Source organism: Arvicanthis niloticus, chromosome 4, assembly GCF_011762505.2.
Source record: "Arvicanthis niloticus isolate mArvNil1 chromosome 4, mArvNil1.pat.X, whole genome shotgun sequence".
In the NCBI taxonomy this organism is placed as follows: domain Eukaryota; kingdom Metazoa; phylum Chordata; class Mammalia; order Rodentia; family Muridae; genus Arvicanthis; species Arvicanthis niloticus.
The window spans coordinates 53,734,184-53,878,362 of NC_047661.1; the positions used below are offsets into that span (position 1 = coordinate 53,734,184).

Genomic DNA, 144,179 nt, shown 5'->3' on the forward strand with positions numbered 1-144,179 from the left:
CTAGTATTTTAATTTGTATTACTATATATGACTATATATGTATGTGAAGATGAATCATTTAAACACTTAACATTTCTACATTTAATATCGTATCTGTAGTAAATGCTTAAAGTGATTTATTAAATGTTTAAAGTAAAAATTACCTAACGTAAACCTGGCAGTGGGGGTTCTTTCAATCTCGACACTTAGAAGGCAGAGGCAGGCAGATTTCTGACTTGAATACCAGACTAATCTATAGAGTGACTTCTAGGATATCCAGGGCTACAAAGAGAAACCCTGTTTTGAAAACAGTGTGCTCCTAAATCACACTCACCATCAATAAACTACCTCTTGCTCCCTGGACTCTATTTGCTGCTCCACAATTCTGCCTGAATTCCCAGAGGCCACTCTGGCCATTTTGGTACTAGGGAAGACAAGGTTAACATCCAAAAAAAAAAAAAAAAAAAAACCTCAGAGTTTGCATAAGCCACCAGAAGACACATCCAACTGGACCTGAAGACTTGCTAGTCACCAGAACCCCAAGTCAAAAGACAGAGAGGAAACAAACATAAACCCAGGGGAATAAAATCCCCAAAATACCTACAACAAAACAAAAAGTCAGAAACTAGGATTATACTATAATAACCACAAAACCCAGATAGATAAAGGCCAGTGTAATACTACAAGCAACAAGAGCAAAGATAATATGGCAGAGCCCATCTATCACACTACAGCAAGTCCTGGATATTCTAACACAGCTGAAACACAGAAAAAATGGCCATAAATTCCGTATTCTAAAGATGATAGAAGTCTTCAAAGAGGAGATTTAAAAAATCCTTTAAAGTAATAAAGGAAAATACAAATCAAACTGATGAAGGACATGAATAAAACTGTCCAAGACCTGAAAATAGAAATAGAAACAATAAAAAAACACAAACAGAGTATCATGGAGATGAACAACTTAAGAAAAAGAACAAAGGCTACAAAAGCAAGCATCATCAACAAAATGCGGGAGATGGAAGAAAGACTCTCAGGCAAATGTTAGAAAAAAAATTCAGACACTGGTCAAAGAAAATGTTAAATATAAAAATTTCAGACACAAACCATACAGGAAATTTAGAACACCATGAAATCAAAATAGTCCATGACAGAAATTAATTTAAAAACATTCCTATTTATAATTTCAGTCCTACAGATGAAATTAGAAGGAAACCACTAACCTAAGGAGATTAATTACACTGAAGAAAATAGAGAAAATAAAAATTACAGGAATTAACAATCATTGGTCATTAATATCTCCCAAAATCAGTGGAGTCAATTCACCAATAAAAAGACACAGACTATCAGAATAGATGAATAAACAGGATTGATCACACTTCAGCATCAAAGAGATCAAATAGATAGATATTACCTCAGCATAATGGGCTCAAAAAAGATTTTTCTAGAAAATAAATCCAAGAAACAACCTGAATTTGCCATTCTAATAAATAATAAAATGACTTCTGACAAAATTTAACCAAAAGAGGTGGAGAAGGATACTTCATAGTAATCAAAGGAGAAAGCTATAAAGATGGTATCTCAATTCTTAATACCTATGGCCCAAATTCAAGGGCACCCACATTTGAAAAAAAAAAAAAAAGTACTAAAACTGAAATCTCAATTGAACCGCAGACAAGGGAAGATGTTAGCACCCCATTTTCAACAATAGACAGGTCATCCAGATAGAAACTAAACAGAGAAACAATGAAACTAACTTTATGACTCAAGTAATCTAACATACTTACAGAACATTTCACCTAAACACAAAAGAATATGCCTTTTCCTCAGCACCTCCCAGAACATTCTCCACAATGGACCATATACTTGCTTACAAAGCAAGTCTCAGCAGATACAAGAAAATTGAAATAACACCTGTATTCTGTGAGACCTCCATGGATTAAAGCCAGATTTCAACAACAGTAAAATCTGAAAGCCTACGTACTCATGAGAACTGAAAATCTCTCTGCTCAATAACCACTGGGTCAAGGAAGAAATAAAGGTAGAAATTAAAGGTCTTCTAGAATTCAGAAATGAATTCATAACATGCCCAATTTTATGGGACATAATAGTAGCAGTACTAAGAGGAAAATTAATAACACTAAGTGCCTTCACGTAAATATCAGTAAGATCTTATATATACTATAAGCTTAACAGCATTCCTGAAAGCTCTAGCACAAAAAGAAGCAAACACACTCATCACGAGAAGACTGAAGAAATAATCCAACTCAGTACAGAAATCAATAAATTAGAAACAAAGAGAACAAAGAATCCATGAAATAAAGATTAGGTGCTTTAAGAAAATCAAGAAGATAAACAAACCCTTAGCCAAACTAACTAAAAGGCAGAGAGACAATATTCAAATTAAAACCAGAAAAGAAAAGGGAGATATAACAACAAATTTTAGGAAACCCAAAGAATCATTAGGCCATTACATCAATGTGCATTAATAAATGGTACCTCATGAAAATGAAAAGTTTCTGTAAGTCAAAGGACACCATTAAAGGGACAAAATGACAGCCTCCAGAATGGGTAAAGATGTTCCCTAACTCCACATCTGCCAAAGAGCTGACATCCAAAATATATAAAGTACTCAAGAAACTAGAAAGCATCAAACCAATTAACCCAATTTATAAATGAGGTACTGAGCTAAATAGAGAATTCTTAACAGAGGAATCTCTAATGCCTGGGAAGCACTTAAACAAATGTTCAGCATCTTTAATCATCAGGGAAATGCAAGTCAAAATGATTCTGAGATCCCATTTTACACCTGTCAGAATGGCTAAGAAGAAAACTCAAATAAAAGCTCATGTTGGTGAAGATGTGAAGCAAGGGAACGCTCCTCCATTGCTGGTGGGAATTCAAACTTGTACAAACACTTTGGAAGGCACTTTGGTGGTTTGTTAGAAAACTCAGAATAGATCTGCCTCAAAATTAGCTATACCACTCCTGAGGATAAACACCAAAAATGTTCCACCATATCACAGAGGCACTTACTCAACTATGTTCTTAGAAGCTATATTCTTAATATCCTGAAACTGGAAACAACTTAGGTGTCCTTCAATTCAAAAATGTATAAAAAAAATCTTTACACAATAAAGTAGTGCTCAGATTTTAAAACAATAACAGCATGAATTTTGCAAGTAAATGGATTAACTATAAAGATATACTGAGGAATGTAATCCAGACCGAGAAAGACAAACCTAGTCTGTACACATTTAAAACTGTGTTATTCATAAAGTACAGGATAACCACGCTACAATGCAAAGAACCAAAAAAAGCTAAGTAGCAAAGATTGTCAATCTGGGACAATTAAATCTGAGGAAGTGAAATATATTAAATATTGTGGGTAGATAAAGATGGGGACTGGATAGGGAGAGTGTGAAGATGAGAACAGGAGAGATGAAGTGTGACGAGGATGAAAGGAGATAGTCCTGAAAGAGACAACTGGATTGGATTAGGCACATCTGGGATAAGCTAGAAACTTAGGACAATAGAAAGTCCCAGGAAACTATGATGGGGATTCTAGCTTAGACTCCTAGCAATAGAAAATATGAAGCCTGAATCAGCCATTTCCTGTAACCAGGCAAGAATTCAAATGGAGCGACTGGGACAACATATCAGCCAGAAATTCTAAGACCCCAAATTAGCCCTGCCTACAAGATATAATGGGTAAAAGATGGTGTAGAATTTGAAAGACTGGCCAACCAATGACAGGTCCAGCTTGAGATTCATGCTATGAGAACATACCCGCCACTGACACTATTGATGATATTCTGATATGCAGACAGTAGCCTAGCATAACTCTCATTGGCGAGAATTCATCTAACAAGTGATGGAAACAAATGCAGAGAACCACAGCCAAACATTAAGTGGACCTTGGGAAATCTTGTAGAAGAGATGGAGAAGGATTGAACAAGCCAGACAGGTCAAGAACACCACAAGAAAACCTACAGAACTATATAACTGTGCCCATAAAGGATCATAGAGGCTGAACTACCAACCAAAGAGCCTGCATGGGACAGACATAGGCCCTTTGCACATATGTAACATTTGATCAGCTGGATCCTCAAATCGGACTCTTAAAGTAGGAGCAGGGTTTGTCTCGACTCTTTCTTCTTTTGATCTCTTTCCCTTAACTGGGATAACCTGTCTAGCCTCAATAGAAGATATACCTATTCTTTCTGCAAATATATATGACAAGGTTGGTTGATTTCATTGTAGACCTCCCTTTTCTGAGGAAAAGGAGAGGAAGAGTGGAGGAGAGGAGGGGAGGTGAGAAGGAGGGATTAGGAGAAGACAGAGGGGAAGCTGCAATCAGGATCTAAAATAAATAACTTAATCACTAAGAAAAAGTTTAATTTGATTAGTATCTATAAATAACTAAAATAAATAATGGTATGTTACAGAGGAAACACTAGAACTTGATAACCACAGAGCTGAATTTATAGTAGCTGAAATTCTTAAATCTATTTTTCTGTTGTTATATCATTTTTAATTCTTGGTAGCCTATTGTTTTCCTAACAATCTCATGGATCCTTATTTTTTCTTTATTTTATTATGTATTTGTTTGCTTGTTTATTAGCTCATGTTTGGGACAGTCTCACTATGCAGCTCTACATGCTCTGGAAGTTAATATGAAGATCGGGCTGGCTTTTACTCAAGATCTGCTGCCACTGATTCCTGAATGTACTATTAAAGTCATGTATGATAAGACAGCAGATACCACTAACTATTGGTTAGGCAGAGGATTGTGCATTGTAAAGTGCCAGTTAAGGCTAGCCATGTTTCCTAGAAACAACCGAAAATGACTGTAGGTATTATTTTATATGAATCTAAAAAGGACAAACTCACCCATGGGTAAGAATTGCTGATCAAATATGATGCCTAATATACCTCAGAATTTCACATATTTTTGTGTGAGTGTTTTGCTTTTACATACTTATATGCACCACAAGCGTGCTTTGTGCATTCAGAGGTCAGAGGGCAATGGATCCACTATAACTGGAGTTATGGATGGTTATAAACCACAATGTGCGTATTGAGAGTGGAATCCAGCTTCTCAGTAAGAACAATAAATGTTCTTAACCATTATGTGAACTCTCTAGACTCCATATACAGGTGGGGTCAGAACAATGAAAAAGGTATAATCTCTTAGCAGGGTGTAAACAGTGCCAGCTGACCAGCCCAAAGAGAGCAATTCAGTAAGCAGGCTTTATCATGGTCTGAGTTTCATTTCCTGGCTCCAGATTGCAGCCTTGACCTTTTCTTTTGTCTTACCTTGATGTTATATTGTAACTGTAAGGCAAATAAAAACGTTTCCCTTCAAAGTTGCTTATAATCAATGCTTTATATTTCAGCAATGCAAAGTTAAGTAAAACAGCATGTTTATAGGGAAGATAACTCTACTTTTGCATGTGAATAGCAGTATCAAAATTATACTCATTTTTTTCTAATTGAAAAAGAATATGATTTTTTAACAACCTAAAAACTGCATTATTTCTTGGTTATACAAATTTTTTAAAGAAATTATCCACCTATTCACATTCATATAATTATTCAAAAACAGTGTCTGCAGAAAATCCTGACAAAATTAAATAAAGTTTCTAAGGTAGCTCGTATGCCATGCAATTAAATTCATAAAATAGTATGTTTTACAGATTTCAAGTTCTGCAAAGTTTATCCTATTTATCAAATATTTTAGATGATAAGTATTTAGAATGGCTTAATGTGTGGTAAATATATTTTTTAAGCTATATGAATTTTGTTACATAATAAATATACCCAATCATAGTTGTCACAGCATACTTAATAAATTGCTCTTTAATTTATTATAACCACTACTTACTTAATTGCCAATGGTTCTTATGACTGTTATTGAGTCTCATTGCCAAGAAACCAAAAAACTGACTAGCAAGCATCTTATATCAAATTGTACTTTCCACAAGATATCGTACTCAGAAGTACATGCATACACAGAGGCACACAGAGAAGCACAGAGAAGTCCATAACACAACACAAACATCACAGAGATATATACATATGAAAAACATTCATACATGCAATTACAGAAAAATAAAAAACACACATATACACACATGAGACCTTTACATTTTCTTGTTGCATGTATTTTATTCTTCTCCAAAAGAAGTTACTTGGAGAAGGAAGGAGATGTCAGAGGCAGCCCTGCTTATACACTGAAGGCCTAAAATCAGCCATAAGCCTAAAATCAGCAATAGGCCTGACATACATGCCTGCTAACACAAAGTCTTGGGTCTCTGTGGAAAAACACTAAAACAGATGGCTATAAGCTATTGTAAATGGGCAGCTTCTGTGGAAATTTACCAGCCTGAGTAGTCATAGACCTTGTAACTAGGCAGCCTTGTCGGATAGTACCAACTTCGATAAGGACAAGTGAATCATAGGCAGAGTCATAGTGACCTGTCCCCTGAACCTTCACCCAGCTGATACCCTGTTCTGAAAGATATCTGTACTCCCCCTGAACATCTATGCTCCTGTGTCATCCTCTTCCCCACATCCTGCATTTTTGTGTTTATAACCCCTGTGTTAAAAAGTAAAAATTATGATTAGATTAAAAAAAAAAAAAAAACAACCAACACCTCCTTGCTCCTCTAGCCATGAACCTGTGCTAATTGTTTATGGGTTTTTTTGTTGTTGTTGTTTTAAATTGTCTTCTGACTTCACATGCACCATGGGACACACACACACACACACACGTACAATTTTTTTTAAAGATTTGTTTATTTTTATTTATATGAGTACACTGTAGCTGTCTTCACACACATCGGATCCCATTACAGATGGTTGTGAGCCACCATGTGGGTGCTGGGAATTGAACTCAGGACCTCTGGAAGATCAGCCAGTCTTCTCAACTGCTGAGCCATCTCTCCAGGCCCTTTGATTTTTAACTATAACACCTAATGAAAATATGTAACTATACTATGAAACTTCTAAGATTATATTTTATAAAAATTTAACAATTTTATTAATAATTTAAAGCTCATTAAATTAATATCTGTTAATCTAGCAACTTGCATGTTACAGTTCACATTCTGAGAAGATAATTCCCTTACTAATTTCATATTAATATGGAAATATTTGATTAGAAAATATTAGAATCTTTCAGTTTAAAAAAATTGGTGGCCTATCTAATTTTCTGTCAACTTAACACAAGTTATAGTCATTAGAGAAGGGTAAACTGAAATTGAGAAAATGCTTCCAGAAATCTGGGTTATATGGCCTTTTCATAATTACTTATTCATGTGGGAGGGCCAAGCCCACTGCAAGTGTGCCACCCCTGGGTTCTGGGTTCTATATAAAGCAGATCAATCAAATCATAAGGAGCAAGCCAATAAGCATCATCCCTCTGTGACCTCTGCATTAGCTTCTGTCTCATGTCCCTGCCCTATTTGAGTTTCTGCCTTGGCTTTCCTCCATGCTCTGTGACTCAGAAATGTAAGTCAAATAAACCCTTTCTTCCACAAGTTGTTTTAGTCAGGATGCTTTATCACAGCAATAGAAACCTAAGACAAGTGTCAATCTACCAGAAAATAATGGAAGCTTTTTTTTGTTTGTTTTCTACATTTGACTTCTGAGTAACAATGAAAAATATCAGCTACATGTTGGAAATTACAGAAATGTGAAATTAAAAGTTATAGGAGAAACTTCGTTATTTTTCCTAATTGCTTTAATATTATAGTGTCCATAGCATCAAGAGAACATCATGTGTCCAAAAGTGATCAACCACAGAAGCTCTTCTATGAGGAAATCAATATATGTGTATATATATACATATATATGTGTGTGTATATATATACATATATATATATACATACATATATATGTGTGTGTATATGCTAGTGAATAATTAGTTACCAAATATATGTCACATAATTTATATAACAACTCAAAGATATAGTAATAATCAGGTAAGTTAAAGATATTAAAAGTTAGAAGACTATTATAAAGTAGGAAGTTTCTAGAATTGAAAAAAAATTCTATAGTCTCTCGTGAGTTTTTGGGTGGGCACCGTCCTGAGACTTGAGTGAGAATCCCCCCTTTGAGTTTTTTCAGAGTGACAGTATTTCCAATCATCTGGTTAATTATCAGTAAGTTGTTATAATAACATCTAAGGATCTTTACTTTTAGTTAATACAAAGTAAAAATTACAGATTTACATTAATAGAAAATTTTAAATAATTCCCATACATCTTAGTATCAAAGATAATGACTTAACTTTATAGCACCTTACATGAATGACTATGAACATTAGAATTCTATATCTTCATTCCACTGTATTTTAAAAATTTTGCAGACATTCTCCAGCTGCCTCTCCCCCACCTCTATCAGACTCCTGAACAATACCATTACATACAGGAACATTTTGTTCTCTGAGCGGTTCCACCTAGCAGCTGACACAGACAGATAGAGATACCCACAGCCAAACAGTATATGGAGCATAGGGACTCTTGCTGAAGAGTAAGAGAAAGGATTGTGCCCCAAAGAGGATAGGAACTCCATAGGAAGACCAACATAGACCCCGGGGGCTCTCAGAGACTGAATTGTCAACTAAAGAACATATACAAACTGTAGCAAATATGTACAGATATTTACACTCATATGTAGCAAATATGCAGCTTGACCTTCATGGGTCCTGAACAACTGGAACAGGGGCTATTCCAAAAGCTGTTGGCTGTACTTGAGATATGTTCTACTAGACAGCTTCAGTGGGACAACATATCTACTAGATAAGTTCTGCTTGTCTAGGAGAAAAAGTGCCTAGCCTCACTGAGATTTGAATGTCAGGATGGGGAAGGGAATATCTAGTAGGCTCCTACCTGCTCAGTGGAGAAGTGGAGAGAATATGGGGGAAGGACTGTGAGAGTGGGTGACCGGGAAAGAGACAGTGAGCAGGATAGTAAAGTGAATAAGTAAAAAATAAAACTAAAATTATATTAAATTTAAAAAAAATTATAACTGTCGCTTGCTGAAATTTCTGTTGCCTGAAGTATTTATAAATACTTTTAAAGCAAAATGCTGCCAATTGCTTTTTTCACTCCACTAATTTTTATTTATTTTTGGTTTAATTTCTTCCCTATAAATACCTGACTTACAGTGCTCTATAAGTGTCTTATAATATGACATTTCAAAATTACTACTCAATCATTTTATTTGCTAATTTAGTGCGCAAATGTATGAATTAAAGAGTTTTGCCTATCTGCCAGAGTGTGACATATACAGAGGCAGATATTCACAGCCAACCATTGAACTGATCATAGGGTCCCCAATGGAGGAGTTAGAAGACTGAAAAAGCTGAAAGGATTTGTGGCCCCATGGGGAGAGCTACAATACCAACCAACCAGAGCTCCCTGGGTCTAAACAACTAGTCTGGGAACATACATGGAGAGACCCATGGCTCCAGTTCTATTTGTAGTGGATGATGGCCTTGTCAGGCCTCAGTAGGAAAGGAAGCCCTTGGTCCCATGAAGGCTGGATACCCCAGTGTGGGGAAATGCTAGGGCTGGAAGGCAGGAATGGGTGGGTGGTTAGGGGTACACTCTCATAGAAGCAGGAGGAGGGGAATGGAATGAAAGCTTCTGGGGTAAAATGGTGAAAGGAAATAACATCTAAAATGTAAATAAATAAAATATTCAATTTAAAAAAAGTAATGCTGAAAAATCAATCTATTAACTTGTATACTAATATCCAATATATACCTAATGGTTTAAAATTACTTGAAACTGTTTTTTTTTTTTAATTTAGATACTGTTAATTCTCAAATTTTTCAATTACTTATTCAAATACAACCCAATTTAAGAGAATATACTGTTTCTTAACTTTATAGGACATTTAAGAGTTCAAACTAGATTGCTTTGACCCCTTAGGGCAATGCCACAGCAGATTTGTATACCAGGAAGATTATAGGCCTTACACAGGAACAGTTAGCCAAACAGTCTCATTCTTTACATATTTAAATAGTAATAGCTTAGGACAACAATTTGGTATTTCCAGAGAAAGTACATCAAATTGTAAAGATTTGTCCTGAATGTCCCCAATTTCTATTTGTACTACAAAATGGTATTAATCCTCAAGGACTCATACCTAATCAATTATAGCAAACAGATGTTACTCATATATCTGATTTTGGACAATTAAAATATGTACATATGACTATTGACACACTATTAGGCTTTCTAGTTACATCTGATTTAACAGGAGAAGTAACTAAAAATGTAATTAGTTATTGCCTAAATTGTTTTTCTATGTTGGCTGTTCCAAATTAGATTAAAACAGATAATGGAACTGACTATTGCAGTTGAGCATTTTAGACTTTTTGTCAACAATTTAATATTACCCATATTACTGGGATTCATTATAATCCTCAACATATAAGGTTGTTTAATATTTTAATAAAATATTTTTCAAGATGTTATTTACATATTTTAATAAAATTGATACTATCATGTTTAATTTTATGCTTATGTTCTATAAAGCATAAATAAGGTAGCATAAGGGTCAGTCAATCTGTTAAATGACTAAAAAAATAAACATTTAATATTCAATTATTATGAGACTTATGTCAATATTACACTCTGTGACTAATTCACAGTGATATGCATATTTTTCAAATAACAGTAAACCTCTAGATTTAAAATATAGATGCATTTTATACCTTGAATGTGATTCTTAGACTGAATGCATAACCCTGAGAGTATTTGTGTCTTACCTTGGAGTTATCTGGAACATATGAATTCAGTACCTCTCAATAAGGGAGTATTTCCTTGAATACATCTTAGTCATACTCAAAAACACAGTAGAAAATCTACATTATACATTTATTTGTTGGAGTGGAATAAGAAGTATATAATTATTCTTGAATTCTCAAATTGTTAGGGATTACATAAAATCCAAATTTAAAAAAACACATATTTTATTTCCAAAACTTGGATTCAAAATAGTTATGGAATTCATAAACCCTTTCAGCTTTAATTGATAGTCATTAATACAGAATATAAATGAGGTTATGTTATAAATAATTTTCACATGGAACAATCCATGCTCATGACCCTTATAACCCAGCACTGAAGTAGAAATGCCTTTCTGTCATATTTCCCATTGTGAGAACCATATTCCAAATGCTTCTGAGAAATTACCCTGGTTAACTTCACCTTAGGCAAAGAAGTTAATATCTTAAACATGAAAACAACTAAAGATGCAGGCAACGGGTTACTCAGACACAACTAGAGAGTTGTACAAATAAAGCGTGTGTTGTTCTAAGAAAGGAATCTGTCTTAGCAGCAGTTGCCATTCAGTCAACTTTATGGTCATGACTGTCTGTAAAGGAACACCAGGAAGTGACGACTCATTCAGTAAGTCCTGGCAGCATCCTCACTGTTAACAGAGGCCTGTGAAGGACCCACAAGTTGCATCCTTTGTCTCTTTTCATTTTGCCAATCTCAATTTTTCACATGGAGCTTAATTTGGCTCATGGAAACAAAAATCTTCACACACACACACACACACACACACACACACACACACACACTCTAAGGTTTGCTATGAAATTCAGCACAATTTAGTAGGAGGAATAAAAAAACTTTAGTGGAGAGAAAGCCAAAGTTTAGAACTGAGAAAGTGTCATCCTGAAAATAAATATTTTAAATGTCTGATCCTACATTATCACATCTACAAGATATTTTAATTTTGTCTTGACAATCTAGAATGAATATTAACCGTAATAATATTGTAAATGTTTACAAGATACTTAGGACACACTGAATAATTATTGTCAATAACAACAAACCCATATATTTCTTGAGCAGTCAGTTTTCTTATATTTTTTACCAGAATATATCTATAAGCCAGAGTTAATGACAAATGAAAGGAGACAAAGATGTGTCCTATAATGCAGTATTTGTTATCATAAAATATTCCACTGTGTGCTTTGTGAACACTGACATATATTATACTGTGTCTTTCTCTGACTTCTTCAAAAGAATATTGACATGAAAAAATTATTGCCTCCCCAAGCATGTATTTGAAGAATGAAGCAACAATTTAAAAATTCAATATCTTTATATGAATTGAATTTCATTAATTCTGTTTTCCTCTGGAAATCAACAACCATCTCTTTAACATAAATAATGAAAACTATTTCTCTATGGATGGGGTATTCTCTCTTAATACTGCATCTAGAAAGCAGTGCCTAAAATACTTTTTCTGCATCAAGGTCAAGTTCCATATACCCAGATGTGTGTGTGTGTGTGTGTGTGTGTGTGTGTGTGTGTGTGTGTGTATGTGTTTGTGTGTGTTCTTGTGTGTGTGAAAGTATTGTGCACAGAATACATAATTTTTGTACAAAATGCTAAAAGTAAATATAAAGAAATTATATTCTTTTTTAAAAGTATAATATTTTTGTTCATGGGTACGTAAACACATAAACACAAATCTTGCTGCACCTTTGACTATTTTTTCCATTTTTTATTGGGTATTTTATTTATTTACAATACAGATGTCATCCCCTTTCCCCATTTTCCCTTCCTAGAAACCCCTATCCAATAACCTCCTCTTCCTTTATGCTTTTATATCATTTTGATTACACAGATGTATTAATGTCAGTTCTAGGTTGAGGGTCTAGCACTACAATAGATGCAAATAGTCGAGAACAAGCAATACAATAAACACAAATAGTCAAAAAAAAAAAAAAGCAACTTATTAAGCCCAGTTACATGAACACTCCAGTGATCACTGTTTTTAAGGCTTATCAGGATGACTAAAGAATCTGAGACTACTTCCCCATCCTGGCCCAAGGCCATTTTAATGTCTGAAGCCTACTTGCTTGTTCTAGCCTAAAATTTAGATTTCTGTCTGAAATTACTTCTTTGTTCTGGCCTAATATTTAGATTCCTGCCTAAGATTACTTCTTTGTTGTAGCCTACAATTTAGACTCCTACCTGAAATTATTCCTTTGTTCTATTCTAATATCAGATTCCTGCTTGAAGCCTACTTCCTTGTCCTTAGCCAATGTCATATTCCTGTCAAGCAGCCCCTTTCCTTCTCCTTGGCCCATGACAGACTCTCTCTTGCCAAGAAGCCCCAAAGGCTCTCCACCTCTCCCCCTTTTTTTATTTTCTTAACAAGACTGAGCCTGTCTTAAGTCATTCTGACAAGAATGCCTTCCTTACCCATCATAAAATATGAACTATCAAAGGCAATGCCCTATGTCTTAGGTTGGTAAGGCTCTGTGCAGAATCTTACCCACCCTTGGCTTGCCAACCTGTTAATTTAATAACTCTGTCTGGGTGTCCATTTTCAGGTTTAAGCCATGTACTTTGACTGCCAACATGTTGATGTTGTTAACAATAAGCTTTAACATGATGGGCAGGAATAAAATTATTCCCAGGACAAGAAGGGCTAGCCTGATCAAGCTATATATGCCATTCCTGAGGTTTGTCCAAAATGGAAATACTGATCTCAGGCCATGAATAATTTTATTGGTATTATCTGCAGAATCAAAGGTCAACAGAGCAGCATTCTTTAAACTCATAATCTCACTATGCAAAGTTAACATACCCAGAAAATGTTAGGATTATGTCAAATATTCTAAAGGTGTCTTTAAACTTTTTTCTAATTATAATGACAATCATTGTGAATTTCAAAAGTAACACTACTCCAATGATATTTGTCATGACACTTGGGATAGCTCCTAACTCTTGAACCCTGAACCTCCTTCAGATAATTTGAATGGGTTATAGAGCACCATTCATTGTTCCAGATACCTATATAAATCCTTTTTTATACTCAATACATTAGTAACATTTTTTTTTGCTAGATGGTTAACAAAAATAGTTGGCTTAACTCCTTGTGTCAATGAATGGTATTGCAGAAGCAGTGGTACTAGCAATTAATGTAATTAAAGCTGTTATACCAGCAATAATCAAGCCTGCTACTACCCTCTTGTTTGTGCTTAAAGCATAAAAGCATAACTCACTTCTTCCAGCACTTTAGAGCTTTTTTTTTTTTTTTTCATCAAGGTTTTCTAATCCTCAGGGTAGTGAGATGAAAGCTGGTTGATGGACCTCCCCATAACAGACATGCCAGGTTTTAACACACTAATATAATTGGAAATTATACAGTCAATGTAACTTACAATAAATATTGTAAAAGAGACAAAACCAATTTTAGCTTGACAATTAAAACTGCCTTAAAACATCCACTAACCCTTGTTTGAGATCCAGATCCTGTCCCAACATTATTTCCCGATATCCTAACATCATAGCAAGCTACAGCTAGTTTCCAAATATGTCTCTGACAAAGTCCAGATCCAGTCTTTCAAAAGTAGACTGTTATTTCCCATATTGGATTGATTTCTAGACCCGTACATGATTGAGTTTTAATAGCTGTGCACCTTTAAGAAGAATACAAGAGACATAGTGTCTCTTTTCGATTCTCATTCCTACAAGGTCTAAAAACTTGAGGCAAGGCAGCTTGTCTCACCTGGGATATAGTCAATCAAAGATGGGCTAGGAACATATGTCTAATACAGCTCCCCAGTCACCCTTGTCAGGGCACTCAGCAAGTTCACTGGTCAGCATCATTTTTTGTCTCAGCAACAGTATGTCTCACCAAACCTTTTAAAGTTTCTTGGACCTCTTCCACAATACCTTGTCCTTGAGGATTATACAAAATCCCCATAGTAAATTGTTGACAAAAAGTCTTGACCACTCAACTACAATTGCCAGACCCATTATCTGCTTTTTTAAATGGATATTTTATTTATTTACCTTTCAATGTTATCTGCTCTCCTATTCCCCCCCACACACAAACCCCTTATTCAGTCTCCCCTCCTATTTCTATGAGGGTGTGCTCCCATCATCCTCCTATTTCAGCCTCCCTGCTCTCGAATTCTCCAACACTTTCAGGCACCAAGGCCCTCCACTTCTTCTGGTGCCTGACAAGGCCATCCTCAACTATCTATACAGGTGGAGGCATGAGTCCCTCCTTTTGTGTTCTCAGGCTGGAGGTTTTAGAATTGCTACTCCAGCTTGTTTCTTAGGACCATTTGCTTGAAAAATTGTTTTCCAGCCTTTTACTCTAGTGTAGTATCTGTCCTTGTCACTGAGGCAGGTTTCCTGTATGCAGCAAAATGCTGGGTCCTGTTTACGTATCCAGTCTGTTAGCCTATGCCTTTTTATTGGGAAATTGAGTCCATTGATGTTAAGAGATATTAAGGAGAGAAGATTGTTGATTCCTGTTATTTTTGTTATTATTGGTGGCATTGTTTGTGTGGCTATCTTATTTTGTATTTGTTGGAAGAGGATTACTTTCTTGTTCTTTCTAGGATATAATTTTCTTCCTTGTTTTGGTGCTTTTTCTCTATTATCCTTTGTACTGCTGGGTTTGTGGAAAGATATTGTGTAAATTTGGTTTTGTGGTGAAATATCTTGGTTTCTCCATCTATGGTAACTGACAGTGTTGCTGGGTATAGTAGCCTGAGCTGGCATTTGTGTTCTCTTAGGATCTACATGACATCTGTCCAGGATCTTCTTACCTTTATAGTGTCTGGTGAAAACTCTGGTGTAATTTTGATAGGTCTGCCTTTATATATTATTTGGCCTTTTTCCTTTACTGCATTTAGTATTCTTTCTGTGTTTTGTGCATTTGGTGTTTTGATTATTATGTGACAGGAGATATTTCTTTTCTGGTCTAGTCTATGTGGGATTCTGTAGGCATCTTGAATGTTTATGGGCATCTCGTTCTTCAGGTTAGGGAAGTTTTCTTCTATAACTTTGTTGAAAATATTTATTGGCCCTGTAAGTTGGGAATCTTCACTCTCTTCTATACCTATTATCCTTAGGTTTGGTCTTCTTATGCATTTGTTTTAGTTTCCATAATTAGAACAAGAGTAAAACTGCCTAGTTTTTTTTTTTAAATGTACTTCATGAACCATCTGTATGTGACATCTGGGAATTGCTTTTTATATACTTTGATCTCAAACTGGCTTTAAATATTAAACTACAAACATGTAAGAATAAAACCTAGAAAGTGAAATGTAAGCTTTTCTATATTGCTATGAAGCAAATACACTTAAACCCCTTCCTCAATGTTCTTTTTGCTAATACATCAGAAATTTGTCAGAAAAAGACAGACTATTGTCAACTGCCTCACCTTTTGCAAAGTTTGTTAACAAGGAAAGACAAATTTTACAAATGTTTTTTCTAAAAATTATTTTTCAATTGTTTTCACTGCATTCAAAGGGGACATATATATGTTATATATATGTTCTACAGTTTTAAGAAAAAAACACTAGCATAAATTTATAAATAAGGTAAGACCCTTACCAATTAAATCAACTAATAATTGTTTATTAGTATCACTTTAGGAATGCAGACAAATATTCTGAAACATCTTGTTAGTAAAAATGTGAAATGTTGACTTCATGTATATATTTTCCTAACATGCTTTATAAACATTTTAACAAGAAAAATAAAACTCACATTTGCTAATGTGCACACAATTAAATTATAAATTCAAAACCCAGTTTAGGATCAAGTGGAAGAAAATGTCATTCTCTGGAAACACTGTAACTGAATTTCGAGTAATCAGTTTCCGTGCATCATAGCAAATTCAATGCATGAGAAGTCCTCCACAGGGTTGTAATCAGTGTCTGCTGATTGAGAGCAAGCTATCTACTTCTTTTTTAAGATTCATCTCTGTATTTAAGAATATATATATATATATATATATATATATATATATATAGAGAGAGAGAGAGAGAGAGAGAGAGAGAGAGACAGAGACAGAGACAGAGAGACAGAGAGAGACAGAGAGAGAACAGAAATACTCATGGTCATAATTGAAATTTACTGATAACACTTCTGTGTATTTAAACCTGCTTTGTTGCCACAGTTACAAAGTTTTTGCATGTATAGAAGGTACCCAGTTCCTAATTAACCATTAATGAAATCTATAAAAATCTGTGTCCTCAACACCTTTCCAATGTTGAATCATTACAGAATTAAGTTATCAGACATATTTCTTATTCCAGGTTAATAAAAAAAGTAAAAATTCTTTAAACATTAGTGAAACATCTCATATTTTCCAGGAATATTCACTTTGATACTCAAATTTAATATCCTTTTGGGTTAAAAATATTTAATGTGACAGGTTTTGCCCAACAAGTAAAAATGCTTACCTACTATGAATGAAAACTTATCTCTGCAAACCAAGCAATATAACAGCAGCAGGAACAAAACATAACTGCCACCTCAAAGCAACTAAAGTTCATTATGTTGCCAAATTTAGGAGACCATGGCTCTAAAAGAATGGAGTAGGTTGGCTGAGTTTCCATGATCTTTGAGGAATCAGTTTCACCGAGGTTTTCTGTAGCAGAACAAAGAAAGAAAGAAATCAAGGCAATCTGAAAAGATTGATGGGTATATCAGAGAAGTTGGTCCTAGCACACAGATAGACACCATCTCCCACCTGATAGCATACCTCACTATTTCATTGGTAAATAATATTTGGATTTTAGCTCTGATATGACAAGGACAAATCATGGCTCTTTGATGGCTACTAATAGCTCCAAGGAAATTCTGAGAAAGCTAGCAGCCACAACCTCAACTCTCCAATCTTTGAAAGTTTTAGCAGCCACCATTTTCATGTCAGGAATTCTCCTTTATACACCCAAACTTGTTGGCCTGTTCAATTCTGGAACTCAGGGTAAAAGGAGAAAGCTGACTCTTGATGGTTGTCCTGTTCTTCAGTCTACCCTCAACTCCACCTCTGTGACTATCTCAGACTCACATCATCATATATACCTGCAACTGTGTATGTATGTGTTTGCACGTGCATGTGCTGTGTGTGCTGTGCTTGTATGTATGTGTGTACTGTGCTTATATGTATATGTCTAAAATGTAGTCAAAACTACTGTGTCCCTCTTCCTTGTATGTGGTATGTTTCTTTTTCCTTCTTTCTTTTTGTGACCTGGAAAAAAAAATAACTTTGTTAAAATTCTCTGTTTTCACTGAGGTAAAAATATGCTGTCTGCTGGAAGTGTTACATATAAAGGAACAAAGATACTACTCCTGTGCACCATGAAAGATACACAATGAGATGTAGAGAGAATGGATCCTGCAGCTCTAGAAATAGAAACAGATATCTATGTGGCTCTTTTTGACCATTATTGGACTCTATGTAGGCTGCAAATATTCATCATGGCAACTACCAGAAGAACCATTCTGAGGTTCTTTGAGATGCACTTCCTGTAGGTCAGGGTCCTATATCCTCCTAGAAGACAAGATCATTGAGGGAAGTAAACAACAACTATCACAACTGATATTATAAACCAAATAAGATCTTCTATAATGTACTATAAGACTCAAGGGAGCAGAGCCTTAGTTTACCTGAGACCCCCTGAGTGCACTACTCAGAGACAAAAGATTGCTGCAAGATGCAAGAGGAATTTTCGATGTTTCAACATGCTGGGGCCATCCTACATCCTCAAAGGAGAGATGACCCTGCACTGCTCATTCAGTGACCTTGTATACAGTCCTTAGGGCAGTAGCCATTAGGCACAATATGATTGGCAGAACAGTGTGACTTTTTAAACTGATTGGTCTTCAAGGAATGAGGCCACAAGGACCTACCTTGTCACTGTGTGGTCAACAATCCATTGTCCATGTGCTATGGGCTCCCTCTGCCTTCTGGAGGGGAGGGGTCTGGTGGAATTTTCCTCTTCAGTACATGGAACGTTTTATTGACCAGCATTTTTGAATTATTGAGGAAAATTCATAACTTAATAAACAGGTACTGCTGGAAGCTGACATTTGTGATCATTTGATTATAAAGCCTAGAAACCTGATATTTTAATTAAATGTGTGAGTTGTATAATATGGAAAAAATCATTTTTCTATTGTAACATCTTATTCCTTCTTTATTAGGCTGATTTTCTATAAAATAGTTTTATCTGGAATGTTGGATGATCTTTTTTTTTTTCAGCATGAATTGCCTAAGTTCTACTATACAATGGTAGCAGGCTTTCTAAATTACATTCTTTCCCATGACCCATTTATTCCTTCAAATTGATGTCTCTTTTCTGCTGTTTAAGTTCATGTATTATAGTGTTTTTTACACTATAATAACACACTTTAAATTACTTTGTAAAATAAGGTGTTGTAGCTATCTCTCCCTTTTTCCTTTATCTCTCCTCTCTCTCTTTTTCTCTATCTCTTTCTCACTCTCTCTCTTTCTCTCTTTTGTAAGCATCCTCCTTTCTTATACAGAAAGACAAGAGATTGCAGAATACTCAGTTGCATTTACATTCTAATACCTGCTTGAGTCTATGTGATGAGTATCAGTAAACCTAATCAATTTCCTTTTGTTTTTCAAATACAATGAAGTGGCAAGCCACTCTCAATAACAAAACACATACCTGCTGATAAAAGTGTATTAGCTATGGAGGCAGGTGTTTGCATGTCCTCAGGTGGTGAAGGATGAGCACATCATGATGCTTTCTCAGTTACATCAATAATAAAGAGTTGTGCTGTGGCCTATTTTATGTTAGGCAAAGTGCATAAAACTTTGGATACACTGCAAAATTTGTATTTAGTCATATATGCTATATCCCAGGAAGGTACACAATGAGCACAATCCTGCTGCACAATGAGTAAGTCTATTTTTTATATAATGTTCAAAATTATTTATTTTGTGAATATATTTAATTAAAAGTAGGATTTAACTGTCCACTATAGCTATAGTTTTATAGAGGATCTAATATAATAAGCATTCAAAAAGATAAACCATAAATAAAATTTATTTGAAACTTTTTCTTTTATAAAAAAGGTTTTCTGAACAGCATCACCTGAATGAGAGTAGAATGTAGTGTCTAGGGTACTTTCAAGATAAAGTTATTTCTACAAATTAATTCTTAAAATGTGACCCTTGACTTGGTCTTTTATTCAGCAGAATTGACATTTGCTAACTTCCTACAGAGTTGCCCTATATGGATAGTATGAATTAATAATAGTATTCTCTACATAAAGAAATCACTGGACAGTCATTATTTTCAAACCTGAAATATATTTAATATAAAAATACAAATACTAAAATTTAAAATCTGTGATAATTGAATTTATATGGTGACAACCTATATTGTTTGATCAAACCCTAGTCTAGATGCTTCTATGAAAATATTTTTCAGATATGATTAATGTTTGTTATTACTTCATATCAATATTTTCTTACTAGTTAGAGAGTTAGTGATTATATACGTTACATATGGATATGTTCACATATACACAGTGTACCAACAGAGTTTCTCGAAAATTTCAATTCCTCCTTTGACTACATGGATCACAGTATGTCTAAAATTTATAAATTAAGTACACCTGTGATTTTACCTGCTGAGCAATCCACTACATTACATTGAATAAACATGAATGGTCTCAATGATACAGTTAAGACTCATCCAATAGTATAAAGTTTTTAAATTCCAAAACTGAAGTCATCGGGAAAGGGATTCTATCTTAGATTACACATAGAAATTTTGCCTCAATTTCCAATTCGATAATCTGCCACAATTCTCAACTAAATCTCCAATTGAAAGGATTCTGGCTTGGTTTAGAATGTGGCCTAGAGGAAACTCTCAGATTGTTTCCAGTGCTCTATCATTAAATGAAAGAAACAAAATACCTAATGTGAGGAGTGGGTGCGCTCGAGCGCTGCTCCTTGGCAGTTTGCTAACGGTGTGTTTTTCCCTAACTGAGCCACAAAGCAGACTCGCTGCTACACAGGATAGGGCTGTTTGAGGTGCACCAATGAGGCATGCCCCCGTGGCAGGTGCTGATTGGGACAGGCAGGGGTATAAAATCGACAGCCTTAAGGGGCTAGATCAGAAGAGCATCCAGAGAGATAGGGGTGGGGCATCGAGAGAGATAGGGGAAAGGCATCCAGAGAGAGGAGAGATCAGAAAGGCATCCAGAGAGAGGAGAGGACAGAAGGGCTTCCATAGAGAGTGGATAGTAAAGGATCCTGAATAAAACTGCGTTGAGAAGAACTCCGAGTTGTGTCATTCCTGTCTGCTGGTCGGATAGAGAAGTGACAACCTAACATCTCAATCTTGGCACTCTGTAGATGAGAATGAACAGACCTCAACAGACAGAGAGGCCAATTAAGGGCTTCTGGTGAGGGGCACCATTTCTACCTAAAAAAAGTGATGTGAATGTCAAACCCAGTGACCTAAAAGACAAATAGTACAGGTCGCTATATGGGTTTGTGGCTAAGTAATTTTATATTATAGAAGTTCCATGACTTAGATACAGCATTTAAGGGCTGATTCTTAATCTGTCAGGAATATTTCAATCAGCCGATGGTGAAATCTACAGTTGAAAACAGAAATTAAGCTGATTCAATGTTTTATTTATATAGAATTTTCAGACTGGGCTTAAGAAGAAAATAAATACACACTCCTTTCAATACTCAGTAATGATAAAAAAAAATCCTCCACAAAAATAGGAAGATATAAAAGAGTTTAAGCTAATGAAGTATAAGAATATGAAAAAAAAAAAACATTTTGGTGGAAATCAGATGCTTTCTATTTATATCAGAACATGAAAATGTCCCTTCTCACTAGTCTGATTTACTATTATCTACAGAGATCGGAGTTATATTTTAAAATACAACAAAGTTTAGTAAAATGTATAACAATTCAGAAGAAAGATGTAAAATGATTGTCGTAATTGCTGTAGAGACACTGTGGTCAAGGCAACATGTAAGAAATAGCATTTATTTGGAGGTTGCTTACAGTTTTAGAGAGTGAGTCTATGACTGTCATGGCAGGGATCGTGACAGATGGCAGTCAGTGAAAGCATTGTACAAATACCTAAGAGCTTACATGATCCACGTACATGAGGCAGAGCAGAGTAGAAGGTAACTAGGAACAGCAAGGTATTTTTAAACCGAAAATCTCACTCCCGACGATATACCATTTTTACCATCTCTTCATAATTCTCAAACAGGTCCACCAACTGCAAAACAGCATTTCAAGTATAGAAGCCAATGGAACCATTCTCATTCAAGTTATCACTTCAGTTTTTCAAAGGTGACATGATTTCTATGACATCAGTAAGTCAATTAAACATTCTGAACCACTGCATGATGTGTCAAATTTCAAGATACATTTTTTCTTATAGAACTTTGCATCATTTTCATCATGGCAACAATTGTTAACTGGAATTTAGGAGTGCAAACAATACGAGGTATATGACCATACATATAAAGTGAGTCACTTAGACATGAGGTAATTAAAGATCTGCAAGAAGTAATCTACGGTAGTATAAGAGGATAAAAGAAGGTATAAATAGATACTGACATGGATGACTGGATATTCTTAAAATGTTACAATAAAATAGGATACTTTTAGCCTGGTGATGATTTGAGTGTTATATATTGGTAGATACATGGAAGAATCATCCTCTATTTACTTCTTCTCTGATTATCTGATATAGATGCACTATAAGAATTTTAGAAAAAAAAATACCTTCAAAAAGTTAGACTATTAGCAGGGAACTTGTAAGGAGCAGGCCCTTTACAGGACCAACTCCATTTTGTAATAGGAAAGAAAACAAGTTTTGAAGTGAAGTTGCTTTGAAGTGCTGTGATAACCAGAAATTGTTTTGAAACCTTATATGTGTATATAAAAATAAGTTGCTTGAATAAGTATGATAACCAGCTGCAATGAGGTCAGAGCCCGGCAATGGATAACTAGACACTAATGGTTATCTGTAGCGCAGTAACACCAAATCAAGTAGTATTAGCGTAGTAACACCAATCAAGTAGTCAGTAGTAACACCAAATCAAGCATAAAAGAGGAGCCCTGACTAAAGCACATTATCACACTGGTAGTCATGACTGCCTAAGTTATCCTTCACACCCCCTGTTTCGTGGTCAACTACTCAGCAGCATTGACCATCAAAGCAGCAGCCAAACACCCCTGACTTTGTGGTCAAGGCACCCATGAGGTCAAATTATCAATTTAATCAGCTGGAAGCCGCAATTCAACCTTCTCGAACTTTGGACATGTAACCTGAAACCATCATAAGAACTCAGGTCATATAACCCATGAATGAATGATGTATTCATTGCTGTGCTTATTTCTTTGGTAATTAGCAATTTATTATTTGTATTTACGCTGCTGATATTGATAGACGCAATGCATAGGAAATGTGGCAATACCTCCTTGTGACAATAGCTTTGGCATTGGTGATAATATATTGTTTGCTGTGCATCATTAAAGAGTAATTGAATGTCAAAACTTTTGTCTCTGGTGTACTCTCTCTGTCGTAGAGCTGTCAATCTTACAGTCAATCCAGAATAGGATCCTTGAGTGGAGAAGAACCTGTCCTTCCTCTTCCTGTGGGAATACTAAAACCTTATCACAACCTGCTCCTTACAGATAAGGTACAGGGCTCACGACAGAACTCCTTTGACAAAACCAATTTTCCTATTTTTCTTTGTGTCTCCAGAAATAAATTATTCACCCCAATTCAATTAGAAGCAAGCAAAAGAAGATGGTCATCCCAGTCCCTAAGGTTAGGATAGACGGTTCTGGTTATTTTATGAATTATAGACATGTCATCATTTTAAGGGACAATTTACAAATGTAACTTTGGATATGGAGAAAAATAGAAAGCTTAGATTCACAGATTTCTAACTTTCCTTTCCACTTCTCATTTTTTTCCTTCTTATGTAATGGAAAGGGGAATAGAAGAAAAAAGGGGGGATATAGTAATATCATTGAAATTAGAAGACTACACAAATAGGGATAGGTTATCAAATTTATTCTTAAAACATTGTATAGCAATATCTTACATTGGTAGAAATCTTTAAAGTTATAATTTTACATTGGTACAGAATTTATAGATTGATACAGATTTAAGATTTTCATTGGTGTGAATGAATTATATTGATACAAAATTTGAAATTAATATTGTTACTCTTTGATAGGCAATGTCCATATACAACTCATCTAAGAATACAAGGCTTAGACTCATTCCTTCTAATAACTGCCATTAAAAAATGTTTAGGATGATTAAATAATACAAGTTAAGGGCCAGATAGTAAACTCATGGCTATGTTAGATTCTGATTCTCTCTCATCACCTAGCTTCTCCTCTCCTTCTTCTCCTCCTCTCCTTACTCCTTCTCTTTCTCTCTGTACCCCTCTCACTTTAGCTCCTCCTCCTTCCTGTTAAAATAAAACTTTTCTCTCAAAATACAATTAGACCATAATTATGCAAATTTGTACCAGTAAGGTACAAGATAGTCCTAATACCCAGACCATCATTTTGTTGACTAACCAGAACCTCTGTCAACTATCCTAACTAAAACACTAGTTCTGGACCTGGCTTTTTCTTGGCTTTAGAATGAATGTCAGCTGAAAACCATCCACTCAAATCTTTTCTCTCAAAGTAAATAGCCAGGATTGGCTATGGGACTATAAGTTTTCAACCTTGTCAGAAATCTAGCGTGACTGAGTTAACTAAAATTATGGGAAGCACAAAGCATAGCTTCTAAAACTTAGCCAGTTTATAGAGACCACTGAACACCTGGACACTCCCTATACTACAAAACGTTGGAGCATCTGATCGTCAGCACTATTTATTGAAGATGCATTTAAAAAATCCATTGTATATTTCTAACTTCTTTTTCAAATAACAGGTATCTGTAGGTGTGTAGATTTATTTCTGGGTTTTTAGTTCTATTTCTTGATTAACATGTATGTTTCACAACAATACCATTTGGATTTTACTACTATAGATTGTAATATAGCTTGAAAGATATTGTTACCTCTGAAAGTTATTTTAATGTTCGCAATTGTTTTAGCTAGACTGGATTTTTGGTTTTTTTTTTTTCATATGAAGTTGAATATTGTCCTCTTACGGTATGCAAAAATTGTGTTGGAATTTTGATGGGGTTCACATTGTTTCTCTAGATTGCTTTTGGTTACATGGCCATTTTTCATTGATTCTGCCTATTCAATTAAATGGGAGATCTTTACATCTTTTACTATCTTCTTCAAGTCCTTTCTTCAAAGACTTGAAGTTTTTTTTTATCATAAAAATCATTCACTTAACTTGGAGTAATTTGGTTAGAGTTATCCCAAGATATTTTACATTATTTTTGGCTAGTGACAAGGGGGTTGTTTCCTTTCTTAGTTCACCTGTCATTTGTATATTGGAGGTCCAATGATTTTTTTTTACTTACTGTTTTATCCATTCCACTAAATTTCTTTAACAGCTTTAGAATTTTCTTGCTAGAATTTGGGGAATTGCTTATTTATACTATTATATCATCTTCTAATTGCAATCCTTTGACCTCTTTCTTTCGAATTTGTATCCTGTTGATGTCCTTCAGTTGTCTTATTGCTCTATCTAGAACTTCAAGCCCTATACTGAATAGATGTGGAAAAAGGAGAGAGCTTTCTTTTGTCCCTGATATGAATGAAATCTCTTTGACTTCTTTTACCATTTAATTTGATGATAGCTATAGGCTTACTGTAAATTTCCTTTCTTACATTGAGGTATTTTCCTTGTACTCTACTTTCTTCAAGACTTTTATCATGGAAGGGTAATGAATTTTGTCAGTCTTTTTCTGCAGCTCTGAAATAATCACTTTTTTTCAGTTTGTTTATATGATGGTATATGTTGATTGAATTAAGCATCCCTGTGTCTTTGCATCATGACCTACTTGGTCATATTTGATGATTGTTTTAATGTGTTTTTGGATTCACTTTGTAAATATACATTTGACTATCTGTGGATCTATGTTCATAAGGGAAATTTGTCTTTAATTCTCTTTAATGAATTTGAGTGTCATTTCTATGTCAAGGTGACTATGGCCTTATAAAATGAAGTTGCTGATATTCTTTCTTCTTTGTTTTTTGTGGAATAATTTGATGAGTATTGGCATTAGCTCTTCTTTAAAAGTCTGCCACAATACTCAAGTATAGTTGGATCAAAAACCTCAACATAAAACCAGATATGTTGAATCTGATAGAAGAGAAAGTAAGGAATAGCCTAAAAAGCATTGGAACAGAAGACAACTTCCTGAATAGAACAATGTTAATATATGTACTAAGATCAACAATTAATAAATAGGACCTTATGAAACCAAAAATTTTCTTTAATGTAATGGACACTGTAAATACAACAAAATGGTAGCCTAAAGAATAGGAAAAGACTTTCACTAACTTTATAATTTAATACAGATCCAATATCCAAATATATGAAGAACTCACAAAACCATACCTAAGTAAAGCAAATAATCCAATAAAAATTGGAGTACAGATCTAAACAGAGAATTCTCAATAAGGGAATTTCATAAACCGGAGAAGATTTAAAGAAATGTTCAACAAAGTTGGCCATCAGGGAAATGCAAATCAAAAGAATTTTGAACTTTCATCTTATATCTGTCAGAATATCTAAGGTCAATAACACAATAATACCTGGTAAGGATGTGAAGCAAGGTTGGACACTCTTCCATTGCTAGTGGAAGTGCACATTTCTATAGCCCCTGTGAAAATAAATATGGTAGTTCCTTAGGATACTGAATTAATTTACCTCAAGACCCAATATACTACTCTTTGGTATATACCCAAAGGATGCTTTATCCCGCCATAAAGAAACTTGCTCAACTATCTTCAGAATGGCTTTTTTCAAAATATCCAGAAACTTGAAGCAACCTAAATGTCTCTCAACCAAAAGGTGAATAAAAGTATGTGGTGCATTTAGAGTATCAATAAAGTATCAGTCAGCTATTTATAAAACTCCTGAAATTGTCAGCCAAATGAATAGACCTAGGGGAAAAAAAGCATCTTAAGTGAGGTAACTCAGACCCAGAAAGACAAACATGGTATATCTTCAGTTATAAGTGAATATTACCTGTTGTGTAAATTCTAATCATGCTTCAAGCCACAGATACAGATAGACTACATAAAAAGAAGTATTCTAAGGGAAACAGCTGGATCTCATTGGAAATGGAGAACATCTTAGGGCAATGTCAAAACCTAGAGCAGCAGAAACTCCTGGGACTTTATTAGGCTGATTCTAGTGAAGACATCTTGTAATGGAGGATACCAAGACTGAACAGGTAATCTTCTATAACCAAGCTATTTTCAATGGCGGGATGTGGATTCCAAGCCAGTCACAAAACATTTGACATAAAATTTATCCTGCCTGAAAGATGTACTGAACCAACGTGGGAGTGGCCAACCAATGACTGGTCTAAATTGAGGCCCACACCATGTGAGGGATGACAAACCTGACATTGCATAGATGACCACAAACCAGAGACTAGATAGCACAGAGACCTAGGATAGAAAAAAAAGAAGAAAACAAAGTTAATAAAATGATTCCTAATGATAGTCTTGCCTAGCCCAATTGTCACCAGAAAGTCTTTCTCTAGCAGCTGATGGGAGAAAATGCAGAGATCCAAAACCAAACATTAGGCAGAGATACCAAATTAGAGATTTCTATTAGATCCTAACTCTTGGTTCTTGGGAAATCTTATAGAGGAGAGGGAGAAAGAATTGTAGGAGTCAGAAGGGTCAAGGATACCAGGACAGAACAGCCCATAGAATGAATTGAGCAGGCTCATAAGGGCTCGGAGACTGAAGTGAAAATAGCTGAGCCTGCATGGTCTTTGCTAGGTTCTCTGAATATATATTTATCAGCTTGATATTTTTGTAAGACTCCTAACAGTAGGAGTGGGAGTATCACTGACTCTTTTGCCTGCTCTTGTGATGATTTTCTTCCTACTCAGTTGCTTTGCCTACCTCTGATATGAGGATGCACTGCTATTTTTGCTATATAGTGTTTGGTTGATATCACTGGGAGACTTCTTCTTCTTCCTTTTTTATTTTGTTTTTTTTTGTTGTTGTTGTTTTGTTTTTGAAGGGAATCAGAGAGGGAGTATGTTTGGAAAAGAGAGTTTGTGGGGAAGGTTTTAGAAAAGGGGAACACAGGGTGGGGTGCAAAACTGTAGTGAGGATATGTTGTATGAGAGAAGAATAAAATTCAATCTAAAAGTTGTGAGATAACATTTCATAACTTAAAAATATAGATAAATAAAAGTACTTTCATAAAATATATAAAAATTCTCATAGCTTACTTTATCAAGAATAAGAGTAATATGATGCCAGTAATAAATACTTGAGTTAAATGAAAATTTTTGTACCAATTGGATTCCCCAAGATACAAGAGGTGGGAATTTATGGGGATCTCCAATTTGGGCCTTCTCCAACTATAGACAAGGAAATACAGACATCAAAAGAATATTGAGAATCGGAGAAATTATAATTATTTCCAAGAAAGAGTCACCTAACGGATCTACACTACTAAATAAAAAAAGAAAAACCCAAAATCATTTACATATAAGTAAACGTTATAGACAATATGAAGGTTACAATTATTTATTTAAATCATTTGCTCTTTTGATATTTATATGGATGATTTCAGGGCTAAATTCTTTGGAACAGAAGCTGTTTCCTGTGTCTCTATATGAGCTGCACCTTTGGTAATCTTAACGTCAATTTGAAGAATAAAATACATATATGAAAATTTGGTATTTGAATTTTAGAAACAGATTTCCTGAAGTTTATTTACTATTGAAGATAAATGATAAACAGTATTAGAGCCACCTACTCTCAGCAACTTTCTTCTTTAATGCTGAAAATTCTGTAATATATCTGATACTTTTGATCATTAAAATATAAATGACTTCTGTATCTTTATAGAAAGGGAAGAGAGAGAGAGAAAGAGAGAGAGAGAGAGAGAGAGAGAGAGAGAGAGAGAGAGAGAGAGCAAAGAATTGAGTATTTACCTACAAGTAGTTGCTGCCTTCATTAAATGACATGATGGCAGAACCTGCCCAAAAATTTCAGAATATTTTCTATCAAGTGAGAAAGGGGGTTTGTCTTTGTCAGAGTCTGAAAAGACAGCACAATAGCATTTAAATAATTCAGAGAAACTGCTTGAATTTCAAACCAGAAGGGAAAATATAAATATCTAAAATGAAATGCCATAAAAGTTTTCATCTGCATTCTTGGTTTAGATAATTCAATAACGACTAGAAGAGTTTCTGTCATGATGGTTTTCCATTTTGCAATGGCATAAATCCCAATCCCACACATACTTGGATTTTTATAGGAATAAGAGGCACATTTATTTCAGAAGTGAGGCTAACTTGCAGAGCAGCCTCAACTTCAAGTCTTCTCTTGTGTTTCCATGTGAGCTGCTCTTTTAGTGATCTTAGTGTGGGTTTGAAGAATATGTTTTTATTATAATTTGCATATATGAAAATTTCAGTCCTTTAAATAGATTCCCTGAAGTTTATTCACTATTATAGGTAAAAGCTACATATGATCTTTTGCGCATAAACTGTGAAGTTGCAGGAATGAAAAAACTAGGTTTTTTTTTTTTTTTTTTTAAATAGATTAAAAGTAGAGGGAAGGGTCACATTGAATTCTTACTGTAGAGGAATAAAAACAATACTGGCCTACTAATATTGTCTAACAGAGCTAAAAGAAATAAGCTAAATAAATTCTTTCAATGATCATTTAAAATTAACCTATAACACCTTGACTGTTACAATCACAAGTCTGTATAGTTCCTTAAAAACCAGAACGAATACATTTTGTATTATTTGTGACTATGTGAAGGAACTGAACAGACTGAAATGAATGGTAATGGTATTTTCTAATCCCACTCTAGGGCTAAAATTAAATAATATACAAATAATCTTTTTATGTCCCCTGGATATATGAATATTGAATTCTGTAGAGTAGTGAACATTTCTGGGTGAATTGTTTTTGCAGTGATCTTAAATTATTTTCTTATCACAATATTCTTTTGGTGGCAATGCATTAAATTTTTCTTAAGTAATAAACATAATGACAAATTCTGGATGAGGTTGTGCACAGCAGCACACATCTATGATTCTAGCTCTTGGGTGAACAGACAAGAAGTTCATCCACTCTTTGAGGCTATCCTGGCATGCACAGTTTCAAGCCAGCCAAGGGTATATTAAGACCCTTTGTCACAAACAATAAATATATATATTAAGTTAATAAAAATTGCTAATATGTTGACAATATTATAGAAGATATATTATAGATTGCATTAATGTGTTATTACTAACAATGTTTTAAATGGAAAATTTTATCCAGGCTTAAGGCGAATAGTGTATAACGTGCAACACTGTTTCTGGAATGAGAGTAGTTAGTGAATATTCAAACACATCATTTTTCATGTGTTCATTACCTTATCTCTATAAAACTAGACATACAATGCCATCAAAGTTTTTGTCCTGTCCCACATTTTATATTTCCATCTCATCTGCTGTCAAGGAAAAGAAGAATGGAAGGTATTTTTAAATACATAACTGACTATCTCTGTATGTTCCAATAGAGTAAAAGACAAGGAACCAAGTAACAGACAAGTGCACAAAAACTGAAAACAAAGATAAACCTGAGTCTTCCATTCATTATTAGTGCTATACCTTGAAAATTCCTTTTTTTGTTTTTGTTTTTAAAGTAGGATATCTGGTCTACATTGACCTCACTGTACATGTGTACATTTTGGTGTCTGTATATGACAAACATACATTCAGCACCAAGCGCATTTCCTCAGACTCTAGCTTTAGTACTTACAATCATCACTGCTTGTTAGTCCATGCAAATGTAGAAGTAGACTGGGTATTTACCTTTCATTGGAGCTAGTATAATAATCTAAATTTATAATGCTGTTTCCCATTCACTATTGCTTGATGGTATTCTCTACATAACATTTCAACATTCTTATGAGACAGGCATTTGTATGGAACCACCAAATGTCTCAATGATTCCTGATAGAGAACTTCTGTTTCATTTAGAAAGTGAGAGCAGTTTTTAAATCAAAAGTGTTACCTGTGGACAAATATCTGAATGACTTTATGTATCCTAAGCCTTAGCCTACATCAACAAAGCATCACCTTACTTACATCCATAGATATGCATATGTATTTGACTTTTACTCATGAAAAATATTATGACAGCCACTGGCAGGTTGTCCATTCATAATGGATGACTGACCCTATAACCCACTACATATGGGGAGCAATGTCATTTAAAAAACAGGCATGGCTTCATTACAGTTCTCCCCAACCTTTGACTTTTACTACTTTTCTGTTTCCTGCTCCACAATAGTCCCTGAACTTTGGGAAGAGTGTGCAATAAAAATATTCTATTTGCAGTTGATTCCTCCACTGCCTTTTCTTCTTTGTATTTTGAACAGATGTGACTTTATTTATTACCTTATGTCTACTGCATAATAAACTTACCTGATGAGATCTAGGATCTACACTAATATATAGAGATAGCAATTTAAAGATAGTTTGATACTATGGCCATATAGAAGACTAATGGTAGGTTCCTTTCTTAGGTCATTTGATCTTCCCAACCATAAGTTCTTGTCCAGATTTGAAATACAAAGCATCTGTTTTCCCTTATATATTGGGCTTTAAATACAATAAGAAAGCAGACAATTGCCCCAATAGCATTCATTCTCCTATTTTATCTATGGACATACCATCCCATGATGGTCATTATTACAGTTCATTATTGAAACTTGTGACAACATTGTGCATCCAGAAGCCTTTACATCACTCCTGTACTATAAAAGCTAACCTGCAGACTACAATTCCTGGTAAGTACCAACTTAATTTTACTGTGACCTGTGTTTACCATATGGGATATCTTCAGCAATTCTGCCTCATTATCAAGTTCTGTTGGAAAACTAAGAGCAGTGAAAACACTCTATATTATTTTGGAGGAATGGTGGTTCTATGGGATAAATCTGACCAAAAACCCAAGGGAAATTATACTAAATCTAGAACTTGGCACTTTTATTTAACAACCTATGGTATCTGAGGTAAACATTATTCCCTGTGTTGACAACTAAAATATGACTTCTGGACATGACACTCATGAACTCAACAGAAGCTGGGAATGCTTACATAGATCAAATCTCAACATCCTATCATGTTGTAGGAAGGGATTTACAAGCCTACACCTCAATACAGACTTATAAACATTGGTTTTCTTTACAAAAAGATTCCCCTTTAAAATCAGTATGGTTCCTGATAGATGGACTATAAAGTATCTTTAATTGGCAAGATGTAATTGTCATATTGGAGGCTCACTGCTGAAAAAGCTGAGCCTTTTTAGTTTCTCTGAACTATATCTAGCTACTTCAATTCAGCTCTTCTGGCCCAAATTCCTCTCCAAGCTGATTGTTTCAATCTGACTTCCATCAACTTCTCACCAAATTGTTCTTCTTGGCCTCAAACTAATTCTGGCAATTTGTTCTAATCTTCTGGCTCTTTCTCATTCTCTGGTTCCTTCTATCTTTACCTGTATTTAGCTTGTTCTCTCTGAAACCCATTTCTAAAACTGCCCCAGAACTCCATGAAATGAACTGCCACAAACTCCATTCCACTGTAGTGCCTCTGAACTCACCAACTCAATTGAACTGACTGAGTCAGAGATCTGTAGGCCTCTGTTGTTGGGATTAAAGGCATATACCACTATCCCTGAACCTAAGCTTTTCTTTACCTGAAACTTTCTTTATACAAGGTTGGCTTTGAACTCAGTGATATGCTTGCTTCTGACTCCTGGTATTAAAGGTGTGACTGTATTCTAGCCAGATTACACAGACCTAGAGGGTCTTTGGTTATGATCCTTTACTAGAGCAATTATATTTCTGGATTAAAATTTATCTACAATGTACCATACATTAGTAGATAGCCCCATTCCTATGGGTATAGTGATAAAAAAATTAAAATCACTGAGTTGTTAAAAGAAAAAAAAAAAAGAGGCAGCATTAAGTGATAGAAGTCTTAAAAGGTGGCACTAACTCTAAAAGAGAGGTGCAGGAGTAGAGGGTGAATATAATTAATAAATTATTTCAAATGAATTTAAACAAAAAATAAAAAAGACTTGAAGCTGAAAAGTTGATATGTTTTAGGCATGAGAGAAAAGGATAGTTGGAGTGAGGAGTAGATATATTAAAGTTCACTGGATGCATATGTAAAGATTTCAAAAAATAAACTGAAATATATATTTGGAAGTGACTGTAATCTGACATTGTCACTATGAAAATCAGTGTGATTGTTTCTCCAAAAACTAAAATAAACCATTCCTATGTAACGCCGCTATACCATTTCTAGATAAATACCACAAAATGCGCTATATGCTATCACAGAGACACTGGCCCATCCTTGTTTACTATTGCTTTATTTGACGTGGCAAAAAATCACCTTTGAAACCTGTAAGAAGAGGAATGAAATATAAAACCAGAATAATATAAATAATACAATTTTAATCAACCATAAAGAAAAATAAATGTAAACATATTAGGAAAATATATTGAACTGGAAACTAGCATAATAGGTAAACTAAATGAAGCTCAGAAAGGGCAATAGTGTATGATCCTTATCATATACAAGTCCTAACTTCTAATTACATGTGTATGTTCATGTACAAGTGAGTGTAGATAGAGATGGACGGGAATCATTATAGGGGGTAGGACTTTCTGGAGGTATAGGAGGTATAGTAGGTGATATAGGTCAAGAATATGGAAAGAAAAATAAATGAATGGAAAAAAAGGACAACGTGGTTTAAAGAAGGAGCAAGAGGAAGAAATATGAAGAAAAGCAGAGATGGAAATATCACTCTAAATTAATTTTATGAAAATAAAAGGAAATGTCTGATTCTGTCAGCTCATATACTATAAAAGATGAATATAACATACCATCAAAGCTAGAGTAGCAACCTTGTGTCATTTTATGTTAAATCTTTTCAGTACATAATTTGTTTTCAATTGTTACAATAAAAGTATATAAAAATAAAATAGCTTTTAAGTAAAGACACAAAGGTCTTTTACAATGACAAGTAAAAATGATAAATGCAAATTTACACCCATGAGAAAAATTTCTCTTAGGACACTAAACAGTATCATGATAGTAGAGGTTTTGTAGATAGCAGTGAGGCACAATTATGTTTCCAAAATTTGAAAATACTTCCAAATATTTCCATAATAAATATATTAAGAATTTATATGTGTGTAAACATTCTGTGATACAAACATATTAAAAAATATGGTACTCCATAAACATGTTTAATTTTATGTGTTTGCAAATTTTAAAAATAAAAATAGCATGTACAAAATATTAACTATATACATGTATAATCAAAATAGTAATAGTATATGTAAACAGCACATGCTTTGGCTTCAAATGACAGAATTCTAAAGTGAGTGTGAATAGTAAAACTCAAAGTATCAAAAGGACAGTATGCTCTGATACTGCAGCAGGAAATTTATTTTTCTTTAACTTTTCTGTTCCACAAAGTGTTTGCAATGTGTGTGTGTTCTTGTGTGCATGTGTGGTGTGTGTATTTTTACATATGTGTGTATGTGTGTTTATACATGTATACATATATATGCCGGTATATGTGTGTGTTGATATATGTGTACATGCATGTGGGGTGTATTTACAAGTGTGTAGGTGTTAATGTATGTGTCTGTGTAAGAGTGTGGTTCTTTTCCTGTGTGAGTGTTTGTGTGTAGGAGGGGTTCATTTTGATCTCTAAAGAACTGGGTTTTTTTCTCTGAAAGGTCCTTAAAATCCCTCTGATTATCTTTAATAAAATCTCTCAATTATTATCTCTCCATCTCAAGTACTGTTTAGTAGAAACTCTCCTCAACCTTCATGAATTTTTAAAAATTATATAAACTTATATGTTCAAAGGTTGTAGGTTTTAGCCATGTATATAGAACATTTTTCTGTTTATCACAATTAATCATAACAATATAGAAAAAGTTATGGCTTATACACATAAAACTTCTAATTTATGAGTCTTTGATTGCTGTGTCTTGTATTTGCCTGAATTTACAAAGCTGAATTTCAAAGCATTAAAAATAAACAAAGAAAGAAAAACCAAAACCTAAAACAAAACAAAAAATAACAAAAACAACTGTATAGTGTTTGGATGTTTCAGGGTATTTCATTTTTTCAGGTATTTCTTTTTTTTTTTTTTACAATGGCAAAAAAGATCATGAGGAATAATGTTATCATCTTAACAAGATCAATGACAGGATAAAATTATGAAAAATAAAAGATGATATTCTGGTGACTGGGGGGAGGGGAGAAATTATATAACAGAAAAGCTCATATTCTCAAATCCTGGTTGGTATGTTATATCTCAAGAAGATCTAGAAAGTAATATTCAAATGTAATGTTTGGAATTAATTGTCAACTTGACAGTTTCTTTAAGAAAGCAGAAGACAATCCTCTATGTATGTGTGTGCAAGGAGTTTGCAAATTACACTAATTGAATTGTGAAGGCTAGAAACTCCATGTCACCTTCTTGTCCCCAGAAGATACTAGCTAGAAGTGGCTGGAACTAGAAATGTTATGGATAATCTGCATGTGACTTATGACTCATTATAATGCTTAACTTCACGACTCTCATTAGAGATTAAGATTCTATTGTGACATGTAGTAGAAAAAATTATAGGCAGATTCATATCTAACTAATAGTGTAAGTGTGGAATGGCCCATCTTGTACAAATGTGACATCAGTTCTGACAGGTTGGGTGGAACCATTAATTTCCACAGGCTGTTTGAAAAAGACAATGCAGAAATCCCATTTTTAACTACAACTGAAGTACTACAACTGAAGTACTACTTGTCTATCTTCATATATTGAGATGAATAACTGGAATATTTCACAATTTTACCTGTGAAATGAACAATGAATGGAAAATTAAATCAAGTTATTAGTCTTCATATTGTGCCAGTAAATAAAGCATTTTAATTTAATAGGACTTTATTAATTAAGCTTGGCACACAAAATTATTGTTTTAAGTGATAAGTTCAGTGTTGTCATTAGGAACACTAAGATGATAGATGCCTAGTTTAGATCCCATGATTTGTTACTATAGTCCAACATGATGTTGTTGTGTTGGAAAGATGCACATTGTGAAGCCAATTAACTGTGAAGGGGAAGGAAACAAATGTTGGCTCCACCCAGTACCTCTGAAAGCATTTTGGGGAGTCTCTGAAAAGTGGGGTTGTGCTATGAAATTGGAGTTGATTAAAGAATCAAAGTTTGCTCTGGTTGGCAGACATGTCTTCCTAATTCAGTATAATTCCATTATAGGATTTTATAACTATTTTTTAAAGAAAAAAATTTGCAGTGGTATTCATTATAATTAGTAAGAAGTTTAATGACAATTGCAGTGTATTTGGCATAATTCTAACACCTCTCTGGAAGTTTTAACCATACATAGGGAGCTTATGAATATCAAGAATGCTGCTCTGTTGAGTGTTATGCAATAGATACTGCTGATAAAATTACCCATAGCCTGAGGTCAGTATTTCTATTTTGGTCAAGCTTCAAAAATGGAATATATAGCTTCATTATGCTAGCTCTTTTTGTCCTAGTAATAGTTTTATTTCTGCCCATTGTGTTAAAGCTTTTCTTTAACAACATCAACATGTTGGCACCCAAAGAACATGGCTTGAACCTGAAAATGGATCCCCAGACAGAGTTATTAAATTAACAGACTGGCAAGCCAAGGACAGGTAAGATTTTGCACAGAGCCTTGCCAACCTAAGACAGAAGGGCATTGCCTTTGATAATGAATATTCCATGACATATAAAGAAGGCATTTTTGTCAGAATGATCTAAGACAGGCTCAGTCTTCTTAATGAAGTAAAAAAGGGGAAGAGGCAGAGAGCCTTTGGGGGTGCTTGGCAAGAAGCAGATATGGGCCAAGAACAAGGAAATGGGCTGCTTGGCAGAAATGTGACATTAGCTAAGGACAAGGAAGTAGGCTTTTGGCAGGAATATGACATTAAGCTAGAACAAATAAGTAATTTCAGGCAGGAAATTAAATATTGGGCTAGAACAAAGAAGTAATTTCAGGGAGAAATCTAAATATTGGGCTAGAACAAAGATGTAATTTCAGGGAGGAATCTAAATATTGGGCTAGAACAAAGATGTAATTTCAGACAGGATTCTAAATTTTAGGCTAGAACAAGGAAATAGGCTTCAACAATGAAAATGACCTTGTGCTAGGACAGGGAAGTAGGCTTAGATATTTTGGTCATCCTGATAAGTGCTTAGAAACAGTGATGGTGGGAGTGTTCACCTAACTGGGTTTAATGCCTGGCTTCATCTTTGACTATTTGTGTTTATGTCTTTCTTGTTCTTTGACTATTTGCATCTATTGTATTGCTAGACCCTCAACCTAGAACTGACCTTAATACATGCATGTTTGTAAAATGGTATAAAAGCATAAAGGAGAAGGGGGAATGGGATAGGAGGTAATATGGAGAGGAAATGGGGAAAGGGGATGACATCTGTATTGTAAATAAATAAAATATCCAATATAAAATCTACAATTAGACAAAAGGTCAGAGGTTTGCTCACCAAAGAGAAAAGTTGATTTGTGTTAGTGTAACATATCTTCTGGCCTCACTCATGAATATGTAGGAGATAAAAAGATGGATCAGCTGTTATGAGATCTTACTGCCTTTGCACAGGGCCTAATATAGATGGTCAGTATCTTCTCCCAATCATCTGCACTCAGGATATCTCATCTCTTCTTCTGGCCTTTACAACAGTTGGATACACATACTATAAATTTATACACACCTAAATGAAAATAATAAAAAGAAATGTTGAAAAAACATGACTTAGTCTTGTTTATCTGTTATTCAATTGTGGTTAAAAATGATCTTATCTGACAGCTCATTTCTCTTTTCTTCCTAAATAACTAGTTGATATTATAAGTACCTTTTGATGCCCATGTGGGAGAATCTCCAACGTGTAACTCAGGATAAAGGTAATACTGTCATATAGTGCCACTTACTGTAAATTCTCATTCTCCAAAAATCGTGATTTTGTATCTCCACAAGCAGTGTCTATGAGATCATTGCCCCAATTTTATGATCCACTATCTTTTATTTCTTTTTAATCAAAATAAATTATCTTAAAAATTAATTGAATATTATTATATTTGTTTTTATTTTCCTCTGTGGTACTTGTATTCTGAGTTACTGTCTTAAATATAATTTTACCTTTTAAATTATAAAAAAAATGAGTCACACAGAATCATTTGTGCCTTTACCATAACAATCCCTGAGTATGTTACATCATGATTGAATATATATTTTGACAAAAGCACAGCCTATTTGCCTCTGAGAGACTCCAAGAACAATTGGCTGACAGGAAATTAGCACAGCTTAAGAGGGATGACAAAGCTTTCTTCTAGAGTCCAAGGATCATTGAGTGTGGATGAATGATCGCAGCATGTAAAGACTAATATCTAAGTCCTGCTGCTCCCATATCTTTATACATAAAGACTGCTCTCCTATATAGGCCTTGTACCCTGATGAGTTAATCTCTCCCTAGCCCCTCAGTGTTATATCTACAAAACTACTGAGGTGACAGGTTGTAATGTTTGGGTTAGAGAAATCCACCTGATACTAGCTTCAGTGTGTTGGGAGTAGCACTAGCCCCACGTTTGGGTGGCCAAAAAATGTTGAGGCCTAAGCTGTAGTCCCTATTCAGGCGCCAAAAATGTTGGGGCCTAGGCTGCCCCACTTTGGGTGGCCTAAAATGTCGCGGCCTGAGCAAAATGTTGAGGCCCGGGCTGCCCCGCATTTGGTGGCCACTGTATCCCGGTCCAAGCTACTGCTCCGGTCCACGGGTCGGGGTTCAGCAAGAGAGAGGGTGAGGGCAGACTCGAAGAATGGAGACCAGACAGAGTGTGTTTCAATCCCGTTTATTCTTCAGTCTCTCTTCCTCTCTCCAAGTCCCAAGTCCTAAGTTCCTAGTCCCTAGTACCTAGTGCCTCCAAGTTCCAAGTTTCTTCTTCCAAGTGCCAAGGGCCTAATGTCTAATAACTAACTCCAAGTTGTTCTCTCTAACCTAATTCCTAGCTCTAAGTTGTACTCTCTGAAGTGTCTGCTTCTCTGTCTCCTCTGTCTGCTGTGTCTGATTCTCTACCGTCTGCCTCTGCCTTTTATATGTCTCACTTCTAAGCCATGCCTTTTGGTCACACCTTTAATCATGCCCTTAGGTCTTGGCTCTAAATCTGATCTCTATACTTCTAAGTCATACTCTTAAATTACACACCTTTAATCTCACACACCCAAGGTATCTAAACCAAGATTATCGGAGTGTGCTCAGCTGTTGTAGGCTATTGTAATCCAAGTCTCATGTCAGGGTATATGGCTCAAGATGGCTGCAAAGCTGATAGCCGCTTTCTGCTAAAGTCGGCCCCCAACATCAGTGAACAAAAACAAATGTTGACCCAAGTATTGTTGTTTTGTTAGTTTCTGGACTTGAGAGGAAGGAAGGAGAGAGGGAGGGAAGAAAAGAACAGAGGGAGGAAAGGAAGGAGGGAAAAGGGAGGGAGGAAGGAAAGGAGGGAACAGAAGAGAACATGGGAAGAAAGAATTTGATGTGTTAGTTTTGAAGATAAAATGGAAACATGGAGAGAGGGGTTACTAATTACAAAATTATATGCCCTAAGTATCAATCTTTATACCCATAGATAATGCTTCTCTGAGTCTTGCTCCAAGAAGCTGCTGTGTGCCATAGATGATGCAGAAATTTAGAGCAGTCCAGTGTCCTGAGCACAGGAGATTGTTTAATACTCAGTCCTAAAAGAAACATCTATACTACTCCTCCAAGGTTCAGGGAACATCAAGAAAGACAGGTTAAGAATATGGTAAAAGATGGAGAATGAGGCATGACATGACATGACTGATAAACTCACAGAGATAATGGCTACCTATACCAAACAACACAAGACTGGGACCATCAATATCCATCATGGGTGGGAGAGGAGGTCATGAGGCCTAATCCCTCCCAAAGGAGATATAGCTAGTTAAAGGTTGTGGAGTTGGGGAGGGCACATTGCTTGCTATTAATGTGCATGAAGATGACTCTGATTAAATGCTAGAGAGGGAGAAAGAAAGGGGAAGGAGAGAAAAGAAAGAAAGGAAGGAAAGAAGGAAGGAAGGAAGGAAGGAAGGAAGGAAGGAAGGAAGGAAGGAAGGAAGGAAAGAAGGAAGAGAAGGAAACTGAGAAGAAACTATTTGATGTGATAGTTTGGAAGATGAAATGGAAAAAATGGAAGGGACAGTAATTAGAAAATTATACACATACCCAGTCATACATACATATGTACATACATACAAAATTATTTTTAAAAGGGGACAGATTGGGTGGAAGGAGAGGGTAAAGGTAGAAATGTTTGGATACGGGGGCATTTGGCAGATGGTGTGGAAACCAGGTGCAATGGAAATTTCCTAGAATCTATGAAGATGATCTTAATGAGGACTCCCAGTAATGGGAGATAAAGAGCCTCAACTGGCCATCACTAGTAACATGGTGAGGCTCCCATTGGATGGATTAGGGTGCATTCAACTGAATGGCTGGTCAAAGATGTCCTGTGCAAATCTCTAAACAACCCAGGCTGTTGCTATAACAAACTGACAGCAGGCCCCATTGCTGAGGACAATACCCACACAACTAACTGAACATAGAGAAGATGAGCTTTGCAAAGCCTTCACCTCTTAAGTTCTAGTCTCTTTCATACAGAGAGGCTATCTTCAGGCTGCTGACAAAGAAATATTGACACAAACTGAGCCTCAAAATCTTTGACCTATAATCTGTCCAGCCTGCAACATATGCTAGGTCAATGGTGGCACAGAACTTGTGGGAGTAACCAACCAATGACTGATTTGACATCAGTCCATTCAATGAGATATGATTTATGGCACTGCTTGGGTAACCAAGAACCAGAGACTAGATAGCCTGGAGAATGAGGGTAAAACCAAGTAATCTTTAAAAAAAAATCAATAGAAAATGATTCTTAATGATACTCTGCTACACTCACAGATCAAAGTTTTGTCTAATTATCATCAGAAAAGCCTCCTCTGGCAGGAAATGAGAACAAAAGCAGAGACCCACAGCCAGACATTATGCAGAGTCTAAATTACAGATCTCTATCAAATCCCTGCCTCAGAGCTCAGGGAATCTGGCAGAAGAGGAGGCAGAAAGAGCAAGAGGGGATGATGGTAAACAGGAAAACAAGGCCCTCTGAACAAACTAAGGAAGGTATTTGTGAACTTCCAGAAATTGAAGGAACAACTAAAAAGCTTACATAGGTCTATACCATATCCTCTGTGTATATATCATAGCTATTAGCTTAGTATTTTTATATGACTCCTGACTTTGACAAAGAGTGACTTTGATTTTTGGGGCTGTTTCTGGGACTCTGTTTCTCCTGTTGGATTGACATGTCCAATTTGAATATGGTAGTTTTTACTTCATATTATTACATTTTATTTTGTCGTGTATGGTGGTTACCCCTTACAATCCTGTTCTTTGGGAGAGAGAGAGAGAGAGAGAGAGAGAGAGAGAGAGAGAGAGAGAGAGAGAGAGAGAGAGAGAGACAGAGAGAGAGACAGAGAGAGAGACAGAGAGAGAGACAGAGAGAGAGAGACAGAGACAGACAGAGACAGAGAGAGACAGAGAATATGGATTGGGAGGGGAGGAGTTCTGGGGAGGAATTGAAGGAGTAGCATTGAGTGTGGAAACCTTCCATCAAGATATATTATATGAGAAAACATTTATTTTAAATAAAGGAAAAATCATCCTTAAATTATTTTAAAGTTATAAAACATCTTTTATTCTTTGATTCTGTTCTTAAGAAATAATGATTATTTAGATAACATGTTAGGTAAAACAAGTTATAATTTCAGTTACTAGTTTATTTTTTTTTAAATAACAGAAAATTGAAACATTATCTAACTTGCCTTTCTACTGTTTTTAGATTTTTGTGATATTTTTGTATTCTGTTCCACTGACTTAAGTGCCAATACTTTTAATTCCAGTCTCGGTGTTGATTACTGTAGCTATATTAAAATCTTTAAACTCCTTAATAACATGGAGTTCTATTTTAAGAACAACTCTCTGGAGCCTGAATATTTAAGAGTAAACAACACTATTCTCTTCCCTTGCATGCAAAGTGAAACCAAACAAAGAAAATAAATTTTAATAAACATAGGAGTTATGACAAGTGTATCCCAAGCACCAATGGAAATGGATCTTTGAGGAGAATTAGGTCATGAGGATGGAGTTCTCATATAAGTGTTAATGCTCAGTAAAAAAGAAATATGAAGAAGATGCTTCTGTTCTTTTCTTCTCTGCCATCTGTCAATACAAAACTATACAGTATACTGCAGGATCTTCAGACTTAAAGAGCTTAGACTAAAGAGCTGGGAGCATTTGATGTTCTTGATGAAAACACCATGTTATAGTGACTCATTTTACCATCCCAATCTGAATGCAAGAGCTTCTTTGAAAAAAAAAAACACATCTTAAGTGTATTTATACAACTTTTATTTTCTGTTTCATAATGAAATATACAAAGTACAAAATGATTAAATATTGTGATTTGTTAAATAAGTTTAGTCTACACAATTGAATGTATTATTATATATAATTTATAGTTACAAAAAATTTGTTAATTTAAAAATCACTTCCTTTAGTTGTGTTCTAGTTACATGCATATAAGTTTACAGGTTTAGCTGTTGCTTGAAAGGTATTAAAGTTATTCAAACCCTGTTAAACCTGCTGAACAGTGACATCCAGGTTGCATTCATAGAAAAAGCTAGTACTTCTTTTGATGCACATGGTGGACAAATATTTAGATAAAGGGTGTGATAATTCTATTTTTTTAAAAAAAGTAGGTAGTCAGGAAAGATGCAAGTAGAACCATGGACCTGATATCAATTCCATCACAGCAACTCAAACTGATGGTGATCTTCATGACCAGCTGATTTGTATTGGTTCATCAAGAGTAACGTGCATAGTTTTCAGGTTAATAATTAGTATCTAAAAACAGAAAATAAAGTTAAAACTAATCACTTAAGTGGAATTATATTTTTCTTGCCATTCTTATTTAACAAACACTATCTTCCTCTCAGTTTGTCTCTACATAAGTAGATGTAGCTTCTCCTTATTTTCATGTTGGTATTCATACATGTTCTCTGCTTTAGGTGAGGTCAAGTGAGGTTGCTTTAGCCTACAATCCAGTTTATAGTTGATCATATCCAGGAATTTTGAGTGTCAGGAACTTAAAGTCATAAGGGCTCATGTCATATCACATCCTGTCATGTCACAGATCACATCTCACTGGACGGTTTCACATTCACAGTAGATGGCATCAATCAAGGATATGTGTATTTTTTTCTACTGATAAAATCAACATAGTCTTCATATACTTTAGGACACAGACTCATAAAATGGAATGGCACTTTCCATAGGGTATTGAGTCTTCCCACATTAGTAAACATAATCAAGATAAAGTCCCACAGACATCCCCCACAGGCCAATTTAGACTAGACAATGCTTTAAATGCTTTTCTAGAGTATTCTAGGGTGTGTCAACTTGATTATATAATAAATATATAATGTAATGTAATTTAATACAATATAATACACACATGTGTTTCTAGCACTTTCTTGAGATAATAAATACCCATTTACTTATTTTTCCTTCTTCCTCTTTCCTAACTGAAATCCTCCGTTTTGCAATTTTGCAAATTCATGGCCTCTTTTCCCATTAGTTGTTGTTACTTACAAATATGATCTAAATACATAAATAAAACCTTTTTATTCTGTATAATGTGAATTGTCTGTTTTCACTGGTGCCTGTTTGGTATTGGATATTAACACAAGTGACTTAGAAGTATATAATTATGCATGAGATATAATTATGTCTATAATTATAGACAGAGATTTATAAGGAATGGCAAATAAATACTATTTTAAATAAAATACTTCATAAATCATTGATATAATTTTCTTATCATTTAAACTTATCCGTGGAAAGGTTTAGAATTAATGAAACAAATTTCTTTTGAAAGACTATTTTTTACAAGATGTAATTGTCCCGAATAAACATGGAATAACCCTTCAGAATACCTCATTTGACCCTAGCCAGCTATTATTATGCACTTCATTTTTTATACTGAAATCATGAGGCTTACATACAATTATTAACTATATATTAAAGAATATAAAAAGTAAGTCATCTCTTTTTTCAATCTAACTAAACAAAAGGAAATGCAATGCAGTTTATTTTAAACTGTGATTAATGGTGAATAAAACCTGCATCTTGAAATATCAATTTGCCTTTAAGAGAAACAATTGGCTTGTCTTCTACCTCTGACAAAAGACTAAGTATTATTTTTACTAGGAATTTTCTACATAGGGACAATATTTCTAAACAACATAGATTTGTGGAACTAAATTATTAACTTTTACCAAGAAAGGGCACCAAATATTCTAAACTACTACCCTTCCTCAATGCTGACATTGTTGAATAAAAATAGTAAAATAAAAAGTTTATTGTTGCAGTAGTAGAAGACTAGATTCTAAGTTGAAGAGTAGATCCATCCAACAAGCAGACTAGAAAGTGTGAGCACAGCTAATGCTCAGACTCAAGTAAAATAGACTGGGGCCCTGGTGATGATGAACACTAACAGCCTGGGATCCATTAGAACCTCAGCTTTAGTCAAGCTGTCTTTCTTTCAAACTAAAGATGGACAGCCTGTAACTCTGTGAATTATGGTCTCTTAAGCCAGACTGTTTGATGGCTAGCTCTTCCCATACAAATTTAAACTTGAAAAGCATGCTTTCATCATAGTTACAAACATGAACATGGTTTCTTAAACATACAATATATTAAGCCCAACCTTTTGGTCATGAATTCACAAAGCTTAGATAAGAAGGAACTTAAAGGTTGCATATGTGTACATATTTACCAAATTTGGAGAAAAGCCCAAAGTTATAGTGAAAAATAAAAAGCCCTTAGGTGCAGTGATGCTGTTCTGAAAGAGAAATTCTGATGCCTGGCTCAGAGTCTCTATTCTTTCTCATAACAATAGTCATTCTCCTAAGTGGAGCTACACTAGTTTTGAAACAATTTCCGAGGCTTTTTATCTAAAGTATATGCAATGCTCAAATGTAAATCTTACTATTAAAAATAGTATTTGAGGAATTGTTGCAGGTGATAGCAATTTGAAAGTATAATCTAAATTAATATTGCTATTTTGTGTAAGAGAAATTGTAAAATATCTGCCATTAAATTATTTGTATGTAAAGTTACTAAGGATATTAACACGTAAACAAATATGTGAGCATAACAGAATTAAATAACTGGCAAATACTGCAGCTTATCTGTCATTCTGTTTCTTTAGTCCTGGCGGTGGTCGTGAGGAATCACATAGATGTTTTTCAGAGGCATGCTTGAGTAAAGCACATTTTATGTCACTCACCTCCTTAGCTTCATCTTGAGTAAATGTAACTTGTTGTTGATTTCCACCATAAATCAGATTCACCTCACTGATACGGGTTGTCCCTTTCCCCCACACATAGATGTTTCCAAGAAGCATCTCATATGTGTTTTTATACCCATATTTCAGTACAGTGCTTGTTAAAGTTTTCTGTAAGGGCAAAGAAAAACAAAGTCTCCTTTAAAAATTCAAGTAAATAGTCAGAAAATACACATATGTGAACTAAAAGGAATCTCGTTGAAGAGCAACTATATATTACATGATGTATTTTATATGATGAACCTAGAATAAAACTCCATACATTATTTAGTAAAATTTATTTTAGAAGATAATACATACCTGGTTTAAATTGAATTGTATCAAGGTGTATAGACCTCTTTCGTAAGTGTCTGGAGAGAGAAAAAATGTTAAGTTATTTTCTTTTCAAACAATGATAGTAACTTGCAGCATATTTATTTTTCTTCCCAGGTAAAAATGATACCATATTCTATTGATGCATTTCAGGACAAAGTCAAACAAACACACAAAACAAATAAAAAAGTTATATCCATGACGTTATCTAAAGTCCATTTTGTCCTAATAATAATAATATAGCTAAAATTTACTAATGACTTTCTATTGAATTTAATTACAATAACAGAAATAATAAAGGACATATACATTGTCATTATCATAATGATCACTGTTATGGCTATTCTCATTGTACAGTGAGGGAATTGTCACAAGACAAAAAAAAATGAAGAAATTAAAAAATACATTATTTTTCTTGTACCCATACAAGAACTAAGGATTTATAAGATGGCAAAATAGCACAATCATATATATACATGATGGAAACATGGACTGCCGTAGTATTGAAAAGATGTTGTCTTCCAATTTCTCATCTAGTCACATATGAAAAAACATGTAATGTGTACTATTTCCAGCAATTATTACACTATTTGAACATTAAATAGTACGCCTAGCTTTAATCTCAAATTCAAAGTACAATAGCTTACACAGTGTAACTTAAGAATATATGCATTCCTCTATTGTTGGTTGATTTGCAAGTTGGTACAACCACTCTGGAAATCAGTCTGGCAGTTCCTCAGAAATTTGAACATAGTATTACCTGAGGACCAAGCTATACAACTCCTGTACATATACCCAGAATATGCTCCAACATATAACAAGGACATATGCTCCACTATGTTCATAACAGCCTTATTTATAATAGCCAAAAGCTGGAAAGAACTCAGATGTCCTTCAACATTGGAATGGATACAGAAAATGTGGTACATTTACACAATGGAGTACTACTCAGCTACTAAAAACAATGAATTCATGAAATTGTTAGGCAATTGGATGGAACTAGAAAACATTATCCCGAGTGAGGTATTCCAATCACAAAAGAACACACATGGTAATTGGACTCACTGATAATTGGATATTAGCCCAAAAGCTCACAATACCCAAGATACAATTCACAGACCACATGAAGCTCATGAAGAAGGAAGACCAACGTGCTTTGGTCCTTCTTAGAAGGAGTAACAAAATATGCATGGGAGAAAATATGGAGACAAAATGGGGGGGGGGCAGAAACTAAAGGAGAGGCTGTCCAGAGACTGCTCTACCTGGGTATCCATCCCATGTGCAGTCACCAAAGGTAGAGGCTGATGTGGATTCCAGGAAGTGCATGCTGACAGAAGCCTGATATAGCTGGCTCTTTAGAGGTCTGCCAGAGCCTGACATATACAGAGGTGGATGCTCACAACTAACCATTGATGGTGCTTCTAATGGAAGAGTTAGGGAGAAGACTGAAGGAGCTGACAGGGTTTGTGGCCCCATGGGGAGAGCAACAATAAAGGGTCTAAACCACCAGCCTGGGAGCACATAGGAAGGGACCCATGGCAAAGGATTCATGGCTTCAGCTGTATATGTAAGAGAGGAGGGCCTTGTTGGGCATAGATGGGAGAGGAGATCCTTGGTCCTGTAAAGGATATATGTATACTATCACTTGACTGTCTGGACCTGACTTGTCAGCTTCCCAGTAATGACCCAGAGACTTACTATCATTTATTTATTAAGCATAGGCCTTAAATAGCTATCTCTCATCTAACTTGTTTAGCTTAAATTAACCCAACTATTTTATTACACATCCTGTCCTGTGGCCCATTACCACTCTCTCACATAATCAGTCCCAGCACTGGTACCTTCCACCTTCATGTCCAACTGGAGAAACACACACACACACACACACACACACACACACACACACACATTCACAATTACAAACACCCACACCTGATTCTTTCCTGGAGATCCTAACTGTGCCAAAAAGTCCTGCCTTTCCTATCATGTCATATAATAGTCAGTCAGATCATTATTAAACTAATCAGAAGATTATGGTGACAAATGTTTACAAAATACATAGCAGATGATGATCCAAGAAAACAACACAAAGGTCCAGCTTGTACTTAACTCTCCTGAAGGTAGAAATCAACATATATGTCTTTGAATAATGTAAAGACACCTTTATATAGTGCACAAAAAGATGATTATCTCAACAGCTGTCAGTTACATGTATCTGAATGGAAGACTTACCTATAGACTCTCCATCATCCCAGAACAGAGTTCCTTGTGCCATTTGGTTGTCATCTGCAGCAACGATGAGCTTCATGTAATTCTGCCGACTACAAGAAAAAAAATATGAAATTCTATATTTTCAGAGAAGCATATTTTATAATATGATAGTCATGTAAGAAAATGAAGTTTACTTCTATAAAATGAGAAGAAGATGTACAGAAAGGAAACATCATATTTTATATAAAATATTTGAAATGTCATTTAGCTTTAAGAGTTCACCGACTGCCATTAATCAGGAGTCATTCATAGTAATTGAAAACATGAGGTTTACTGATACTCTTACTTTTATGCATCACTATTTTAATCAGTCTCTCTCTCCCATCAGCCTACGCCCCTGCTTCCTTCCATTCCTCTCTTATATACTAGGGTCAGAGACATGTGTGTCCAATATTCTGCAATTGAGCTATAGTCTCAGCCCCAGTAATATAATTTTTATACCTTCAGTGCAACATTTCTTCACATTTCTACATATAAAACATTCAATTATAATTATATATTAATAATGCAAAGAATAACTGTATGGTTCCAAGTTCATCCTTTTTAATTGAAAATGCCTCTCAGTTCATGCCTACATAGGTATACTTATTAATTAAACACAGCTCACTCTATAACAATGTATAAGATGTCACTTGGTTTGACAGCATCAAATTGTTAAAAGAAAATGATGTTTCTTTAACAAACTATTCTTTCTGCTTTGATATGATAATCACAGATATTGATATCCATCCTATTTGTAAGTTTCATAACACATCAAGAATTTTACAGTTCAATTTTTTCAATAATATATGGAGAAACTTTTCAGTATATATGGAGAAATGGCTCAAGTAGTTAACTGTTTGTTCATGACCTCTGGGATGTCATTCTGTAGCTTTCCAGGAGGTAACCATAGGTGAGAGAGTTAGAAATGAAAGGAAAGAGTCAGTCTTACATCGACCATGTAACAGAATCTACTCATGATACTTGGAGGTTGGACATATCAGTAGGAGTCCTTATAGACTTTTAAAAAATTAACCAGGTATTTTATTAAGTGATAAATAACAATAGTGTCCAGTGTTCATAGTTATGTCTGCACCAGTCTTCACCTAGGATAAAACTAAAGGAAAATGGAATGCAGGCAAATCTTACACCTCCGCCCATCAAGAACTATTGTTAACTATACTGTTAATAGATATTAACCATAACCATTGTTAACTGTTAATTAACTTTATTATTAATGGATATTTTTATTTTCATAAAGTATCAGTAAGAAAATATACCACAGAATAAAAATGAGGAGGTAGAGGCAACGAAACTAAATGTAAAACAAAAGGAAGTCATCAGATAACAGGGACTTCAACTCTGTAAACTTTATACACTCAAATATTATTCAGTGATAAATCAATAAGATAAAATGTTGGGAGATGGAAAGGCTAGATACCTGGAGAAGTCCCGTGTAGAAGTCAATGAATGAAAGTAGACTGAAAAGGCTACTTGCTCTGTTGTTCCAAAAACATGTCACTCTATAAGCTGCAAAAGCTGAATGCTAAAGTCTCAGTGATTTCTATTGGGTCCATAGGATTTATTGGATAGAAAATAAAAGCTGCTCTATGTGATATTATTCACTTAAAACCACAGATCATGAAAGAACAGGCATGAGCACTGTTATAAACTACAGACTGTCTACTACAGAAGTCTGTGTAGCTTCATCAAAAATAGTGGAGCTGTTTGTGATACAGAGCCTGTGAAAATGGCCAAGACATTGAAAACTCTATACCTTCATCTCACTTTTCTACAATTCATATCTGTATTCTAGAGATTCTTACAAAAAAATGCTGTTTTCAGGTCTGGGAATATAGCTCAGTTTGACAGCTTGCCCAGCATGCACTCATGGTGTAAGCTCTATCTCTGCATACGCTAAGCAAGGTGGAAAACACCTGAAATCCCAGCAAAAACCAGAATACAGAGACAGGAAGATCAAAACCCAAGGCCATCCTTTGCCACACAGGAAGTTGAAAATCTGGTTATACTATTTAAGTCCCTGTCTCAAAAAGAAAAATAATTTAGAAATGAATAATTTAAAGAAGTGTCATTATTTCCATCTTACAGTTGAAAATAAAAGTAAAAAAAAAAAGATGATGCCCTCCTTTAAGCATCAAAAGACAAACTATTCATTTGTGAATACTTATGCATATTATATAGAGAGGTCAGGAAGATTTAGTTTGCATTTTATAGGGAAGCTTCTCTTCTAAAGGGATGTATCACTGGAAGACAGTTTTCCATAAACATATTTATGCAAAGTTTATGCATATTGCATGTAGAGAGATAATAGCAGCTTTTCTTTTGAAATTACATTTTAAATACAATTTTAGGTAGGTGATATCGATAGATATGATCAGTCACTATCAAGATTATTATATTTACTCTTCATTATACTGAATGTTCCTCTTAAAGCAAGCAATGAACAGGATTGTTGGCATCTCACAACAAAATATACAATTCCCCAGATGAGTGGATACTCAGCTGACTCAAAGCTTTAAGTGTGACTTCTACCAGGATGGCTTTCTGCATCCCAGGTGGACTAGAAAACAGGGAAAGCTGAAGTTTATCTATAGCCTCATTTTCTGCCATGCCTTCTGTTTATAACTAAACACCTATGTTACTACGGAAGGATTACAGAGAAAAGCTCACACATTTTTAACTACTGACTTTTAGAGACAGATAGCTTACAAAATGCAATTACAGTTCTAAAAGCAGTTTACTTACCTGAGATGTGTGTTCTGTGCTGGTTCTTGACATGGTAGAATATAACCTCCTCTGACATGTAGGTTTATCATATCAAAAGGAGCTGAAAATGTGTGAAGTTTTCCTCTGACCTTTATGTCTTCCCCCTGGTAACGGGAAGAATGGGAGGTGGAGGGTGAGAAATGACATAATCAGTAATGTAAGATGTAGGAAAGCACATTTATGAAATCAAGTGTCACAATTTTCTACTGAAAAATGAACGAAATGCACAATTTTATAAAATCCTCTGATTTAAAGTGTCATTCTCAAATTTGGTTTCAGATTTCCTATACATAGGAAGTGTGGATTTCACAAGGTCACGTAGAATGAAGAACTCCATTATTTTAATGATCATTTTAGTATAGTCAAAGAGGCAGCAGAACTTTGTCATACAGTATACATTTCTCTGCTCATTTGCCAAAATGAATCTATGACTGCATAACTCACTAGAGCCAGGGAAATTAATTGTACCATGATATGTTAGCTTAAATCAAATATAATTAACTTCACATAGACAATTCAGAATTTTGAAGTGGGAAAATAAACATATATAAGTTATATGAATAAATAATCAAATATATATACATATATATTATATATGTATAAATTATATATTATTATATATAATTATTATATATATAATTATTATATAATATATATTATGTATAAATTATATATATATATTATATATATATATAATTTGTATTTAACTTCCCAATGTTCTTCCCAAGCTTACTGTATGGTAGTCAAACCATCGAGCCTTAGGAACATAGCCATTCACACTGGTCCTGAACTAGAATTGAAAAAGAAAGTCATTGAAATAATCTAAAATAAAATTCTAGCCTTTTGATAATACAACAAATGACCATACTTACAGGTTCAATGACAGGAGTCACCATAAAAGCTGGACCCCACAGGAACTGCTTGTATATTTCCCAGGTTTCCTTTTCATCAAAGAACCTTAAAAAAAGAATCACAATGCATTCAATCAAACCGAAGAATTTAATTTCTTCTGAACAACATAAAATGTTTATTGAGATACCAATTTGCTGTAATTTTTTTTTGCTTTTTGTTTTTTAATTTATTTTAATGTTTTTAGATTCAACTAAAAACCATGCTCAAAAATATTTAAAACAAAAGGCCATTCTATTTCTTGGAACACAGTATCAAGCAGTACAGACTTTATGAGTAAAACCAAACTATGTCTAAGTAGTCTAATGAAAAAGATTGTTAAGAAATATTTGCACAATTTAGTGAGAAGTCAGTATGGAGGAGAGTTTATAGAGGAGAGTAATACAGGTACTGAAATATTAATTTTGTCTAGTAAATAACAAAATTCAAAGCAGCAATGAGACACAGCTTGGAAAAAGTTTATAAAACTTTCACTGCGTGTATTTTTAAAAATGTTAACAGAAGAGTTTTTAAGACAAGATGTATAGGTTTGCACCCATAATCTGAGGTAAGAGGATTTCTGCAAGGTGAAGAAAAATCATTGGGGGCAGCGGAAGGGGAGACAGAGAGGGGATACTGGGGAGGAGGGGGAGGGGGAGGGGGGAAGGTTGCCTATCTTAAAGCTCTTCTTATTGGCTGACACACCATTATGTCATCAAATATTCTTGCATGTGTAAGTGGGTTTCTAATACTGAAATTAAATGACTATAGGAAAAAATGTTACATATTAGGAAGTAGTCACTAGCCAATGTTATGCTACTGAAATTAAACATTGGGTTTAGTTTTGCTTTTGTTTCATTAGTAACCATCCTAGTGGTAAACTGGCCGCTGGGGTTTAGCCCTTTCTGAATTCCCTGTGAGACCAAGGGTGAAGCACTCTCAGCAGGATAAAAGAACTGTTCAGAATCCATAATCAGAGTCTCACACGTTAGAAATGCAAACAAATTAGCCTGAAACCTAAGAAGAGGAGTGTTGATAGAAGGTGGAGAGGAAAAATTGGGCAGTGGCAGATGAGCTAAGAACACAATTTCCATGTACCTTGAATGGAGGTGAATCTTTTTTACTACAAACTTTATTTGTTTTTTCTAAATGTAATTTGCTTGAGATTTTATTTTGTGTGTTAGTTGCAAGTAACTAATTCACAACTGCTAATTGCCTATAATTATCACAACCTTTTATTGCTCCCTCAATCCTCTATCCACTTTTTTGTAATTATAAAATCCCATTGGGTCCAAAAAGTGCTGCCTATATACTGAGTCTGTGACTATACCCTGGAGCATGTTCAACCCACCAGGAGCTAGACACATAAGACTGACACTCTGTCTGCTAAGAGTCATCTATTACTAATAGTTCCTCAGCCAGTAGTAGGATTTCCTGTCTATTTTACTATTCTATGCTTGGATTTTGTCTGGCTTGAGCTTGCAGAAATTTTTGAGAACACTGTCAGAGCACTGTGAGTTTATATGTGCAACTTCTCTGTTGTTTGTGGGAATCACCGTTTTCCTGTGGTCATCTGCAGTCTCTCTGGCTCTTACAAGTCTACCTATAACACAATGATTGCTGAGCCTTAAGAAATGGAGGTATTCCATTTAGGGATGGGCATACTGCAGTTTCTTATTTGCTACATCTTTTAATCATTCAGTCAAAAGTGAAGGCATACAATTGAAATTTATCATTTTAATAATTTATTTTGAGTATTAGTTCTTAAGTTATAATAGACAGTTGTGATTTTTTATTTATCATTAGTGAAATCTGGAGGCCACCTTCTTTAATTACTCAGTTAATATAGGAGATCTGAGAAGGAAAATTCCTCATGAATAAGTTAAAGAGCTATTTTAATGTATTACTTGTTTAATTATTAGGAGATTTTACATGCTAAGTGACTACATCAGTGGGCTTATCAGACTTATTTATGTAATCCCTTTATTACATCAAAATGTGTAGTAAAGCATCTATGAAATATTATATTATAGTAGCTAATAGATTAAAGTAATCAAAAGCTACTCGTTGAAGGAAAATAAAATTCACACTCACTCATGCATTAGGGGTCTGATGACAGTTCCACCATGAACATGGGCTTCATGCATCTGTGTGTAGAAATAGGGCAGCAAAGTGTATCTGATTTCTAGAACGTTCTTTGACATTTGAGCAAAAGTTTCATTCCAGGAAACAGGATCTTGCCTCTGAAACAAAGCACAATGAAACAGCCATAGCACATTTTTGAATCTCAATGTTCAAATACATTGTTAGAGAATAAAAGTAGAAAATTATTAATAATGCTATGTTCTATATACTATCTTTATAAAAATCCCCCATGTTGCCTTAATAGTATATTATATGAAGAACGAAACTGGTAGAATATTAGTATTTTAATAAAATAATGTAAATTAAGTTCAAAGCTTGATTTAATGTAAGTAAACATACACAAAGTATAGTTCATATTTTAGAAGATGATAAATATATTTTCAGCTATATAATACTAAGTGTCACGATGTGAAATCTAGAAAGGAAATAATATGGTTTGTTAGACAAAGTGGCCCAAAATAGGAAGAGATAAGTAGAGCTCAGCATATTAGCCTCACACACCACCAGACAGTCTCATTTGAAATGAATAGATTAATGTATTATTAATAGCACAGAAAGAATGTGCACACCAATCTTGAATGCTTTTCAGTCTCCTTTGGAATATGCACTTCAATTCAAAGGAGTAATATTAATGGTGCAATGCTAAGAATCTACAAAAATATTGTTTCTCATATCAGGAAAACTTAAGGGACAGTGATTTTTATATACTATAGCTTATAACATGGAAGCAAACTACACTTACTCATAATTACAAAGCATTCTTCTCTTAGGTTTGTTAATAACAATCAAGGAAGAGCCTTTTAGAGCTAGCTGTTTATGAAGAATGTCACTTACTAGATATTGGAAATAAGAAAGTTGGTAGGACAACCTGGTGTTCTCCTTGGCAAGTACACTCTTAGAATAAGCAAAGATTAGTATGACACTAGCCCAACAATTATTAAGTTATGCATGACCTATGTATATTCTAGCTTAGTTTATATAGTTTCTTTCAGTGGTTTCATAGTCAAGTGAGTAGAAAGATAGTAGGATACTGTGAAATTACTTAATCTCAACTTTTGTTCTGTTGATTCACTAGCATATTTATAAATGGTATATATCAATATATATGGTAGTATATCTGTATCTGTATTTATATCCATATATATCTATTCATCTATATATATATATCTAATTTATATCTATATTTATATATCATAGAGTGCTATATTTAATCATATTAATTCATATTTAAACAAGTTGATTATTCCTTTCTGAGGATATTTATTTATAGTTATTTCTTTCATCTATCCTTATTATTCTATCTTTCTTCCAATAGTATTAGCACCTCAGGGACTTTTGAATCTAGAAATCTACATTTGAATTCTCCTCCTCCAAATATTTAATTTTTTTCTTACTGAGACCTCTGCTCAAATGTCTCCTCATCCAATCCATCATAGAATTACCATTTAGGTGAAAAAACACCATATACATATCCTCAACTGTATTCTCAACAACTCATACTTATTTGATTTTATCATGTTTTAAATATAAATGTGATATAAATCATATTATAATATAATAAACATTAGAATAAAATCTAAGTAATATTTAATCATATATATATATATATATATATATATATATATATATATATACCATCTTCACAAATATTCCTTAAGTGACTACTTACCCTTTTCTTAACACCTGTTCTTTTTCTCTAGTGTGGTAATATACTAAATTAATAACAAGTTTCTCTTAAAATGTTCACAGTTCTTCAAAATATTACACCATAGTTTGCCTGTCTTTAAAACTGCTTCAAAATGAAGTCCCAATTTGCCTGTATTCTTGTTATTTGATTATTAAGAAAATAAATTCATTCCCCCTAGTTCAAGTAAAATTTGCATAGTATAATGTTTTCTCAATACAACTTGAATCTGTTAATTCATAAATGTGTTAAGACTATGTCTCTCTGATGGTTTCTATTGTCAACCTTGGACTGACATGCTTTCTGATCAGTTCTCCTTCTCTCTGCAAATTAACTAAAAGTTTAGCACAAGCGAATGCATAGTAAGATATTGCCTCTTACTGTTCACAGTTTTCTATTAAATTAGTCACTATCTAACATAACACTCAAAAACTATATGCATATAAGTTAATAACTCTCAGTGATTGCCACTGCACAGAAAACTGCTCCTACAAACCACACTATATTTTTTTTTGTTTTTCAATTTCTAAACTTGCTTTTTCAATATTTGCTTTTAGATCTTCCCATTTCATTCATTATTGCAAATGTGTCATACTTCTAATCAATTTAGTTTCAAGTTGAAATTTTTGTTGTAACTCTGTCCCAGTTTGAAATACATTATACAGTAAGACATTTTTCCCCTAACTCTTCCAAAATCATACTGATCAGCTATAGTGTGTGTGTTCTGTAAGCAAGCCATGTTTTCTGGGTACATTTCAGGCCATACTTACTACTTCATAAATATGAAAAGGTTTGAAGTATTCATTTATAACATTGTCAAGTAAAATATAATTGAAGCAGTAACAAAAAATATAAGGTTGTATAGGAAAAAATAAATAAAACAAAATTGACATAGATGTAGTAATTATTACATACTCTAGTAAATTGAATGTTGTGATTTCTTGCATATGGATAAAAGGCTCCAACTTGCATCCAACGAGCACAGAGATGGTATTCGGTATCATTAAAAAAACCACAGATGTCTGCTCCGACCTAAAAGATAGTTTATATTTAGTGCATATCAAATACTGTTTCTTAATAGGTTTAGCTACAAATACAAATTGAACAGATCTACTTACATATGGTATCCCAAAAAGATTAAATTCCAGCATACCTAAAAATTAAAATAAAATTTTACATTAACATTTTAATTTATTTTAGTATTTTACATTTATTAAATGTAGATGTTCTCTTTGTATATTAATTTTTATTAAATAAAATGCTTTGGTATTAATAATTATTCAATTATAAAACTTATAATAATTGTTATTGTACTTATAAGTACTAATGATATTCTCAAAAATAAGAGATTACATCTATTAAGACAATAGCATTATAACATAATTTAAGCACAAATAAGCTATGAATATAACATAGTGGCATAAGTCTAAGTGATAATGTTTTGTTTTAATTTTATTTTTTTAAATAAATATTTTTGCTAATATTTATTTTACCATTTAGAACAAATGTAATTATTTTTATTAAGTACTAAGACAAATGAGAATTTCAACAAAATTAAATACATATTATTTCTTATCTCTTTGGTAAAGATATTCTAAGGACGGTTTGAAGGAATCTATCATTAGTCAATAATGTTTAAGTCTAGAATCAAAACAGTAGTTGTCTATTCATGGGTTAAAATGTATAGCCTTTTGCCATGTTTCTAATGTCAGAAAAACTTTAGTTAAATGTTTCTTTCTTTACCACCTCTCAATGATTCTTAATCTCTAGCAGATAATATATACTAATTTCTTTCTTTGCTTTCAAATACTGTCTTTTCAAGCTCTTGCATTTTCAACCTTGAAACAATCCAAAATGGATAAAGGTATTTATATCCAAATAAACTAGCTGAGTATCATCAATCATTTACTTCTCTAAAGTATCCTTGACTACATCTGCTTGACTAGTCACAATTCAGTAACATCCTGTTTCATAAAAATAATGTTAATATTTTAATTCTTACAATTTAGTAATACTTACCTAGCACAAGACATAAATATTTTCTTGAGAAGTAAAAAAACAAAAAATACTAATAGAAGAAAATTATCACATACCAATGAGTGATTTTTCCAAATTATCCCAGGATGCATAATTGTCTCCAAGCCAGTGTCCCCCCCAGTGACCAGCTGTAGGATATGTGGACCGAGAGATGACAATCCCTCTTAGTCCAGTGGTTTTCTGTATTGCACTGTACAATGGAAACATATGTTGCATATTTACATCATTCATTTTTTAAGTATTTCTTTTTGTTTGTTTGCTTTTTAAGATAGAGTTTCTTTGTGTAGTTCTCACTGCTCAGAAACTTACTTTATATACCATACTGGCCTCAAACTCAGATATCTGTTTTCCAGGAGTTTGTGTCACAATGCCTGTCTTAAATATTTCTACTGAGACAACCTTATGAAAACATACTATCTACTTTATGGTACAGGTTTCCTGTCACAGACAACATTTTACTCACTATATACTAAAACCCTTTCAGGCATTACAGACATTTTTCTTCTTTTCTAACATCCACTAGAGTGACATGCACATTTAACATGAAAATTTTCTTTTTTAACATTTCAACAAATGTAAGTTAACTCTAAATAACATTAATTAAGCTAATAATCAAATAGAGCATATAATTCTAAATGTATAACTCAATGTAGCTCATCTTAGTTGTTTTTGTACATATTTGGTACTATTACCATATTTTTGTACATATAACTCTGAAGAGTATATTTACTAAACCACTCTTTGCATAACAGCATAGAAAGAATGGGAGACTTTAATGGATTATTTGTTGTTAAAAAAGCAATCATTGTACTTTAGTTCTGCAGTTTATCGCTAGTCAAATCTCATCAAGAAAATGTATTTTACAAATGTGTTTATAATTACTCTTTTCTTTCTCTTCTATCCTTAGAGTGTATTGTTAATGACTTTGACTATTAAAATATATTTCAGTTTAAAATTTAATGCAAAGATACATTAATTTGTACTGTCTGCATCTTTTTTCACTTTTCATTTTTCATCTTTTATCATGAAAGTATTTTCTTACCTATCTCACCCTATGAAAAGCATATATATGTATATATGACATATACATATAATATGACATATAAATATACTAGCATATATATAGCATATACATATACTATCACACACATATATACATATGTGTATATATATATATACATATGTATGTGTGTATATATATGTGTGTGTGTGTGACACTAAAATGACCTAAAATTCTATGAACTAACATAAAAAAATACAAAAAACCCCAATAATAACGTTATAATAATAAGTAGACTGGCTGATTGTTTACCTGACTGAAAGAAATGAATTTTTTAATAAAATTTATGAAAGAAGTAAATTACAAAGAAAAATTGAGATAGAAAGAAATTCATCAAGACTCTTCAAGTATGAAAGTTTGAAGCTGATATCGTCAATATAAATTGAACCAGAAAAGCAGAGGTGAAAGTTAGAAACATAACTTACTCCAGAGTGGGTTTTATTTGTGACCATCCATATAAATTGTGTACATCATAATGCAAAACTGATGATCCATCACTAAGGATATGTTCAGTTTCCATGCACATAGTTCGGAAATGTAATCCCTCACCTCTTTTTGTGAGTTCTGGAAAAATCAGGGAAAATATAGTAATACTTGGAAGACCATGACTTGAAATTTGTAGCTCATAACTACATGCACATTAATTTTAATTTTTAGATTTGTTTTATTAATAATATAAGAGATTCTTATGAAGTACAAAATGAATAAACTGGATACTAATGAACTCAGGCTCAGTACTACAATGATCACTCAAAGCTTTCAACAATTCGTTGTGGTGAATATGTGAAAAGCCTGTTCTTAAAAATATTTTGAAATACTACACACCCCAGTTACCTATATTCACCTGATGTGCCATAGTAAACGTACATATTTTATATCAAATTAAATTCCCAACCACTTATATGTTCTTAGGGAAAACAAATTATGAGATTTAATTAACTATTTTAATCATTTGTACACTTTCTGTATACTAATTTTAAATGTCTTTAGTGACATGTAGAATAGTACATGAATCTGTATAAATACCTAAAATATAAGTACAGTCTCAGTTGCATATGACTTTTTAGAATTTTTTTTTTATTTCTTATATATGTGCACAAGTGCATGAGTATAAGTGGTCACGGAGGTCAGAAAGTAGTGTTGGATCCTCTGGACCTTTGGTTTTATAGGTAATGTTGAACTTCTGCAGGTGGATGCTAAAAACCAAACTTTGGTTCTCTGAAAGAGCAATAGGTATTGTACCATTAACCCATCTGTACATTGCTAAAATTCCTATTGCTTTTCATTCATTTAAACAACAAATGTTGACTCAGTATATTTTCATTAAAATAATCCACTTAGAGCAAAAATCTCAAAACCAAAGCTGCTCTTGCCTTTAACAAACTTTTTGCTTGCTACCTTCTTTCAGACATTTTCTGTCACCAGATTACAAGTGGCAGAAAATCATAACTTTCTTCCATTTCCCCTTCTTAGAAAAAAATTGCTAAGCAATTTTTAATGATTAAAGGAATTAAATAATTTAAGAAAATTCTTACAAAATCCGTAACACAAAGTTAAATTCAGTTAGAATTGTGAGTACAGAAACAAAACATTTATTTTTATCTTCAAAACAGTGTTGAGTTGCTGGATATTGGGCATGAAGTTGAACATATTGGTCTGTGTGACTGACCACTGAAATTTTAGGATAAATTTATAATTACTATAACTTGAGGCCTGCATAAACAATAAGCAATACTAATGATACAATATTATAAAAAGTATAGCTATCAAATTTTACCTGGGAAATAAGGTGGATAATTTAGTGTATCATTTCTGCATTTATTTGTAACTGTTCCATTTACAAAGCTGGAAGGCTCATTCATATCCTTAAAGAGAAAACAACAAGTTAAAAAGAGTAATTCGAAAGCACAAGTTTATAACTCCAGAACTCAGGAGACTGAGTTGGTTCTGTCATTTTTTTTTAAGAGGTGTGGATTATCTGGGAAGTAAAGAGAACTGCAGTAATTAATTTGGAGTGTTGAAGTACAAAAAAGTTAAACAGTTTGAACTGCTTTTTGTTTTCTTCATATTTCAAAATTATAAAACATTTCATCAAATTGCCTTGTTTAGCTCAGAAAATTCAAAGGGATTTCTATAATTTATGTCTCATTAGAGAAACAGAAAATACTATATTTCTCATGTAGATTTATGCAAATAAGACTGAATTAAATATTAAGGTCCCATGATTTAATTTATGATCATATATACCTTATAACCTCTACTCCCTCTAGCCTTACTTCAAACTGACATCAATTGTTTTATGTTTGAAAGTACAAGATGTAGTTTACAAGGTAAACAACTTCAAGGGGCATCTTTATACTTGATCTCAGCCATAAGACCAAGAAGTAACAAGGAGCACCTCTACTGGATTAGAATTTCTATAATTGAGCAAAATGGACAGATACTTGAATAACTTTCATAAAATGACATCCTCCACTTGAGAAAAAATTATCTTTTCTGACCTATGTTTAATTTTCAAGAATATGTTTATGAAATATTTCTTAAACTTCGGATGTTTGAATATCAGATAAATGATTTTTAATCATCTATTATGCATCATGGAATTTTGTATCCTATAGGTATGTTAATACATTAAATTTTTCTTAAAACTAAGTAAATATAAATATTAATGTTCAAAGCATCACAGCAATCAAACCAATCAAAAACTGGACAAACATTGTGTACATTCTCCTGCATTCTATAGAAAAGTAGATTCTTTTTATTCTATCTCAAAATGATACTGAAAAAAATTTATAACAAATTGTAAAGTTTATTCTAAAATAAGAAAGGCATTACCTTTGTTAATATTTGAGTGTGACATTTTTGCACTAGGTAAAATAAAGTGAGCAGTTAATGTTTTTTTCATAATTAAAAGCAGAGACTACTTTGGCTACTTTCTCAAGTGGAAAAACCTAGGAAGTAACAGTCATACATATATATTGAAAATTTGAAGTTCTATTCTAGCAGTCTTTTGTATAACAATATTTAGCAACAAAAAAGTGAGCTAAGCTACAAGGCTATGTAGGCATTATTATATTTACAAAACCACTACAGAATAAATATTTTAAAAAAAAAAAGTCATAAAAGCTCACGTACAATCCACAAGCCATCAAACTTCATTTTTTCATTGTAGAAATCATAAATTTCTCTTGCCCACCACTCTGATGTGGAATTCCTAAAGAAGTCTGGAAATGCGACATGTGCTCTGGAAGCCTAAATAAAACAAAATAGAAAGTCATGCTCTTAGTCCTCAGAGAACATGTATATGTGACCAGAACTTTGCTTTCAGATTCTCTAGTTACACATGAGTAATGATGAATGTAGTTTCTCTCCAACATCCCATGGCAATGAGGACAGGGATGAAAGTGCAAAGAGAAAGAAAGTGTGCCTCCCAGTCTTAAGTGGGTGATGAGAGAACAGCTCAAGGATCTTGGGGAAAACGGACTACATGATTCCATGAGTCAGAGTCAGATGACTACAAGCACTTTTTGGACAAAATAAAGCAGTTTCACATGTAAATCACAGGGGTTGTGCAAGCTCAAGCCAGATGGCATCTAAACACAGAAAAAGGAGATGTGTACAAACCCTCAACCCACAAATTAAGGAAGTTTTGGCAACTGATGTTTTCTGGGAGAAGATCCAGGTAAAAACTCTGTCTTTTGTGATAACTTGTGTCTTTAAAACTTATTTTCTACAAGATAGGCATAGTAATACTTCCCCATTTATCATCACAGAATCTAGGAATAGTATGCTGAGTGATATAGGGTAATCAAAGGAAAGAAAAGTATCATTACAATAACATCTCATGTTAAGTGAATAAAAAAAAAATATTAAAGGAAAGGACATGGATTGAATCTAGGTATCGTAGAGGGGAAAGTTCACAGGAGAGCATAGCCAGAGGCAGGGACATCTGTAAGAGTGTGGACTAGATATGACCATGAGCTACATAAGGAAAAGGGTGGGGGAATGGGAGAGTCAGGGAGCAATTGCAGCAGATTACATAAAGGAGGGAAGATGAAAAAAAGACAGCCCAGCCCCTGGGTTGAAAAAGTTCAGGGTAGGGTGTGGGTTATGCCAGTCAGAGGTTCCTGTAACAAGTAATTCTTGTTAGTGCCTGGCTGGACTTTGATATGCTAAATAGTCTTCCTAACAATTTGACCTGCATTTGAAACCTAAAATTATCAGGCAGGAATCTAACCTTAGGCTAGAACAAGAAAGTAGACTTCAGGCATGAAAATGACTTTGGGCTAGAAGGGAAGTAGGCTCAGATATTTTGGTCATCCTGATAAACCCTTAGACACAGTGATTATGGGAAAGTTCATGGAACTTTGTTTACTGCCTTGCTTGTTCTTTGACAATTTGTGTTTATTGTCTTGCTTCTTTCTTGACAATTTACATGTATTACTAGTTCTTCAACCTAGAACTGATGTTAATACTTGCATATAATTAAAGTGGTATAAAAGCAAAAACCCAAAAAAAACAAAAAAATCAAAACCAAAAAACAAACAAGCAAACAAACAAAAGAAAAACATTAGTGTGATAAGATGAAAATCCTAAATGTGATTTAAAACTAACAATCACTTTATTTACTTACTCATAAAGCTTTTTATATAGGAAAATTTAGAAAAGACAATGAAAAAGAATCTAATAGAAATTATTTTAAAAAAAACTTTCCTCCTTTGAAAAGAAAAATCTTCAAATTTAAGTATATGCTAATATAACATTTAATTTCAAAATCTGATTTTTGGAATTTAGCAATACAAGACTTACATTAACAGCTTCATCTTCTGTTATGGTCTCATCTATTGTAACATTAGGTAAATCTGGCCAAACCTGTAAAAAAGTAGTAAGGGAATAATAGTTCAAGATGAATAGGGTATGATTGTTGTATAAATTAGGAATGTTATTAGAGGCAAAATCTAACTTTTATATTTCTGTCCCTCTAATCCCAATAGTTTTACCTTATCCATTTCATTTTATAATATTTTTAAATCTACAGAAATGTGTCTAAAATATGTCTATTTTCTTCATCCACATTCCGTAAATTTTAGCATGTACTGTAACTACCACGAATGTGATAAAATCAATTAACTTGTGTTCAGACTGTGCTTGAACTCAATGCTTTTATCACAAATATCATAATTTGGATCCAACAACAACAATGACAATGACCAACAAAATAGAAAAAAATTAAACATATTTAATAAATTATGTCATCAACATAGGAGTTTGTAACATTTATTCTATTTAAAATATTATTGGATTTTTTCTTTAATATTAAAGAAAAATCTTACTAATCAAGGGACATAAAACAGGCCCAATGTTCTAAGAAATGTGCTAGTTACAGAAGTCAGAAAAAATAACTAACCCTGACGCCCAAACCTTAAAGTCCAGAGGTTGCAAAAAAAAGGGCAATTTGATTTCTCTCTCTTTCAACACAGTTTGTATAGGAAAACAGTTTCCATGTCTGGGAAACCATTACCTCCATCCTTCCTACTATAAGCTACCATCTCTAACTCCTGGCAGCTCACTATTCTTCATCCCCAAGATTGTCCTGCTGGTTCCTGCCATACCAATGAAGAGCTACTCTTGCTGTAGAGGTTAATCTCAGTTTGCATTCTCTTAATTTCCCCATTCTATTTAATCCTTAAAAATACTATAAGGAAATCAAATCCAAATATTCCCATAATTCACTTTACTCTCAGTATCACTGTAACGTTCAGTGAATGACTTTTCTTATTCACTTTAATCAGATAAATTTAGTTCTCAAACAAAATAACAACAAAGCCTAAACCATTACTCTTTTTATCAATAAGATGCTTTCTGTAAATGTAAGAATACATAAGTATTAATCACAGCATCCACTATAGGAAGTTTCATTATAAAACACAAAACATATTTAAACAATGAGATATAATTTAAAGATAAAATAGTTTTAAGATTTATATGAATTTTTTATTTGTTCCTAATAAGATTTAGATAAGATAGTGTATATATATATATATATATATATATATATATATATATATAATTATTAAATACATTTTTTATCTTTTATTCCAAATGTTTTAAAAATATTAAAAACAAAACAAAAATATCTAGCATTTTCAAGATTATCCAGCCTAACAGTATTGAGTACCTTTGCCCAACAAATGTCATTTGTGTTAGGCCACTTGACAAAAACATCTTTCTCTATTCCTCGTTCAAAGGCAGGGTAAGGCTGTGTTTCGTTTCCTGAAATTGCTGGATCCTAAGATTAAAATAACAATACACAATTAAAGCAAATTGCATACAGAGCAAATCTCCAATTTTGGGGGGTGGCCATTCTGAGACACTGTAACTTTCTACCTTTGCAATATCACAACTTTCTGCTCTCATTTGAAGAAATGGCCAAACACCAGTACTACAGCCATGTTCTAAAAAATTCACAAAACAAACTGCTAAGAACTCAAGTAAGCTTATTGAATGATTTTTAGTTTCATTTTTAATCTGATGAATTTTTCAGTTGTCTAGCTTGCTCCATAAAGTATATTGATAAACTTACCTTTCACTGATTATTTTTATTTATCCCAGAGGAAACCAAATTTTAAATGAGAAAAAACAGAAGACGAAATTCAAAAGAACATCTAAAGTTTATATGGGAACAAAAATATCTACTGTCATTTGTCTAAGTTGAAGCCATTTACAACTAGAGTGGTGAGAAAAGTACATTTTGTCTTTAATATCTATCATGTGACTTTGTATTTACACACAGAACTTATTTTCAGGTAGCTGGGGAAAACTGGGCTTTTCCTTAAAAGAAGTTCTCTTAATTACTGAGTCATCAACATGCTCTAAGTCCAAAGGTGCCCTCCTTTTTCTTTTTAAAGTCTTTTATACCCTCATTTTAGAGAGGTAAATACAAACAAATAATAGAATTCCTTTAAAAATTGATACTGACCAGTATAATAATATATTTCATTCCCTCGCTTCTTATTTTGTCAACAAACTGAGGAAGAGTCTTGAATCGTTCACCAATTGTGAAGTCTAGTTGCCTTTCCATATAATTTATGTCTGTATACTGAACATCCTAAAATAGAAAATAATAACAATTTGGAAGAGTTCTTTGGAGAGACCTGTATTAAAGAAGTCAAAAAAGGTGATCAAGAATGAAAAATAGACTAAGAACAATTTTATATGCATGATTGGTTTGGTCAATAATTCAACAATAATTTCATTTGAGAAGTAAAAATTCTAAATTAAAAAATACTTCAATATTGGATTCCATGGAAAACAGAGACAAAGGGATTTAATGCCATGAAATTACAGTAATGTGATCACTTAAAATCTAAAATTAATATGCAGATATCAAAAATGCTTTTATAGTCATATTAACCATAAATCCATTCAAGATAATTTAATTAATTCTAACAGTAACACAAGAAACAAAATATTTAAAATTTTATCAATTATTTTAAATGTTTTGGTTTTACATAATTTTAATTTATTTTGAAAATAAGTTAAATGATTCATTGTTTACATTTAAGTATTTGGAAATATTTTTAAAGCACCAAATTTGAAATTTACCATTTGAAATTTCAAATGAGTCTTAAACAACTAATTTGCCAACTATTTTCTGTCAATTGATATTTTCTTAAATTGTTCCAGTTTATGTAAATACTTTAGCTGTCATACTAGGATAATATTGGAAAATCTCATTTTCAAATATTGATGTGCTTGGGTGTAATTATTTTTCTGATAATAATGCATTCAGTAATATTAGATTCTGATATAAAACCAATGTTTATAATGAGTTCTTAATGTAAAATGAGCTCTTATGTGGATAGCCTTGTATACTGGTGTGTTTATGTGTTACAAGAATTCTTTAATATAGATTAAACTTATCTCCTGATCATTATGGAAACAACATATTCTGTAAAGTCTGTCATTCAGCCTTATCTCTTCCAACTATATACCTTAGGCCCTCATTCACATGGCTCATGTCAAACTCCTTCAAACTTGTCACATTAAGTCATTCTACAGATTACTCAAACATAGAGAACACAGAACACACATGACTAAGCCAGCCACTATCTATGCAAGAAAAAAAATGTGTAAAGAGGTTTGTTTAGAACATTTCAGGATCTTTAAAGTAGGAAAGTAAACAAAAGCGGAATATTATAGCTCCTTACTTATGTATATGACAAAAATATGCAAAAAATCCTGCATCTAATTCATAAGATGTTACTGAAATATAAGCATTATTGCCAAATGTTTAATGTAATCCCAAAGAATACAGTGCTTAAATATTTCATTCTGTCTTTATGGAATCCACATGCTATTGATATACATACATAGGGAATTTGAGCATCCACCATGTCGTTGTAGAGTTGCTCAATCTCTGAAGTATTTCTGTATCCATAACGACATAATTGGAATCCTAGAGCCCAGTAAGGTGGCATGACTGGAAAGCCAATTACCTTTAAAAATATTATAAGTTAGATAAAAGAAGTACTTTACATTATAAATAAACCTTTATTAATTTTTAATAAATATGCATTCCTACTTCATGATATTGCCTTGTTGCAGCTTCTGGTGTTGGTCCTAAAAACATGTAAAAATCCAAGATTCCACCAATTGTGCGGTAGGTTAGAGCAGGAGTTGGCTGGAATGCAACATCTGAAAATCCAAAATAAGACTTAAGTTTTTATCTGCAAGAGATATTTGTTATTAGATCACCTATTTTATATGCGAAATTAATCAAATAATAGCTTTACCCATTCCATTGCTGTTCAGTAAAAGAACTCCGTGAGCATTGCCCTCATCCTCCAAGGCCATATAATAGGGATGGAATCCATAGGAATTCAGTTTATACTAAAATTTAAAAAACATAATGTATAGTTAGGAACAATTAGGTATGAGCTAAATCAATGTTGCTTAAATTCAGTAACAATAAGCTTGGAAATTCATTTATTCCTTATTAGCAAATTCAACTATACTTCAATAAAACAAATGCACTTCATTTAAACATCTTTTTTGAATGGATACTTCTATAGAGCATGCCATTAAATAAGAAAATATGGAACATCCAAAAAGTATGTGACAGTTATTGACATGCAACCCTGATGGTACAGTAGTTGTTTCTTGCAGGAAGTTAGGTATCTCGCTTTATTTGTAAGTTAGCACTATTCCTAGAATAAAATGTCCTGGAAATAAACATAGTAACGTGAATAATCAAACTATCAAGAACAAAAAGTTTATAAAAATAGACTTCCATATTCAGAATGCAATTTCTATTTTCAAACTCAAATTTTAGTAATATATTAGCATGTGAAATGAAGATCAAATTAATCAAATAGCAACTATATTAATATTAAAGAGTTTTTTTGAAATAATTTTGATATAGCACTCTTTTGAAAAATGCTGATACATTTTCAGTATGGTAAAAAACAGTATTGATTGTGCATATCATTGAACAAATAAGTGCAATATTACTTTATTGTTAATGAATATATCCTTCAAGTAGAAATTGCAAGTAAAACTGATGGTGAGTTAGTTTTTAAAACATCTTTGTTCATGATATATTTGGAATAATAGCAATTAATATTATTTATTTTTTAATGTGTTGGGTATTCAAAAAATGTGTTCTGATATCAAAACATAACCCTTGGAAGTATCAGAACACATGAAAATATTGTTAAGGATATAAGTAGTAGTTTGAACACATAAAATGTACAGATTTATGTGTGGGATATAGGAGTATGGCATCAAATCACTAATAGTGATGTATATATACCACAAGCAGTTACCTCCAGGAATCCTATAAGTATTTCTGTTCTATGTGGTTGGAAAAATTAAGGAACTACTGAGGAATCAATTTTAAATCAAGATCAAGTTAATCAAATAATAGCTATATTAATAATGCAGAGTTCTTTGGAAATAATTTTGATACAGCCTTTGTATGTATTCTTTTATCTAACACATAAATGCTAGAGAGGTGCTAAGCCAGTTGCTGGTGGTAGAAAAGATATTAATGGTCTCACTTGACCAATGCTTTCACCTACAATGATAAAATAACGACATACCTAACAAGGTATACACACTGAGCAATAGTGGCAAGATAGTTTATGGAAGTAGCCAACTGCTGTCCTGATTAAAATTGACACGTGCCAACAGGAAGGTTTCAGAAATAATGTTATAAACGTAGCCAAAAAAATCGTGGTAAGGGAAGTCATAGACTCGAGCAGAGAACTTACCGATGTTGCTTTTCTAAATAGCCATGTTGTTAAATTGTTTTTCAAATTTAAGTGTATCTACATATTTGAGCAGCCACCAACCTTGATCAAAGAATCTTATCATAGCAGGTAGCTGTGCTCAATGCAGAGAAGTACCACTGTTCAAAGTGATGATTATGATCACCTGTGACTACTCTATCAAATTTAGGATATGTATACCTCTGTATCAATTTTCTGTACTCAGATTACATTTCAAAAGAGGAGACATAAAGGAAACAAGGGATGTCCAAGAGTTCTGTGAAATGCTATCTTCTCAATATAGCATGATTACTGCTCATATAACCTCAGAACATTTACCTGTAAATGATCTGATTATGGATTAGGAAGGAGAGCCAGGGTGTCCCACCTTTAGCTAGGAGTAAGTTGCATTCCGCTACTGCTAGAAAGAGAGACTCACTCTTTAAAAATGGCTGCTGGTTCATTTCCCAGGCTCAGTGTGTTAAAAAAAAAAAAAAAGATAAATAAATTAAAATTAAATGTATTTCCAAAGTTAAAAACAAAATCCAGAAACTAAAAAAAAATTGTTCAACATTTTTAAAAATACTCACAAAATGTATATTTTCTACTTTTTTCTATAATTTCTGATAATCTTAAGGTTTTTTTTTTTCTTTCAGGAAACCATTCCATTAGCAGTTCAAGTCTCTATTCTTCTTTATATTAAGTGTTTCAGACTTGAGTTATCACCCTGCAAAGAAGTGAACTAGAGCTTCATCACTATCTTAGCAGCCTCATTTGGTAGCCACAAATTGGTACCTACTCCAGGAGGTTGATCTCTTGTGAACATCCCCCAAGTATGCCAATTCAAATTTCGTTTGAATGCTGTGTGTTCCACTTCCCCGAAACCATATATATACTGTGATGGCAGACGTGTAGATATCTGAATGAACTGATCATTGAAGGTAAATCCAGGCAGGCGAGAATCCCAGCTGAAAACAGAAGGAAACAAACCAGTCTATCTCTGTAAATATATGGAAAATTAAAAAGCAGTAACTATAATTACTTTTATTTTCCAGAAATCAAATAAATGCATTTTCTGTATGCATGCACACAGTAAGTAACATTGCAAATAATGATGGTAATTCTTTCTTTGTAATCTGAGGAATTAATTTTTTGTATGCTCCTAATTACTGTTAGGTATCAAATGAATATAGGTAATTATTGTCATATTTTTTCTTTTGACTAATTTAATGACTTAATAATTAAAATATTTTCTGTACTATTATGCAAGATATAATACTATTAAATAATTATGATATTAATTATTAGCATTATTATTAGCTGAGAATATCATTATATTTTAGTTCAATATATGATAAAATTATAACTGATAAAGATTATATTAATTTCTTCATTTATATCTTAAAAATAAATAAGACCTATTTTTATTTATCCTATGGAATCATCATTATTTTTATTTTTATCTTCTGTAACTTTAAAAATACATCTTATCAGAAGCTACAATCATAATGGGTATTTCAATGGTAAGTTCTTTCCAGTTACTACATTCAGCTGTTTTCTTACTGTATTCTGTATTTATAATACATGGTTCATAGGGATTGTTAATATAATTGTCTGTGAGAAAATAGAAAAATGGAGGAAAAGAAAGTGAGGTCAGCAATATCTCAAGAATTAATATTATGAAAAAAATCTTAGATACACTCAAAGCTTCTTTGTAATTTTTTTAACATTGCAAAATAGTAGTACTTTACCTGCCCCCAAGTGTTTGTTTCTCAAATGATTTCATTTATTAACCCTTCAAACTACAAAAAAAAAATCTGTAATAAAATCTTATTAAACCAGGGTAGTCAGAGTTTTCTTTATTTGCATCAAGACTGCCCATAAGCTTTCTGCCATCATTTTAAAGAAGACATGGTGAACTTAAATGAAAATGCCTTTTAACTTGGTGCAATTGGTAAGCATGAAGAAAATGATATTTTAATAAATTCATACAATATAAAATTAATACAGATTTGTCTCAATTTATATTTATTAATATGTATCAAGTTCCAGATCTCACAAACATCTCAACAGTTTTCATAACTTGTTTGCATAGCACAGTGCTAATTGCTTAATGTACTGTCACATACAATGTATTTTAGTATGAATTTGTTATAATTATATTATTATAATATTGAATCTAATATTTATTAACAAAAGTCGTTACATGTAGTTTAGCTGTACTTACCTTTGCTCTGGGATGGGGGCTGCACTACCAGTCCTCTCCCAGCTTCCCTTTAATCCACGGATAAAAGACACACACACACACAGTTGTTCTTTTTCAACTAGCCTTTGGACATTATTGCTGATTACTATCACTCACCTAGAAAACCATGGTCCTAATAATATTTTTATCTATGCCTCTCTCACCTGCCCTAAACTTCAGTTGCTAAACTCCCCTGTGTGGCTACTCCATTTGAGATCTCACATGGCTCTTAGTTCTTCTCTGTCCAAAGCATGGTGAACTCTGTTTTCCTTCTTTCCTTTTCTTCCTGTATCTCCCTGCCTACCTCAAGTGACCAAGAAGTCCTGCCTGTCTCTTCTGCCCAGTAATTAGCTCATAGATTTCATTACTGACAAATCAAGAACCAATTGGGAAATAGAACCTTAACATCAAAAACTGGCCCTACAAAAAGTAATCATATCAATGGAGTAAACTAAATTTTTGGATTAGTTCTTTGTATGGTCCTACGTTGTTTAAAAATGTTAAATTTGGAGAAATATTTCATACAACCAATAGTTAGCATACTGCTCTTTTAAACTAAAAGTTTTCAGGAACCGCCAGTGGCTCGGCCCTTAAGGCGCCCGCCCGAAGAGGGCTCACCATCTCTTGGTGCGCGCGTTCGAATCCCGCTCTCCCGATTCCCACATCTTGAGTTTCTCCCTCTGGTCTGGGCCAGAGCACTGAGCAGATCTTGGGTGGCAGCTCTGCCCCCAACCTCCAAGAACCCAGGGGAAGCAGGGATTCCAGGCACTCGAACTCAGGCAGTATCTTAAGTAAGCAGACAAGCAGGGCCCGCCCTACACAGGGAGTAACTGGGAAACAAAAGGACCCAGGAAGTCACTCCCAGCCCAGAACACTGGTTCCTTCTGGTCTGGGCCAGAGCACTGAGCAGATCTTGGGTGACAGCTCTGTCCCCAACCTCCAAGAACCCAATGGAAGCAGGGATCCCTGGTGCTCTAACTTGGATAGTGTCTTAGAAACCAGTTCTCAGATCTGAGGCCTGGATGAGACCTCTGCCAGGTCTGCTGTTGTGTAGACACCTGATTCCACCTGAGACATACTGGAAGGTCCACTCAATCCAGAACTTAAGGAGCTAGGTAGTGGTGGCTCACGCCTTTAATTCCAGCACTTAGGAGGCAGAGGCAGGTGGATTTCTGAGTGCGAGGCCAGCCTGGTCTACAGAGTGAGTTCCAGGACAGCCAGAGCTACACAGAGAAACCCTGTCTCGAAAAACCAAAAACAAAAAGAAAAAAAAAAAAAAGAACTTAAGGAGAGCACACAAGCTAGATAACTAGAAAGACAGGCTTCAGTCAGAGACAGCAAGTACAGGCAGCACTAGAGTTAAACAGATGGCAAAAGGCAAGAGCAAGAATGTAAGCAACAGAAACCAAAGTTACATGGCATCATCAGAACCCAGCTCCCCCATCAGAGCAAGCCCTGAACACCCCATCACACCAGAAAAGCAGGAATCAGAATTAAAATCACTTCTCATGATGATGATAGAGGGCTTTAAGAAAGACATAAATAACACTCTCAAAGAACTTAAGGAGAGCACTGGTAGACAGATAGAAACCCTTAAAGAGGAAACCCAAAATATACAAGAATCCAAGACACAATGAGAAGGCCAAACCTAAGGTTAATAGGTATAGATGAGGGGGAAGACTCCCAACTAAAAGGACCAGTAATATCCTCAACAAAATTATAGAGGAAAACTTCCCTAACCAAAAGAAAGAAAGAACCTTACAGAACTCCAAATAGTTTAGACCAGAAAAGAAATACTTCCCGCCATCAAATGTACAAAACAAAGAAAAAATACTAAAAGCAGTAAGGGAAAAAGGCAGACCTATAAGAATTATACCAGACTTCTCACCAGAGACCATAAAAGCCAGAAGATCCTGGACCGATATCATACAGACCCTAAGAGAACACAAATGCCAGCCCAGACTACTATACCCAGCAAAACTGTCAATCATTATTGATGGAGAAACCAACATATTCCATGACAAATCCAAATTTACACAGTATCTCAACACAAATCCAGCACTTCAAAGAATAAGTAAGAGGAAACACAAAATCCCTTAAGGAATTGCAAGAAAATGCAACCAAACGGGAAAAGGAATTAAACAGAACCATGCAGGATCTAAAAATGGAAGTAGAAACAATAAAGAAATCATAAAGGGACAATACCCTGGAGATAGAAAACCTAAAAAGATCAGGAGTCATAGACACAAGTATCACCAACAGAATACAACAGATGGAAGAGAGAATCTCATGTGCAGAAGATACCATGGAAAACATTGACACAACTGTCAAAGAAAATGCAAAATACAAAAAGCTACTAACCCAAAATATACAAGAATCCAAGACACAATGAGAAGGCCAAACCTAAGGTTAATAGGTATAGATGAGGGGGAAGACTCCCAACTAAAAGGACCAGTAATATCCTCAACAAAATTATAGAGGAAAACTTCCCTAACCAAAAGAAAGAAAGAACCTTACAGAACTCCAAATAGTTTAGACCAGAAAAGAAATACTTCCCGCCATCAAATGTACAAAACAAAGAAAAAATACTAAAAGCAGTAAGGGAAAAAGGCAAAGTAACATATAAAGGCAGACCTATAAGAATTATACCAGACTTCTCACCAGAGACCATAAAAGCCAGAAGATCCTGGACCGATATCATACAGACCCTAAGAGAACACAAATGCCAGCCCAGACTACTATACCCAGCAAAACTGTCAATCATTATTGATGGAGAAACCAAAATATTCCATGACAAATCCAAATTTACACAGTATCTCAACACAAATCCAGCACTTCAAAGAATAATTGGTGGAAAACTCCAACACGAAGAGGGAAACTACAACCTAGAAAAAGCAAGAAAGTAATCTTCCAAAAACCCCAAAAGAAGATAGTTACACAAACATATCTCCATGGATGTTAGCCCAAAAGCTTGGATTAGCGAAGACTCAAATCACAGACCACATGAAGCTCATGAAGAAGGAAGACCAAGAGGGGATGCCTCAGTTCTACTTAGAACGAGAAACAAAAATGCTCAAGGGAGCAAATAGGGAAACAAAACATGGAACAGAAACTGAAGGAGGGGCCATCAGGAGACCATTCCACCTGGGTATTCACCCCATGTACAGCCACCTAATCTAAACACTGTTGTGGATAGCTGGAAGTGCATAATGTGAGGAACATGATATAGCTGTTTCCTTAGAGGTCTGCCAAAGATTAACACACTCAGAGGACAATGTTCACAATTAACCACTGATATGATCAGGAGTTTCCCAATGGAGAACTTAGTGAGAGGACTGAAGGAGCAGAAAGGGTTATTGACCCCAGGTGGAAAGCAACAATACCAAACAACCAGAGCCCCCCAGGGTCTAAACCACCAGCCTGGGAACACATAGGGAGGGACCCAAGACTCCAGAGGTATATGTAGGGGAGGATGCCCTTGTCTGACATAGGTGGGAGAGGTGTTTCTTGGTCCCATAAAAAAAAAAAAATGAACACACGGGGGGGGGGAGGAAATGTGAGGGCGGGGAGGGGATAGTGAGGGGGGTAGGTGCTTAGATGCGGTAACTGCCTCATAGAAGCATGAGGAGGGGGATGGGATAGGAGGTTTCTGGGTGGTGGGAGGAAGTAGGCTAAGGGGATAAAATCTGAAACGTAAATACTACAACCAATTTTAACAAGCAGGGAAAAAAAAAGTCTTCAGAACCAACATCTTTAAAAATAAAATGTCAGCCCCCTGGGGGTGGGAAATTTTTTTTTTCTCTTGATACTAAAACTTGTTCTGAGAATTGTATATTGCAGAATACACAGCCTTGATGTATCTACTCATCAAGCATACTGAGCAGACCTGCCCAAACCTCTGATGTCCTGGAATTCCATCTGGATTCAGTGAAGACACAGCATCAGAGGCTTATCAACTTATTCTTCACCCCACCCCTCTTCTAAAATCTCAACGCCCTTAATCAGCTTGAAGAAGTTAAAGAAGAGTCAGCGCCCCTATTCCCTGAGCTTGGGGACTAATGTGGTTAATAATGGTCTGTCTTTCTAGGGACAAGTAGTGGTTTTGTTGGAACAGGGGGGATTAGCTAGGACTTATTGCATAGCCATAACCTATTGGTAGAAATCTGTATAATTATTATCAAGATGAAGTTATAATTTCTTAAATGGTACAAAATTTACTTTGATCTCAAATTTAAGGTTTTCATTGGTTCGAGCCTCTTATTAATATAAAAATGAGATGAATATTGATACACTCATGGGCATTGTGCCTGTATAACACATTTAGGAATACAATGCCTAGACCCAGCCCTTTTTTTAACTTTTTTAACTGATTTGGGACAGTTAACCTATGAGTTAAGGGACTATAGCAAATTCATATTTTTGAGTTTATTGTTAGGGTGTTTTCCATACTTTATTTAGAAATAGCTGAGAGGAGTGAACAGACAACAGTCTAGGTTACCTTACATGGATAGTTGGTTTTCAAAACATCAGAAGTCCATAGAACTGATGCTACAAATATTTATATATTAATGTTCATATTGATTAGAGACCTGTCTGCTCCTGACAGCTTCCTGTCGTGGATTCTAAGAAGAAATTGAGCATCCTTGGAGTTACTCCAGTTGTGTGGTGACAGCCACTAGGCAAGAATTGCCTCTCTCCATCTACAGACAAATTACTGTCCAGAAAAGGACACACATGCAGAATAGTCAACTGATTATATCTGCCTAGACAGAGTAATCAGTCCTTAATAATCCTGCATCACCAAGGTCTGTCAGATGATTCTGGGCCAGAAGGCTGAAGATTTGATGCTCCAATGTTCGGTAGTATAGGGGCTTTTCAGGTGTTCAGAGGTCTCTATAAATTGGCTAAGTTTTAGAAGCTAGGATCTGTGCTTCCCACAATTATAGTTAACTCAGTCATTCTGGATTTCTGACGGGGTTGAAAACTTATAGCTATTTACCGTAAGAGAAAAGATTTGAGTGGATGGTCGTCAGCTGACATTCATCCTAAAGCCAGGTTCAGAACTAAATGTTTTAGTTAGGATAGATGACAGAGGTGCTGGTTAGTCAACAAAAGGATGGACAGGGTATTAGGACTATCTTATACCTCACTGGTACAAATTGGCATAATTATGCTCTAATTGTATTTTGAGAGAAAAGTTTCATTTTAACAGGAAGGGTGATGTGTAGGAGGAGCTAAGGTAGGAGGAGTACTGAGAGGAAGAAAAGGAGTAAGAAGAGGAGAAGAAGAAGGAGAGGAGAAGCTAAGTGATGAAAGAGAGAAAGAGGGGGGAGACAGGGAGGCAGATATTCATGTATCTCCACAAGTCAAAGATAGTTGTTATATCTAGGTTGGTCAGTGGGTTACACCTCTGATTGAACAATTCCAAACTTATAACGCTTATGATTAACATTATTTTAAAAAAATGTATAAATGCAAAAAGGAAAAGGGGACATGGGATAGGGGTTTTCTAAGTGGGGGGGGTAATGGGAAAAGGGGATGGCATCTGAAGTGTAAATAAAATATCTAATAAAAAATTAAAAAACTAAAAAAAAATTTTTCACTTTCCTATGAAATTATTTAATCACTTACATAAGCTTTCCACTGCTTCTCCTTCGAACTTGGATGCCAAAAGGATTTTCCTTGATTTCTACATCATAAAGTCTATTTTCATAAGAGCTTGTAGGGGTTTCTGGAATATTTAGTGGAACGGGAACTTCATATCTCTTATGATGTGCGTCATAAATCTGTTGCAAAGAAACAGTGACAAAGCATAAGTGTTTATACTTACTGGTAGTAGAGTACATGTTTTACACAATCTTTCCCAAAGGAGCACTAACAATTGTCCATACATACATACATACATACATACATACATACATACATTCTACATAGCTACTTTGTATCTAGCATACCATATGAAAAAAGCAATAAAACAACAATAAAACAATAAAGCAACAATAAAACAAAAAAACAATAAGCAAACAAACAAAAATACAAACAAAAAACCTCCAATGAAACCAAGTAGAATATTAAATTAACTCTTTTTCCTAAAAAAAGGAAACTTACCTTAAACTGTAGCATGTCATTTTTGTGATATTTTACTTCCACTCGAAGAGTGGAGATAGGATTAGATGGAAGATTAATTCTAGCATTTGCAGGATTCAACCTGAGTTCTGCTGTTATGCCCGTTGTCAAAGTTTGAGTTGAATTTAACAAATAGGGATTGTGGTCCAAAGGAAAGTAGCATTCAGGCACATTGGAGAACCCACTAACCTAAAAGCAACACATGTTCATGATCAAGCATCATAACCATGAATTTAAATCAAACAGAGAAACCTTAACCAAGCTTATTAACAATTTTTGTGACACATATTAAGAAAACTATTATTTGTTTGAGATATGTTCTAAATTTTTATATTATATATTGACATACTGAATCTAATTTTGAACACTAGAGACAAAAGGTCAAATGTTTGTCATCAATGCAAAAAACCAAAAATTAATTGTGTTGTTTTGACAAAAAATATGTAAATTTTTAGTTTATGTATTTTAGTTTATGCTATAAGATGCTACTATTTTCACTGTCTAAAAATGATGGTAAAATATATAGTTGAAGATTATTTCTCCCTATTTATAATAGTATTAATATAGTTTATTTTTATGGCTCAAATTTAAAACTACAGATTGCATTTCTACCAGGATTTAAAAAAGAAAATCTTAACAAAGATATTTTTGTCTGCTCTATGACACAGTAGAAGATAGTATCTAAAGGTAAGTTGGTAACTTTGCCATTGAGTGTGAGGTAGTTTACCACTGCTTTTTCTATCAAATTTCTGTAGTTATTAGTTGATTATAACTTTTGAAGAAGCAATGCATATTTCAGTCTAGTTGTTAGATATTGTATAAACCTAAATCTCCTAAAAAGAAGGAGATACAAACTAATTACACCAAGATAGTTTTTTCTATCATCTTTCTTGTAGTGAGTAGCTTGCAAACATAATGCCAATAATTATAAAGACCTGTGAAAACAAAATCGTATGGTAAAAGTGGAAGAAGCTAAGACACTGTTGACATTAAAATCCTGGAAATGAAGTTTCTGGTTAAAAGAAAAAAATAAATCCTGTTTTGCTTAATTATCTCAGATTTTAGGTGTTTACTGTCTCAGATTAAAGCAATCTATTTCTAATGTGAACAATGATTGTCATTCAAAATGCAGTTTATAAAATGGTCATCTCTAGACACTTCTACTTTATGACTCTATCAGAGCTATTTTATTTGAATTTCACTCCATCTCCGTTGTTAATAGTTTCTATCAGATTTTTTTTTCCTTGGGTAAATCTATTCTAATGCTAGTAGTTCAGGCAGGCATGGAGAGCTGGCTAACAGTTAAGACTACTAGCGTTTCTTCTGGAACACTTGGGTTTGATTCCCAGTACTAACGTAACAGCTCACAGCCTTTTGAAATTCCAGTTCCTTGGCAGCCAACACTCATTTTGGGCTTCACAAGCACTGCATACATGCGGTTCTCGGATATACATACAAACAAAAATGTCCATTCATATAAAATTTTAAAGAATAAAAACAAATAATTCAGGAAAACATCTTTAAAAACCCATTAACTCTTCAAGAGAAAAGTAAATGAATCATATTTCTCAAGAAATTTCTAACTGCCTAAATATAAAATATGCCATTTAAAAGGTTTGTTTTAGCACAAAGCTGCCTATGTCTCAATAAATCTGTATATTATAGAAGTGAATAAGTTGCTGTAACTTTAAGAGTAGTAGTTATAATTATTTTACATAGAATGTTCTCAAATGACTTTAGATCATTTAGGCCATTCAGGGTTTAAGAAAATTGATGTCAGCTTAAGAATAAATATGAAGTTACCAGAATGAACTACCTGGAAGAATTAGAAGAATCACCAATGCATCTCAAATTATAGTGAAGATCTACATTTCCTAATAACATCAGCAATTTCCTTCTGTATCACCCCCTGAAGATATATTTTATGTTTGCTTTCTTATCAGAATCAGCAATGTGATTTATATACAGTCTGAATACAGCTAGATCAATGCCTCCATTCAATGCTATCTTGTTACTCTCTTTTTGTCTTTGACTCCTTCCTCATCAAGCTTACATCTTTCTTCATTACTAAAGTTCCTCTTTTTCACTTGGCATCCATGCATGAATTATTAGCATTATTAGCATTATTGTTTTCAATATATAACTCACAGTCTTGTTAAAAGTAATTCCCATTCTACTTCTGCAATGCAAATGAACACGACTTGGATAATTAAACACCATGCTGATCACTCATTCTTCCTAAATTCACAATGAACTCAGTGGGTACTGATGTTTCAACCATGGTGACTCTCCATGGTTCATCCTGTCACAAAATCTGCACAAAATCAGCATTCTTCACTGCTGTCCAACATAAATAAAGCACCCCTTACTTGTATATATCCAAGTTTTATAGTTTGAAATTTATTTTGGAAATACTTGATACTACTGACATATGACTTGCCAATTTAGCCAGTCACCTATAATAACTGTAAAGTATAACTAAAACAAATTGCTATTTTTAAGAGAAAAATTATTATTCATTCTGCCTGAAAAGTGATTTATCTGGTCACCTTGTCTATCATTGGCTACACAAATGTCTTTAAAGAATTAATTCATCTAAAGTTTGATTGTCTATTAAATTTGCAAGTTTCAAATACAAGTAATTCATGAATGAATATAATTTCTAGGTTGTTGAACTTAAAATTCAGGTGTAAATGTTTCACTGATGTGCTAATATGAAAATCACATATTTATTCACAAGAAAAAGTTGATTACCGGTTGCCATAAGCAGCCTCTCTGTTTACATGTTTCCATAGTTGCAGTGCCCATATCTGGGTAACAAGTGAATTTCTCATTGTCTGAAAACGTTTGTGTCCATCTAACTGTAAAGCTTCTGCCAAGGTTGAAGTTGAGGTCTGTAATTGAGAGAATCTATAAAAAAATAATGATTAATTGTTTAAATTGATAAAGGTTTAAACTTGATTTAAAACTATGTTAAAATCTAGCAAACAGAATTTTTAAGAGTATTTATTACTTTGATATATTTTTTGAAGAATGTAAAAAAAAGTGTATTTAGAGCTCCAAAATAAATGTTAGAGAACATAAAGTAGCATATAAGACACTTTAATGTGATCCGTTTACCTTATTGGAAGCATCAAAAGTGAAATTAAGATGAGGAGCCATTTGCTGATCATTTTCACCCACTGTAACCTCTGTAACAGTGTCTCTCAGCCCAAGCACTTTGATTGTTTTAAATGCAAGGGCAGTTCCCTCTGGATATGATGAATGTGTGCAGTTAACAACCAAGTTATTCTGAGAAGAAACAAGATGAAATGTCACATGTTAAGTCTTGGTAGTAACCGGATTGATGAGAGGAATAAATGAGAAGTCAAGGAATGTCATCTAGCTCCTCGTCCAACTAGCTGCCACAGAGCAAATAACTCCCTTTGTTTGTATATAAGTCATAAAACTTTATTTTTAGAATTAATGATGAAATCAAATATGAGGTCAGTCATATGTAATATCAGTTACTGTAGTCCTTATATTGATCAGTGATAACTCAGTATTGTTAAGAACAATAAAGAATTCTAACTTTTCTGAAAAATTCTTATTTAATTTTTTAAAAAAATTAAAACATTGAATATGTAAAAATTATTTTCTTAGGAATATTGTTACAGTAAACTTTAAGACATAGAAAGACTATGATTCACACGTTTCATCATAATTTTAATTTAATTCCATTAATAAAATTTGTTTGCTCATAATGAAATAATTTAAGTTCAACAGTTAATTCAACAAGTTATTCCTCCTAATCCTATTGAAAATGAGAGAAAAACTTAAGTACCTCTAAGAAGTATCCCATAATACATAATAAAATAGATATTTAAAATAACATGTATTTTCCAGAAAATGCTTACATTAGAAACTGAAAATGTGTATAATATATAGATTCCATTTTCTATGGTCTCTGAAATTGAAAAATAAACAATTATCAGATAAAAATTAGTTAACTTTTATCTTATACTTATATAATACTTAGTTCTTTTAAAATTATAATAATAAAGAGCTATAAACAATTTACACTTTTATGTACCTAATAATATTAAGAAAGAAGAGAAGAAATTTTAGGTAGGAATTTCTAGGGCAGCTCCAAGGGGATTTAGAGTGAGGCAGTGTGTGCAAGATGGTGTAGGTGAATTTTAATCCACAACATGGTTGTTCTAGCAAACAATTATATTCAAAGACCTTCTAGGTCTATGCGATCCAGTTACAATGCAGACTCTCCCTGGATTATAGTATGATGTGGTTGGAATACAGACATGCACTTAGTACACACCTTTAAACCATAGAAATGAACATAAATTTAGTTTGTAGAAGGAAGTTGCCATGTTTGAAAGTGATATCTAATTGAAAGGCAGACAAAATTAGGAATCAGAGTAAGATTTGCAGAACAAGTCAGAAATAGGATATACTCAATTCACATAAAACCATCACAGGCAGCATAGTCTACTTAAGAGCAGCATATGATTTGTATGTATGGCATTTTGGTTAGGACATTTTTAAAGAGACAGGTTGCAAAAATAACAAGTTAGATGCAGGTGATGACAGAGTGAGCCAGAAAATGAGGAGACAGAGATTAAAACAAATTGCCAAAGTTAGTATGAGGCCAAGCAGAGCAACTGAGTCTGAAGCCCAAAGAAGCTAGAGTGCATCAGTCAGCTTGGAAGATTAGGAAGTATGGAGCCTAGAAGATTCCAAGCATGAACCTAGGGATAGTTAGTACAGAGAAAGAAATGATCAGACTGTGTGTTCGCTCAGCTTGGATACAACTTTCATCTCATCCCTTCTCTGAGGAAATAAAAGCACCTATTACAAGATACAATTAAAATGTATATGGGGAAATGTCTCTGAACTTCAACCCTACTCAAACAACTACAGTCAGCTAAAGAATGATGGAAGCCAGAGAAAGCTCTCTTCAGTAATTGGTATCCTGTATCAAATGGTCAGTCTTGAAAGCCTGTATGTACTAGTAAGATTACAGATAATGAACAAAAGATATGTACACACATAAATTTGTTAATGTATGTATTACTAAATCTCAGTGAACAGCCAGGTCATGAATTAGAAAGAGAACAAGAAGGGATACATGGGAGGAAGGAAAAAGAAGTGATATAATTATATATTATCATAGTTATCTTAATAACAAAAACAACACAGCTATGAATTTTTCAAATAATAAGATAATTTTTGAAGTTTTATTTCCTTGTTAAAAGAGATATTAAATATATTTTCTGGTTTAACATTTTATGAATAGAAGAATAGTCCAGAGATTCAGAAGAAAACATAACTTATTCTAGTCAGGTGTATTTGCCCTAGCATGTAATCCCAATTTTGTAGAGGCAGGGACAGGAAAGTCAGAATTTCACCCAGTCTGGGATTGTATGGCACTCTGTCTCCACTAATAAAGCACTCACAAAAAATGATATGTTATTATAATTTAATATTTTATGCAATATTGATGAATAGGTTTTACCTATGAAATTAAGTATTTTTTCTATGAAGAAATGAGATAGTACATTCTTATTTCATGTCTTTTTATTCATCATTTTTAATCATTTTGGAAAAGGGAAGGAATATAGAGGTATTCTAAAACTAAATTTAACCTGTATTGAAACTAATACTTAATGAAATAAATGCAACAAAACAATGATACCTGTATCGTATGTGTACTAAAACAATCCTAAGCCATATTTATAAGGTAACTGAAGTTTGGGACTGAATTTTGTAGAAGAATGAACATAATAAAATTTATGGAGATTTAGAAACAAATGAGTTCAAATGGGAACTATATGAAGATATTTGTAGATACATACAAAGTTATTATTACCTAAGTATTACCATATTAGAATAAATGAATTAAACATGTTAAAAAATCAGATATTTAAATCTAAAAGCATAAAATTAATATGCATGATATACATAACATAAAATGGCTCATGGTCATTTCATTAATTATTTAGTTTGTTTCTATTGTCCTCAAATCTCAAAGTATAAACTAAAGGCTTCTGAATAATGGAAAAAGAATTTTTTTTCTTTAAAAAAAATATTTATTATGTACATAGTGTTCTGCCTTGGTACCAGAAGAAGACGCCAGTTCCCATTATAGATTTTTATTAGACACCATGTGGGTGCTGGGACTAGCGCTCAAGACCTTTGTAAGAGCAATCAGTGCTCTCAACCTTTAAGCTATCTCTCCATCCTGAAAAAGAATTTTTTTGCTAAAATAATTTGATACTGACACTGACATTAACTAGAGCTAAAAGCATTGATTTGTTTTCTTTTTTTCATTAATATAATTTTATGTTTAAAGATTACAATTAATTATCCAAAACATTTGAAAACATGATGTAGTCTAGACATTTGAAAATTTAACAAAACTATATAAAATCAAAATATTAATTTAACATAAAATCACATGCATTTGTCGAAGGTATTTTACAAAACACCATTCACAAAGTTGATATATAAATCATATATACAACTCAAATTTTATAAACTACTACAAAAATCATTATGAATGTAACGTATGAACAAAGCTAAAATACAGTTATCATAATGGATAATTAAGCATACACTACGTTGAAACTTGCCTTTAGTTTCACCATCATCCCAGAAGAATTCTCCTTTTGCTTCCTGATTTTCATCTAATGCAACAATAAGGCCTAGAGGATTCTTTCGGCTACAAAAAAAAAAAAAAAATGTGGCTTGTATAGAATTAAAAATTATTTTGTAATTAATTTATAACTTATAACAAATACATTTCAATCTAAGTTTTTAGTTGTATATTAGCATAATTTTTATATTCATAGTTTTCAATATGAATACACTTAAGTAAAGACAAACTTTATACACTTTAAAACATATCATAAATTTGTGATATTATTTAGTTGTTGAGCAATATGCCATCTGCAAAGTTTAAACTATATAACATTCTCATTAAAACCAAAGAGTTAAATGTTTCTGAAGAATGTTTGGCTTGGGGTGCTTCATAGATTGATTATTGTTAAAAAATGCTCACACTGTTTGTGAGGATCCATATTTGGTTACCAGTACTGACATCTCATGAATCAAAGCTGTCTGTAACTTCATTACCAGGAATACTACAACCTCTTCTGCTTTCTGAGGGCACTACATACATATCGTGCACATACAGACAAGCAGGCATGGATATATACAAGTGAGAATAATGGTAACTAACTTACTAAATAAGAATGTTCACACAGTGTTTCAACTACTATGACCTTAAATTGAAACATATTAGATCTTCAACTAATAGGAAAATACAGATGTGCTGGCTAAGTTTAGTCAACTCAGCAGAGGTTAAAATTGAGAGAAAGGGACCTCTTTGAGAAAATGTCTCCATAAGATCTCATTATAGGTTATCTCGTAGAGCATTTTCTTAATTAGTGATTGAAAGGAGTGTGGTTCAGTCTATTGTGTGTCTTGTCATAACTATGCTGGTTCTATAAGAAGCTGGGTTTTATCAGAAACAAGGCTGAGCTATGAGGAGCAAGCAAGTAAGCAGCACCCCATCCATGGTCTCTTGCACCAGCGCTTCCTTCCAGGTTCCAACCCTGCTTGTGTTACTTTTATGAATACCTTCAGGGATGGACTACAATATGGAAGTTCCTCTCCAACTTGCTTTTGTCATGGTGCTTTATTATAGAAATAGGGGCTATAATTAAGACAATGTATTTTTAAATATTAAGAAAAATGTGAAATAATTTTAAAAATTAAACCAGAATTGTCATGGAAATGATTAATGAGGTCAATTACACATTTTCATGCTGTATCAAAATAAGATAACACTTCTGAGGATGTAAGATCCTCCCAACGGTTCTATGCAAATACATTACTTACAACACAATAATCAAAGTTTGATTCCATTGTTCAGAGAGATCTGCATGATGAGTAATTTTTAAGAACATATTTATGAAATGGTTTTATAAATTATCAATTCTGAAACAACAAACTGTGAAACTGCTAACACAAAATAATGTACTCACTAGCACTTCCTCAATAAACATTTTCAGAAAATAGATCCAGTCACTGTTATCTTTGGGATATAAATTTGTAAAACTGCATGTCTCTAGATACATGAAGATTTTACTCCAAGCAACAAGAATATGTCATAGAACACAAAGTATTATGAACATATGTGAATAGGCAATAATTCTTCATTTTACCTTGCTGTTGTTGTTACATCAGGTTGCTGGATAGGAATGATATAACCTCCTCTAAGATGTAATCCTATTTTGTCACTTGGAAGGTACATGTCAATCCTTTGTTTCCTCCATGGCCTTTTTTCACCCTAATAGTTAAAGAATAAATATTACTTTCCTTGTTAATGTGTATTTTAAGTTTGCTTTATCATGATTGTGATTTATACATTTTATTTACTTACTATTTATAAATGTATGTTTATTGGAAGAAAATAATTTTCTTTGTTTTTATGAATATGAAAATAAGTTCATTTTCCTTTAAAATATAAAATAGGATATATATTTTCTTCCTACAGTAATTAGCAATTATACCCATATTTTATACTCTCTTTTGTAATGCTTCTAATAATCTTGTTACTTTATTCATAATGATATCTACATTTTAGAAAGAAGATGTATTCATCTTCAGTGTGCCTCTTTACTCAGTAGAATGTCCTCTACTCCTACCCATTGTACTGTAGAAGACAGAATTTCACTATTCTAATATGTAAATAATAATGCATTGTATGTAAACCACATTTTCTTTACACATTCATCTTGCTTTGATATAATACTATAAGGATAGTACAACTGTAAATATAATAATATATAATTTTGAAATATTCCCACCCCTGTCATGTGTACATTCCAACATAACATAATTAAATTGTAAGGCAAGTCTATCAATAAAATTTGGAGAAATTTTTGTCTTATTTTACAGAAATTAAAATAAAGAGTGGTTCTGTAGGAGATATCGAAACACAATTTGTTGGAAGAGATAATAAATAGTACTATTTTTTCTATTTTAGAGAAGTATAACTATTATCAAAATGCAGGATCAGAACTACGATTTTCCCACATTATAGCAAAAATCATTATTAATAAGGAAAGCTCAAAGAAAATAAAAAACAAGTAATGATAAGGGAATAAAAATTGTAATTACATTGATTTAACCATTATAAAATGAAAACATACAATAAATCATTACACTGAACTCATATATGCACATTCTTGGTGTGTCAATCAAAACATTATATAAAGTGCTTGAAATACAAGTATTGACTTATTTGTTCAGTACACATTGCATATTTACATAAAGTTACCATGTTACTTCCTAATTATGTATAATTAAAATAATAAAGAAGTAAATGACAGGAAAATGATGCACACAAAATAAAGTTTGCTTGACTTAAGAAAGTCTTCAAATATTCTTTCAAACAAAAATCCTATACAACCAAACAAGCAAATGTAAAACATAGTAAGTTTAAAAAATGGACCTATCATGACTGCCTTCTGAAAGACCCAAAAAGAAGCTGAAGAAGTTAGGTGCAGGTATTTGCACCCAACCAATGGACAGAAGCTGCTGACCCCCGTGGATGAATTAAGGAAAAGCTGGAAGACGCTGAGGAGGAGGGTTACTCTGTAGGAGGATCAGTAGTCTCAATTAACCTGAACCCCCAGATCTCTGAAACACTGCAACACCAACCAGACAGCATACACCAACTGATATGAGGTCCCCAACACATATATAGCAGAGCACTGCTGGGTCTCTGTTCAGTCAGAGATGATGCAGTTAACCCTTAATGCACTGGAGGCCCCTGCGAGTTTAGCGGTCTGGTGGGTTGGGGAATGGAGACATCCTAGTGGAGACAGGGGGGCAGGGAGGAGGTATGGGGTGTGGAACAGTAGGGGGGTGAACTGGGAATGGAATAAAATCTAGAGTTTAAAATAAATAAACAACAACCACAAAAAAGAAAGAAAAGAAAGAAAAAGAAGAGAAAAGAAAAAGAAATATAGCTACTTTAAAGATAATCTGAATCTGAAGTGGTACCACTAATCTCATTTTCAAAATAAATAAATAAATCAAATACTTGTGTCTATGAATTTGTGAATACTATTATTTGGGCTACTCTAGTTGGCCATAACAACCATTCAAACTGGTTTTGTTTTAATTTAAAAGCATTAATTTAAAAGCTTTCTGATTAAAAAAGAGAAATGTAAATTCTGAGCAAAAAATTAAAGGTTTACAGTTCTTTCTAAAGTAGTCCATTAATTCCATTTAAATACCAAAATACATTTGTACGTATGCTAAAAATATGACTTCATATTAAATATTTGACTATGTGTAATAAAGACTAATTGTACACCATTTTTAAACAGCTCTCCAACTGTGTAATATTTCTTACAATAATTTCAGAAATTCCCAGCATTCATGCACTGTGGTTACAGAAACATATAGGTATAGATATAAATATTCATATATGTTACTTACTGTTTCATAATCATACCAGGTAGCATCAGGAATATATGCACTCACATATTCTACTCCCTGAATTAGAGAAAATCAGTGTAAATATACAAAACATATATGATATTAAACACATTTTTGAAATTCCAATTATTTTTATTTGCTTTTTATTTTTGTTTCATTTTTCTTCCCTTTTTATTGGTTATTTTATTTACATTTCAAATGCCCCTTCTCAGTTTCCTCTCCACAAACCTCTATACCCTCCTCCCCACTCTTCACTCTATGAGGGTACTACTCCACCCTGAAGAAAGAAATTTGTCAAGAATTGGATTAGATTTTCCATTTCTCAAGAGAAAAAAAAAAATGCTTCTCTGTTATTTTACTTTAGTAGTTCTGAGTTATATTATAAGCTTTACATTATAATGTAAAAATTTGTATTCAGTGGGAAAGAGACTACTATTTAGGTGGCAATTTTAATTCATATAGGCACTTGTATTGCTATAAAGCACCGGCTTTTGTGATGCAAAATATTCATTTCTATACAGACACATGGACACTAGAGGTTAGAAACACACATATGTCTCACTTCTCTTATTTTATTTTTCATAATTCTTAAAATTGGCTGTTTTACATGGCATTTTACTACCATGTTAGCAAATGTGTAATGCTTGTGTCTTCCTAAGTATGAGCTAATTAATATTATTTTAAGCTTTGATTGAATGCAATGATAATAAACTTTTCAGAATAAAATTGAACATTCACAATCTGCTTTCTATGTTTCTTCTTATATATTTAATAATCTAGAAGGATCAAAGAACTTTGTAAGTATCAAAATTCTTTGGCAGTTTGAGAGATTGGGAACCTGAGGTACTTCGTTGAGCAATAAATGTTATCTGTGTTTCTCAAAACCATGTACACATTTGACTATGCAAAGTTGTCTTTAAGCAATAAATATAATACATTGATAAAGCCTACCGGTTTCAAAACAGGAGTGATAAGTAGTGCAGGGCCCCATAGAAACTGAGTGTCCTCAATCCAGCTGTTTGGGTCTTCATAAAACCTTTAAAGCAATTAGAGTATTTAATATATAACATTAAAAAACAAGTGGAGGCAACTTGCTTATTTTCTTTATCTCATCAGTTCTTTCCTGAAAAATTTGTTCCCCACTGATTCTACCAAGTCTACCCTTGGCTGTGGTTTCAGTGGATAGTAGGTAGGGAGTTCCTGGGTGGGGAGTTGGGGGAATGGGGTAAGGGGATAACATCTGAAATGTAAATAAAATATCCCAAAATATAAATAAAATATCCAAAAAAGAAAATATTTGTTTTAAATTTATTTTCGACATATCACCTTGAAAAAATAATTCTAATGTAGTTCATATGGCTTACATGAAGACAGACAGACACAGGGGAAGGAGGATAGTAAAAGAAAGCATGGAATAGCAGGCATGAGTTATTTCCATACTTAAAAAGTAAAATCCAAAGTATACTACTATAGATATATGGCTATTTTTAATAAATAATAAGCAACTTGCTGTTTATGATTTCCTTATAAGGCAAGTTAATAAATTACCAGAATTATTTCATTAACCACTTTCAATATTTTTCACCAAAAATTTAATATGTATTTAAAAAATTAGGTTATTTCTTAAGAAACACCCTGTTGATTCGTAACAAAATATAAGTAGACCATGTACAATATTATAACTATACCACACTATGACAGGTTGTAACAATATGTGATTATCACATTTTCAATCTTTCTTAATAATATAATGTTCCTAACATAGTTATCTGTACTTTCTGATAAATCCTCACACTGATAGCTTAATCTTTTCTACCAGAGAATTAATTTATTTAGTACAACCAATACACATATCCTAAAACTTTACTTAACTAGAAAAATAATAATTTTAGATTAACTTTGGATCTTGTTTCATTACTATTAGTGCTTTATTATATGTATGAATATACTTTTTATCATTACTTCTGTGACTGTGGTATGATATGTATGTTTGTGATTGTATATGTATGTGATATATGCATATGTGTATATAATGTATTTTGGGATACTATGTGTATCTGCTGTATGTATGTGTGTGTGTGCATGTGTGCATACACGTATATAATGCATTGCTTGATGTATGCATTGCACAAAATTGAACAAGTTGACATACCCATTATTATATGTAGAGACCAGAAAAAGTTGGTTTCCATTGTTTTCTCTTTGCTTCATTGCCTTGATCTTACCATATAGAGAAAACTAGACTGGCAGATCAGCTAGTTCTTGGGGCCCACTTGTCTCTGATCACCTTAATGTTGCAGTTACATTCCAAAGTAGTCCTATCTGGTTTTTTTTGTATGGGTTTTTGGAATTAGAACTCAAGTCCTGTTGTTTGCAGAGAGAGATCTGTAACCCTCTGAGACAGCTTTCCAACCCCTTACATTATAATTCTTACTCATAATTCTCAATACTCACTCGTGAAGAAATGGCCTTGCGACTGTCTCACCAAATGTGTGCGCTCTATAGAACAGAGTGTAGAGGAAGGGAAGTAAAGTATAGCGGATGGTTAGGTAGTGCCTTGATGTGTTTACCAAAAGTGAATTTAGTCCAAAAAAGGCAGGATCTTGTTCCTGTACAACAGCAAAAGAAATATAAGTAAGTAAAGAATATGTAAATAAACATTAAAATTAAACCATTTTAATCACTGTTTAAAGCAAATTGTTTGAATTTGAACTCTTCTATGAAAAAATAAAATAAAATTGTCCCTATTATGACCTCTTTATGTCTGAATGTTTTAGGCATATTTTAATTAATCTCAATTTTAAGGGATACACTTCTCACTTAGACAGTTTAAAAAGATGAAAAATACCCAGATAAGCTTTCACTCAAACTCTTAGTTTTCTTTAGAATGGCTCCAATTTTCATGTTCTCAAAACATTTGACAAACTATCTGTGGTTCCTTCCAGTTACAACAGCATGCTTATACCTAAATTTGTACTCAGCTACATGCCATAATTTTACCAATGGCCTGGATGTAACCCATTCAAGCACAGGCCTGAGTGTGCTCAAGAATTCTCCTGTATGGATAGCCATTAACATCAGAAGGAATAGTAACAATCTAAGGGTCCAAAAAAAAAAAAAACAAAACAAAACAAAACAAAAAAATTAAAAAACAAACGAAGAACAAAGTTTCCTGGCCAGATAGCAAACTTCAGCTTTAAAGTTCAACATTTTTTTTCCTGAGACCAGAAGATCTACTTAGGAGATAACTTCCCAGTGCCAAGCTTGTTTACACAGTTTGCTAGAGGGTTACAGAGTTTACTGAGACTCCTCCTTAAATTTACAGTGAAATCATACTTTCTATTTATTAATGTTAGCCACTGAATATGCAGTGGTGCTGGTTCGGCTGACTTTTCTGGAGACTCAGGGCTCTTTTGGTGTCCTGTTCACTTCAACATCTTTCCCAATGACCTAGCAAGGTTTGTTACAACCCAGCTGTCTCATGACACTCCCTGCAAGGTCACCACCCTCTTGTCAGCTTCCAGAGGCACAGACTTGAATAGTGTGTTGACAAGTCTCACTGCTCTGTTAGCTTACAGTCTGGTATCCTCCACATGCATTCTGCTAACTAACTAAGCATTACAGTATTCATCTTAGCACACAATTTACTTTTTAGAAAACTCAAACTAGTGCAGAATATTTGTATAGATATCTCCTATGAAAGTGGATCCCTCAGAAGCTCCTTTTGTGCCCCTTTTGGCTGTATTCTCTGAAGTTCCTCACAGCCTGAGGTCTGCGGCTGACATGTCTCAATGGAACTTTAGTTCGAGAGTAATTTGCAAACACTGAAAACTGTCTTTAACATCATGTTCTTAACTGACTTGCAGTTTTAAAAGGATATTACTATACTCTCTTAAAAACATGTCTATGGTACCTCACAGCATGCAAATTTAAGTTAAGAAGAGCTGAATTTCCCAGCATTTCTGTTCCTACCAGTTCAGACTAATGTTTTAAAAGTTAGTTTTGCATTTACTGGCATGTTCGTTGAACTCTAATTGATCATAACAAAATGTCTTTGGAGTCAAGTCATATTATCTTGAATTATTTTTCTTCCTTTTATAAAAACAGGTAAGAGTCTTGCATAAAAAGTTATATTTTGTTATAAAGTAAACTAAAACTCAGTTAAGATCCAAGAATACGGTATGGATACATTTTATTTTGTGATTTCCTCATGTGTCCATTTTATACATAAAATATAATTTCAAAAATTTATTTATAAAATATGTTATATACTTTAGATCTTACCTTATGTATACAGATGGAAGAACATTGTTTAAAAATATAGTTAAGTTGGTTTCAAAACAAACCTGGGAGGGACAAGTGTCACTTACCTTATAGTTTTCAGCATTGTGGTTTCTAGAAAATGGATAAAAGGCTCCCAGTTGCATCCATCTTCTGCAGAGTTCTTCTGTGGTGTCAGCCAAAAATCCACAGATGTCTGCCCCTACCTGAAGGACAGGGTTGCGCTTACTCAGTGTCGACCTTCTACGTTACATAGCATATCCCATTTTATGCATGAGTTAATTAGCATTGCTCATGGTCTACTTGGTTTTTTGCCTTTATACATGTCCCCTAAAATGATTTACTCTCCATGTATGCTCCCTTTTATCTACCCGCATTATTATTCTCTACTCCCAACTACCTTTCTTTCCTTACCTCCTGACCCAGAATACACCTACTGGGAATTTCAAAATTCTATTTGATGACCAGGCTTATTTTTATTAACGGTTTGCATGAAGTGTTTCTCATCAATATTTAGCTTTGATTTCTCTATTTTTTGTTTAGACTGAAATATTATGAAGTTTTTTATAAATATGGGGGGTTCTCATTTAATATGGCTTATCAGATACATTTTACACAATTTTTTATTTTTCTTTCCTATAGATTTACACTAGGCATTCTAAATTCAATATTAATCAGTTAGGATTATATAAACTGAAACTATAATTTCCTGGGATACTTGTTTTTTTTCTACTTTTAATAATTAAGATATCTTTAAATTAGCTAAATGATTAATTTCATTTTAATCCAATTTATATACCATTGCTCTGTCAATAGTGTTCATTACATTTTGTTTGAGACATTATTTCTCTAACATGTAATGAATTATCCTCTTAAATATTCTTCTAAAATAATTAAATATTAATCACAAAATTTTTATCTACCTGGTACTTTGTTTTTTACATGATATCTGAGAAATAGCAATGTGTTGTTTTGTTTTATTAAATGTATAATTAATCATCCATCTAAATATTTGATAGTTTCCCAAGATATCTGTAAAGATCGCTTAGAAGGTATGAATATATATGTTTGAGCCTGTGTCTCTTTTATAATAGTAAGCCTAATTGAAAACCCACAGACCATATACAATGTGTTCTTTCCCATTTCTTTATGTGACAGGGCGAAACCCTGTGCAGTGTATTTGAATTTCAACTGCAAGTCTTAAAGGTAGAAATGAAAGAAAACAGAGAAGATAGGTACTGGAATATATGTGACATGCTGAGATGAGGAAGGTGACAAGCAAGGCTGGCTTTAGGAAGGAAAATCCCAGCACAGATGGTGAGTGACCAATGAAGCTCATCTACTAGCTGAGGAGCTCTTGACAGTAAATGTCTCTTGAGGACGAGCTAGGTTTCTTCCAGAACATTGCCCCTGAGAAGCTCTCCATGCTTCTATAAATTGCTTTATATCAGTGTACATACTGGGTGCCCTAAGGGGACATGACATTGTGAAAGAAAAGTTGGAGATAATAGAGGAGAAAATGAAGAAAAGGGAATGGAGAGATTTGATCAAAAGACATTATAGGCAGATATAATGTTTTGAAATAATTAATGGTTGGGGTCAAGAAGGATGAATAAGAGCAGGGGAGAATAAATAAGAGGAAACTATAGTGACATATGTTAAAAAGTTAATAAATGATTTCAAAATAAATGTCTTATACTGTTAATATCAGTATTTTTTTCTTTAAAGAGCTTTTTAATTGAAAGCCTGTTTTTACCACATGTTTTAACTTACTGCATTTGTGCAACTTTTCAAATATTAAATTTCTATCTTTGATATTTCACTTTGTTTCATTGAAATAACTTTTATTACTATACATTTTAAATTAATTACTTTTTACATTTTATTTTTGAATTCCACTCTAACTAAAATGTGTACTTTATGTGTCTTTGATTTTTGTTTTAATTTGCCAATATTTATTTATGTCATTTGATTTTATTTCATTTAGTTTTACTTTTTAAGATAAAATTCTTGTTATGTAGTCTAGTTTGTCCTGATTCATGGTACTCAAAAATCCAGTCTAGTCATAACTGTAGCTTCCTTAATGCTGAGATTGCAGACATGCCTATCCTGCCCACCTGATTTTTTAATTTATCATTTGTGACTATAACATTTTCATATGGCTACACAAATTTTGATTTAAAAATACCAATTACTAGCTTTTAGTCATAAATTGATTTTCCTTCCCTTTCTGAAATTTATTCTGCTGTTTGATGAACACATATACACACTCATATATACATCTATAGCTATAGCTATGTTATACATATGTCATTTGTATAAGTTATTTTATTTCATTTGAATTTGGGGTTTACTTTATTCAAGTATATGACAGAAAAATTAATAATCATAAATTTATTTCAAATACTTTGTGGTGAGTTTCTATGATTTTGACTCTATGTTTGTGCTAATTATTTTTAATTATTACCAGGTTTTTCATATTTCATATTTAAAATTTATTATATTTTCTCCACCTTACAATTTTTTTCATACACCTCACAATTTTTAAGCATTGTTCTGACCCTATCTTTTGACTAATAGTAAAACATCCTACCAAAGGCATGCCGAACATGCCAAACTCCAGCATCCCAGTGATGGACCATTCCATCTGCTCCCATGATGCTGTGTTGTCTCCAAGCCAATGAGCTGCATGCCTTCCTGAACCAGCAAATGTTGACCGGGTAAGGATGAAGCTTCTCTTATTAGGAAAAACTTTTTTCACAGCTCTAAAAATATAATCAAGTTAAAAAATAAGTAGTATATAAAAGTAAAATTGAATACATTAACTTAAAAATATTACTAGTCTCAAATGTGTATTTGATTCTTTCTCTGACACAATATTTCTAAAATTTTGTGAAATTTTAACATCAGTTTTGCATTTAGCTACCAATATGCAACTCACTTAAATATATTCTGCTAAAACATATGAGAAGAATGTCTTTGAAAAAGATTGATTTTTGAATAATTTCACCTATTAATTACTAAACTGAAAGCATAATGTGTGTACTGGCAATTAGCATAGTTGAGAAACATTTGGACATTTTCTAATAGTTTCTAATAGTCTACTATTTTTCTATCCTCTATCAGTACCTGTCCATTAATGCTAATTTTTCAGCAAAAGGAATTCATCAAAACAAACAAACAAACAAAAGTCCCAGGTGTACTTCAAACTACAAAGTTAACTAGGCTTTCTCTGTAAAATTATGCCATCCTCACATGCCATTTTCATAGCATAAGCTGTTTTATAATGAGCCATAAGATAGTGCTAGCTTTTATCTGATAATTTACCTAATTAAAAATGTAATATTCCACACTGTATTTATGCCTTATTTATTTATGTTTAAATGTTATTCATTAGAATAGGATTATAATACTTTCCTTCCTTTCTTTCTCCATCTAGCCTGTACCAAGAATGCTCCCTCTAAACCATCTTTTTTTCTTCCATTCAAGTTTATAGCCTGTTTTTCTATTATTGTTATTGTTATTGTTATTGTTATTGTTACATAGAGGTTTGTACAATTAGAAGTAACAATTTTATAAAGACAATATAGTATAGTTCGGTGCATTTTGTGATTTATCACCAGCAAACCATTAACACTTGGATATACACTTGAAGAGAATGTTAAAAATACTGAGACGCTCGGTGTGTTATCAGTTGGTTACTGCTCTCTAGAAATTTACAGAACAGTAGAAAAAAACTTAAAATTAATATGTGCTATATACTTGTTTCTGTTTTGTACCATGTTCCTTATTCTATTATGCTCTACTAATTAGAAACTAATTTGAAACACTTATTTTTGGAGGATAAAAAGCAGTTACTGTATCATCATTTTAAGCCAGTTGAGAATTCATGATTGATAAAAACAACTATATTGTTCCTTTCCATAGAAATCAAAACAAAAAAATATTTAAAAGACTATCCTCTATGGAATAAGCAAATCTTTGCTAAATACACATGCCATATAATTCCCAATAACTTATTGATATTGATAACATCAATATTAATAAAAGAGAAAGGTATTTTAATACCATGGGATTTTTATCTTGAAAATGTTTTTTTTCCTTCTGACTCTTGCAACATTCTATATTAATTGTTAAATTTCCAGAAACACTCATCTAAACAAAACAGTGAATTATTGACTTTCTGCATGAAGTTTTACTTACTCCTCTGTGGCTATAGCCATGCTGTATCCATACAGGCTGTGTACATCATACTGTTTCCCCCAGTGCTGCACAGCATCCATGCAAAGAGTTTTGGAATACATGATTTTATCAAGAATACCTTAAAGAAAATTATATCATGATAATCTTGTGATATATTTTACCATAATATTTGTATCTATTTTTAGACTGTGTTCTGCACACCTATTAAAAACTCACAAAAGACTACATTTAGTTAGTCAGAATCTGATAAGGTTCCTGCATTTCATTTCTATGGAGACTATATAATGATTTTAGCTATAATAAGTATAAACACATCACACATTAATTGCATTATATGTAATGTGTTCTATTTAACTAAATGATACTTCATTTTTTAATAATACATAAATCTATGGGGGATAGTCATTCATAAGTTCATTGCAATTTACACATTGATATTGTGCAGCATTCCTCTAAATATTAATTCTCATCATTTCTAGCACACTAGTTGATTTTAATGTGTTGATGGTTAGGAGCTGGTGAGATGGCTCAATAAGGAAATTGCACAGCACACAAGCATAAAGACTTGAGTTCATATCTTCATCCAGCACATACATGAAAGCCTCACATGGTGGTGACCATCTGTCATCCTAGCCCTTGGAGGTATAGATAGATGGATCCCCAGAGCTCTCTCTCGGTCTATCAGTCTATATCTCTCTTGCCTCCTCTCTCTCCCATTTAGTCACCCAATACATTCCAGCTTAAAGGAATAAACCTTGTCTTAAAAACAAGGAGTTTTAATTAAAGTTGCTTATCTCAGTAATTAGTATTATTTGATGTGAAAACCCAAGTACCAGAATTTAGATCCCAGTATCCATATAACATGGTGGATGAACAGTGCAGCTTTATAATTCTATGCAACAGGACAAGAATCTCTAAGTTTTGCTGAGAAGATATGAGTGTCAATTTCAGGGAGAAAAACCTACCTTAGTGGAATAAACAGAGGGTGATATAAAGATAAAACAAAAACTTTCTTCTGGGTTCTGTGATTTGGTACAGGTAAATGTGTCCATGAACATGAACATACAATAATCATATAGACATAAATGACATAAAAAAATAAAATTTACAAAATAATAAGAAGAGGAAAAAATTAACATCTAGTTTTACACTACCTCATGTACATACATGCAATTATATACATGCACAAACAACACACAAAAAGTAAAAAAAAATTGTAAAGATTAAGAGAGAAAACCTTCAGCATCTCATATATGAGCATGAAAAGATGTATACATGCATAGAACACAAACATAAATAAATGATGCATTAATGCAAACATACAGATATTATATTTGGCAAAGAAGAAAAAATCATTAAACTTAGGATTAAAATTATAACAAAATTTGTGATTTAAAAATATGCTTTAGAATTTATTAGTTAATGAAAATTTTGACACAACATTGGGTGTTTAGGTAAGCAAATAAAATTTACCGGGAGTAAAAGGAGGGTAATTCAATAGATTGGAAGTACATCCTTTCAAAGAACCTTGAATAAAGCTGGAAACTTCATTCATGTCCTAAATAGAAAAGGATACAAAGCAGGAGTTTAAAATTGTGAGCAAGTTTCCTATGCCATTTAAAAATAAGTCATTCTTTAAATTGTTTTACTGCTGGATCGATCTATCTATCTGATATATAGGCATAGGTATATGTGTTCATGAACATAAGCATATACTCATATAGACATAAATAAAACATAAAGAAATGAAATTTGCAAAATTATGTGAAGAGGAAATATACCTAAAAACAGGGTACAGATGCTAAGAAAGGCATTTGAGACTGGAGTGAAGGATTTTAAGTGTTGCAAACACCTCTCATTTTACACAATTATAAATCTATGCAAAACACACCTATACATTTAACAAACATTTTTTAGAGAGTTGTGTCTGATTTCCCACTGTAATTTCCTTACACCCAATTCCAGCATAGCCATTAATTATCCATATTCGTTGCTGACAAGCAGTTGTCTAGTATCTATAATGCTCTCAGCCTATGGCTTGTACCAGTATTGACTCATCTACATCACTGGCTGTTCCTTTCATCCATGTGTGCTAGTAAGTGATAGAAAATACTTAAATTTCATTTAGAATACAGTCTAGGGTGTGTGTGTGTGTGTGTGTTTATGAACATAATGTTTTATGCTCACAAAATAAAAACATTTGTTTACAATAGTTACTTACAATCCAAAGCCCATCGTATTCCACTTGCTGATGGAAAAGATGGCATTCATTTGCCCACCACTCCCAGGTTTTGGGATTAGTAAAATCTGGGTACACTGTTAATCCTGGCCATACCTAGATGAATAGATTATATTTTATATTTTATATTTTAAATAAATATAATATTTAAATAAAAATATTTTATATTTTTATTTCCTTACAGTTCTATTTAGATTTTTTTTTAAACCACAGCAGTGAATTACCAACACTATGTGTCTAGTCATTATTTGCTTGTGTCACGAGGTATGGCTATGCTTCTAGTAATATTTATTCTGTACAAACATATATATCAAAGGCTGAGAAGGAGTCTCCATCAGTTAAATCTTTGCCAAATAAGATCTGCATTTCTATTCTCCGAACAGTAGCCATTCTGAAATTCTAACACTCCTAAAGAAGGATGGGAGGAGACAGGAGCATCTTGTGCTGCTCCTGGAACAGCTTGCCTGACAAATGTACCAGGAAATATGGGACCCTGTGTCAAACAAGGTGAAAGGCAAGAACTGACACACAAGCTCTTTTCTGACCCTACATACATGCAATGGTGCACATATGTCTGCATTCACATGCATACACATGTCAATTGACTGACAGGCTTATGTAAATGCATAAATATGCAAAAGCTAGACACCTTTAGACTTCTGCTCATAATTGACACTGTGGTCTCAAAAATTTTAATCCAATTTTGAATATTTCACTTTTCTTCCATGCAACAAATTCAGTAACTATACCTATTTTAAATTTTAAGTGTAAGTCATAAAACTAACTGTGTAGTTTATAGTTACTCGATTTGCAAATATTTTATGTTAATTTTTTAAATAAGCATTGAAGAATTTTCACAGAAATTTGAACAATATATCAAATCTATTGGATTCCATTTTGATAACTGAGTTTGAATGATCAGTTACAAGGTGTTTCATGTGGCTAGTTTCCTTGCAAAATTACAAATTCAGTCCAAAGAGAGCACATAAACACACACACACTTATGTGACATTTACACAAGCACTATTTGCATAATAGAAAGTCAAAGCCCTGTGAATTTAAAGGAGGTGAGCACTTACTTCTCCAATAAGTGGTGTGGTTCCATCTGACTCTCTCACCCAAACATTTTGCTCATTCCCTCTCACATATGTTTGATATTCTGCACCATTGGCACGCTTATTTATAGAGATTGCAGGGTCCTGATAAAGAAATAATATTCTGTAGGCAATATGTTAAATATACAACTGCATAATAATAAAAACATCTTATTAGACAAATTATCTTTACCAGGATGATAATATATTTTTGTCCGTGGTTATGTAAATCCTGAGCAAATTCAGGAAGTCCTTTAAATGCCACTTCATCATAAGTAAAGTCCTTTTTGTCTTCCATGTAGTCAATATCAGTGACTTGTGCATCCTGAAAATTAGCAAAGTTGGTTTCAGTGTGAATAAAAAGAGTTTTCTAGTAACCTCAATCTTTAAGCACTGGCAATTGTTTTATGCAGAGAATGTTACAGTTAATAGTAAACTTAAGCTACTCCTCAGAAAGCAAGCTAATGTAATTTAATTTTATTATTTGGAGGGAAGTGGGAAGGTTTCAGAATGCAAATCAGCCTGGGCTACAGAGGAAGACACTGCTTCAAGAAAAAGAGGTAAGTTAACTTAGAGTTTATGATATGAAAATGTAGAGATGCTTATCAAACTGTTTATTTTCATTCATATTGTTTGTTTATTTTGTTTCATTTTTTAGTGCTTGTTATGAAAGCTAGAATCTAAGGAGTGTTTGTTCTACTACAGAACTACTGTCCTCGGGCTAGATTATCCTATTTTTTGCAGTATATTTTTTTATTAAATATTTTATTTACATTTCTGATACCATCCACTTTCCCAATTTCCCCTCCCTAGAAACCCCTATCCTATACCTCCCTCTCCTTTTGGCTTTTATACATTTTTTTTAAATGTTAACCAAGGGCTTTATTAATTTGGTAATGCTCAATATCAATCAGAAGTGTAACCTAATACCCAACCTAGATATATCAACTATCTTTGACTGGTGGAGACATGTGAACATCTGCCTCCATATCTGGCCCCCGTCTCTCTTTCTCCCTCATCACCTAGCTCCTCCTCTCCTTCTCTTCCTCCTCTCCTCATTCCTCCTCTCCGTACTCCTCCCACCTTAGCTCCTCCTACATATCACCCTTCCTGTTAATATAAAACTTTTCTCCCAAAATACAGTTATAGCATAACTATACCAATTTATGTCAGTAAGGTGCAAGATGATTATCCTATTTTTAAGTGTAAAATTCTTAAAGAGCAATTCATTGACATGTCTCATTGGTAACATGAATTCAAGTTATGTGTATGACTGAGTGTGTGTGTGTGTGTGTGTGTGTGTGTGTGTGTGTGTGTGTGATATCTGTATTATTTAAAAAACAGAATGATATTTTGTTTACAGGTACAAATTTTTCCCTACTACTGATATTTTCCAAACATGTCTAATTTCCAATTGTATTCATTATACATTATACCCACAGATAAGTGCAGGTTTCACTCCTAATCATAGACTTTTTTTTTTTGCAGCCAATAGACCTTAACAGCAATGCACAAACTGGTAAAAACACATAAATTCATAGAAGAACTGATCATGGTGTCCTTAAGCCAGATTGATACATCTACAATATAATCCCTACAAACTCAAGAAGTGTTTCAGAAAAATGGGCTGGAAGATTGTAAGAGCCAGAGGCTCGGGACATTTGCTGTGGGATAATGTCACTCTATGTGACAGGAAGTGGTAACACGAAACCTTAACAATATGTTTGCCTAAATGTGAGCTGTCCAATGATAATGCCAGTTGAGAAATCAGCATGGAGGAAGAAATCTCACAAAGTCCCAGTTCTAGAAGCACTTTCCAGGTAATGAATGGCTCTTAAGAGGTTTGCTCCAGGGACATGCCCCAGAATAGGTTATTTAATACTAAATGGTGAGTCCTAAACAAATACAGGAAGCATCAAATGTGCTAGGCAAAAATACACACATATATATTTATGTGTGTTAATAGTAATTAAATAAGTATTTATGAATTTGAGAAGTTGTGGTATGAACATAGTAGTCGGGGTACAGAGAGGGGGAGTGCAAATTATTAAATATAGCACTCATGTATGAATTCTCAAAATTTAAATGGAAATATAATAACAAACCATTTGTATTAATGCAACTTCTGATAAGTTCATAAAAAGAATATTTTTGACCAATTAATAAAAAGGTCATTAATTTTTTAAAAAGCAAGGAAGTATATATGTGAGGGTCTAGAGGATGGAAAGGAAAGCAAAAATGATGTAAATATAGTCTCAATAAAAGAACATACACAAATGTAACCAACTTACAGACATCAGACATGTATACAGACTAAATCATCATTAGATCACTCCTATAAGTATAAATATTCTAGACTACAGATCTAACATACTTTATGTATCCATGTTTCATGGCACATTGAGTAATTTTCTAATATATGACCATGTTTGTCCTACAATTCCCATCCCTAGCACCCTCCATTCTCCTTACGTATGGGATACCAGCTTCTCGGTTTCTTCTTACTACTTCTTTCACTTTATCTAAAGACCGATAATTCCAGCGGCTCAGTTGAAAGCCAAGGTTCCAATATGCTGGCATTGCTGGTAGTCCAATGAGCTTGAGGTGAATGGACAGTTAGTTAGTTTCAACAAAGAGAAATGTTTTTAGAATAACTAATATTGATGTGCTTTTATTCTACTATGCCTCTAGGTTTCACTTAACTACATATTGTAAGAACATAATCATATCTAAATTCTATTTACTACTGCAAAATCTTCCAGAATTTTCTTACAAATACTTACCAAAACACTTAAAAAGTTGTTTTTTGTGTGTTTTGTGATAAAGAAACACTCAGGAAAATAACATTTACAAAGATATACTTCTCTACCATCAAAAATTAAAGACAAGAATCAAAGTATTAATGGAAATTATAACACAAAAGAAACTCTATTGTCATATCCATTTTGATTAAATTTGTAGGTGATCCACATTTTCATTGGCTATTTCCATTTTCCCAAACTATATACTTCCTTTTGATTTATTATATCAAAAATCATCATAATTAAGTAAAGGTTTAATACATAACATCTCAAGTGAGAGAATTCTGAGCTCAGTGAACTAGGCATAAAATAAATTTAAATAAAAATAAACATTAATTTTTAAAATTATATCATTATATATATAAATTATATATAATATATATCATTAATTTTTAAAAAAGCAAAGAAGTATATATGTGAGGGTCTAGAGGATGGAAAGGAAAGCAAAAATGATGTAAATATAGTCTCAAAATAAGAAGAACGTAGACAAATGTAACCAACTTACAGACATCAGACATGTATACAGACTAAATCATCATTAGATCAGTTCTAATTATATGTAAATTATATATGCATATATGTAAATTATATGTATATGTAAATTATAATATACAGAGGAATAATACAAATTATCAACTCATGTCGTCAAATTTTGTAAGTAAAATACATGCAGATAGGAAGTCCTAGTTTTGTAACAAATTGTTTAACAATTACTTAAAGCAAATTATTGTGGGAAATAATCTACAAATTCAGCCTGAAACAAACCTCTTGGTATTGTTGAACTACTTGTTCCGGTGTGTCTCCAAGAAATATATAAAAGTCTAGTATGCCACCAGTAACTCTGTAAGTAATTATTGGAGTTGGCTGGATGAAAATCTCTACAAAATAAATGTAAAAAACAAATACACATAATTTGTAAAATGTCATCAATAATAAAAACAATTAAGACATGTGTTTATAGAACATCTTGTAGCCATATCAGTGCATAGAATATTCAATTATTAAGGAGAAGTAAGCTACTGACAATAGCAATAACTTGGTAAAAATACATGAAATATATGAACGATTGTAAAGATGTCCTTCTCTAAAATTAGCATGACTCCTCTGAAAATCTTATAGCAAAGCATAAGATTCAAGTCCAAATAAGAACAAATATCTTGCTAAAACCATATCTCAATTAGTTATTGCAATTTAAGATTAATTGTGTGTCACTACATTATATATACTTTCCCAAATAAAAACACTTATGACTAAAATATAATTATAAAATTTTCCAATAATAATTTCACCTATGCCATTGTTTAAAAAATAGTTTTTTTGTGAAGTCAAATATCTATGATAGGAATAAGAAGAGTACTTATATGCTGGTTTTGTACAGGTTTTATGCAAATTTCACACAAGCAAAATATTAATAAGTTGTACTTGCCCATTGCATTGCTGTTCATAAGGAAAACACCATATGACTTCCCAGAGTTGTCTTCAATGCCCATGAAGAATGTCTGATGCCCATAGAGATTATGATTATTCTGAAAGTTGAAGTTACAAATTTTAAATATTTAACTGAATATAAAGTAAAAATATTTTAAATCAAAATGAAGATATTTGCTAAAGGGATTTTACAAACTCATTTGTTTTTGTATTTAATTTTCTCTAGCTCTATACTATTACTCCTTATTTTATGTCACATAAAAGATATAAAAATAATATACTGTACTTTAGTTAATAATTTTATATCAGCAAAAGAGACATTGACATGTGTTAATATGTTGCTTGCTTCTCTTTGTTTTATTAGAATTAAATATATTTGGATAAGCTATATTGATATTAACACACACACACTTTTTCCCACAGGACCCAGAGCACTGTCTATCCTAGATTCTACAGTATGTTTTTCAAGAACAAACGAGAACATGAGATAATCTAGGAAAACTCTAGACCACTTAGACCAGTGGATAGGTAAGACTTTCTAATTGGTTTTAGACAGAAACTTAAGAAAAGCTTGGATAGAAAGACAGAATGAAAAAGCTTTCAGCCCGGTGTTTATTTCAGATGGCAATGCTGTCAACATAGAAAACAAGTAGTGGTAGAATCTATCTGTCGTTTTGTACAAAGTTCCTTCAAACCAACTATCCACTTACTCATTGGGAGAAATAATAGTATTAGCATTGGAGCTCAAAAGTAATAAACATAACTAAGTAACAAATAGAAATAACCTTAGTGGTTTATCTCCTCATCTTATGAATTTCACATTAATAAAAGAAACAAATCTACAAAAAGTAAGGCACTGTGACTATGATATTCTATGAAGTGTGAAATGTTAATGTGTGTGTGTGTGTGTGTGTGTGTGTGTGTGTGTGTGTGTTTTGTAACATGTAACATGTAACATGTAATTTTATGTAACCTATTATGTGGAGTTATAGTATTTAAAAAAAAATGAAACAACAAAAAGAAAACAAAAATCCTCCCTTTCAAAATTTGAATGTTTTAGGTGATTGTGTGCTGTGGACCACCTAAAAGTGGGCAAAACTGCAAGAGATTGAGACTAAAGGAAAACAGATAATTCAACCTAAGGACAGCATGTTATTTTGAATTATTCCACCAAGCTTTAACCACAAGACTGCAAAAAAAAAAAAAAAAGAAAGAAAAGAAAAATAAAATACAAAAAAAGTAAAGTAAAAAGCAAGGAGTCACTATCTTTATATACAAATTCAAAAATTGTTTTATTGACAAAAACCAGCCAGAGAAGTTAAGATTTTTCATCAGTTCTCATTAAGATGAATTAGATCCATATATTTTTTCTGAATAAAATTCACATAAATCAAGTCAAACTGGTTGAAACTTTTAATTTTAAAATTTTGAAATGCTAAAATTAGTAGAGAAAAACTTCACAAAAATATTTCAAGAGCTAGGCACAGAAAATACCATTCTTAATTGCACAGAGGTGTCAGGTTAAAGTGAAACTAATATCGTCATTGCAAAAAATATCAAACAACAAAGCAATAGTCTTAAGAACTGCAGAAAATACTTTCTAACTATATTTCAGATAGGGTAGTTAATAACTATAATAAAGAAAGAATTGAAAGACAACCAGAGAGTTAATCTGATAGTAACTGAGATAATGAATTGACTGGTGGCTCTGGAAAGAGGAAACACAAAAGATTGATATATATCTTAAAATGTATTAAATATCCTTACTCACTTGGAAAATACAGATTAAATTAAATTTTAGATTCCATATCTGCCAAATCAGATAGATTATCACCAGGAAAACAAATTCGAGATGGAGAGTTGGCTCAGTGGTTAGAGTACTTGGGTTTCTTGCAGAGGACCTGAACTCTATCCCCCACATGAAAGCTAAAAATATTAGTAACTCCAGTTCTAGGGGTATCCATGAACTCTTCCGACTTCTGCAGCTACCAGACATGAACATGGTACACATCCATAGGTACATGCAAAAAGCATACACATAAAAATAAGAATTAAAATAAAAACACTACAAATGGAAAAAAAATGGCTGAAACCTCAGATGAGGATGTGTAGAAACAGGAACGCTTTCTCATTGATCCTGGCAGTGTAAGCTAGTATACCCATCATGGAATGATGTCAGGATGAGACTTTCTCAAAAAAGATGAAAAAGAAGCTAGCATACTCATGATGTATACCATTTCTGGGCATATACCCAAAGGGCATATCCTACCAAAGAGATATCTTCGCATCCAGGCTTACTGTTGCTCTATTCACAATAGCAAGAAAGTAGATCCGACTCAATAACCAACAACTAACGAATGAATGACAAAAATGTAATAAATACTCACAACACAATTTTATTCAGTTTAAAAGAAAAGTGATTATTTCAGGAATATAAGCGGAGCTGGAGACTATTGTAATAAATTAGATAATCTAGACTCAGAGAGAAAAATGCCACATGTCCTTATGTTTCCTCTTAGATCTGAGTCCTAGCTTTAAACCTATACCCTCTCTTTTTTTTCCTTTTCTTTTCTCATGTTACAGGTCATGTAATAAAAAAAAATGAACACGATTGGGATGGGATTAATGTTGAAAAAGGAAAGTGGTAACAGAACCATAAAGCAGAAAAAGCAGAGAGGAAATGGGCTGTCAGAAGGTGCAAGCTGGGGTAAAGGAAAATAAAAAAATTCTCAGAAGGTGGAGATCAACCCAAGCAATGTTTATTTGAAAATGCTGTAATAAACTTGAGACTTTTCTAGAATATTTCTATTGTGTAAATTACTTAATCAGCATTGTCACAAAAATAATAATGTCAAATAGAGCTGAATGTATCATCTTCAGTGTGATCATTTACTCTAAATGCCAAAATAATATCGTACATCACCAGGAATTTCATCTCGAGTAAAGATTGGCCATGTTTTCCACTCTAAGTCATGACGAAATCTCTTATGAATATGTTCCCCAAAGCCATAAATGTATTCACTTGGAAGTCTTGTTGAAATCTGCAAATACTGGTTTGAGTACACCAGTGGACCAATACTGGTATCAAACCTGGGAGGGGGGGAAGAGGAAAAAAAAAAGAAAATAATGTGTATAAATGAAATACTCCCTTGTTTTAGTTTAATGTTGATATTATTCAGAATACTTGATTTCTCAGGTGATGACTGGGAGAAGTACAAATTGTCACACCGACAGAACTTGTATATGGTATCAATAGATCCCTGTTTTCATGAAGGTTTTCATAGGCATCTTACCCTCTAGTCCTTTTCAGTCTCAGAATATAACTACCAATATCTTTACTGTTACACGGATGCAACATAATAAACAAAAAATAGTTAAACAAAGCTGTGTTTCAAAGATTATAAATCATATTCTGCGCACCCAGGTTTAAACGTGTGCTCATTGTGTCGGGTGCTATGTTTGTATAATGCATCACTGAAGTGGTTTCCATTCATATTAAAATTAATTTCAAAAATCATTCTTTCTAAAAACAATAAAAGTATCATGCAAAATTCTTGAAAACAATGTTTTTCATGTGTAACCCATTAGCAAAAGTCTCTTATCCTCCACCTCCCAGAGCCAAAACAAACATCCTATTTTACTAATTCTATGGTTAGACTTGTCGAGATTTTTACATGTAAGTAATTCAGTGAAGTATTTCTTTTTTCTGTGCTAGACCATTCTGCTTAAAAGTAAGTTCATTTTATGACATAGCACAAAGCAAACTAGAAAAATGTGCAAGTATATTTAGTGAAAGTAAATGTATGAGATTTGATAAGTATTATTGTTTAGTTAACATTACCTGATAACAAGCCTGTATCTTGAGTTTTTTCTTTTTTAAAAAAAAATATTTCTTTTATTTCTAAGACTTTTTTTTCATTTTTGAGATTATATTACATAATTTTTTCTTATTTCTTCCCCCAATATTCTTATATATCCCCGCTAAACCTTTTTAAATTCATAGTTTATTAATTTGTATTATATACATATATATATTGTGTGTGTCTTTATATAGTGCTACCTGTATAAATGCTGAATTTTATAGGAAATTACTAGATTTTACTAAATTCCTTGAGATAATTACTCCCTGACCCAGAGAATACATTATCAATGAAAATGTTGAACTTGTATTTAAAATTTTATGTGAGAAAAAGCCAATTTTTGACATTGTCATGGAAATTTATACCTCACTAAACAGAAACCATATACTTCTGAAAATTGTTTCAGAAAAGGTGAAATAATGAAGGGTACATGCATAGCAACCATTTCCAATATGAGTGAATATTGGCAATGCAGACATTTATTAGTCGTTCCTGCCATGCGTTTGGTTGATATCAACTGATGTTTCAAATTCGTGTTTTAGTTTCTTTCTTCTATGGGAATCAAAATAATTATTCTATCATCATAATATTCATAGATCTATACTTTCACTTTTGGGGGGAAATTTGTATATTCCTTATGAACTGGCACTGTTGTTAAGCTGTCCTTTTCCTCCGTTGGCTATTTGGACTGATATGAATGCGAGATACAAGCATCACTTACAAGATTTTGCTGTTGCTTTTCCTGATCACTTTGATGCTGAATGGGTTTTCTGAGACCTGAACATCATACAGTGTGTCGGCTGCTGGTACTCCAGTTGTTACATCTTTTACAAACTGATGTGGCACTTCATATCTATTGTTTTTTGGATCTGTGATCTGCCCAGATTTTAATACACAAACAGTAAGTGATTGTGATATACCCACCTCTGAATTACTGCATACAAGCTGTAAAATTATCTATATTATAATGCTATATTATATTACATAAATAACATAGATAAGCCAAACAAATTATCAAGAAATAATTAAATTTAATTGGTTGAGAGTTTTCTATATTATTGAGTAAATATATTTATTGACAGAAGAGATAATGTCACTAAAAATCATTGAAAACTGGGCTTTTATGGTAAATATTGTAAAGGCTATTGTATCTACTTCTTTAGTTATTCCCAAGAGGAAAGTGATCATTTAATTTTAATTTTTAAAAATACTTTATTAAAAAACTCACAAATGAAATAAATTAAACTGAAATTAACCAGACCCCACATCTATACATCTCAATGAAACTTTAAACTATAAATAACCAATAGAAAGGAAGCTGTAGAGCTTCACATTGGATTTTAAGCTTGCAGTATAGACTATTTCCTAAGTATTTATCTACCTTGACAGAAATGTAACTAGAAAATAATTAGCTATATATCCTCTTTCATAACTCGTGTTTATTTCCTCTGCTCAGTCCTCCCTTAACCTGTTATTCCTTTAAATATGTGATCTAAATAACAAACATTTATATATAAATGTATGACATAACACATATATCATATATAATATCAAATTTTAATTATCAATTATCCTGCTGTTGGGCAATGACTTTTACTTCAGTTCTTTGCAATAATGAATAAAGAATTTGGAAGTGGCTTTTTATATATATATTCTGGTAACACACTAATTTTTCAGTGTGTTCATTCTTCAGTGTGTTTTATTCTTATCAGTGCAAAACTCAATACATAATAACTTAAGTCATTTAATATTTTGAATGTGTGCCCTAAAAAGTCACAAAGTTATTAGATTCTTCTCCAAATTATAGAGGTGTGTGTTCACACACATGTATGTGCCTAACTCCTTCCTATAAACCAGTTATCTCTTGCTTTAACCTGTAATATAAAGTTATGCACTGAATTCATACACACACACACGTATGTGAGTAACTCCTTCATGTCAACCAGTAATATTTTGCTTGTATGAAGTTTTGCACTCTATTTATACAATACTATTTTAACTTATTTCAAAACAAATTCTAAATGAATAACCTGGAAAGATGTTTTGAGGGTTAGCAACGATCATTACCCTTCTAGAGAGAAAACTCAGGTTCAATTTCTAGTATGCACATGGTAGTTAACATCTGTAACACAATTTCCAAGGCTCTGATAACCTCATTTGGCTCCAGTGGTCAACAAATATACACAAAATGTAACAACGTTCACACCAGCAATAAATACATTCATACACATAAAATAAATAAATGTTAAAAAACACTTTAAATAATAAGCCAATGTAAGTCTACAATTCAATACAAACACTTATTGAGCCCCAATCCTTCTCAAGACAATATCCTAAGTATTTTAAATAAAATATGTTTTATGAATTCTTGAAAAATGGCAGGGAAAAAAACTATTATGGATATTGTCTTCAAGGAGAGAAGGACACGTAAGAGCATAACTAGTGTTTTAGTTATCTTTATGGGATAAATATTTCTCAGGGTGGACAATACACGGAAGGAGAAAGAATATTTTCTTCAACTACACTTAAGACAAAAGTTTTCTTAGAAGTATCAGAAGGCAAGGGTTGGAAAGATGGTTTGTAATAAATTAATATCTCTTTCTGTTCCTGCAGAGGACCTTGATTCAGTTGTCAGCATACTTATGGTTCCTCAGAACCACCTATAATTTCAGTTCCAGGATATCTATCGCCCTCTTCTGGACTACAAGGCTACTGCTCTCCTGTAGTACTACTACTCACTCTTCCCGCCCCCGAGACACAGAGACAAAATTTACATTCATAAAATAAATACAACTAAATTTTTAGAAATCATAAAAGTCAAACCTTGAACCGGAAACGATTACGAGTCTGACTCTGAGTTGTGAGGAGAACACTTTGAATGTCTTCTCCAAATAGAGTGGGAGAAGGGATTCTGTTCAGTGTGGCTCGAAGTCCTTAGACAAAGGAAAAGAAAAGTGCATACACTTAAAAATAGTTTATATATTGACAAGTTATTAATAATTTATTTCATATTAATAATTTTATTATACTATTACAAATTGGTTTCTCTTTTTATTTTACATGAGGAAACACTGAAAAATAAATCCTCAATACATTGCTTAAAAGTTTTGATGTGTATACTTATTGGATTCTATTGAAGATACTATTTTCAAAGAACTATATAAAATAGACTCTTTCATCTTGGAACACGTATTGAGCTATTGTTGTGGGGACACTCCTTACCAGTGTTTTCATTCGTGACCTCTGCAGTGTTGTAGCCATGGTTATCTGCAAAGAAGCACCAAGGAATGGCAGTGTTGTTCCTGGGACTCCAGCAACAGCCACGCTCTTCACATTTAGCCTAAAAATATTTTTAATAATATAAAAAACATATAAAAATATAATTGGCAATGCAATCAGATGTACTAGGTCTGTTTTCTTATTATTCATGCTCTAAACACACAAGTTTTGAGACCCTTTATCCTCTTGATAATTATGTTTTTTTTTTTCATCATGATAACAACAAAGATTTTGAATACTTAAGTTAGTTATCAAATTCAGGTGTCGTTCCATAACTCAAAATCTAGATTTAATTCAATCACATATAACTTTTGTAGCAATGACTGGGGCTTATTAAAAGGGCTTGTCAAGGCTAGATAACTGCTTGATCACTTAACCACAGTCTCAGCCCAGAGCTTTTAAACAGGTTTTTTTTTTAAATATTAACTAAACATTTTAGTAATTGAGTTATTAAATAGTTAAAACAAATTGTCATACTTTAATAAATATTACAAAATATTGACTAAACAGTAATTTTACTAACTGCATGAAAATGGCATAAATTAGAAGAAGTCATAAATGCATACTTGACATGTTGAATAGCATGGCAGGTGATCTGCATTATCAACAGTGTAACTAAATATCTATATAATACAAGTTTTAATTATGACACATATCTATAATTTGAATATTGGTACAATGTTTTCATCACGATTTTTGTGAAAATTTTTAAATTGTACATGTTAATCAACTAAATGTATACATTAAATTGTCTTCACATCACATTAAATGGCTTTTTATATACAGAAGCAAATATATACATACATTACAAACAAGAGTGCTAAAGGATCAGTTGACATCTTTCGTAGTATCAGGTATGTGCAGCCTTCATTTAGATAGTTTTATCTATAATTTTGTAACCTATCAAAAGGTTCCCAACAATACAAAATCCTACTATAAAATAATGGGCATTAGAGCAGTCTTTCTAAGATGTTTCGTTTTAACATAGTTCAAACACAAAAGTAGAACCAGACATAGGTGTACTAATTCAAACAGGTGTATGGGTTTGTAAAAAAAAAAAAAAAACAAAAATAAAACACATTGTGAGAATATTTTGACAAACTGAAAAGTTAGCTAAGTTTGAATTATGGTAATTTCTTGAAATATACTCTATTACTACTTTCCTGTGGCTTCCATAAAAATATGAAATAAAAGATGGCTTAAGGCAACAGAAATGAATTCTCACACAGACATCCCAACTCAAGCTGTCCAGAGAGCCATGCTGTTTCTGTAGGTCTATGGAAGAATTCTCATTGGTTTCCATAACTTCTGGTGATTTGTGGCAGATTTGGCATTCCTTGATTCTACTAGTCATTTAAGTTTATATGTCTGTTATTCCACATAGTGTCTCCATATAAAGACACTCTTTGAAACAGATGTTCAAAAGCCTTTTTACCAAATAAGATCCTATTTCTGGAAATAGGACTCTACATTAATATAGACACTTGACAGGCATCCAGTTACTGTCTACATACATACATTTTAGGATTAGTCTAAAAATATTACCTTTACCAGGGCAGTGGTGGCACACACCTTTAATCCCAGCACTTGGGAGGCAGAGGCAGACAGATTTCTGAGTTCGAGGCCAGCCTGGTCTACAGAGAGAGTTCCAGGACAGCCCGGGCTATCCAGAGAAACCCTGTCTCAAAAACAACAAACAAACAAACAAACAAACAAAACAAATAAAAATATTACCTTTGAAGGTAATCAAAATTAATTTTATCTTTTGGAATTTAATGTTTCTTTTGTTTGTTTAGCTGCTCTTTCTATTATTTACAGTTTTAAGTGTTTTTCAATATTTTCATTTACTTCTCTAACTTCATATTTCTTTCTGTTTTGCTTAAATCACAGAACATTAAGGCTCACTAAATCCATTAATGTCCATAATTTCAATAAACTCTAGTAAATAAAATTGCAAGAAAAATGCTCAATATTTATTTTATTATGCAGCATGAGTATATATGTATATTATATGTAGAATTCTAATGTATACTTAAAACATATTAAGTTGAACCAGCAGTGTAACTTTTTCTTTTCAAACTGAAATAATGAATGAAGGCCTGTTCTCTTCCCATATTACTTTATTTGGTTTTATTTGGTTATAAGAATCTTAAGGAAGAGGGGCTACAATAATATCATAGCATAGACCTTAATTCAACACATTCAAGATTACTGAAGTCATTACAAAAACAACTTCTTCCTTCTTCTGGTCTACATATCAAAAAAAAAATTACTGTGAGGGTAGCAAGAAGCACCATCTATAACAACAGTAGAAAACCTCTCTCTAGATAAACCCATAGAGAGACAGAGCTCTCCCTCCTGATGAATTATGTGTCTTTTTGCACCACACAAAAAAAAAGCTACAACATGTCAAAATGTAGAGAGCAAGTAATGGTGTAATGCCTAGCTCCATTTGCTAGATCTACATTCCAACCCTACACCTAAGGCTCACAATGAACAGGATCTCTGTACTGTGGCACAGGGACTTTTAAATATGACAAGGAAGATACACCCATGAAATCTAAATCTAAGTATGCTTGCCCACCCAAAAGCTGAACAATAGTGCCAGCAATGGATAGACTAGTGTGAATGGAGAAATTTCACAAGATCTCACTTCTAGATGAGGAATTACAGCAAACCAATGATTACTGAGAGATAAACAATGAGTCTTCATCAAGGATAAGCCACTTAGTTGGTTATCCAATACCAAGTGGTCAGCTCTGAAATGATACACACACACACACACACACACACACATATATACATATATATATATATATATATATATATATATATATATATATGTAACAATAATAATTAAAGAAAAAAAGAAAAAGAGGCCATAAATGTGAAGGTTGTAGGGGAATGGAAATTGTTGGAAAAAGCAAAGAGAGGAGTGAGAATAATGTAAAGAAACATATATACTTAACAAATTCAAAGTCCTCACTAAAAATGGTGAAAATGTTTGTTTTTGTCTTGGACAGCTAGCCTCCATAGCTATGGTAAATGAGTGCAGAAGCTACAGAGTCTAATATTTGATATTGCAGCCTATGCTGACTAAAACACTTTGAGTAAGAATTTAGTTGTTTATTACAATAGCATTTTGATGCTTCCATACCTTGTTATTATTGAACTTTTAAGTATGCATGCCTTCTGTATACAATATTTCAAATTTATATATTTTGTCAGTCATGGTGAATCTTTCACTATATAAAATGCAAGAAAACTTTTATAAGTAATAAAACATATGAAAATTAACAGAAAATAATCATTTTGATTAATTTACTCTTAAATGCCTTGTTTGGGGGAAATAATATTCATTCAAAATATAATTCATAGAGTTTTATATACATTATTAATAAGTTATTGCTTTAGGTTATCACTGAAGATAATGGAAAGCTAATGGTTTAAGTATCTTAAAGATTTTATAAGGTATTATTGAAAAAATATTATGGGAAATACATATAAAAATCCATGTAACATAATTTGAATAAACATTCCCTTTAAAATACATATTTAGGCCATTTTCTTGATTTCTGGGACATTTTGGTTTTCATTAATTCAGCATTTATTTTATCAGTTCTCTGTAATAAAAATTACCTTTGCAAATTATCTAATTAAATATTTTAAGACACTGGTTAATGACTAAAACTATTGAGTTTATGTAACATGAGCTAAAATTGAACTTTGGACCCACTTGCAGAAATCCTCTGACCTACTCCTTTTGCCTTGATAAACTCTTTGAATTTCCAGTTAAGTCTAAAGTTCAATGAGTGAGAGTTCATTTAATAACAGAATCTCATTGAAATCATTTGACTATTGTTTATCTGAATGTCAAGAAACTCCTTTCTGTTCTAGTCTTCTTCCAATCTGACTATTTTTCCTATACTTTGAATCAAATCCAGACTGTGCAATACTATGTATGCACTCTACCACAAAGATGTATTGCAGATATCTATATGAACTTTTGGATCATTTAACTAGGCTAGCCTCAGATTTATAATCATCTTGCCTCAGCCTCTCTAGTAGCAAAAATTACAGGCATGCAGAACAATGTTGGGCTCACTGTGTCTTCTTGAATGACAAATGTAAATATATTTGCTGAATTACAATTTGTTTACTTCATGAGTTTGGTTTATTACTGTGCTCATGAATATTAAAAAAGAAAATATTTTTCATCAACTTAATGGATTGAATTAACAAAAAGACCTCAAGATGACAAAGCCAAATCACTGCCTATCTATACATCTCTTTCCTTAAAAAATCATGTTTTTTCTAAAAATTCAGTATTAATCTTTCATTACTTCTTGAAAAGATCAATAATCAGAATATTTACTGTTTTCACTATATTGTTAACAGTAAGCACTGATTTATGTAGCTGCTTCATCAATAGATAAAAGAAGTTATTACTATAAGTTTACTGATAAATATTTCATTGATTTGTATAGTTTCTGATAAATAATAATGTACTGTGTAACTTATAATATATAAAAGGACTGGGAAGTAGTTCATTATGTCATGTGATAGGAAGGGTGGAACTGAGGTTCAAACACAAATATTATAGAACTTGTCAAATATGAACATAAAACACATACACTCATTGACTTTTATTTTCACAGAGTTTATGAATTAAAAAGTTTGAGTCAATGTATGGTTACATGTATCCAACAAGTTTCTCCATTAATTTCCATATAATGAAATATAAATATGTTTAGAAAAGTGAGTCTTATATACTTTTCTAGAAATTCTCCTTAAAACTCCTACTACAAATAGTGTTGTTTTAACCATGTAAGTGTTCCTTAAGGTCCTGAACATTAAGGAGTAGACAAGAGCAATAAAATTTTCAGGAAAGGCTTCTAACCTTGTTAGGTAGCTTGTTGAGTATGGATGGATAGTAACCTCTTAATTTGAAAAATCCAAATGAATTGAAAGGAAGCTCATTAACATCAATTTAGTCACAAATTTATACAGAAAAGTAATGGGAGAATAAGTGAAGGTTATGTCAAGATCTTTAATAATATGCAATTATTCTATATTGGGTAGATATCTTCATATAATGCTGTTTATATTTCTAAAATCATCCAGAGCATTTTTGGCAGACCTTTGATGGATGTTGTTCTGGAATGCAGTTAATTCTCTGATTGATAGATTCATCTTGTTCAGGTGGACACCTCCCAAGACTAGGAGGGGTTGAAGTTGGATTTTTTATTTCTGGAAGAAGAAAATATAAAAACCATCTTTATTAAGTAATGAATACTGTGTTTAACAACTGGATTAATTTCTTTCATAATTAAAGCAATATCAATTTGTGATTCTAGATGACCCCAAAAATTCAAGCCTTTGATCAGTATAATAATAAGATTCAAAAACATTTAAAATACTATGTATTGTCTGACTTTTAGAAAAGAGGAATGCTGACTTTAGAGTTGTCAACCATTGGGAGAAGATAGGACATTAACACTGATAGGATCTGCAACTGGTGTTTGACACGAGAGCAACATATAAAATCCTTTTCAGTCCTTACTTGGTCAAGGGAAAATGATAAGAGAAAGAGACAGTTTGAGTCCCACAATAATATGCAGACTCTGATTAGGAAAGGAAAAGAGCACTAGGAACCTAGAGCCTTAACTCATCTTCCTAGTACTTTTCCATGTGCTTTCTATCTCATTACTTACAACAAGGATAAATAGAATATTGTCTACACCAGCCATTAACTGTTCATATTTCTGAAAACCAAAGCAAAAATCTTGGTATCTTCAAGGGTGTCAAGAAGAGGAGAGGGGCGAGGGGAGGAAGAGAGAGAACTTGCAGACAATTTATTTAAACTATTTTTAACACTTCACCTCTTTTCCTAGTATCCCTTTGTTTAAAATAAAGAAGTCCACCATTGTCAAAATGCACACAGTTTTTAATGCAGAAACTTTCTACTGAGAACACGAGACTCCAGTGGACAGAGAGATGTAGTAATTTTGGAACTTACACCAATTTCTTCACATTTCAAGTCATTTTGCAGACATTATCTAACAAGTACTTTTTTAAATTTTTCATTGGATATTATATTTACATTTCAGTTTTTATACCCTAACCCCTCTTCGCCCCCACCTCCCAGGAACCTCTTATCCCACTCCCCTCCTCATGCTTCTTTGAGAATGTACCCGACCTATCCCCCCACTCGCACCTCCCCACCCTCAAATTCCCCCTCACTCGGTGTTTATCCTTCATGGGACCAAGAATCTCCTCCTCTCCCACCTATGCCCAACAAGGCCATCCTCCCCTTCATGTACAGATACAGTCATGGGTCTTTCCCTATGTGCCCCCAGGCTGGTGGCTTAGACCTTGAGGAGCTCTGGTTGGTTGGTATTGTTGCTCTCCTCATGGGGCCACAACAAACCCTTTCTGCTTCTTCAGTCTTCTCTCTAACTTCTCCATTGGGAAACCCTTGATCAGATCAGTGGTTAGCTGTAGCATTGACCTCTGAATGCGTCAGCTTTTGGCAGGTCTCTTAGGGGACAGCTATTTCAGACTTGTCAATAATCTCATTTATTTATTCATTAGTCAGACTGGGGAAGGGTTGGATTTGGTGCTATAGCATAATTATGGAAAAAAGAGTAAACTTACAACGTGTGGGAGTTAGTTCATTACTTCACCCTCACAGACACTAACACAGTTTTAAAGCCACAGCTACTGTGGAATGGCTTTCCCCTAACTTCACTCCACTGCTTAAAGCAGACAGTGTTACTTACCTTCCACAGCCGGCACCTTTGTTGCCAAAACAACAACCAAAGCAACAGCTATTATCGTTACTATGATGAAGATGACGATCAGAGAGATTTCTAATCCACTGAATTTCTTCTTTGCCATCTGAGGAAAGAAAGGCAACTGTGTTTAAATGAATATTTTTGTGAATAAGCCACAATTAATTATGAATTTCTACATATTACTTTCTAAGTTAACAAAGCTGTGGGCATTTATATATGCAATAACAATTAAAGAATAGAAGTCAAGGATTTGAAAGAAAACATGGAGAAAGTGATAGATGGAGGAAAGGGGGAAGAATAGAATGTAATATCAAAAAATTTTAAAAATCATAATTTTACAAATCAAAATAATATAACAAAAACTTGAAAATACATACTATATGATATCAGCCCTCCTTTATGAAAATAAAGATAACAGTTATGTGCAAAACAAGGATTAGATAATTAAAAACATCAAATTGGATAAGCATATTTGTGGACAACAAAGACTAAAATTATCCATTTTCTGTGGCTGAATATGACATCAATTATTTTGTAGATCATACTAATTTTAAGCAAAGCTTCAGGGGAAATTACAATTGATAAACAATTTTACATGAATAATAATTTATTAGATGGTAGTGTTGATGTTATTTTAATGTTCCACTAGCAACAATTAAATATTTTATAAATCTAGAATCTATTCTGCCTATGTAAATATTCTTAAATAAATATTTTCACAGTACCTGGAGTGTCCCAGTATTTTCCCACAACAATTCAAATATATTCTCTGCTATTAAGAATTTAAACCAAACCAAGATTAAACTTCTATTTGGACAAAAGAGATGTTAGAGCAAACTAAAAAATTTGTTATATATTTTAAACTTGACCTTGTTTCTCTGCTGTTAGAAGCAGCATACTTAAAATGAGAAACTTATTATTTGACTATTTTTAAAATATGTAGCTATAGCTAACATAATTAAAGTAAAACATATTTTGCTTAGAAACATGACCATAATGATCTGCAGGGGCCTGGAGACTTACCTTAGCTCATAGCCTGTAGTATTTGCTGCGTTGTGCTGGAGTTGGGTAAGGCTGTTAAAGTAATGATCAGAGAAAATTGCTCAGGTATATATTGACTCCTCATAAAGTTTTATTGCACTTTCACAAGCCTATCAATGTTTAATATTCATCTGTTCAACATTCAGTTGCTGAAGCCTTAGACCTGAAAGCAGTTTACATAAACATACCTCTCTGACATGCCAAGTTAATTAATAACTGTGTTTTTAGATAGCCTTTCACTTCTAGATGACAGGAAGTATTGAAACAGCACATAATCAGTTTTTGAAATTTGGTTTCTTCTTTGAAAAATCTGTACATCCTTCAATATTTTTAAAAATAATTCTCATTTTATAAAATTTGAGTTTATTTGAGAATGTAGAAAAGCTTGAACAGTATAAATTATAAAATATTTGCAAGAATAAACACTTAGCTGGAAAAGCCTCTCTGTTATAAATCAGAGGCTGCAGCTTATATCTTACATCACAAGTCTTGAAAGAGGATGGCCTAAGAGAATGCATAGAATCACAGAATATGGCACAAGGAGACTCTCAGAATCACGTCTAAGGCTCCTGCATTTTCTGCCATATAGGATATTGGAGCTATGTCTTTTCTGACACCTGTATAAAGAAATAATTAAAATGAAATGAAATTGTTTTATCTAAATAAAAACAATAAACACAGTATTTTATGAAATAATAATTACATAAGAACTATTGTTGTAGATAATTATTTCCAAGGCTGCAGAAATAAGAAAATTCATTGAAAAAATTAATGTAGGGGCCAAATAAGGTATATTTACTTTTATATATGACACTAATATATGTTTCTCAGTTCATACTGCAAAATTTAAGCAATTGATTATGTTGCTAGTTGAAGATATTATGAACATGTTTTAACAGCAAAAAGATATATGTTGCCTACAAAATCTATTGGCAAATTTCTTGAAGAATATGTGTCTTTATCCCAAAAGAGCTAAATGAACTGCTTAAATAGTATGCTAAATGAGAAAATAAAATCATTTCTTATGGCCTCTTACAACTGTTTTACCTTGACTGTGACATGGAGAATCTATTTTGACCTTACATAGTACTTGGATTCAATACACATTTTTTCAGTTTGTTTTCAACAGGTTAATACTAAAATAATGTGATCAAAAAGGATAGAGCAACTCCCTTTCAAACTGAGTATAAATGCCAACATAAACAATAAAAGGCCAGCATGACTGAATCATTACAAGACTCTGGGGAGAGATGAAAACTTTTAGTTACATGGAAATAAGATGAAAATTGCCTTAGATTGGCTTCCATGAGCAGAAAAATAAGTTCAGTATAACAGAAAATTTGAGACTATGTTCTTTATATTTAGACTTTGTGAATTTATGTAGAAAATCCCATCGTTTCTCCCAAAGTTCTCTAGAAATAATGTGTGAATGTAACCAAACTATAAAAGGCTGATACCTGATAGTGCATTAAGTTTCAAGGTAACAATAACCATTTGGAAGCTGAAACTAAAACAAATATGAATATAAAAAAAAGATATTAAATCACTTTAATCACTTTAGAAGAAAAAAAGACACATACATGGGTATAAATATTTTTAAACTATAAAGAAATAATTTATTCTGAAGACTTAAAACTATTGACTAGAGAAGAGCCAAAAGTAGGTAGCATTCTCAATTATTATCAAGCTGCATCATCTATAAAATATGATATGAATTTACAAAAGAACTAAAATAAACTTTCAGTTCTATTATTTATCTTATAGATGTTGTTACAAAGATGTAGTAATCATAGTCACTTATTTTCTGTACTTTGACCAGTTGGGGATCTCTGTAATTATCTCCATCTTTTGTTGAAGTGAACATGGGAAAAAGTGAAATCTTCACTCATCTGTGTGTATAGACATATATTTTAGGATATAGTTAGAAAATATATTGCTTGAGAAAAACAGAAATAGTAGATTATCTTCTGGGTCTATGAGCTCTTTAGCCATGAGTAAGTGGCTGCATTTTTAGTACAAGGCATAAATTTCCTCCTATTGAATAGAACTTAAGTCTAATTAGACAGTTATTGACTACTCCTTACATAAAAGTGACATTATTTAACCATTGTGTGTATACTTTTGGGACAGTCATCGTTATGGTTTCTAGAATTTTCCACTATTTTTCTAAAAATTGGCAACTTGCACAGTATCTTTCAATAATATTGCAGCTTATACTCAGAAAGGAAGCTAACAAGTCATCTCCACATGATTCCTTCAAATACTGTTTACAAAATGTAGCGTTGCTTTAGTGGTATCCTACACTCAAATTCTGGTAGTCAACCAAAGATGACAGAAATACTTTCAATTATTTTGGAAGTCTCCTGCACTATTCTAAGAATTTAAAAGTAAGTTTTCATGATACACAGATACTAATGGTTTGTTATATAATCTATGGTTCTTGCAGAGAGGATTACTTCCTCCATATGTTTGAATTTCACTTAAACTATATACAATCTATTTTACCATATATGTATCAGTATCTTTCCTATTTCTACCCACATGTTTACAGATTTAATAATTTTATTTTTTTGTAGAGCTTAAGTTCTATTGTAAATATGGCTATGTTTTCATTATCCATTCTTTGCTTAAAAGACAGCTTGATTGTTTTCATTTTTATTATAAATAGTGTATCAGTGAACGAGAATGTATCTACAAGTATCTACTTGGTAGATAAAATCTTTTGGGTACTTGACTGTCAGTAGTATAGCTGGGTCATATAGCATAAAGACTTGTGGATGCAGAGAAAGAGAATGTCTGCTGTGATATGGTGTCTCTTGTGCATGATAGCGGAGTTACATTCATGAATTGTCAACAATGTAGTTGCCAAAACAAGTTCTGAATAATGACAATTCCAGGTGACATGCCAACAAGGTTGGGAAATTTTTCACAAGATTCCACCCCTAGATGAAAAGCTACAGGCAAGGAATTGCTGTTGAGAGAGGGTCACTTTATTCTTGGTACTTTTCTTAAGTTCCCTGATAAGTTATCCAACCACACATGGTCAAATAGCCAGCCATAAACAGACATCTGCACAGTAGCAACTCTAAATAAACTATAGGACATGTGTACATATATAATATTTTATTATAAAATTATATAATTATTCAATTATAATTAAAAAGAAATCATAGAGGAAAGAGAAGAGGAAATTTGGAGAAGCAGGTGAGAAGATGGAAGGAGAAATGGAGGAATTGAAGTAAACACGGGATTTATCTATAAGAAAAATCAATTAAAAATTTTAGAAAATAGACCTAGATGACACATACATGAATTTTACATCATAATGTTCATAATGACCTGATTTATATTTTTCTTACATGGAGTCAATTAAGTTGAGTAGTTACTCCTACATATACATAAGCTGGAAAAGTACTCATCAAAAAACTAGAAACTAATGTCTTATGAAATTAAATAAATGGCTTTTAAAGTTTAGTTTCATTCGTTAGCATCAATGTTAATTATCTGAGGATATCAATGAAACTAGTTTATTTTTAGTCTATTCTTGCATTTCCTCTTATTCCTGTATTAAGATCAATATTTCTTACAGATATTAAATATCTTAGAATGAAACTGTCAATTTTTCTTGATTTTTCTTTTCTGTATTTGGTGTGTATTTAATATATCAAGTAGTAGCTTCTATTATTTCCAAATATATTGAGTTGACTCAGATTTACTAGCATAAAAATTATATCTTCTTTGTCAAATGTGGATCCTTATTTGAATGTTTATGTGAACATAAATATGGGTATAAAAGACTGAGTATATGCTCTGATAATAAATAAGATACCACTAAGTGGAACAGATCACAGATTTTGAGGAAGAGGGAGATCAAAAGGATACAAGTGAAGTATAAGAAAATATTAAGTGTGGCATGATAGAATATGGGAAAGGCTAAATGGAGATAAAGAGAAACCACCAACAATTTGTTTCAGAAATATTATGATATCTAGTATTTATATGCTGATAAAAGTCTTTATAGAATGTATATGATTACATTTTCACACAGTCTCTTTTGATATTCCCATCTCTCTTGCATTATGAGGTAGCTTCAGCATGTTTTTTGTTTGTTTGTTTGTTTGTTTGTTTTTACCCTTCTTCATTCTTTGCGCTTGTTCTGTCTTCTTACTCTCCTTCTACCAATGACCTTAAATGATTTGTATAAAAATTTCTGAGTGGTCAGTTCAGATTAAAACATAATAAATATTCAATTACAAACAAAGTCATATTATATGAATGAGTGAAAGAAAAGCACTTAACACAAAGTGTGTTTTTACTTAAAGCAAATGTAAATTCCTAAAGATTTACTTTTAATTTAAATTATGTGTTGTAGGGAGCTTAGGTGTGTCAAAATTGTCCACAGAAACCTGAGGCAATGGATCCCCCTTTAGCTGGAGGCATATTTGCACTGCCTATTTTCTGGGAGCTGAACTCAGTTCTTCTGCAAGAACAATGTCCTAGTTTGCTTTGTATTTCTGTGATAAATAACACTGGCCAAAAGCAAAGTTGGAAAGAAAAGGGTTATCATGCTTAAACTTTATAGACTATCATTGAGGAAAGCCAAGGCAAGGGTGCAAGGTAGGTACCTTGAGGCAGAAACTCAAGAAAAGACCATGAAGGAATAATCCTTCCTCTTTTGGTTCCCTTGCTTTGTCAGTTATTTTCCTTAAACAGGAGAGCATTATCTTTACCAAGGCATAGAATTGTCCATAGTGGTCCACATACAACTGAATCAATTATCAAACAAGTAAACTCCCCACAGACATGCCCATATGCCAAAATAATTTAGATAAACCCTCAATTGAGGTTCCAGCTTCCCAAACGACTAGTCTGTATCCAGTTAACAAAAAGTAAATAAGAGTTGATGAAAAACAAATTGTACAAAACTATTAAAATTGTGAAACAAAACAACCGAAATTTTAGTGGGGGTAGGTATTAGGATGAAAATGTAAACACCAGAGTGAAATTAAATAAACAGTATGTGATACTCCTGTGATGAAAACTGATTCATGCTAAATTGTACTTTTTATAGATTAATGTGCTTAGAAATATTAATTAGCATTTCAGGAATTGTAATTTATGGTAGCTAAACACTGTATATCACATATGCACAATACATAAGAGTTATAAAATCCTTATACTGAAATGCTGATTTTGATATTGAATGAAGAATAAATGAACAAGTTTTAATATTCACCACAAAAATATAGAGATATTTAAACACTAAATTATCCAAAAGATACAATTTACTTCAAAGACTTATACAATAAATTGAAAATAACCAGATTGGGAGTTGGTTGACTGAGTTGACAGAAAATCTTAAAATTTGAAGAACTAGGGCTTTACCTACAGAATCCTGGAGAGCAGATCTACATATCAAAGTAAAAAGCAGGAGACACTGATCTTGTATGAGGACATGTCAGGAACATCAGGAATAAGGGAATGAAGGCAAACAAGAAGAGCGGAAAGAAAAGGGGAAAAGAAGAGGGAAGAGGGACAGGAGGAGTGTAAGAAAGAGAGGAGAACAGGAAGGAAGGAGAAAGAGAGAGGAGGGAGAAGAGGGGCAGGATGAGGAGAAAAGGAAGACGAAAAAGAGAATCATAAAAACAAAGGACAGAAATATAGGTCATGAGAAGAGCGGGATGAGAAAACAAATGACCACACTGACAGAAGATGTACCTAGAGTTCAGTAGGTGGATAAAGGAAGGATGGGGAGGAATACAGAGTAGGAGAGATGAGGACAAAGAAGAGAATGGTGAAGAAGGCAAGGAAGGAATATTGGAAAGGGAAAAAACAGAGAAGGGGGAATACTGGAGGAAGACACCTAAGAAATAAGAAACCAAGGGATCATCAGACTAGAGAAATGGAAATTTAAATGTCAGGCCAATAATTTTAAGACAATAGGACATTTACAGATGCCAAAATTTTTCTAAGATTATTATGCAGTAATATGTAGGATAGATTACTGTAAGGTTTAATCTCAATATATTCTCATAAGCCTCATACCCATGTTTCTAGGTACTTCATCTTCAGTTGATACAAAATAAAACTTTGCCAACTCTAGTTCTCTAACTCAATATCTTTTATCTTTTCAAGACCAAATAGATTCAAATTTACCACTTTCTGTGATGAACATTATATGTCTATACTTTCAATACCAGTTCTCTCTCACTCCCTAATTTGTAATCCTTTCTATTCATTTTAATAGTGGTGCTATATTTGTAAGTTCAAGCCTAAAATGTATTCATAAATCAGTAAGTGAATTACTTCTCTTTCCCTAAAGTAATTCCAACTACTTCTGCCCCCCAAAATATTTCTGCTAGGTATAACATTACAATTACATTTCAGTGAGATTTATTACAAGCAATACAGAAATAGATATTTATTTTTCTTTTTAATTGTTTTAATTTTATTGAAAATATTTCTTTGTAATATATTGTTATCATGGCTTCCTCTTCCTCAACTCCTCCCAAATCCTTCCCACAAAATCTACACCCTTCTCTTATCTCTCTCTTTCTTTTTCTCTGCCTCTCTGTCTCTGTCTCTCTGTTTCTCTCTCTCTCTCTCTCTCTCTCTCTCTCTCTCTCTCTCTCTCTCTCTCTCCTCTCTCTCATTAGAAAACAAAGAGGCAATTTAAAAAACAAAATGAACCAAAGAAAAAGAACAAGAAACATACAGACACAGAGACAACCACACTCATACACAAAGAAGTCACAAATTCCATGAAAACATAAAATTTGAAAACACATTATATAAGCAAAAAATGGCTGGACAAAGTTTTATGAGACAAAAACTCCAAAAATGCCATTTAAAGAACCCCATACAATTGTATCACGATCCTGTAATAAATCTCATTGTTGATATAATCTGCTTTTATTATATCCTACCCTGATCAACATACATGAGCTCTCAACTATGTTTATTTGGTTCCATGTATGATTTGTAACATATATTATATTACATATATTATATATATAAAATTTCTTTTCAATTTACATCCCAATCACAGCCCTCTTCTTCCCAGTCCCAGACTTACAAAACTCTCCCACACTGTGCCTCTTCTCTTCCTCATATAACTTAAAAAAATGTTTATGTTTTAGCTTTCAGTGACCACAGTTTTTAAATGATTATCAAAGTAAAATGTTGACAGTCATAACAAAACCTTTATAAACAACCATGCCCATAAAATACTTCTAATGTTACATGTACAAACTCCCAAGTTGAGCTTTTGTATGTCCAAATAATCAGTCATTGCAAAAATAAAATTCCAGATAGGAAAGACAAATATAAAGGGTCATTTAGCCCATATATATGTATATATATGTAAATTAATGAACAGCTATTGGACCAAGAAATCTGTCCAACTCAAATATTAATAAGTATAACATTTTGAGATTTTGTTTTGTGACCATGGTTACATGTTAATGTGTTTAAAAATCCAGTTCTTTGAGAGGGCAGAGAGAGTAATAATCTCATTACAGGAAGGAGTTGTAATTTGGAACAAAAATCTCAAGTTAAACAATTCTTTAGAAAAAAATGGTAGCTACTAATATTAATGAAGGCAAAGACTGTAAAAGACATTTTATAACACCAGTGGTTTCCTAGAAGTTTTCATCGGGAATATACAGAGTAAACCTTCTAATATTAAATTTGTAATCATTCTTCATAGAATGTTTGAGAGACTGTAGCCACAATACAAAGTCAGAATGATATTTGAGGCTGAACATAGGTTGACACTACATTATGTGTAATAAATATGTCTTACAAATACTCTAATACATAATTTGGTGAGTAAATTTTAATATGATTTACCAAATAGATTGTGTTATTTAATATTTTGAAAATACAAAGTTCTGTTTAAAATACAGGAAATGGAAAAGATCAAAATGTTACCTTCTTTTAAAATAATTATTGAAAATAGGTAATTCTCTCTTACAATACATTCTAGCCACATTCCACTCCCTCCCCTGTTCCTAGATATGCCCTCCTCCCATTTTCCCAGGTCCATTCACTTCATTTCCTTTTCAGAAAATAACAGGTCTCCAAAAGAGGACCACCAAACAAGACAAATGATGAAAAAAAGCCAAAACCCTCTCATATCAAGGTTGGACAAGACAACCCAATAAAAGGAGAAGAGTTGAAAGAGCAGGCACAAGAGTGATACACTCACTCTCACTGTGAGGAGTCCCACAATACCAACAAGATGATAGACATAACATATGCAGAGGACCTGATGTGTGACCATGCAAGCCTCTTGCTTGTTGCTTCAGTCTCTGTGAACTCATATATGCCCTGTTGAGTTGAACGGCGGTCCATGTTCTCTTGCTATTCTCCATTCTCTCTGACTCCCACAATCATTTCTCTCCATTATGCATAGCACTTCCTAATCTCCAGGAAGAAGGAACTGATAAACACCACCAATTTAGAGATTTTCTGTGCATAATGTCTGCCTGTGCGTCTCTGTATCTCCTTCATTCTGCTGCCAGAAGAAGACTATCTGATGAGGACTAGAAAAAATACTGATCTATGAGAAGAATATCATTTGAATCATTTCATTGATTTATTGTTTCCACTCATCTTTTGTTTTACTCTGGGTCTCTGGGCTATCCAGTCTCCAGTTCCTGACCATCCAGGCAGCTTAGGACATGGGTTGCCACCCTTGGTGTGGGCTTTAAGTTAACAAACATTGGCTTCTACCAAATATTTTTTTTACACTACCTTTGTCCCGGCATTTTTTCAAGCAAGCTGACAAATTTTAGGCCTAAGGTTTTATGGCTTTGGCCTTAGAGTACCTTCTTGCATGCCAAAAAGAATATAACACAGGGATGGAGGCTCTATGCAGGCTCCAGCTCGACCTCTCAACATTCAATGTGCTATGTAGAAGTTGTCCTTGGCAATGTGGCACCACTGTTAGTATTCAGAGAGTGATCCTCTGTCCTAGCATTAGTATGAGTTGTTTGGGGATCTCCATGGGACCCTCACATACAACTCAACAGAATACAACCCAGTCTTACCATGTGAAGCTTTGCCTGGTTACAAAAGATGGCTAGTTCAGACTTCATGTCCTCCATTACTAGAAGACTTCACTAGGGTTACTCTAAAATATTTCAAGAAGTGTATACTCTACTAGATTTTCATAGTACCTCTAAATGCTCCTCAATTCTAGCTTTCTCTTCTTTACATTTTCCTGTATCACTTCCTGACCTGATCCCTCTCACTGACTGACCCACCTGCCCCAGTGTAACTTCAAAATATATATTCTATTTCTCCTTTCCATGGAGATCCACATATCCTACCTAGAACCCTCATCTTTACATAACCTCTCTAGGACTGTGGATAGTAGCTTGATTATCACTTACTAAACAGCAAATATCTACTTATAACTGAAAGCACATCATATTGTCTTTCTGAGTCTGGGTTTCCTCACTCAGTGTGTTTTGTTTTGCTTTGTTTTCTAATTCCATTCATTTGCCTGCAAATTTCATGTCATTGTTTTGATTGCTGAGTAACCCTTTGTAAATATACCACATTATCTTTATCTTCATGGATATGCAGGTCATTTCCAGTTTCTAGATACTATGAATAAAGTTCCTGCAATGAGCATAACTGAGCAAGAATTACTTCTTTAAAAGACAATTTGGATACTCTTCCAGATTATATATAACAGATAAGTCCTTTAGCTTTGTCCATGCTAATCAGATTCTCCCACAGTGTATCTTTCATTTTTCTAAATTAGAGTAGATATTCATTTATGTAAGTGACCATTTATTACAAGTGAATGTTAAATCAAAAAAATTAATTTGTAAACTTTTAAATACTTTGCATGTTAATCACATTTTTATTATAGATGTGTTATGTTAATGCATATTCTAAGTTCTCCTCAGTCTATTTCTAATAGGAATAATATCTAAAATGTTATTTTTGTAGAATATGTGTGTATTTAAGGTTTTATTACTTATTCAATAATGACCTGACAATTTCCAAATACCAGGTTCTATTCTAGGTACAGAAAATTAAATGTTTCTTTAAATAATAATAATTTGTGCAACACAGTCTATCATGAGAAAATTAGTGATTAAATAGTAGTAATTAGCATGCATCAATCTGAAGTCTTTGTTACTAATAATCTTAAATGAAGTCCTCCCGATCTCTTTGTCTAGCTTATTTAACACATAAGCAATATTTTGGCAATATTTTGGTTATCATAGGCAATATATAATATGACATTTATTTATTGTCACTACTTTTCCTATCACCAGGTAAATGCTGTGATCTAATCAATATGTCATTACTTTATGTACATTTATAATTCATCTGCATGAAAATAATTAAAGCAAGCAACTAGTGTAGTTTACCATATTCCATTGTCCTTTAATTCATCCTACGTCAGTACAGTTTTCTCTTATACTTGTTTACATATTGATCTTTAACACATTACTATACTAGTCAACAAGACAGACTTTCATGGGTCATGAGTGATAGGAGCAAACAGGAGTGATCTATTTTGTCTAACAACATGTTAACTGTTCATTCGAGTAAAATTATTCTACTCATTACCTCAGGAAAGAATGGTAAGATCTGTAATCTGCTTGTGATGTGTGATAAAATCGCCATGAGTGAACTGTAGATGAATTTCTTCACTAAATCTTTATAAATAAGTGTTTACTCGTCAAATAACTTCAAGTGAAACATATTTTTGTGTGAATCTATGTGTGTAATGAGGACATTATATGAATATACGTGTTCATGAGGGTGCTTACCCATATGTGAGAGAATATGGAGTCTAAAAATTGCCAGTGGGTATCAGGGGCCATTGACATTATCTGCTGTCTTATGTAATGAGCCAGTATTTCTCACTTGAACACACAACTTTCATATTCATCTAGCCTGGCTAGCCAACTTGCCTAATGTATACCCCGTCTTGTTTTCCCAGGCTTGAGATTGCAGCTAGGCTGTTGTTCTTCCTGTCTCTCATCTGCATTCTATATATCTCAACTCTGATCTTCATGCTTGTCCATAAAGGGCTTTACCCATTGAGCTGTTTCACCAGCCATATCCACTAATTATTTGAATCTAGAGAAAAAATAAAATGGTAATTATGGAATTATATAATACGTCTTTTTTAACACAATATGAAAGTCGGAAAACTAAATGCGGTCTAAAAGTAATAACCACACACAGCATTTTTGTGTATGCCTATCTTCATGCACAGATACAATGTATCATAAAGCTCAAGAAACAGCTGTAAATAGGATTCTCCCTTACAATAATAGAATGAAAATTAAGGACCTAGGAAAGTCGACCTGAGAGGTAGCCTAGTTATTAAGACTACACACTGCTCTTGCTAAGGTCCTGAACTTGATTCAAAGCTTCCTTTTGTTGTGACTCACCACTGGCTTAACTCCATCTTAAGGGGATGCAGCATTTCTTGTGGGAACCTCCACTGATGTGCATATTCCCACACATAGATATGTATATAATCTCAGTATAACAATATAAATTAAAACTATTTTAAAAAGAATCTGAGAAGACAGAATTACCTTAAAATATATCTTTTATTGAGAATTAGTTATAAAAAATGAAAGATTTGTGTTTACATCCAATCTCGATTTTGAATTAAATGTTCTCTGTATGAAGTGTACCTAACCTCTTGAAAAAATAAATATAGGTCTCCTTTTTCTATGCCAAAGGAATAAAGCATTTGGATGAAATAAATTCTTCCATAAGAAAAGATGTGACTTTTTTTATAGAGATGTCACTTTGGCTATATATAGATGACTTACTGCTTTGTTAAAATTAGTTGGTTTAAATGGAATTTGATCTAAGCCTTTGTTTTTGAGAAAGGTGTTTGAGGAAGCAGCTTTTGCTTTCTGAACAAGAAGTCTTCATATTTTTCATGATTGTCAAGAGAGTATTGAGCTAGATATCAAAAAGTAGACCAACAAAAAATTTTATTGGCTTTTAAAATTACTTTAGACCCATGTTTTTTCTTACAATCTTATTCCTCAGAGAAAGGAATTCTTCAATTGTCATCCCTTTGTTGAAAACAACTAAGCTTGTTTTTCTTCTTTTCCTTATCACCTAAACTACAGTATGCTGAATCTCGCCTCTATATTATTTTTATTTTCATCTTCTCACCACAAACACAAATATATAACAGTCCACCGTATATTTTCTCTTGAATGTGTTTCCATCCCTCAAGGTCAATAGTTCTGGAATCAAATACTCCATTTTTCGCTTGGCTTTCTTCTAAAACATTCCAGTAAAGTTTTGTACTACCAGTTTTAGAAATAGCAGTAATTATCTACCACTTTTGAGTTTTCATTATTCCATTGAGGTTTAATCATCCAGGCTAGGAACATGAAAGGATGTCTGTTGCCAAGTCTGCATTTGGTTCTTGAAGACTAGCATCAGAAAGAAGAAAATAACTCACATATGCAATTTTGCCTCTGACTGCCACATTTACTTAATGACCCATGTAAAACCCTATCACACAAATACATATACAAAATTCAGCTAGCAAGGAATTTTGTCTTCTCAGAATTTTCATTGTATCACTGTGTGTGTGTGTGTGTGTGTGTGTGTGTGTGTGTGACTTTCTGGGTTAATGTATTACATAAAATAAACTAACTTTAAAAAATACATTAAAATGTTCTTAACATTAGATAGATCTTATTTTGTTGCCTAGTGATATAAGTGTGTGGGATATGGGATATAGCTATAAATATCATAGGTTGTCCTCCTTATACAGACCTTAGTTCATATCAAGTCCTTTTCAGTAGAAATTGTATTTTCAGATATATATATATATATATATATATATATATATATATATCCCAGATAAATTTTAATCTGGGATAAATATATATATATATATATATATAAATTTTAATCTGGGATAAATATATATATATATATATATATATATATATATATCTGAAAATACAATTTCTACTGAAAAGGACTTGATTATATATATGATATATATATATATATATATATATATATATATATATATATATTCCAAATATATATATATATCATATATATATATATTTACTAATATATTTATCCCAAAATCACAGGATAAAAGTTTAGTTTAATTCTAATGTTATATATAATGTGTTTTAAAATATATCTGGAAAACATGCTACTAAAGTGTATTCCTGGAAATAATACAGATATTAAATACATGGCTATTATTAATCATTGATGGATGCGAGGCTTGGAAAAGGGAAATGATTATGCTAGACAATGAAGAAGGAGATATGAGCCTGCATGGCTAATAAAATCATTGTGCATTTACAAGTATATTCTGGGTTATTTGCTGTCACAATTAAGAATTGTTGAATCGTAAATAATATGCAGAACATAATAAAATCTCAAATCACAAGGTAGGTTGCCAAATGTCAACATGTTAAAAGTCTATAAAATATGATATTGGAGGGTATGTTAAAGGACAACATCAATCAGCTTAAAATGTAAGCCATATCTGATGTAAAATAACACCAGTTAAATTCATCATTTTAGTGAAGCATGAAGCAGACTAGTTTCTACCTCAAACAGAGACGTCTAGAAGAAAGCATTTTTTCAAGCATCTTAAGTCCTTTCTGTTGAGGTGTTAAGGAGACCTTAGAAATAAGGACTATTCCAGAGAGTCTCCCATGCTCTCAACAGCAACATTCACTGTGACAGACAGAAGTAACAGAGCTGTGGGGTAAGCAGAATAGGCAGAATTCTAAGTAAGTCCTTCCTAGACTTTTAGCATGATTGTATTCAAACACTAATTAAGCTACTCTGGAATCCAACTATTGTCCCAATTTTCCATTCATAAAAACAACCATACTTGTGCCTGTTAAGAGTCCATGAAAAATCTGGGTTTGAGAACTAAGTATGTGTGCATAATTCCAATGTTAAAACAATATGGAAAATTTTGGATAACAGAAAGTCATTCACCCCATATGATGATTACCAAGATGTGCCCAGTTCTCAAATTAACTTCAGAGTTAATATAAAAATGTCACGGAATCTTTATAAAAATATATTTATATTTAAATGTATTAATGCATACTGAAAATTAGTCTTCTATCTAATATTTCATTGAACATGACAGCCTTTTTGTAATCTACATCAATGTCTTGTTCAGTTACCTTAGCAATCATGGTTTCAAAGATTCCTTAAAGACCAATGGCCATATGTGAGATAAGCTGCTCCTTGGTTAGCAGAATCAGAGACTATAACCAGTCAATATAAATACCTTCTAGTGAGGGAAGGAACAGCACATAATACACATCGGACTTCAATGTCAAGGTTTTAGTAAATCAGGGAAGTTAGAAGACCATATTAGACATATGGAAGTTAGAAGAAACAGCTCATTTAATAATAGCTACCAAGTGCCGTTTGGTTTCTTATTTAGACTCCTAGTGGTACCAGATAGAGTACCAAATTGGATAGAGTGAATAGAGTTGAATGGAGAGATAGAGTTGGATATAGTGGCAAATAGACAAGCAGATGAATAGGGAGGAAACTGGCTTTGAGAATCTGTAACTAAAGTTCTGAGACAGGGTCCATATGATAGTAGAGCCTAGTTGTGCTGGAAGTGGCTAAGGAAGGGGAGATGGTCTGGCTCTGAAAATCCAAGTTCTTGTTAAAACTCCTAATCAGACTTCAAGCAGTCCCAGATCAGTACATTTTAAAATGAATGAACAAATAAATGAATGAATGTGTGAATAAATAAATAAATAAATAAACCTATTAGGATAAATGTAAACAACTGACCTATTATTTATACCATATGGAAGACGGAAAATCAATTTTCTTCAATGGAATGACATTGAGTATTTCAGTCACTTTAGGATAATCCTCATATTCAGGAGTAGTTGCCTAAAATATAATGGACTCCAGGGCTTTTGTGTCTGTGTTTTTATTTGGTTACAGTTTGTTGAGTTGTTTCCTTGTTTCATCTGTTGTTTTTTTTTTTTTTTTTTTTTTTTTTTTTTTAGATTACAATAAAAATCTTTCTCTTGCATGCAAATTTTCAATGAGTTTCAACATAAGCCAGATTTGGGCACAAATGTGTTGGTCAAGGTCTTAAGAGGTGGATGAAAGTTCAAGAGATTAAGCTCTTCCTTGTGCTACCTGAGACACAACAGACTTAACAAATAACACCATGCAAAGCAGAAAATTAAAAGACAGTATTAGTGTATATTTTCTCTCTTTTAGTCTTTGACTATTCAAGAAGATAATTAATGAAAGTATGTGTATGTAGCAATGTTAGGGCAATAGTGCAAGAAATGTCATATATTTGACAATCCTGTTACAAGGTAGCAAAGATACATTAGTGTTAGAGAATTACAGCTGATGAAACTATACCTTGAATTCACAGAAACAGTGGAAAAACATAAGAATTGCGTAAATGTCTAATACAATAAAATTTGTAAATAAATCAAGATCATATTTTAATCTCCAGAAACTAAGATACACATAAATTGATAGAAAGTGATGATTATTTAAGAGAGAGAGAGAGACCTATCACTGACTTCTAGTCTCCACATGTTCCCACATGAGTAAAAGTAACTGTATTCATGTAGATAAAATCACATATACCTGACACATAAAGGAAGACTTCTCTATTACTGGGGGGACTACAAGTTTGTAAAACCACTTTGAAAATCTATCTGGTGGTTCCTCAGAATAGTGAAAATAGTGCTGCCTGAAGACCCAGGTATGCTACTACTGGGCATATACCCAAAAGATGCTCCAACATATAACAAGGACACATACTCCACTATGTTTATAGTAGTCTTATTTACAATAGCCAGAAGCTGGAAACAACCCAGACGTCCCTCAACAGAAGAATAGATACAGAAAATGTAGCACATTTATACAATGGACTACTATTCAGCTATTAAAATCTATAACTTCATGAAATTTGCAGGCAAATGGATGTAACTAGAAAATATCATCCTGAGTTAGGTAACCCAGCCACAAAGAGACACACATTGTATGTACTAACTGATAAGTGTATATTAGCCCAAAAGCTCAGAATAACCACAATACAACCTGTAAACCATATGAGGCTTAAGAAGAAGGAAGACCAAAGTATGGGTGCTTCAATCCTACATAGAAGGAGAAACAAAATAATAATGGGAATTAGAGAAAGGGAGTGACCTGGAAGGGAGAGAGAAGGGGAGGAAAAAAAGGGGCAGGATCAGGTATTGGAAGGGACAAGAGAGAAGTACAGAGAGTCAGGAAATCTAAAAAATATGTAATATTGAGGGATGGGGGTTAGTCACTATAAAGTCCCAGGTGCCAGGGAAGCAAGAGGCTCCTGGGCCCAATGGGGATGTTAGCCTAAATAATCAACAAAGGGTAGTTGAATAGAATCTGTAGAGACCACCTCCAGTAAAAAGGCATGGCCCCCAGTTAAGGCCACCCATTTACCTCAAAATTTAACACAGAAATGTTCCTGTTCAAAGGAAAGACAGGGACAAAAATGGAATAGAGACTGAAGGAAAGGTGATCCAGAGACTGATGCACCTAGGGATCCATAGTTTACATTTCAAATGATATTCCCCCACTAGTTTCACCTGCAAAAATCCCTCATCCCATCCCTCAACCCCTTTGCCTCTATGAGGGTGGTCCTCTACCCACTCCCATACTCCTGATTCACCACTGTAACATTCCCCTATGCTGGGACATCAAGCCTCCATAGGACCAAGGATCCCCCTCCCATTGATGCCAGATAAGCCCATCCTCTGCTACATATATAGCTGGAGCCATGGGTCCCTCAGTGTATACTCTTTGGTTTGTGGTTTAGTTTCTAGGAGCTCTGGGTTGTCAGGTAAGTTGATATTGTTTTTCCTATAAGGTTGCAATCCCGTTCGGATCATTCAGTCCTTCCCCTAGACCTTCCAATGGGATCCTCAGGCTCAGTCTGGTGGTTGGCTGTGTGTATCTGCATCTGTATAGTTCAGATGCTGGTAGAACCTCTCAGGGAACAGCCATACCATGTTCCTGTCAGCAAGTGCTTCTTGGTATCATCAATAGTGTCCGGGTTTGGTGTCTTTATGTCTGAAGTCAGAGAGAACTTGGGATAGTTATGTCCATTTTTAAGTTTATGGTAATTGGCTATTCTAATAAGTTAACTGACCTGGACACAGGCAATGTCCCACAACTGAGTGCTTTCATATGAGACTGAGCAACTCATTTCACATAAATCTCTGTTTTTGAGTTGATATGCTAATTTCTAGTTTTAATGAAGGTCTGTCAGCTCTATGCATGGCAAGGACACAAAAACGAAACAACTATATTATTCTCTCATTTTACTCTATACCCAAGGATGGGGATGGGCAGTGCTATAGGATGTGAAAAGGAGAGAAAGTAAAGAAATTTATAACTAAAATGTGTATTCACTGAGCACTTGTTCAGTACCTCTGTAGTTCAATGTCCATAATCAGTGGAAATGTAATAGATATATCTCCAAAGGCAATGTTCTTTCCTTCAACTATGAGCAACATTGGAGTTTAACCTGTCATATATTTTCAATAATTCATGTATACTATCGATATTAGAAAGCTTCTTGGCACTATTTGAATAACCTGGGTAAAGTTCAAAAGTTCCCTAAGTCACATTTACTTAGAATAATTCTTTATCTTGATGAGATAGTTCACATGCAGGAAGCTCATGCTTTGATGGAGTGATTTCCAGGCAAGCTTTCTTCCAAGACAAGTGAGTTTCATTTCTCCTTTGTCATAGTGATTAAACTACTGCAAAGGGTGATAGCTTTTAGACTTAAGCAAAGATGGTTTAAAAAACATTCAAATGGCAAACAAACATGTTGGGCCAGTGATAATTGTTTTGTTGGTAGAGTACCTACCTAGCATGCATGATGACCTGGGTTTAATGTCTAGTACCATAAAAACAAGGCATAGTGGTGCAATGCAATCATATTAGCACTCAGAGGATGGAAGGAGGTATAAAAGAACCACAAGGTCATTATCAGCTGCTTGGCTAATTGGTGGTCAGCCTGGGAAATAAAGATGTCGCCTAACACAAAAATAAAATTAAATAATTTAATTTACTATATACTCAGAAGTGTCATACAGCCTAAGTTCATCAAAGACTACTAGCAGATACTTATATTTGAGAAGCCTAGAAAATTTCTATAAGCCAAGAATGTTTAACATATTATTTAATTTCTTCATATTATTTTACTTAAGGTTTTGAAACTATGGCTCAGCTTTGTTGTTGCTTTCTTTTGTTTTCATTTTTATGGTAGCCTGTCACTTTCTGTATATTCTAGGCTGGCTTCACAGTCAAAAATAACTTTTTTTCTTAGCTTCCCATGGTATGGGATACAGGCATACACCACCACATTACTTAATTTAAATTTTTGTGTTTTGTAAAAAGGTGGTAACCATAGATCTACTTCCTTGTTTTATTTTAAGGTTTTTAATTATTTTGTATTCAGAATGAAATCATTTGCCATTTTTAATCTCTAATAATGTACAAAATGTTTCTGGTAGAGTTTAGATTTAAATGAACTCTTATTTAACAAATTAAATATAATGAGTTAAATCCATGAATTACTTTCAAAAATAATTTCTAAGGAATAATGAAATGATTCAGTAGGTAAAGGCGCTTATTGTCAAGTCAGAAAACCTGAGTTTGATTCACAGAACTCAAACAGCAGGAGAAAAGAATTGACTCCTAAGCTCTGACCTAATGTATAGTATGCACCCCCAACAAAAATTAAAAATAATACATTTAATATATTTTTAAATATCCCATGTTGAAAAGGCATCCAGATTATTAAACTATAAATACATAGAAAAATATTAAGACACAGTCTTTCTATATTTTTCTTTATTAAAACAGACACTTGAACAGGAATGTATCTAATTGTGCCTCAGAACTACTAGGGTCCTACAAAGAAAATTGTTGATAAATAGATTAAAAACAGAAAATATGTTCCTTATTGAAAATACTGCTCATCAAAAGACAATTAAATGAAAAGCTGAAAAATTCTTACATCACAATTCATCCATAAATTTTCCTGGTTTAGTTACTTAAGCTGTGCCTCCTTAGGTTTTCAAATCTCTTATAACATTAAGATACAATAGTATCTATTTCAAAGCACTTCTAAGAAAAACACAAAGAATGTCTAGATACTTTTTCCTGAAGGAGATTGTTACAGGCAGTAAAATCTTAGTCTACTTTAAATAATGTATCTGTAACATCATAGAATACACACTCAAACACAGTACACATTCTGGTATTACAAAGAGATTATGTGCACACCTGCAATTGGTTATATTGCTTTTGACATGATTCTTATAGTTACTATGTAATTTAAAATGGCTTAAAAGACTATATTGTTATCAGTAAATTGACTTTAGAGTTTCTTATTAACTATTTATTGTGTTAAACAGAATAGGCTGAAACATCTTTTTTATTACATGATTTTCCTTATTATAACTTTGAGTAAAATTTGCTTTTGTCTTATATTCTTGGAAAGTGGAAGGGATGGAATTTGAAGCAACTGGACAATTGCAGAAATTCATGAGTTTAAAATTAATAGCTTGAACATTTGTATTAACATTGGTTGAGTTTATGCTACTCCTATTATGTAGTTAGTTTCACTTTGGATGTTTATAGTTTTGAATATTTTCATGTTAATTCTCATTAAATTAATCTGAACTACACTAGTGAGATCAATTTAGCAAGACTAATTAAATCCATGTGATGGACTAATAAGTACAGTCTTTCAGAATAACCCTAGCTGAACATCATGAGCAATTATTTAGTTGGCTAAAAATCTATGCATTAAGCAAACACATAGTTTCCTAATGAATTTATATCTGTTACTGTATAATATTATTGATATCCTGTCCAAACGTAAGTCCTCCAAATAAATGTGTCTTTAAAACTTCCTCTTTACACTGGCTAATGTTTTGCCAATTTTGTACAGTTTTCTCAAAGAACCACCTATTTATTTCATTGATTTTTTGTAAAAGTTTTGTTTCTATTTTATTAATTTCAACCCAAAAATTGATTGTTCCTATCAACACATTTGAATATAATCTCATCTGAGTTTTTCTTAAACTTTCCACTATTTCATGAAGTTATTAACATGATATTTCTCTTGTGTTTTTTGGTAAGCACTTAGTGTTATAAATTTGTCTCAAAATCATCTTCATTGTCCCAAAGGACTGAGTATGTAATGTTTTCGTTTCATGTAAGTATAACAAGGTTATTTATTTATTTTTTATTACTTTTATTTTTTTTACAGTCCAGCAGTTATCCCCTCCTGGTCTGTCTTCCCACAGTTCCACATCCTATTCCTCCTCGCCCTGTCTTCAAGAGGATGCCCCCTCACCTGCACCATGCCTGCCCCCTCCCTTGGGCCCCACTTCTCTCATGGGTTAGGTACTTTTCCTGTATTCTCTCACTGAGGCTAGACCAGGCAATCTTCTGTTTGTATGTGTGTCAGGAACCCTCGGACTAGCTCATGTATGCTGCCTGGTTGGTGGCTCAGTGTCTGAGAGATCATGGGTTTCTGGTTTAGTTGAGACTACTGGTCTTCCAAGGGGTCACCCTCCTCCTCAACTTCTTCCAGTCTTCCCAGAATTCAACCACTAGGTCCCCAACTTCCATCCATTGGTTGCATGTAAGTATCTGCTCTGCATCTTTCTCAGTCAGCTTCTTGTTGGGCCTCTCAGTGGACAGCCATGTGAGGCTCCTGTCTGTAAGCACAACATATCTCCAGTAATAGTGTCAGGCCTTGGAGCATTCCCTTGAGATGGATCCCAGCTTGGACCAGTCACTGGACTTCCTTTCCCTCAATCTCTTCTCCATCTTTGTCCCTGCAGTTCTTTTAGACAGGAACAATTCTGGTCAGTGTTTCTGATTGTGGAATGCAACCCCATCCCTCCACTTGATGTCCTGTCTTTCTACCTGAGGTGGATTCTACAAAGTCCCTCTCTTTACTGTAGGGCATTTCATCTAAGGTCCTTCCCTTTGAGTCCTGAGAGTCTCTCACTTCACAAGTCTCTGGTACATTCTAGAGGGTTCCCCCACAATAATTGATCATGTTCCCACCTCTCCTCACCCCCTCCACTTCCCCTCTCCCATCAAAATCCCTCCCTCCTGCTGCCTCAAGTAATTGCTTTCTTCTCCCTCCCAAATGGGATTGAAGCATTTTCACTAGGGTTCTTCTGCTTGTTAACCTTCTTGAGTTTCCTGGGTATTCTGTACTTTTTTGACTAATATCCACTTAATAGTGAGTACATCTCATAAATGTCCTTTTAGGTCTGAGTCACCACATTCAGGATGATATTTTCTAGTTCCATTCATTTGCCTGGAAAACTCATGATGTCCTTGTTCTTAATAGCTGAGTAGTATTCCATTGTATAAATGTACCAGAACTATACCAGCTCACATATTGTTTTCATTACTTGGAATAACTTTCTCCATCCTTTTACCTTAAGGTGATGTTTATCTTTGATGGTAAGGTATATTTCTTGGAGACCAAAAGAAGATAGATTCTGTTTTCTAACCCAATTTGTTATTCTCTGTTTTTCTTAGGGAATTGAGACCATTAATTTTGAGTTACTGATGAATTATTTTTATTTGTTCCTATTATTTTGTTGCGGTTGTGTGAATTTTCTCTTCTCTTCTGGTTATCTGTTCTTTGATTATTTGTTCTTTGTGTCCTCTAGGGGTGTTATAAAAAGTATATTTCTCATCATTATCAATTGGTGTATCTTTCAGTCACAGTCACCTTATGCCTAACCCTTTATTTTTAAAAAATTACCCATATTTCTGCATATATAAATGTTAATAAAACATCAAAGATAGGTTATAAAATGTTATGGTTAGAAATAAGTAAAGAAAATGTGTATTAATATCTGAAGCATACTTAAAAAGTATTTCCTAGATTCTCTAATAATAAAGTGCAATTTAATAGTGTTAGTCAAGATTAGAATGGAATTATTACGAAGTCTTCAAAAGAACATGAAATGAAGTAAAAATGGTATTCTTTCCATTCTGATAAAAGTTGATGGAAGCTGGTAATGTTGGCTCATACTATTCAGTACTATGAAGGCAGAGGCAGATATATATTGTCAGCGCAAAGAAAAAGTTGACTTTATATACATAGTGAGTTCCAATCTAGCCAGGGCTATATAGGGAACATTGGCCTGGCACCAGGAGAAAGCCTACCACTATTATTCTCTTAAAAGAACAGGCAATATGATGACTTCCAATGATATATTTCTATCCCCATATATTGAAATACCCTCGTCAGAAAACCATCTGCTTGCTGTAGATGGTAATTAACACAGAGACCTACAACTGAACAATATGCCACGAGTAAGAAACTTTGGAGCACTCAGCCCTAACTGGGGTGCTTTTATTAAGTCTCTCCATTCAAGTCTTTGAGATATAGGTAGAAGAGGAGGCAGAAAGATTGTGAGATAAAGAGATGATGTCTGACTCCAGAGAAACAGTGTCTTCTAGGGACTTATTAAACAACTATTCACTTAAGACTAATTCAGTCCATGTTTATCAACTATATCAACTGATTCTTAATTAAGTTTACTTACAAAACTATTTTCATTTAGTCACTCTCTCTTAACAATTATTCAGCACAGGTTTCTAAATAAAATCATCTTGCTCAAGTTTCTATTACCTTTCAAATTAATGACCATTATATGGACATTTTTTCTGAATTCCACATATAGTCTTATACATAGATCCATAGTAATCAGGAATTCAATAAATAAATAAATAAATAAAAATACAGAATAAATATGAGGAAAGACTAAAGATCTCCCTTTTTGGTTCATTACATAAGGTAATGGAGTGAAGGAAGAGAAAAATATGACACCGGCATTTCCAATGTCACCTTCCTAAGCTTAACAGAGCGGTAATAGCCTTCCTAGCTCTCAACTTCTAATATATTTTGCCAAAAAAAAAAAGTTCAAAAAAGACGTAAAACACCTTGAAGGTGAATTACTATCTGTACAGGAAATTGAGAATAATAAGGATAGCAAGATGATGCTTTAGGATTCACTGGTTATTAGGAGATTGATATTTTACAGGGATGAGAATCTGTCTCAGTGGTAGCATGCACAAGGCACTGTATTGGATCTCTAGCAGTTATATATTGCAGTTATATATGCAAGAATATGACTATCATAATAATACAGCCATAAAATTTTCATCAATATTTATCATTTTGAAAGATTCCAAATAGTTTGGAAATTTTAATTATAGTTAAGAAAATGTCTGGTCTGATTACAAAGAATAAGAAATACCTAAAGTTTCTGGTACCTGAACTATTAATAGACAAGCAACCCCTGTGTTTATAGGCAGCAAGTTCGTTAAGATTTTTTTAAGATAGACCAAATGTACTATATCAGAAATGCCTATAATTTCATGAAAACCAGTCTTCCAGGCTGTAAACATAATCTCTCAAAACAATGAAGTCAGCATGCCTAAAATCTGCATCTTCGTCAGATTCCTAGGTGAGCTACTTTGTGAAACCCCTAAGGGACTCTCTCTCACTCTCTACTTAGAAAATTCTGGTGCTTGTCAAGGTAAGAGTCTGTTACTGCCACTTAGCTCACAGGGACAATGCCAATGACTGTCATCAACAAAGAAAACTGTGTGACAGAGTAATGCACACTGTCTTTATAGATGTATCTCTCAGTTAATAACTAAATTATTATGAAAACTTACTTGGGAATCATTTAACATTGATTTTTTTTTTATTTCTTTGCTTTGACTTCGGAGAGCTTACTGAAGAAACTGACAGAAGAAATCATTCTTTCTTTAAATCTTAAAGTAATATATGTTTTCTATTCAACACTTATCAAACTTCTTTTTCCCCATAACTTTCTGACTGTTTTACTGTATGCTATACAAGTTTCTCATTTTTGCATTTCCTACATTGTTGCAAAATTTCAAGTGATAACCTTATCAAACTTTATGATATACCTTTCATACCTATTTTGTAGAATAAGATTGGAGCTAAGACTGTTGCCTTTTTATAACAATCCACACTGTAACATTTTCCTGAGCTGGTTTTAAATTGATCTTTGACCAGCTGGCAAATTGTATGATAATTGCTACCATAAAACTCTCTAGATAGCACAGACAACTATGGGACAGCTTTTCTCCACGTGAGGCAAAACGTGCTTTCAGATAACATAAGTGCTAATTCAACAAAAGTATCAGAATAAAATACATAATCACATGACAAGTATGGTATCTACTCACTAGGGTTACTAAGAGAAAAATCAGTTTAGTTTTTTATTCTATTCATTCTTTCTGGTCTTTAATAGCACAGAAAAACATTAAACACTGGTATGCACAGTGAAATTGATGCCACAAGATGATACCATTTACTGAAAAGCACATCAATGACCCAATACAGCCAGCGCATTTCAGATGCAAAGTGTTCCAGGAAGTAGTAAAGGTTCAGCAGGATATTTATACGGTACCATTTTAAAATGGAATAAATTATTGATATGACCTAATTTATTTCAAAATATTTGGGAAACAAAATGCATACAATACTGTAGAATTGTTTTAGTAAGATAAATTTTTTAATGATAATTGAAATAATTGAACACCTACAACTAAAATTATGACAAAGCTACTAACTAAAACTGATATATATATATATACCAGTTATATATATATATATATATTTGAATATAATTCCAAAACAAAAACATTATTCACACAGCATTATCACTAAATCAGATAGGCTTACTACTTTATTTTTAATTGTAGATAATGAGTTCACAGTTATGCTATTTATGTTATAAAGTACTTTTCTATCCAAAAAGTTTTTAATTTATTTTTTAATTTTTGAGATTTTATGTAATTACTTTATTTCTCACTTCTATTTCCTTCTTATAATCTCTCCCTCCTATATACTTCTTTCTAATTTTGTTTAAATTCATAATCTTTTTCCTATTTTTTGTTATATACATATGCATATTTATCTACTTTGAATGCATATATATTTTTTCCTAAATAAATAAATATAACCTACTCAGATTGTATGTTACGTGAATTTATATGTTCTCACATTTGATAAATTGGTATTATGTAACCAATTGGTATATTCTTCCTTCAGGAAAATTATTACTCTCCTCTCGGCATTCTATATTTGTCCTATCTGTAGTTCTTTGTGGAGAGAAGATACATTCTGGGCCTTTCCCCTTCCTCTT

General features: G+C 33.2%; 1 protein-coding gene across 1 annotated transcript; it reads right to left on the reverse strand.

Moving 5' to 3' along the window:
* Positions 1 to 42,538: 42,538 nt before the first annotated feature.
* On the reverse strand, positions 42,539 to 119,037 carry Si (sucrase-isomaltase). Its single transcript, XM_034500576.2, has 48 exons — positions 118,876 to 119,037; positions 117,838 to 117,955; positions 116,196 to 116,305; positions 110,999 to 111,116; positions 110,600 to 110,709; positions 108,498 to 108,652; positions 106,835 to 107,006; positions 103,915 to 104,014; positions 103,254 to 103,366; positions 102,160 to 102,285; positions 99,881 to 100,012; positions 99,673 to 99,792; positions 98,576 to 98,689; positions 97,828 to 97,912; positions 96,355 to 96,472; positions 94,745 to 94,916; positions 92,241 to 92,357; positions 90,325 to 90,479; positions 88,822 to 88,906; positions 87,871 to 87,927; positions 85,584 to 85,708; positions 83,988 to 84,076; positions 81,255 to 81,304; positions 80,479 to 80,649; positions 80,113 to 80,268; positions 77,341 to 77,547; positions 76,864 to 77,018; positions 69,787 to 69,955; positions 67,512 to 67,608; positions 67,301 to 67,413; positions 67,089 to 67,214; positions 65,696 to 65,824; positions 64,895 to 65,005; positions 63,526 to 63,588; positions 61,852 to 61,968; positions 60,494 to 60,581; positions 59,142 to 59,280; positions 57,713 to 57,846; positions 56,738 to 56,772; positions 56,535 to 56,651; positions 53,885 to 54,033; positions 51,775 to 51,859; positions 51,636 to 51,692; positions 50,882 to 51,006; positions 48,098 to 48,186; positions 45,854 to 45,903; positions 45,497 to 45,664; positions 42,539 to 43,050 (listed from the first exon to the last, which is right to left on the reverse strand). Exons 2-48 carry the CDS (start codon positions 117,953 to 117,955, stop codon positions 42,982 to 42,984), a joined length of 5,460 nt encoding a protein of 1,819 aa, XP_034356467.1. The 5' UTR covers positions 118,876 to 119,037; the 3' UTR covers positions 42,539 to 42,981.
* Positions 119,038 to 144,179: the final 25,142 nt, after the last annotated feature.

Bases quoted from the DNA above. Each gene is read 5' to 3' on its own strand.
- Si (XM_034500576.2), bottom strand. From the start codon at position 117,955: ATGGCAAAGAAGAAATTCAGTGGATTAGAAATCTCTCTGATCGTCATC. The intron at 116,306-117,837 runs GTAAGTAACACT...TTCTTCTTCCAG, and splicing joins AAAGGTGCCGGCTGTGGAAG to AAATAAAAAATCCAACTTCA. The intron at 107,007-108,497 runs GTAAGTGATGCT...CCCCCCTCCCAG, and splicing joins AAAAGCAACAGCAAAATCTT to GTTTGATACCAGTATTGGTC.